The sequence below is a fragment of the Myodes glareolus genome, chromosome 27, assembly GCF_982192425.1.
Source record: "Myodes glareolus chromosome 27, mMyoGla1.1, whole genome shotgun sequence".
Taxonomy (NCBI): Eukaryota; Metazoa; Chordata; class Mammalia; order Rodentia; family Cricetidae; genus Myodes; species Myodes glareolus.
Window position 1 is genome coordinate 43,471,199 of NC_142052.1, and position 142,941 is coordinate 43,614,139.

General features: G+C 45.4%; 3 protein-coding genes and 1 long non-coding RNA gene across 14 annotated transcripts in view; 2 read left to right on the forward strand and 2 right to left on the reverse strand.

Annotated features, from left to right (window-relative positions):
• Positions 1-4,081, reverse strand: part of LOC125396739 (uncharacterized) — a 9,885-nt gene extending 5,804 nt beyond the window's left edge. The window contains exon 1 of one of the 3 annotated variants that reach the window (XR_015736877.1): positions 3,872-4,081. This is a non-coding gene — a long non-coding RNA (uncharacterized LOC125396739). The remainder of the gene's footprint in view (positions 1-3,871) is intronic. The other 2 variants (XR_015736876.1, XR_007230875.3) reach the window with 2 other exon arrangements.
• A 26,911-nt stretch (positions 4,082-30,992) lies between these two features.
• Positions 30,993-93,668, forward strand: Cflar (CASP8 and FADD like apoptosis regulator). 5 transcript variants are annotated; one of them, XR_015736859.1, is made up of 11 exons: positions 30,993-31,134; positions 48,230-48,659; positions 51,058-51,163; positions 52,649-52,784; positions 53,879-53,964; positions 57,458-57,512; positions 62,195-62,244; positions 63,038-63,119; positions 74,347-74,857; positions 75,966-76,377; positions 92,995-93,668. XR_015736859.1 is itself a non-coding variant. In XM_087902411.1 (11 exons), exons 2-10 carry the CDS (start codon positions 48,325-48,327, stop codon positions 76,099-76,101), a joined length of 1,497 nt encoding a protein of 498 aa, XP_087758537.1. In that variant the 5' UTR covers positions 30,993-31,134; positions 48,230-48,324; the 3' UTR covers positions 76,102-76,119; positions 76,247-81,325. The 5 variants fall into 5 exon arrangements, 3 of the variants coding, with proteins under 3 accessions (XP_087758537.1, XP_087758535.1, XP_087758536.1); XR_015736860.1 differs by lacking the exon at positions 92,995-93,668 and adding an exon at positions 87,670-88,985; XM_087902411.1 differs by lacking the exon at positions 92,995-93,668 and having other exon boundaries at positions 75,966-76,119; positions 76,247-81,325.
• Positions 93,669-99,524: 5,856 nt separating this feature from the next.
• On the forward strand, positions 99,525-132,037 carry Casp8 (caspase 8). Of its 4 annotated transcripts, none has more exons than XM_048428785.3 (9): positions 99,525-99,965; positions 113,797-114,129; positions 121,597-121,702; positions 122,916-123,054; positions 123,145-123,198; positions 125,354-125,418; positions 127,219-127,360; positions 129,691-130,189; positions 131,669-132,037. In XM_048428785.3, exons 2-9 carry the CDS (start codon positions 113,825-113,827, stop codon positions 131,802-131,804), a joined length of 1,446 nt encoding a protein of 481 aa, XP_048284742.3. In that variant the 5' UTR covers positions 99,525-99,965; positions 113,797-113,824; the 3' UTR covers positions 131,805-132,037. The 4 variants fall into 4 exon arrangements, with proteins under 4 accessions (XP_048284742.3, XP_048284745.3, XP_048284743.3 ...); XM_048428788.3 differs by lacking the exon at positions 99,525-99,965 and adding an exon at positions 106,545-106,673; XM_048428786.3 differs by lacking the exon at positions 99,525-99,965 and adding an exon at positions 106,552-106,688.
• A 2,762-nt stretch (positions 132,038-134,799) lies between these two features.
• Positions 134,800-142,941, reverse strand: part of Flacc1 (flagellum associated containing coiled-coil domains 1) — a 43,337-nt gene continuing 35,195 nt past the window's right edge. For both annotated transcript variants that reach the window (XM_048428768.3, XM_085684278.2), the window contains 4 exons: positions 142,421-142,483; positions 138,054-138,143; positions 137,816-137,925; positions 134,800-136,807 (listed from right to left, as the gene is read on the reverse strand). In XM_048428768.3, coding sequence (XP_048284725.1) covers positions 136,681-136,807; positions 137,816-137,925; positions 138,054-138,143; positions 142,421-142,483 — 390 coding nt within the window. In that variant the 3' untranslated portion in view covers positions 134,800-136,680. The remainder of the gene's footprint in view (positions 136,808-137,815; positions 137,926-138,053; positions 138,144-142,420; positions 142,484-142,941) is intronic.

The window sequence follows — 142,941 nt, forward strand, 5'->3', positions numbered from 1 at the left end:
CTTGTCTCTGTAATGTTTGAGTTTGACTTGACGGCCAGCAAGGCCCCAGGATCTGGTCTGTTCCTGGCCTTCCTTAACCATCTTTCCAAGAACATAGATTGGATTTACTTAAGAAAATACATTTATTGATTTAATATTCTAATTATCAATATAGTCTGCTAAGATTGATTGATTTTGATAATTGTATCCTTGAGAAAAGGCAATTACAACACAAGAAATATAAATTTGCATTCTATTGTCTGAATGTTAATGAATCATTTTACATGATGAATATGTCACAATTTGAGATTAAGTAATGAAATGCTATTTTACTTAATGAAAATGTATAATGTCTAAGCATTAGACAATACAAATATATCAAAACGTATTGCACCCATAAATTTGTATAATGTTGATGTTTTTATCACTTAAATTTATAATTTAATTTAAAAGTTACATTATAAGGAAAAATACAGTGTAGAGAAACAAACACTGGGGTCCCTAGAACTAAGACGATTAACTCGTTAGTAATTACATTGAGAGTATGTGGTCCAAAATTAGTTAAGACACTATGTAGTCCAGGCTAGCCTCAGACACCCAAAGATTTACCTGCTTCTGTCTCTCCTGTGCTGGAATTGGTTCAAAGTTTAAAACATGCCAATTATGCTCAATAGATAAATTTTGAGCCAGGTGGTGGTCTTAATCCCAGCATTTGGGAGGCAGAGGCAGGTGGACCTCTGTGAGTTTGAGGCCAGCCTGCTCTACAAAGTGAGTTCCAGGACAGTCAGGACTGTTTCATAGAGAAACCCTGTCTCAGAAAACAAACAAACAAACAAACAAATAAATAAATAAATAAAAAGATAAATTTTGGCCTGGGCGATGACTCAGTCGGTGAAGGACTTGCTGTGCAATCATGAGGGCCTGAGTTTGGATCTAGCACCCAAGAGAAAACAGGCACGGTGGTGCGTGTTTGTTACCCCGGTGCTGGGGGATGGGATGGATCCTGGGGCCTTGCTGACCAGCCAATCAAGTAAGCTCCAGGTTCCATAAGAGACCCTGTCTCAAAAACTACATAAATAAGGTAGAACAATAGTGGAAGGCACCCAACACTGACCTCCGCGTGTGCATGTATGGGTACATGCGTGACCACACACACGTGCATACACAAGACAAGTAGACCTGAGCACAGGGCCGTGTGCCTGTAGGTCTAGCTACATGAGAGGCAGAAGCAGGAAGATAGCAGGTTGGAAGCCAGCCTGGGTAACGCAACGAGACCCTGCCTTAAAACATACTAGTCCCTCTCTGACCTAAAATATCTACACAGAGCCTCGAAAAAGCTGAAGCAAACAGAGCTCAAGGGGAGAGAGCCGTAGCTGCAGCTCGCAACGCTCTGTTTCCAGTAATTGATAGGACGAGTAGGAAACGAGGCTGCAGAAGTCTTGAGCAACGCTACTGCCCAGCTTGATGCAATATTTATAGAACGCTGGAACAAAGCAGAACACATTCCCAGAGTATGAGGGACATTTACCATAACTGGTTAGATTTCAGGCTCCGTAAAGTTAAGATGACTGGAATCGTACACGCAGCTCCGCAAAAACCAACGAAAAGCCACAACTGAAATCACACAACATATACTTTCACACGACATAGGCATTAGACGAATCATTAACCTCTGAAAATCGCTCATTATTTGGCAGCACAGTTATAATAATAAATGGCTCACCAAAAGGAGCAGTTTTAGGTAGCGCCTTTGGTGCTGTGTCAGAACACTGCCCAAAGCAACGTGGGCAGGAAAGGGTTTGTTTTATCTTATAGTTCCAGATAATCAGGAGGAAATCAGGTCAGGAACTCAAGGGAGGAACCGGGAGGCAGAAAGTGAAGCAGAGGCCACGGAGAGACGTGGGTTGCTGGCTTGCCCCCTACAGGTTGCTCAACTGGCTTTCTTATACAGCCAAGGACCACCAGCCCAGGGTGGCATCGCCCACAGGGAATGGACCCTCCCCCGTCAATCAACCAAGAAAATGCAACAAGGTTCACCTAAAGGCCAATCTGGTGGAGGTGATTCTTTAACTGAGGTTCCCTCTTCTCAAACGATTCTAGTTTGGGTCAGGTTGACCAATCTAACCAGCACGGACTCTAGGGAAGGTAAAAAATAGCAGAAGAGAGGGCAGGAGAGATGGCTCAGCGGTTAAGAGCACTGATTGCTCTTCCAGAGGACCAAGGTTCAATTCACAGCACCCACATGGCAGCTCACAACTGTCTGAAAATTCAGTTCAAGGGGATCTGACACCTTCACACAAGTACACATAAAATAAAGTTAAATAAATTATTAAAAAAAATAGCAGAACCATAGGTGAGATTAATGTTTAGGGGTGAGCAGGAGGGGAAGACAGGGAGAGAGAAAGAGAAAGAAAGAGAGAGAGAGAGAGAGAATGTCATCGAAATCCCAGAGAATTAAAACAACATTTTATAAACACATCTCTAAAACAAATTTGGTAGCTCTGGTGAAACTGACTCTGCTTTCTTTGTTCGTTTGTTTTCTTATGCTTAAGGGTCTTGTACTTTCGGCTGTCTTCCTGCCCCTGCCTCCTGAGTACTGGGATCACAGGAGGACGCCCCCACACCCCGAAATACTATCATTTTGTAAGACAGATCGCCAGGCTGGGGGTGGGGGCGTAGCCGGGTCCATGCGCAGTCCCCTAAATCTAATCCTCAGTGTCACTAAAAACCAAAGATGCAGATGTTCACGCAAGCAGACAACCCGAATGACTTTGCATCTATTAAAAATATTTGCATTTTGGGGGAATTGCACATTTGCTGGTTGGGTTAGGTTTAGGTAGAGGAAAATGAAGCGAGTGTTTTGGCGTATTGAAAGGAAGAATGATGGCATTTTTGTCTTTTTTGTTTTGCTTTTCGAGACAGGGCATTTTTTTTTTGGTCATTTTTATAACTTCTTTTCGATCTGCCGTAATTTTTGCTGAGAGTAAAGAATGAAACTTTCCTCCTGTTTCCCGAATTTGGAAATCATTACTTGAATCCCCTAGCGCCTACAAAACATTGCATTGTTGTCTCGTGCGTGGCCATTATTTAAACTAGTGTGCATTACATGTGGGTTTTGTTTCTCAAACAGGACCAAAAAGCGTTCAAATGATGCTAATTACACGAGCATGAATAAGCACCTCATGAATAAGCACCACACATGATATAACATGTAGTGGTGTTATTAGACGTACTTTGTATGTGGGACAAGTCCACAGAATGAAAGTAACAAAACCCAGAATGATTTGACTAAAAAGTTTGAAGTTTAGATTTTGAATACAGGTCTAATTTGAGAGCCCATAGAAACAATGTGTTACCTTGTCTAACACAGTATACAGGTCAAGCAAAACCATGCACTGTGGAAGGAGAAAACTTTTAAGCTTCTAATTATACTTATCTTCATGTTTATTGCTGATGAATTAAATCTGGCTGATTTTCTTTACAGCACTGGGGACTGAGCCCATTGCCTCATATTCTCTCTCTCTCTCTCTCTCTCTCTCTCTCTCTCTCTCTCTCTCTCTCTTATTTAAGGTAGTGCCTCAGCGGTTGCCCAGACTGGCCCTGAACTCCTGTCACCTGGGCTGGCGGTGTGTTCCTCTGCCACAGTCTCCCAAGTACCTGGGATTACAACCCTGTGCCACCAGACTGAGATTAATAAATAAACTCAAAATGGGGTAGTCACTCACAAACTGGATATGGAGAGCGTCCATAGAATTTAGGAAGAGGCCTCTTAAGGGAGAGGTGTCCTGACCGCCAATGAGAGTACAAAGGTCATTCAGAAAACTGCCACAGGCTGCACTTGGTGCGTGCTAGGTTTGTGGAATTTGTAATCCACAGATTTGAAATAACTCACCTCCATTAGGGACTTGAGCAGCTTCAAGAGAGTTTCACAAAGAACCCAGTGACCGAAGCCAATACCCATGACTCAAGGACAAGCAAACAAGGATAGCACAGCCATAGACTCTGCCCGCAGCGTTGCCTGTGTGACCTCACCACGGGAAAGCCATCTCCTCCCCTCTGAAGTACCAAGAAGACAGAAATATGGACTTGGACCAGGTGTCAGTGCAGGGAACCTTGCCCCAGGAGTGGACTGGTTTGGTAACTTAGCTCACAGAATCAGCATGATTAGAACGACCTTAAACAAGACGCTCTACTTGTGTCTTGCCTTCTGTTTCTACATGTGTGTGTTTTCCTGTATGTTTATTAACATACTAAATATGAACTCATTTAAAGATTGCTTTAGACTCCATTTGTTGGGAGCCACCTGGAGGCACAGGTGGTCCTGCAGTTTGGAGGTAGCCACGTGGGGCTGAGCAACCCTGCCTGCACCCTTGCCTGCACATGCTCAGACCAGCAGAATGGCATTAACCAATCAGGACAGCGTTCAAGCTGCTCCACCGTTTAAAAGCAGATGCCTCGGGACCCTACTTCCTCTCTCTAAGCTTTCTCTCGTCCCTGCTCTATCTTCCCTTCCCCCAATTTTCCTCAAGGAAACGCTCCAAATAAAGACGTGACCAGGGAAGGAATTCTCGTTTTTGGTGGCGTTCATTCCTGCGGGACAGGATGGCCCCCCGCAACTGGTGCTCGAAACTCCGGGACGCTGAGGGACCCTGACAACTACGCCGGGGGACCCTGAGAAAGCCCGGGAGAAAAAGCTGAAATCAGACACCAGCACAGAGAGCCTTGAATTTCAGAACTCTGAGAACATGGAGCGGTGAGTGACGTCGGTTGAAATCCCCAGAAAGGGGAGGAAAAGAAATGTAAAAAGGAATTTCAAAGGATAGGCCTAAATAGAAAAGAAAATACAAAAAAAAAAATCAAAGTTAAGGTATCTGAAAGAAGGTACAGAAAGCAACGGGGAAGAAAAATCCCTTAAGTTCAGTGCAGGAGGAATGTAAACAGCAGCAAAAAGGGCGAGGTTTACGGTTGGGAGATCCACGGCTTCCTCCGTGCGTACTCGCTGATAAGAGACTCGGGGCAACAGTCTCGTAGGGAGGCGAGTTTGATCGTGTTCTAAGACTGCCTTCCCTGTTCTTAAAGAGCCACAGAGTTTCTGAGGTGATTTTCGCCTAATTTTGTTAAGAGAGCTCAGTCTCTGGCTCTCACGTACAAAAAACTTTAATTTTTGACTGAGAAAGACAAGCTGCTTGATCGTGCTGAGAGTGCTGGCGGCAGCCGGCCCGCCTTTGAGCGGTAATGCCTGATTAGAAACACGGAAGTGGGCCAGGCACGGTGGTGCACACCTGTAATCCCAGCTACTCAGGAGGGAGACGCAAAATTGCACTCTCCAGTGCTAGCTCGTTCGGGAGGCATGGCCATGCTAACCAGTTGCTGGCGGGAAATTTGCTGGAGTCCTCAGAGGCCTGCGAATAGCCAGGTCGCGGGCAGGCTAAAGTCCGTGTGACATCAGAGGCTATATGTCCCGGCCTTCTGGCGGGGCTATGGTTTTTGGAGGACTTTTTCAGCACCTGAGCGGACTCGCCTGACTGAGGCGGAAGCTGCGTGGTGAGCAGCGGCGCCATAGAAGGCAGAGAGGAGCTGAATCGGCTCTGCGGAAAAACTGTGTTTCCATAGCAACATGGGAGAGCGGGGAGATGAGTTCCCAGAGAACGGGGCTCTGCGCGCAGGCGGACCGGGCAGGAGAAGCCCCCCCACGGGTGGGCGGATGCCCCCCCTCGCCGGAGCTTGGCGGTGCGAATTCAATGCCTGAGGTGAGGCTGAGGTACAGTTCGCAGTTACGGGATAACCGGCGAGCCCGCGCACGGCCCGGGGCGGAGCCATGCCTTTGGGCCATGCGGAGCGCGCCATAATGGGCTTCAGAGGCGGAGCTGTGGCAGCCGCCGCCTCCGCTGCTGCCGCCCTCAGTCAAGGTCGCCAAGAATTCAGTCAGATAAAAACATTTGTCGCCAAAAATTCAGTCAGATAAAAACATTTATCCCCCAAACATCGCCCCTTTGTCAGCATGAAGTAGCCAGATGATCGACGTCCATTCTCCCTCAAAGAACTGGTCCTAATTATCATAATAAAGGCGCGTCAACCTGGTTATCATTACCTATTGCCCCTGGCAACGGGTGAAATAAAAAATGCTACCTAGAGGTTTTTCCATCTGAATAGGGGAGCTGGAGAGATGGCTCAGAGGTTAAGAGCACTGACTGCTCTTCCAAAGGTCCTGAGTTCAATTCCCAGTGACAACTGCTTTGGTTTTTAGACATAAGAGGGGGAATACACTACCAGTGACAGCTTCCCCCAGAGAAAGGATTTCTCTTGCATTCTTTACACTTAATTTTTAATTCAAAATTTTGCTGGTACAGGCAAACAAGATTTGCTTTTTGAAGCAGAGACCTACAGGTCTCTAAGTTCAAAACCAGCCTACTTCCAGTACTGATTGTGCTGAATTTTTACACTGAGAGTTTTTAGTACTCTTAAATGTTAATTTGGGAGGAGAGTTTTGTTTATGTTTTTCTAGGAATGCTGACATACATCTGGATGCCAGCGAGACCGACCAGAGAGATAAAGAAGACGACCCAGTGGATGCTGAGTGTCCTGCTGTGAAAGATTCGTGCGGAGACAGCAGAGATGACCTTCTGGGCGGTGTCAAGAGCAGCTGTTTCACACCATCGACTTGAGCAACACCCTGTGCAACCTCTTATCTCTTACTCTACTTTGCCTTTTCCTTCCTTGGGAATGGGTGGGAGCAGAGATATCCTTGGCATGCTGCGTCTAGGTGGGGACCAGATTGGAAAATAGTTTTGCCTTATTGCTCTTAAAGACAATAATTAGGGGGAGATGTTGGGAGCCACCTGGAGGCACAGGTGGTCCTGCAGTTTGGAGGTAGCCACGTGGGGCTGAGCAACCCTGCCTGCACCCTTGCCTGCACATGCTCAGACCAGCAGAATGGCATTAACCAATCAGGACAGCGTTCAAGCTGCTCCACCGTTTAAAAGCAGATGCCTCGGGACCCTACTTCCTCTCTCTAAGCTTTCTCTCGTCCCTGCTCTATCTTCCCTTCCCCCAATTTTCCTCAAGGAAACGCTCCAAATAAAGACGTGACCAGGGAAGGAATTCTCGTTTTTGGTGGCGTTCATTCCTGCGGGACAGGATGGCCCCCCGCATCCATTAGAATGAATTAGCTTTGCTGCATATCAGCAATGGTAAACAGGGCCTTAATATTACTAATAAAAGAAATCCCCACATTTCAAGATCTGTGTGCCTTTCTGTTTAATCTCTCTCACATGCAACGAAATGAAGTAATTCTTTTGAAATATCCCACAAGTTACAAAACAAACTGGAAAGAATTTTAGCTGTTACTAAAGACTTACGTTTCTGGGAATGTGCATTGCGAAATAAGAACATGATGTGTACTTACCATGGGAACTGGGTCATTTGAAATATCCTATTTTATCATGTTTTACTTTAAAACTGAAGGAAGAACAGGTGGTGGTGGTGCACACCTTTAATCCCAGCACTCGAGAGGCAGAGGCAGGAGGATCTCTGTGAGTCTGAGACCAGCCTGGTCTACAAAGTGAGTTCCAGCACATCCAGGGTACACAGAGAAATTATGTCTAGAAAGGAATACTGTGCTCTTATAAGTGATACTGTTTGTAAATTATTAATTTGCAACACTGTGTAAAGAAAGGGGTTTGATACTCTTTGTAAGTGTGTCACCTACTTTATCTTTAATTACACAGTTGCAACTGAATTTGGAAAAAGAAAAGTATCTGATGCTTTCTGATGACTATATGATTAAAATCCTATTATGAAACATATAATACATATTTTAATTTCACATATTATCTTGTTTCAAAATTTCCATGTCAAAGACTAACCCATTCAGGGACATAATCCTGAAGGCCAACTCCAGTAACTATAGCAACAACGGGCCTAAAAATAAAGTGCTTCTTTCAGTAGAGATGAAGCCACCCTGCTAAGCAAGGGTCAAGGTTACAGGCTGTGGAATCATCTGGACCTGAGACCCCCATGCGATAGTCTCCAACACTACAGCACGAGATCTGATAAGGACGGACAGGCTTAAGACTGGACACTATAATCAGACAAGACATGATTAGAGACTAAAATGTAACCTGTAAACACTTCATAATTTTCTTTTCTTTTCCTTTTTTTGGTTTTTTGAGACAGGGTTTCTCTGTAGCTTTGGAGCCTGTCCTGGAACTAGCTCTTGTAGACCAGGCTGGCCTCGAACTCACAGAGATCCACCTGCCTCTGCCTCCCGAGTGCTGGGATTAAAGGTGTGCGCCACCACATGGCTAGGAAGCATTTTTTTCAGTCCAATGGGAAGAACATTACAACTGAGCCAGGTCTACACATTGACATGTGACATAACTCCCCCTGATCATTAATGCTGAAAATACCCGTCATTGTGGGTCTAGAACACTTTATGCTAACTTCAGCCAATGACTCCATTCGCAGCAATTGCTTGTCATAAAAATTTCTTTTTTAACATTCTGGTCTTTGTTGTAGGTGGTAGTAATAGTAATAATAGTAGTGTGTGTGTGTGTGTGTGTGCATGCATACGTGTGTGCGTGCGCATGTGCGTTTTATACCCATTTACCTCTCTGTGTCTCTGTCTGTCTTCTCTGTCTCTGTGTGTGTGCATGTGCCTGTGAGTGTGTGCGTGTGTGTGCATGCGTGCGTGTATGAGACAGAATTGTGTGGAGCTTATTTTTGAGGGTTGTTTCTCTCAGAAGTCCTGGAAAGGGGGCTCAGGTTGCCAGGATTTGTAGGAAACACCTCTAACTACTGAGTTATCTTGTCAGCCCTGTTGATTTTTGAGTTGACAAAGTTATCCGAGACAGAAGCAAATAACGATGTGCCCAACTTCTTCCCACACCAGAATCAAGGAGATGCCCTGGAATTACAGCGGAAACAGAAGCTAACATCTCAGCACTACTTCCTTGAACTTTGTTCATTCATCCCACAAGGGCTTATTGAGCCCCTCACTCGTGCCAGCATTATTCATTGCACTTGGAATACATCAATGAGCAAAGCTGTTTTCTCGTCTCTGGATATTTGCATTTCTCTCTCTCTCTCTCTCTCTCTCTCTCTCTCTCTCTCTCTCTCTCTCCATAGACTATTAGTGGGATTTGCACTACCTAGTAAACCTCAGAGAAATTATTTGCACAACAAGGATGTTTTGCCAACCTCTGTCCTTTCCAGGAACATAAATCTGAAATTGTGGTTTGAATCGGGGAAATCTGATTATTCTTCCGCTCCCTCCTCTTCCCTTCCACCCTTCCCTCTTCCCACTTTTCACCATGCTTCTCTTCTTCCCCCCGTTCTTCTTTTTCTTTCTTCTTCCTTCTTCCTTCTCTTTCACCCTTCCTGTGAAACAGGGTCCAGATTTGTCTCAAACTCTATTGTCTCGACTGCCAGAGTTCTAGGGTGATAGGCATGAGGCACGGATTGGACTTTGACGTTCAGTTGTTTGTCAGGAGCGGTGGAAGATTGAGACGAGGGCTCACCTAGTCCAGCTGGCCTCAGACTTACTATGTAGCCAAGGATGACCCTAAATGTGATCCTCCTGCTTCTACCTCCCAAGAGCTGGGTTTATAGGTGAGCAATGCCAAACCCAGGTTTTGAGATTTGATTCTTGACTATCATCCAGGCCTACAAACTGCACATAACTTTGTCCTTTGGTAAGAAAACACATCACACCTTGTCTTATAGCTTGGCTGTTTCCGTACTTGTCCTACCAGATTATAAATCTTGAAAACCTCACCTTATTTAGCCTTTAATCTTCTACATACTAAATTGCACACATTAAATTACCAACCAATGTCCAATGTAAGCTTAATTAAATTCCTTAATGAACTTTAATCCCAATTTTTTTGAGACAGTCTCACCTTGCAGTTTAGGCTGACCTGGAACTTGTGACAATTCTCAATTCTTGAGTGCCAGGATTATAGGTATGAACCACCTTGCCTGGCTCCTAATTTTTATGATTATAAATTCTCATTGAAAGGACTGATAGGCAATCACACTAATATTTTTTACAATGCTTAGTGAAAAGGAGATCCTTCATAAATATTTAGTAAACTCAACTGAAAATGTTCAAAATGATTTTGCTCTCTTCATGTTCAAATCAGCCTTTACAGGAGTGTAAATTCCTCTTTTATACTTGATGGCCAAAATCAGTCCAAGAAAGCTAGGCAGACAGCAGCAGCATCTGAGTTTCAAAATACAATGCTTTCTTTCCATTCCTTTCCCATCCATCTTTATTTTTTTCAGGCAGGATGAATTTGAACTCACCACCTACCACCTTCCTTCCTTGGCCTCCCAGGTGGTGAGAATGCAGGCCTGGGCTACCACACCTGGTTCAGAAAACTCCATCTGGTCAAACTGGATCCTATTACCCAATAATATCATATCATAAAATGATATCATACCGATATCATTTTTTTCTCCCCTTCTATTATCTTTTCGGGTCAACCTATTCTTAGTAGTAAGAATAAAAAAGAACATAATGGAATGTATAATTCTAAACCATACGAAACCCAATTAGCCATCTATGCAAACTGTTGAGAAACGCATGGCTGGCTGGCAATGCGGTAGAGATGCCCTGGTCATGCAGATTTCCTGGCAGGGCTGTCTGTCATTGCTCAAGGGCCTATGACCTCCATAGGTTACAGGAGTTAGTGAGGCACGTGCTAGCTTGCTAAACCAGAAATCACATAGATGTAACTACCCGCACCACGGAGAGCCCGCGCTTGACATCTGGAGACCGGTTGAAATCCCAGGCTATCTCCCCATCCTCTTCACTTTAGTGGTACCAGATTCCTACCAGGAATATTTAAGTCCCGCCTCTTCTAGCCCTTGTTGCGATGCTTGGACTTGATTTATGATTGCTCCCATTTTGCTGTGCTTGACGATTCTCTCCCCGCTAGACTGCGAACTCCCTGAGGTTAAGGCCAGGGAGTTTCCTGTCCGTTTCTCAGCCCTTCCTTCTCCCTCACCCTGGGTAGTGAAGCTCACCAGTCAGAGGCTTTCTTCGACTGTGACTTCCTTTGCGGCTACTCAGGCAGCGACTCCATGGTTCATGTCTGGGTTATGCACACAGGCTCAATGCAGGGCTTTCTACAGATGTGTAAGCGTGGCTGCATATATCTGAGTGCGTTTAATAAAGAGTAATATGATCAAAAAACAAAGTGTGTGGAAGGATTATTTTTATTGACAATACTAGAAGAAAACATTCAGAAATCACTGAAGGAGCCCCCAAAAGACTTTATTCGCCTTGCACAGAAAGCCCCATTACTCTTCATTCCTGCTTCCTGTTGACCAGGAACAAGGCTACATTCATACTCAGTCCTCAGAAGTCATATTTGATGTGAGAGGATCTGTACTTCACTTCAGGCTTCTAATCTGTAAGTCAAGCGCAACTGAAATTCTCAGCTTTTTGCTTGATGAGCCTAGCATAGCAGTCAAGAGGAGCTAGGTATTATTTAGAATACACGGTCTGAATTTTGAAGGCATTTTTGGAAATCTTTCCCAGAAAAACTAGCAGAAAAGGTGAATGGTAGATTCTGTTGGCCGGGAGTGCGGAGATCTGGGACAAGGGGTTCTTATCGAATCGTTGTCAAGAGGAAGGACTGAGAGCCAAGGCCAGCAAATCCTGTGCACACGGATTGTGAAAAGTAGGTTGTGCAAGGGTGTAAGCACGGGTTACAACTCAAGAGATCAGTCGCAGTGGCGGGCAGGCAAAGCCAACAACCCCAGAGCAGTCAATGGCAGGCCATCCCGTGGGAAGCTGGGGACAGCGGCTGCAGCCTCTGGCTGAACGGCAGGTGTTGGAACTCAAAAGGCTGTCTTCCAGAGTCTGTGATGGGGTAGACACGAAACTTCATGTGTTGGCAAAGTTCCAGAGCTACCGTGTCTTAGTTCAGCCAGGCTTCAGCCAAAAGGAAAATCCCAAGACCGACTGATAGGCCAGGCTTGTCCAGGGATGTACTGTGGCAATACATAGTGATAAAAATACCTCTTACATTCTAAGAGGCGGGAACATTTTCTGGAACTCACAGCTAGAGTTAAAAATACACCTTGAGGTCAGCTAAGGCCTAAGACTGCTATACCTACCGTGTACTTGGCCTGCTTGTTTAGCCTGCTTTTAAGAGAACATTGTAATGAACAATCTTGCTTGTCTTGGATTTCCCATGGAACCGAAGCTGTCATCTTACCTTCCCTTCTGTGCCACTGATCCAAGAGTAATGGATATACATGTGTTTGCATCTGGGTTAGCCTATCATTTGCAGGAAACAGCAAACAGGCTGAAAGCGGCCTCATAAATGAACAGCCATCATAACTGATAAAAGCAGTCTATGTATATGGCTTGCTAATCGATGATCTCTGTCGTACTGTTTGTTATCTGGGTCGGTTGGAGCCAGTGACTTAATCCCTTATGAAATTCTGTCAAAGATTTCTATAAAATATCCCTCCCTCCTTCCCCATGTACTGATGTCTGTGCTGTTCAGTAAAGAGAGCCCTTTGTTAGGGACGGACATACACATGGATACCTTCACACAGACAGGCGCAAGGACAGACTGACAAGATAGCTCTCAGGCAGGCGCAGATAGGGACTCACACAGCACACGGACAGGAAGGGACAGAGGACACACGGAAAGCAGAGCAGAGAATTCAAATCTGCGCTCACTCTTTGTTCAACGGCACCAAGGTGAAGGGTTTTGATTTCTTTCCTGAATGTGACAGGGACACATCCTGGGTGACTCAGAGTTTATTACTCATGTGCTTCCTTTGCTCAACAGTCAACGTCATCAAACCGTTATCGCCATGGTTTTTGGTGTTGCTTGCATTTATGGCTTTTGTATGGGGCGTTCACTGAGCTTCTTTGATCAATGAGTTTACAGTTTCCAACAGATATATACATTTTCAAACATTCTTTACTCAAGCATTTATTTCGTCCCCCCATGCCCTCCTCCGGGAACTTTAACTGTACAGTGGGCAGCCTATTAAAGCTGCGTGGCCACTTTTCTGGTATTCTGCCTATTTTGTTCTTTTTGCCTCTTTCTCTCTGGGTTTCATTTTGAACGGTCTCTACTCAGGTTCACTAATATTTTCTTCCTCAAGTTCTAATCTGCTGTTAAGTGCATGCAATGCGGTTTCATATCAAGCATGCTAATTGCACCTAGAATTTTAGTTCATTTTATTGTGTGTAGGATGCATGCATGTGTATACGCGCACATGGGTGTATAAAAGTGGAGACAGAGGTTGATGTCTCCACTCGTGACTTCATGCATGAGTCTTCCTCTACTGTTCTCCACCTTATTTACTTTTTAGTGCAATTTCCCTTTTTTAATTACATCTATCATCTATCTATCTATCTATCTATCTATCTATCTATCTATCTATCTACCTATCTACCTATCTATCACCTATCTATCTATTTATCATCTATCTATCTATCTATCTATCTATCATCTACCTATCTATCTATCTATCTATCTATCTATCTATCTATCTATCGTATGTGTGTGTGTGTGTGTGCAAGCATGTGTCATGTACATGGGGGTAGTAGTATGTGTCATGGCATGTATGGCCCTCAGCTTTACCCAATGGCCTCCCATGCTTTTCTCTGTCTGGTTTGACACGCTCATTGGGGTCGTCTTTGTTCAGCTCCTGTTTGGGTCTCACGTTGGTGAGATTGTATATGTGTGGCTTCAGGTGTTACTAGAAGGCACAGCAAGCTCCCTGATTCTCTGAATCTTTCAATCTTTCTGCCTCCTTTTGCACGATGTTCCCTGAGCCTTAGATTGCGTGAATGTTTTGTAGACATAGCTACCACTGGGACTGGACTCCACCGCTCTGCATTTTGATTGGCTGTGGTTTGGTTTTCTATAGTGCTCTCCATCTGTTGCAAAGAGATGTTTCCTTAATGAGGGTGTAGACTACACTTTCTCGTGGGCATTTGTAGGAGGAGGGTCCGCTTGTTCATCCCAGCAGCCCGGATAGCTTTGCCCTGAAATAATCACACTGAAACTGTATTAATTAAATCACTGCTTGGCCCATTAGCTCTAGTTTCTTATTGGCTAACTCTTACATCTTAATTTAACCCATTTCTATTAATCTGTGTATCACCATGAGGTCATGGCCTACCAGCAAAGTTCTGGCATGACTCTGGCAGTGGGTCCACAGCATCTCTCTCTCTCTCTCTCTGGCTCTGGCTCCACCCTTCTTTCCTCCCAGCATTCAGTCCAGTTTTCCCTGCCTACCTAAGTTCTGCCCTATCAACAGGCCAACACAATTTCTTTATTCATTAATGGTAATCATAACACACAGAGGGGGCTCCCACATTAGGCATTACAAGGAATGTTTATAGATTGCTGTAAGGGATCGTGCTGGGTGAGTAAATTCTTCTCCAGTAACCACGACTTCCCTGGCTCTGGTTAAGTTAGCTACGTTTCCACTACCAGGCATGGCAGCCCTCCTGTTGAGTCCGTCTCAAGTTCAATTAGAGAACTGTTGTTTCCCACAAAGGTATGTGCTCCATTACCGCACCCACAGGGTCATTGTGCCATGCTGATTATCCATGTGCTTCCAAGGCATCACATCTGGGCAGGACTGTTGCTTTTCCTCCATTTAGAAGCTTGTATGGTGTCTCTGATGGCGTGAAAGTCAGTCCTCGGGGAGGGGGCATTCAGGTCCCTTTCAACTCAAGGTTCTCTGAGCCCTGTTTGGAAAGGACATGGTGTCTGTGGCAATAGGGACTTACCTTCTACTTCTGGGGGGTAACCCATGGCAACAGCAGTAGGATGTATACTTCGGGACTCTCTTAGACTGTCCTGGCCAACAACTCAAAATAAGGCTTCTCATGTCTGATATTGGGATTTTTTTTTGTTAGGAGGTCTTTGGCTCTTGGAGGGAACAACTACCAACCCAGATGAGAAAAGTTCATTAAGACTATTTATATATCGCTATATACTGAATTACATGCATTATAATTTGTTAGTCAATAGTATAAATCCTTGTGGCTTTTTCAGACATCCTTATTACTGTATCACCCATCTACCTCCTTCTATATTTACCTCACTCCCCTTCCCTAAGGACCTGGCTTACCAGGTCCCCATTCCACGTGTCTCTTCCCACCTTCTTCTGTCTTACCATCCTCCATGCCCCTAAGGAACCTCCCCCCTTTTCCCACCTGTTTGAATATTTCTATATACTAATTTTATTGTCTGTGGAATTTCTAAGCCTAATTCTATTGATTGGTTGCTTTCTTCCTTATGAATCATATTTTCCTTACTCTTTATACTTTTATAATTTTAAATTAAATGCTCGACATTGTAAATTTATCTTATGTGCCATACTTTCTGTATTTCTATAGTTTTATTTTAGCCTTGTTCTGAAAAGCGGCGAAATCTCTTATAAACAGTTTCATCTCTTCCATATGCTCTGGACCGGAACCCGCTTTTACCTGGGGCTAACGTTTCTCCACTTCTGAGAGGTCGGTGAGAACGAGGGTTCTTCCTTCTGCTCAGCACAGGACTTAGACTATTCCCGTCTCCGGGTGAGCTTTGAAGACTGTGCCTCTCTTCCAGCGGGTGGTTCTCTTAGTCACAGGCACTGATTAACACTCAGCTGACATGTGGGGGTGACTTGCAGATTCCGGGCCCTATCTCGTTCACAGTGCTGTCCCCTCCGGTACTTTGCCCCGCAAACTCCAGCCACCTTGGCCTCCCTGGACTTTGTCTTTTCCAGCGAGGAAGACACTCAGACTTAGTCCTACTTCTTCCTCCTCTTTGTGACCTAGAAACTCTTTCCAGACACTAGGCTGGGGTGACTGTGGGTCTCCGTCGAGATCACTGCCCCTTATTGCCTGATATCCAATGTCTGAGTCTTGCTTATGAGACTCTGCTGCAGTCTGGATTTTAGTGACGTCTGGTAGGAGGGCGTGGTGGTCCCTTTCCTACTGCTGTGATAAAAAACACCACTGACCGAAGCAACTTAAGGGAGGAAGTGGTCCACGTGGATCGCAGTTCCAGAGGGACATTGTGATGGATTAAAAGGAGAGAAGAGAAAGCGAGAGAGAGAGAGAGAGAGAGAGAGAGAGAGAGAGAGAGAGAGGAGAGGTCAAAGCTGCCTCTTCGAGAGGGAGGCAGAAAAGGAAGAGACTCAGGCTGCAAGCAGAAAAAGATCTGCCTGCCTCAGCGGCCATGGGAGGGAGTGGGCGTGGCTTGTCTCTTAAAGGGACAGAACAGCTCATTACAGACACAGCTGGCCATGATGGTAAGCAAGACACCGCAGCAGGGAGAGAAAGAATAGAAGCAAGAGAGAGAGGCTTGCTGATCGCATCGCATCCACACTGATGATACAAAGGGGGAACAGGAAATAGAGCCGGGCTGTAAAGCTTCAAAGTTTGCTTCCAGTGAGACATTTTCTACAGCAAGATGCCTCCTCCTCGGGTGCTGCAACCTTCCCAACAGGGTGCCAGCTGAATAGCAAATATATGAGCCTATGACAACATTTCACATCCAAACTGCAACACCCCACCCTTTATCTCCATAGGCTCGCAGCCATTTCTCATTGCAAAACGCATCTTGTCCAGTTTCCAAAGTCCCAACACCGTTTAAAACTCAAACTTTTAGAGTCTGTTCTGAGATGCATGACAACCTTTTAACTGTGACGCCCTGTAAACCCCCAAACCAAACTGTGTACTTCCAACACACACAGAGCACACATTCACATTCCCCACAAAGAAAGAATGGGGGTGGGGGGAGCAAGGAAAGACCAGCTCAAAGAAAGACCAAACCCTGGCAGGGAAGACACCAAATCCTGTGGTTCTGCATTTGGCAGCTGAGACTTGCAATGGGTTCATCTCTGTCCCAAAGGGTTCAGGTAACCCTGACACTTCAGTGTTAACCACCTATAACCCACAGTCTCTCTCTTGGACGGGCTCCAATGTGCGTAGTTTTCCTGAGTGGACAGGTCATGATTCTTACCTATCTAGTGTCCTAGGCTCTCCACTGCAACTTAGGCTTGCTTTCGTGGTACCCTGCAGTGACCTCTCAAGACCTCTGGGCAAGGATTCTGACTCTGCTAAGTGTGGCTTGGCTTCAGGTGGACAGGCCGGCAGAGGATGCACTGCTCCCTGGTACTCCCGCTTGCTGTATGCTAAGATACACATCAACAGAGCCGCCAGTGATTGTGTGGGCTGGATACAAGCTCCACTCCCTGAGATGTACATGCTGTTACCTGTATAAAGAACTGGGAAGCCGCAGAGACATTCTTCATGCATATACATACAGTAAGCGTGTTGGCACTGTGAGAGAGACAGCCAACTGCCCGCTAATACCTGCTCACTTTTCATTCAAAGAGTGACTTCGGGAAGTAGCTCTTAAGCCAGAGACCACACTCTTCCAGCCTGTGACTGAAGGGCTAGTTCTCACCAGTGAGATGCAGGTGGAGGTGTATTGTGTCCTTTTGAAGGCACAGCCTTCAAGAAGCAGGTGTACTTCCTTCACACGTTTCTCATTTGGTGGCTGACCCCTGAGAGGGACAAATGCCTTGGGAATGGTGAAGCCAGACTAGGAAGAGTCTCAGTTCCTCCAACTGTTGCATGAGGGGAAGATGCATGCTAGAAACACACAGAATATCCAGGCAAAGAAAAAAGTAAACTTCTACTTTAAGACATGATAATTTGGGGATTGTGTTGGTATATCAGGAACTATGACCCAACTGACAGAGAAACTCCTATAGGTCAGATACTGTCCTAGGTGCCGAATTCACAAGAAGAACCAAAAGAGTCAGTCTCTGCTCTTGTGAATCTTGCTCGGGATTAAACCCAGGCCTGTATTGCATGCTAGGCAAGTCTCTACCTCTGGGCTATAACCCAACCTTGGCCTTCCAATACTAAAGATTCATCAAGAAAGATACAAAACAAACCAGAAAAGGAGCAGAAACATAGTTACACCTTCCCAAACACCTCTCTGGTTCATGTCTTCTCAGTATACTGGTTGGCTAGACTGGCTGACCAGGGTTCTGTCTGCCTCTGCTCTTCCCAGTGCTAAGGTTAAAGATGTATGTGGGTCCTTGGGATCCAAATTCAGGGCCCCACGCTGACATGGCAGGCGCTTTGCCAACCAAACCATCTTTCCGGCCCCTCTCCTGCATATACCCAGGAATAATAACTGACTTATGGAGACCATGCTTTTGTTCAAGCCGTTCCCCAAGCCACCCCCTCCCATGGTAACTAGGCTTTCTCTTTTGCTCTTGCCTTTAACTTATAAATAGAATTTTTTATTACCTATTATTTTTTTTTACTGTAGAATTTAGTGTTATTATGTGTTAGCTATAATCAAAAGTAATATTTTCCTAGTTGTTTGACGTCCTCATTTAAGTGAATTCCCCAAATAACCCAACTCCGTAGAGCTGAAACTTGCTTTTGCATTTGAATCATTTTGCACAGAAAGCCTTTGGAAATGCATTCGATATGTTTCCTCCCCTCTTGAAATAGCACGCACAGAACATCCTTTAACCTTTGTCTGACTCAGACACTGACTGAAAGCATCTGTTCTTGTCCTGGTCCACGGCACAGCAATGCCCGGATACTAGATGGCTCCAGATGCTTTTTCTGCCACGTTTATCATCTATTCCTCTGCCTCGGCCACGGGCAGCTGCCACTGCTTGCTCCTGATCCAGCGCTCCCCCAACCCCCTTAATTCGCAGCTCCTAATAATCTAGGAAGCCAGCCAAAGAACTTGTTAGCATTTGTGATAAAAATAACTAGACCCCAAGGATCTTAAAAATAAACTGAACTAATTTAATGGTACCTTTTTTGCACACTTCAGTGCCTCTTTTATCCCCCGGTTCTGTTTGCTAAAAATTATTTCTTGACAAGGCATTGCCTTCTATGTATACCCCATATTCACTGTCAGTAAAATAATATGCATTATGCATAAATATATACAAATATATTCATAGTGCATCAGCCAGTAAGGTTTTTTTGTTTGTTTGCTTGTTTTTTCTTTCTTTCTTTTTTTTTTTTTCTTTTTTTGTGGTTTTTCGAGACAGGTTTTTTTTGTAGCTTTGGAGCCTGTCCTGGAACTAGCTCTTGTAGACCAGGCTGGTCTCGAACACACGGAGATCTGCCTGCCTCTGCCTCCTGAGTACTGGAATTAAAGACGTGCACCACCACCGCCCGGCTGTTTTGGTTTTTTCAAGATAGAGTTTCTTTTTGTGTAGCCTTGGCTGTCCTGAAACTGGCTTTGTAGACCAGGCTTGTCTCAAATTCACAGAGCTCTGTCTGCCCCTTTTTTTCCTGAGTATCTGGATTAAAGGCATGTGCCACCAGTCAACCAGTAAGTTTTTTGTCTGTGTTCTCCTTAGGAATTCATTGAAGACAGAACTTATTAATTAATTAATTTTACAAAGTACCTGAAACATCGCAGGAGCTCAACAATGTTTTTCAATGAATTAACAAGTTTTATAGTATAGCTTCTTGGTCTGGTAGAAGATTTTAAACATTTATTTGCTTGCTTCTGTCTCTGTCTGTCTGTCTGTCTGTCTGTCTCTCTCCTGGACTGATGCCACCCACATTCTGGATGGGCCTTCCCCTACTCATTTAAAACCTCTGGAAATGCTTTCCCAGACGCTCCAGAGATAATGTCTTTTGTGGTTCTAAACCCTGTCAGGTTGAGCCAAGGTGACCATCACAGACGGCTTTTACCTTTTCTGAAGCGTGGAAGGAGGCAGGGACACTTCCTACCCGGGGCGGAAGGGGGGCGGGGTAGTCAATGGAAGGCTTGCAACAAGTATGGAAGTCTGGGACCACCAAACAGAATGAAGACTTGGCCAATCAGAAGAAGAGAAATTCCTGGCCGAGATTAAAGTCTAACGAGGTAGGAGTCTGCCAGGTCGTTCTAGAATGACTTTATCCCACTCGCGTGGTGAGCCGCCAAGACGGCAGATGGCTTAATTCCTTCGAGTTTGCAGTGTTCCCAGCAGGATAGGAACCGGTAGTGAGAGGATAATTCAAGAGCTGGTTCTAAGGGTCAAAGGGAAGGGACCGATGAGAAAGCAAGAGAACGCGGTGGCGTGGGAAGCTGCTCCAGAGCCGATTCAAAAAAAAAAAAAAAACTCCTGATGCAGCTAAGCTGGGTTTATCTCTGAAAATGACTGCACTGCTAATTTCTGCATCATTTCTGCTTGGCACCAAGTGGTTCAAGTCTGAAGTTGCCCTCTTGTATAGACACCAGGCATATTGCATTAGGGATTAGTCCGTCCTTGTGTCTGAAGTTCCAGAATGTCAGTCATAGCATGTACAATCAGGGAGCGAGCACAAGACATGGAAGTCTTCACTTGGGTCACTGCTTCCCCACTTCTCAAACCTCTGTGACATGTGAACAGTTGCTGGCAGCCCTGGGGTCTTGTTCTAGTTCTAACACTAGCTATATGTGATCATTTCGGGTGTGAGTGTGTTTGTTACAGGCTCATGTGCACAAATATGCACAATGAATGTTGAGGCCAGAGGTCAACTCCAGGTGTTTTGCCTCAGGAACCGTTCACCTTCTTTTTTGACATAAGTTCTTTTCTTGGGCTGGAGCTATCTTTGGTGTCTAGGTCGGGTGTCTAAATTAACTGGCTACTTAGCTCTTCAGGACTGGGATTACAAGAGCACACTACCGTCCATGCTTGGCTTTTTTCTTTTATTCTTTATTAGCTGTGGAGAAAGACAGCCTTGAGACCGAGGAAACTCCCAGGCCCTGATTTCAATGGGCCTGCTCCAGCTTTTCCCAGGTGCTATCTTCCTTCCAAGGTGGCAAGAGATGAGGCGAGTCTGTGGGACCCTGGGGACGTTCCACCCAAAAGCTAGAACTATGTACCCAAGAGCTGCAGTCACATGATCAAAGACCCTCGGACTGGCATTCAGTCTCTTCCCCAAGTCTGTGAATCAAGAGCAAACTGCATCTCACGCGTAAGTTTAAGGGATGCATGTTTCTGGGGGAGCATGAATGGAGAGCGGTTTACAGGCTGGAATGTTCCCAGATGGGTACCCAGTCGGTGTCTGAGGACTCCTGGGGACACTGATAAGAATGGTACACGGGTCAGGGAATTAAATACCTGGCTTTATTTCCCTGTCAAAGGGGAAGGCAATTCTGTCCGTTATTTCGAATATGACATTAAGGTCAGTCAGATGGCTTGATTATTTATCCTGTCTGGCCTTCAGGCTCTTATTAGCACACTGGAAATAACGGTACTGTGTGAAGATTACATGAGATAATTGTATATAAAGCACACAGTAATGTGTCCAAGACATAATAGCTACAGTTTATCACATAGTTGCCTTCAAACGGTCCACCTCTAAAAAAAGTAACTTTGTAGCTCCCAGGAGGGGCTGTGTCCATGAGCCGCTCCCCTGGGGCTCCTGCTTTCACCATGGAGGAAACAGCACTATTTTTAACCTCAGTACTAGGCACTGATTCTGTGCTTTTGTGTTTAGCTTCTTTCACTTGCCTTTATATTTTCTTCCTCAGCATTTTGTTACATAGTTTTTCATTTTTAAATAAAAGAAAAAGAGACCAGGGTGCCTAAGCATTCACTTTGTGTTCAGAAAGGATTCTCCTGTGGTGGAGAGGAACAGCAGGATGGAATTAGGTCATTACAAGCCCAGAGAAGCAGTACGAAATCAAGATGCTGTCTCTATACCCAGGCTTCGCCTCCATCTGCGTCAGCATCGCCCTCTGAGCCTGTGACGTGGTGGGACCAGCTGGTGGCCACCGGGCTCTGCTGATTTTGTCTTCTCTGACCTTGACTTCCTCTCTCAAATTCTGTAGTCGTGATCCCTTAATGCTTCCTAAAGGAAGGCAGGAGACAGCCCCTTAACAGGAAGTGGCAGAGCTTTTGAGGGGGTACAGAAATTGGGGGAACCATGCCAAAGACGCATGGCTGCGGAAACATGGAAAGTACCTGAGCCTTGGAAGAGGTAAAATTGTTCAAAAGCAGAGCCTGTCCTTTTGGTTTCTAATCTATTTCCTCCCCCGACGTGTCTGCGATTTTCCTGTGCCAGACTTTTAAATTAATCATTTTTTTTTTTCCGTGATCAGATATTCTGTTAGAGAAATGGTTTCCAACGGTGGCTGATTTGAGAATTGTTGGGGAAGTTTAAAAAAAATTCCCTGGAGTGGAGTTCAGGCTTTGATAGTTTTTAAAACTCCCCAGTGTTGAGAAAGACATTTAGAGAGTTGAAAAATATACATACTAAAGATGTCACAGATGTCACAGGCTTTTGATAGTTTGATAATATTCTTTTGTTTGTTTTTTTTTATTTGCATGAAGATGGGATTTAATGCCACAGTCACTCTATTGTGCTCTGTTGGGTCCCGAAGCTGCCTTATAGAGGTTTAGAACTGTAGCTGAGTCTTTTAGAGTTTTGAGGAGGGTGGCCATGGGAACTTGAGGGATTGGGTTGGGGAGTGGGCGAAGCAGGACAGTGCTGAGAGAGAGGACCAGAAAGTGAGGCTTTCCTGAGCCGGGTAGAAGCCTTATGCAAGGGAAGCTTCCATGAGTCTATAAAGATGGTGCCACCTAGGTGGGTGGTGGTGGCACACGCCTTTAATCTCAGCACTTGGAAGGCAGAGGCAGGGTGGATCTTTGTGAGTTCGAGGCCAGTCTGGTGTACAAGAGCTAGTTCCAGGAGAGGCTCCAGAATTGGTCCTCTGTTGTGATTGAATTGGTGACTACCCCGGTTGTCTGCCGAGAGCCTTCATCTAGTGACTGGAGCCAGTCAGGTTCAAAGATTCAGGGCCAAATATTAGGCCTAGCTTGCGGAGCCCTGCTGAGGAGAGAAAGGAGGAATTGTAGGGGTCAGGGACATTGACGAAAACCCACAGAAACTGCTAACCTGGCTCATGGGAACTCACAGAGTCTGAACCAACAGCCAGGAAGCCTGCATGGGACAGACCTAGGCCTTCTGCATGTATGTAACAGATATGTAGCTCACTCTGCTTGTGGGACTCCTGGCAATGGGAACAGGGGCTGTCCCTGGTGCTTTGACCAACTCTTGGGAACAAACCTATTCCTCATGCTTGATCGCCTTGCCCAGCCTGAATACAGGGCGAGGTACTTGGTCTTCTTGAAGCTTGATGTACCATGCTTCGTTGAAGCCCACAGAAGACCTACCCTTTCTGAGAAAATACAGAGGAGGGGAGTTTGGGGGGGAAATGGAGTAGGAAGAGAGGAAGGAGAGACGGCTGTGGTTATGATGTAAAATAAATAAATAAATTAATTTTAAAAAGTTTTGAGGAAATCTGATTGACATTATGTATTTGATTGACCCTGAATGGTTGTGTAAGTAGCACAAAGTACTCATCTAAACAAAGCAACATTCTGAATCAAGCATTTAAAAAAAAGAATAAAATTCTGGTTGACAAATGTGGACTGTCAAGGACAGAACCAGCTTCACAGGAGCTGCATTGTGGTAGAGGAGGCCTTTAATCCCAGCACTCAGGAGGCAGAAGCAGGCGGGATCTCTCTGAGTTCAAGGCCAGTCTGCTGGACAAAGTGAGTTCCAGGGCAGCCAGGATTGTTATACAGAGAAACTCTGTCTCAAACCACAAAAACAAACAAAAGACAAACTAAGGAACTGAAGTCTAAAAAGAAATTAAACAAAAATCAAACAATTCAAGAGGTGGGTGGGGTTATCGAGGGACGGGGGGGGGAGAGAGAGAGAGAGAACGGTCAGAGTAGCAATAAGGGCTTCAATAAGAGAGGGTGGAGCTAAGGTAAATAAATTGTGTCTGTACGGTGAGGAAGACTCTGGAAGCCTCCTCAGTCTCTTTCCACCCAACACTGGGAGCCCCGCCCCCCAGGCACACCTTTCTTCCACAGAAAACTCTAGGAGCCGCCTCTGCTAGGATTAGGGGTGTGCCTCCATTGGTAGAGTGCTAACCTAACATGCACCAAGCCGTGGGGTTGAACCCCAGCACAGCGTAAATCAAAGGTAGGGACACACATCAGAAATCCTAGTACTTGGGAGGCAGAGGCAGGAGGATCAGAAGTTCCAGGTCTTCCTTGATGGCAGGGCTATTTCCAGGTTAGTCTGGGCTGCTGGAGACCCTATTGTAATAGGAGGTGATGTCTGTTAAACCTGGCAGTTTAGAAGGAAGACTCATTACCTTGACCCTGGAAGTTTTGCAAGGGTACAGCTTTGCCTGCCCTTCTCAGTTTCCTCCTGCTTGTCTAATGATCACCACCTCTCTGGCCACGAAGCAACCACCGATGTACTACAGAGTTGTTCTGTCCGCTCCAGGATTTTGTATAAATAATCTACATACCACGAAGTTTCTTGTGTTTGCACTCTTTCGCTTGGCACAATGATTTCTTCCCCAAACATTTTAGGACAAGATACTCCATCACAGTCAGGAGTGGCAGTGCGCATCTCACATCTAAACATTCGGTAAACTGAAACAAGAGAATCAGAAGTTCAAAGCCAGTCTTGACTAAGTAGTGAGTTCGAGGCCAGCCTGGATTACAGGATGCTCCACTTGGGTCCACTTGGAGTCAACACAGTTCACACATGGAGTCAATGAGGATGACCAACAGGATGTCGGTTACTTGGGGAGGTGTGGGGAACTTAAACTTTATTTGCCTCTTATTTAAATGAAAGTTCTATCCAAACTGACTTCAGTTTGGTTCCTTCTTACAGTGAGACCCTGTCTCTGCCCCCAAATCCAATAATGCGGCATAATGGAGAGTGTTTTACAGCAAGCACCTATATAATACTCAATACCAGATTTCTAAAAAAAATAAAATCATTTTATTGTTCAGAGTTCACAAATAAAAGCATTATATAGATGAGTGTTGTGGCACACAATTCAATCCCAGCACTTGAACTCTGTGAGTTCGAGGCCAACTTGGTCTATAGAGAGAGTTTCAGGACAGTCAAGGCTGTTACAACCCTGTGTTGGAAAAACAAGCCAAAAACAAAAAACAAAATAAGACAAAAAAAAAAAAACAACAAGCACATACAGATTCTGAACCTTGACTTCTAAATACCAAATGCTTGACGAGAAGGAATAAAACCTGAAGAAACGATGTCTCCAGTACTGGACCATGGAAGCAGCAAGTTGTGCATGGAACATTCGGATATGAAAGCTATCAAGGAAGGGTTCAAAACCCAAAGGATCATGAAGTCAACGTGAAAGGTCTTCTCTGAGCCAAACAGGAGATGAGCTGGCTATCAAAAGAAGTATCGATTGACACAGATTTTCACCCACTGATGAAAGAATGAATTTATAAATCGATAGTAACGTATATGGGTGAAGGCAGATGCCAAATTGCCCCATCTTCCAGTCCTCGCCCTGATGAAAGCTTCCTGAGGCTTCTGGGACACAGAGTAATCCCGAGAAAATAGCCTTTGATAGATTCATTGGCTTGGGAAAGGCTTCCGCTCTATAACGCTGCTGCCCAAAGACTTATGTATGAAGAATGGAGGATTGCTGTGTGGTTGGCAGCTGAGAGAAATATTAAATCAAAACCATCAAACAGTCTGAGAGAAAATGTGGCAGGCTCTGGTCTAAGGAGCTTCATGGAGTTTGGGATGGCTTTTGGAGCCTCAGACACTCCTCTCTCTCCACCTTGTTTGAGAGATGGGGGCTGTGGATCGGGATAAACTTCTATGGTTCGATGCTTACCTCTATCATTAAGTTAAGATGAGAAGATGCTTCTGATGGAGAACATAGTACTCTAAGCTTAGATACTCTCAGAATCGACAGATTGTTTCTTGGCGTTTACGGCTTGCGCTTTCTAGTTTTGTGTCAACCTGAGACAAGGTATAGTCATCTGAGAGAAGGGGACCTCAGCTGGGACATTAACTCCATAAGACTGGGCTGTAGGCAGGCTTGTAGGACATTTTCTTAATTAGCAATGTAGACAGGCCTACTCCATTGTGGGTGGTGCCGTTCCTGGGTTGGCAGTCCTGGGATCTATAAAAAAGCATGTTGAGTTGATGTATACCTTTAATCCCACCACTCTGGAGGCAGGGGAAAGTAGATCTCTGTGAGTCTGAGGCCAGCCTGGTCTACAAAGAGTTCCAGATGGGCTCCAGAGCTACACATAGAAATCCTGCCTTGAAAAAATTAAAAAAATAAAAACAGACAGAGCAAGCCATGGAGAACAAGTCAGTAAGCAGCACCCCTCCACGATCTGTATACCAGCTCCTGCCTCCAGGTTACCCCCCGTTTGGGTTCCTGTGTTGGTCTCCCTTAGTGATCTGTGATTCAGGATATGTAAGCCAAACAAACCCTTTCTTTCTGAAGTTGCTTTAGGTCGTGTTGCTTCATCCCAGCAATGGTAATCCTAACCTAGGCATGGCTCCATGGTCTGTTTCTTCAACACCATGGAGCTTCCTAATAAGTATTCATAGTACATAGTCAGCTTTTTTTTTTTTTCAATTTTCAGCACCAAAATCACTTCAAGTATTTTTGGATGTTACGGAATAAATGGATGAGGTCTGGATACTTCAGCTAGAAAAACTCACAGTGCAACTTAAAGTGCAGTGCGGAGAACAATTGCATTAGGAGACGAAGCTCCTATGGGAACACAGGAAGTCCCAGGCGTGCTCCTAGGCTTCCGGAACACCACGGGTTTTTTTTTTTTTTTTTGGCACGGGGTACTCACTGACCCCATGGGAAAAACCCTTGGAGTAAAGATAATGCATGTTTGTGGGATGTGGAGGAAAGTTGGCTACCAAAGCTGAAAGATGTTTTAGGAACTGATTTTTAAGCTTATGCCATTCTGGAAAGATCGGGCTTCCAGCTGGCTCGTGGAATTCGTCACGCTTTTCTAGTTAAAGGTACTGTTCTTGAGCAGGCTTGTGGGAGCTCCTGGTGCGGACAACCTCCCCATCAAACGCGCTTCCGCTAGTGAGGAGGCGGGATTTAGCCTTTCGTGGGCGGAGTTTCAACATCACGTTGGGCGACGTCCTTCTTTTTTTGTCAACTGCCTTGAAGATTTCTTGGAGGAGACCCTAAAGTGGGAATGTAACATTTCTGCGATGAGCTGAAAATTTTAAAAGTTGTCCAAAAGATTTTTTAAAATCTCTTAGAAAATATAAGGGCAGGGCTGGAAAGGCAATTCCAGAGTCGAGATTGCTCGCCGCTTTCCCGGAGGACCTGAGTTTGGCTCTCATCACCCCCACACACCAAATGTTTCCCAAAGAGCTGTAACTCTAGTTCCGTCCGGAACTCTGGATCTGATGTGACCTCCTCAGGTGCCCACGTACATGTGTGCACACACACAGACACATATCTACAGTGAACTAGAAAGTATGTATGTGTGTGTGTGTGTGTGTGTATTCCTTAATTCAGAGAGAGAGAGAGAGAGCCAGGTGTGACGCACACATTTAACCTCAGCACTTGGAGAGGCAGAGGCAGGTGGATCACTGTGAGTTCTAGGTCAGCCAGGGCTATGTATATAGTGAGACTCTGTCTCAAAAATAAAAAAGAAGGCCAGAGAGACGGCTCAGGGGGTAGAGCGCCCGACCGCTCCGCCCGAGGCCCCGAGTTCGATTCCCGGCCCAGCGTAAGTAGTTCCGTATACTGTCTGTCAGCGGCCCCCGCTGGCCTGCAGGACGACCCACACACAGGCTTCCACCGTCCGCCGTAGATCCGTGTAGAGTAGTAGGCAATACATACATACATACATACATACATACATACATACATACATAAACAAACAAATAAATAAAATAAAAAAGAAGGAAGACATACAGCAACAGGAAAATACAACTAAATCTCAACAGTACACAGCTGCTGTTGCCTTTTCATTAAGGATAAGGGGGCATCACTAAGTTTCTACAGAACTTTCTGTGACCCTGTGGTTGAAGTAAACGTGTATTGATAAGAAGGTGGGTGCTTGACTCTTAGACTAAACGTGATGTGGTAAAATCTGGATGGGGCTCATAAGATGAATTTGGGGATGTATGCCACTAGATTTTTTTTGGGGGGGGGGTTCTTGATACAACATTTTTGTCTTCTCAGAATGCTCTCCTGTAGGACATAGATACTCTGTTAATTTTTGTTATCCAAATATTGTTTTTAAGAACTCTGTAAGGATAGGAAATAGTAGACTGGAGAGATGGCTCAGAGGTTAAGAGCACTGATAATCCTTCCTGAGGTCCTGAGTTCAATTCCTAGCAACCACACAGTGGCTCACAATGATCTGCAATGAAATCTGGTGCTCTCTTCTGGTGAATAGACATACATGCAGGCAGAACATAATAAGTAAAAAATTATATAAATAAGTAACACATTATATAAAAATTATACTAAAATTATATAAATAAAAATATACGGGCTTCTCATGGGACAGCTGAGTCTATTGTCTTTCAGTGGACATAAAAGGTACATATTTTGCATTTTTACTTATTATTTTATATGTTCCTTGTATGCACTGGTATGCATGTGGCATGGCATACATGTAAAGGTCAGAGGTCACCTTTACGGAGTGGGTTCTTTCTTCTCACCTCCCAAGGGTTCTGGGAATCCATGTTAGGTCTTTGGGGGCAGGGAGAAAGATTCTCTGACTGTGCCACCTGGCCCAGCCCTTAAGTTACACGTTTTCAAGTAATTTACAACAGGGTTTAAAGGTTAAAGGTGAACTTTTTAACTTTTTTATTACCTTTATGCATGTGGGCACCCACGCCTGACACGCGTGTGGTGATCAGGGGACATTCTGTAGAGACAAACCTCTCCTTCCCTCTCTGCCCCCTTCCATGGTTCCACGGGAACCGTGGTTCCACGGCAGGTTCCACGTGGGTTCCACGGCAGGAACTGAGGAGGTTAGGGCTCAGGCCTCTCCTTGTCCCAGAATTGCTTGCTTTTTCCTTCCTTTGTAAAAACAAGCCGATCAAGCCAGGCAGCGGTGGCGCACGCCTTTAATCCCAGCACTGGGGAGGCAGAGGCAGGCAGATCTCTGTGAGTTCAAGGCCAGCCTGGTCTACAAGAGCTAGTTCCAGGACAGGCTCCATGGCTACAGAGAAATCCTGCCTCAAAAAACTAAAAAAAGAAAAAGAAAGGGGGCTGGAGAGATGGCTCAGAGGTTAAGAGCATTGCCTGCTCTTCCAAAGGTCCTGAGTTTAATTCCCAGCAACCACATGGTGGCTCACAACCATCTGTAATGGGGTCTGGTGCCCTCTTCTGGTCTGCAGACATACAGAAAGACAGAATATTGTATACATAATAAATAAGTAAACATTTTTAAAAAAAGAAAAGAAAAAGAAAGCTGGTGTTTTTAAAATCTTTTTAGTGAGGAGCAATTAAGATTTAAGATTTAGGATTGGGACCAAACCTGCTAAAACTCGAGGTCCTAAATAATATTGGCCTTTATTCTCTATGACCTACAACACCGACCTGGCCGCTAGGTAAACCAGTGCAGTAGCGGCATAAATGTTATAGGGGTAACCGACCTCTCCTTGACTGGGTTTCAGGCTTGCTCCATGCGGTAGATCCCACACAGGATGCTGCTAAAGTAGCCAAGGACCTGAGACCAGATCGGTCATGACCCCTAGGGGGAAATCTCCTACTACCGTGCTACTAAATGGCTCCTGATGACGCATTGCTATCTGTGCCCATACCTCAGTGCCTCATCCAACCCTCCTTAGCCTCTTTTTGCAATAGATGGGAGTTAACACGGAGACCCACGACTGGACAGCGTGTGGACAGTGAGGAACTTTGCTGTGTCTTCATCATACCCCTCCCCTCAAGGCTCAGGGATCGATGCAGAAGAGGAGGCAGAAAGCTGGGAACAGACAGAGGTACTGGATCATTCCAAGGAAATTCTTCAAGGCCCAGCAGGGCTCATACACATACGAATTCATGAAGGTTTTGACAGCAGACACATGACAGACCTACATAGACTCGACATAGACAAAATCCCAGCACTGAGAAGGGGAGTGGACACAGAGTCCCACCCCCAGCCACGAAGCTATGTCTAATTGGTACCTACTGTGTTTATTCACACTTCAGATCAGCCCCCGCACGCGTGGGAGTGATTGACCAACACAGAATCCTCGTGTGTGTGCGTGTATGCACATGTGTGACTGTGTGTATGTGAGCATGTGTGCATGTATGCATATGTGTGAGTGTGTGTGCGTGTGTTTTACTTTTGGTAATTTTTTGTCTTATTGGCTTTTGTTTGTTTTTATTTTTGGCTTTGGGGTCATTTGGGGGAGAGAGAAAGAATATGAAGTTGGGTGGGTAGCGATGTGCCAAGGATCAGGGAGGAGTTTGGTGAGCGGAGAGAATATAATCAAGATACGTTATATGTAAAAAATTTTAAATTCATAGATAGAATTAAAAAGAAAAGAAAGAAAAAGGGTGTTATATGAATCTGGTGTATATGGTATTCTGGTGTTATATGAAGATTATTAGACATTCTGGGTTCTTTAAATCTAAAGAAAGATGATTTATTAGCCACTGTCCTTGTTTTTTTAGACAGGATCTCATATAGTCCAGGCTGGCCCTGAACTTGCTAGATAGCCCTGACTGGCTTTGAATGCCTGATCCTCCTGCCTCTGCCTCCCAAATCATGAGATTACAGTCACTATTCAATTTATTAGTCAATAGTTAATATCCCAGCTGTTAAAAAGTATGGCTTCTTCTTAGAAAAAGTCCTGGGAGTCAAGGGGAAGCTGCAGGAATAGGAAGTAGAAAACAGAACCCAGCAAGGGGGCAGAAGGTTTGTAGGTTTCCAGCTCCCTCCCCCTGGGGCGATTCCACCGGATGAGAGGCACACACGTTCAGTTCTGAGTGACAGAAATAAAGATGTTTGCTATTTTGTGTTTTCTTTCCCTGTATTTGAAACATTTCTACAAATTAAAAGTGACATACAAATCTATCCAAAGCCCTTTTTATTGTCTTTATAAAGTCAAGCAAGGGGCAGAGGACCTAAATTGGGTCCCCAGTACTCAAAGCGCGATGACGGATCAAGGCCCAATCCGCGCTGGAGGTCAGGGGAACCGCACCCGCCACGTCCGCTCGCTCGCTTTCGGTTTCCGTGTGTCTCCATCTTGTCTGCGCAGATCCGCAGATCCGACGCCCGCAGAGTGAAGTCCCTGGGACCAGAGCCACCCCAGCCGCCACTTAAGGCAGACGGGTACGTGACCTGCGCGGTGTAACACGCGCACCACACTAGCTCCTTGCGGCGCAGTGCGCGGCCGGGACACCGCGGCCCCTCCCCCCCATCCCAGCTGTGAGCCTCCTGGCTCTACCCTGGAGGCCGCTGCTGCGAGTCGCACTCCGGCGAGCACCGGGGACGACGGGAGGAACCGGGAGGACTGGAGTTCCCCCGCCGGCTCGGCCCGCCAGGCACCGGTCTGGACGGTGCGCCCAGCGCAGCTCCCCACCTCCGCGGCCCTGCGCCCCTTCCCACTGTGCGGGTCCCAGCAGGGCGGCCGCAAGAGGCGACAGTCCCCAGCCCGAGGTGGCCTGATGTGTTCAGGCGATGGGACCCGCGGGGAAGTAGCCCCTGAAGGACTCTTGAGCATCCGGAGGGAACACCCTTGAACCCCAGGGGGATCACACCTGCATCTCCAGGCGGAAAGTTGAAGATTAACTTTGCGGGTCGAGCCACCACAGCCTTGCGTAAACGTCTTGAGAATTACTCATTTCCTGGAGTTGAACTGTCCTAACTACCCATTTTTGAAAGGGATCATTTCCTTGTGTGCGTGCTCAGGAGTTTACCCAGTGCTCTCAGTTTTACTTTCAAGAGCACAGCGAAGTATCTCTGCCTTTTCCCAAAGCACAGTAGCGTTATTGACAAGAAACGCTTTCCCTGGGAATTGAGAATTCAGTGCTTCTGTCTATCTGTCTGTCAGTCCGTCTATCCGTCCGTCCATCCATCCATCCATCCATCCATCCATCCATCCATCCATCTATCTATCTATCTATCTATCTATCTATTTATCATCCATCCATCCATCCATCCATCCATCTACCCCTTAAAGTAAGCCTGACCCTACTAACTCCTTTCTCACTCAGGCAGAACTCTGATTATTTCAAGATGTTTTCTCTTAACCAGGTCTCGATTTGCTTGGGAGGGCAAACTCGCTTGAACATTAACAAAGGAACGCCATAGAACAAAGGCCACTGTGTTCAGTGGAAGTAAATCCAAACTCTAATAAATCCCTCCAGGTTTTATTAGTTAACCTTTGTTTCTACAGTAAGAAGGGTAGGGCCAGTAGGAGGTTGCATAAGTCAAGCCTTGACCAATGGGGATGGTTTTAAATGAGAAAGAACATGACTCCCCGTCACACCGCCACCTATGGTTTAAAAAGGTTCTGAACAAAAGGTTCAGCTTTCCCATATCACAAACAATTGTATCACAAATTTGTAAGCAAATTATTGTTTTTTTTCTTTTCTTTCTTTCTTTCTTTTTTTGTGTTTTGGCTTTCTGAGGCAAGGCTATATAGTCCTGTCTGTCTGTGAACTCACAGGTATCTATCTATCCACCTGCATCTGCCTCCTGATTGCGTTGCTAGGATTAAGGCTTCCACGGCTGTTGGTCACTGTTGCTGGGAGCCCAGGCAGCCATAGTCTATAGCCTGCTGAAAAGTCTTCATTCCAGCCAGCTGGCACTACATTTTAGATATTCAGGACCTCAGGATAGTTCCCAATGTCCGGAGCATGGGGTTTTTGAAGGCAGAAACCGTGTCTTAGCTTCTCACTTGGCAGCTGGTGGTGGGGTGGGGGTGGGGGGGGGGTTGGCGCTTTGTGTAAGCAAGTAATTTGACAGACGCTAAGATAAGTGAGTTAGCTGGAAGGGGAGGTTTGCACCAGCAGGCTGTTTAACAGAGGCGTAGCCAGGGCACCTTGACCTAGAACAGAGTTGGGCAATTTTCCGTGGGATTCTCCATCAAAGAGATCAGATTCTAGTTAAACTTGAAAGGGCCGCAGCAAAAATTGAGCATGGAAGAACCTTTACCCTTGTCCTGTCTAACTGTTAAGTGAATTCTGAATGTTTTCCTTACGGGAACTTTCTTTTTTGATCAACAATTCTTTTACCTGTAGCTTTTGTGTTGAATGACCTGGTAAAATGGATTTTATTTATTTATTTTGGACTGGGACTTACTATGTAGCTCAAGATGGTTCGCAATTCGTGATCTTCCCTCTTAAGCAACACCTCGCCAAAAAAAGAAAAAAGAAAGAAAAGAAAGAAAGGAAAAGGGAAAGAAAAAGAAAAGAAAAAGGGGGGTGGGCGTGAGCCACACTCAGCTTCTTTTTCTGCAGGTTTTACGGTGTACTCTGTTTTTGGTGACATTTGAGCTTGTTTGAGCACGTCAGCACTTGCAAACTTAAACCAGTAGGCGTCCCCACGGGGGAGGAGGTTAGTGGGTGGGTTTTGGAAACTTGACTCGTCGGTTCCGCCCACAGAGGCGGAAGTGGGTTTGGTTTTGTAGTTTTTTTTTTTTGTTTGTTTTGTTTTTTTGCACTTTCCAGGGTCTTACTGTGAGGGTCTTGGGCTCCAGCATGGCTTGGCACAGTCTTTGTGGTCTGGGGGCCGCCGTTCATATCTCCCCGGAGCCCTTGTCTTTGGTCGTTGGAAGGGGGCGATGTTTTTCGCTGGGCGGGCACCAGCGGTCGTGGACCTGTTGGACTTGCTGGCGCACGTCACCTGGCTAGCAGCTGGGGCCAACTGTGCAGGTCGACTTTCCAGCTGGAGAGGCTGCGTCCTGATGTCTGTGTTCTTTCCAGTATCTCGTTCCGTCCAGTTTTCTGGAGGTCTCCGGCGAGGACAGGCGGCGTTCTGAGCCACTGTTGAGTGGGGTGAGCCGGCGATCGCCCGGCGTGAGTAAACCGAGACCCTGCCCATTCCCTACTATTCTGATCTTTCCCCAGGGACTCGGGGCTTTGGGGGAACTGTCCCTCGGTTTATCAGGAAAGGGTTCGTTTCCTGTCTTCCATGCTTGGTCTCTTCTGAGTTCTTATGGGGACCCACCCACAGCACCTCCAGACTTGTGGCACCTTTTAAATGCAAGTTTGGTTCTGTCTTGGAGAGGGGCCAAAGACTGATTAGATTAAACTCGTTACTGGACTCAAATACCTGCTTGTTAATCCACTGAACTGCCCTGGATGGAGCAAAGTCCTGGACACGGTTCTTGGTTTTTTGTTTTCTGTAACTTCAGTGCAGAGGCTGCCTGGACAAAGCCAAGGACAGCCTGCCCTGGGAAGAAGCCTGCTGGACACTGTACGGCAATGGGGGCTTGGCCCAGGGGCCTTCCTATCGTCAAAGCATTTCTGTTTTTCTTAAATCTGTTGTAATGCCCTAGTTGACCCCAGAGTTGACACCCTACCTATAGGAGTGCCCCCCCCACCTTTAACAAGCTGAGGTCACTGTCTTGCCGATTTCACTTCCTACTTTGCATCTGAATATACCAAACCTTTCCGGCAAGTTCCTGTGTTTAGGGTTTGCAAAATAACTAGAGACGCTACTCCCCTGGCACCGCCCCCGCCCCGTCCCCGCCCCGCCCCATGAGTGCATTCCCTAGACAGCCAAAGGCTGCTGGTTTCAGTCTTTTACACATTGCTGTGCCCAACGACAGTCTGACTGATTAAAAAAAAAATGTGTATTTTGCCCCCCTCCCAACTTCCCCGCTTATTTTTGTATGATGGTCTTTCTCCACGGCGACTTTCAGAATTGATGTTTGTGTGGGCTCGTCCTTTCTGCTTCTCCCACCATGGCGCCCCTCCCTGTTCCCATCTTTGCACAGTGGTCGCTTGAGAATGTGAATCTCTGCAAGTTGTTTCGTTTGCCCTGATTCTCTCCCTCCCCCTTTAATTCTTAGCTTTGGGGAATCATTTCTTCTTTGGTGTCACGCTGCTCGGGTCATTGCTTGGAGCCTTTCTTTCCAGGTAAATCATGCCCTGGTGCTCCCGGTACCTTATTCTGTATTTACGCTGATTTGATGATCTGCACTCGTGGCCACTTTTTCTTTGGCCGTTTACTGCCAGAAAACAAAGAAGAAAACCTCAGTTTTGTTATTTTCCTCTTTCTGGGTTTGCTCTGGTTGTGTCCCTTGGAAGAATGAAGTTCTACCAGCTTGGTGGCAGACTCACCGTGTACTCAAGATTGTGTCTTCTGCAGGGAGTGCTCAGGTGAAGAATGTAGTTAAAGACAGGAACCTTCTGTAGCCTAGAATGGCCTGCGAGTCACCAGGCAGCACAGGCTGGCCTGGAATTCTCCAAATCCTCCTGCCTCAGCTTCCCTTCTGCTAAGACTACTGGTGTGAATCACTTCCCCAGGTGCATCAGTGTTTTTAATCTGTATCCAATACCTCCGTTCTCCGTTGTAATTGAAAATTCCTGCCATTTAAATTACTTCTTCCAAGGCTTGGTGTGTTTTGGGGTAAATGACTTCCTTTAAGGACCTGGTTTCCTAAGTGGGAACCAGAGCTTCATCTACCTGTGAAATAATTGCTCCTGCTTTTTTTTTTTCTTTTAAACTTCTTTTGCCTTTATACATCTGTGGTCTTAGAAAAATACTTTTTCTTGTAGCTTCCAAGAGTAGTTTTTGTTTGTAATCAAATCTCCTGGAGCCTGGACCACCCTTGAGCTCCATACCCTCCTGCCTCCACCTCTCTAATTACAGGAGTGTACCACCATACTTGACTGACAAGCGGCTTTTAAAATCAGTCAGATCTTTGTTTTAAAGGACAGACTTCTTGCTCAAACACCTCTAGGTGTTAGGAAGCCCACCAAAGCCTCCTGAACAGTCACAACTTCCTTGCAGGATTCAGAATGAAAGTACACTTACGTCTCCCTCTGCTGTCTGAACTCCCCTTCTGATAAGGAAAACCCGAAGTAGTCAAAAGTTAGGTGCAGAACCCTGACTAGGTTGACTGCTGAAATCTCAACCCAAGTTTTCTGCCTAACTTGTATTCTGCTTTAACTCCAAGGCAATGCTATTTTAATCCGACAGAAAGCCAAAGCCATGTCTAAGTCCTGGGGAACCTATTAAAATGCTGTGGTGGGAACAAGGGAGTTATATATATGTAGCACAAAGCTATACCCTGGTGAAGTGATGGTATTCCCCTCTGCCTAGGCTCTCTACAAACAAGCTGACCATCATTCAGCCTAGAATAGGTCTCCCTCAACCTGGGTTGTTCTCAGAACATCAGAGAATCTTAAAGAACCAGACAGATGAGAAATCAGGGCCAATAAGAGTATCAAGGATGACTAGATGAAGCAGATGGGCGATTTTTATTTTATTTTATTTTGTTCATATCAGTCTCTCTCTCTCTCTCTCTCTCTCTCTCTCTCTGTCTCTCTCTCTCTCTCTCTGACTTTTAAGATAGGGTTTTTCTGTGTTACACCTCTGGCTGTCCCGAAACTCACTTTGTAGATCAGGCTGGTCTCAGACTCACAGAGATCCCACCCTTTTCTGCTTCCTGCGTGCTGGGATTAAAGGCATGCGCCACCACCGCGTGGCACAAAGAAAATTTTTTATAATTAGAAAAAAAATTATAGTGGAAGGAATTTTAGAAGCTTTATATCCTTGTTATATGTATGACTTTAGTTTTCAAACTGATCTGTCTGCTAAAGGGTCAATCTAGAGAATCTGTGTAATAGATCAAATGTGTTTGCCTGGCTGAAATTTTAATTCAAGCCAAGCTTCAAATCTACTAACTATTATTGCACTCTTCTCTCAGCCATTTAGGGTTGTTTCTTAGCTCACCTTTGTATGTTTGTTTTATTTTTTAAAGACAGCGTCAGTGTGTGGCCCAGGCCAGGTTGGCCTGGAACTTGCTGTTCTGCCTCAGCCTCACAAGCACTGGATTTGCAAGTGCCTATTGCCAGGCCTTGAGAAAGAATGTGGTTCTTCCTGACTGATTGCGGTGTGATTCCTCTGCACGCACACCAGATGGCTTAGATTACTAAAACAACAACTGCAGCCAAAGACAAGGCCCGGCCGCCTCTTTTTCCTTCGTGTTCCTTAAAAATGAGATTTGGTTTCTGAACTCGGGTATTACCAAATCATTAAAATTTGAAATTTTGCCTAAACCGAGCAGTTTGACCCGTTGTTGTTTTTTTTCTCTGCCAAGGAAACTGAAACTTTGTAATTTATAAATGGAGCAAATCCTTGCCCTCTGACTTTCCCCAACAAAGCAAGGGGATACTGTAACTGTTTGTGGGTGATTGTGCTTTTAATTGGCACCACCACCTGCAAGATGGCAGCAGTTCTGAGGATATCAAACTGCTGTCCTATTTGGAAAAAAAAATGCTTTAAATTTTATACACCTTTGCTGAGCATGGTGGCACATGCCTTTAATCCCAGCACATGGGAGATAGAAGCAGGCAGATCTCTTTGAGTTTGAGGGTACCCTCGTCTACAGAGTGAGTTCCAGGATAGCCAGGGCTATGTAGAGAGACCTTCCTCAAACAAATAACCAACAAAACACACACATTTTTTAAAGGCACCTTTGACTCTATCCCGAAACTATCCCACATGTAGAAAACTGGGTTTGACATTGGACAAATGAAGATTCTGGTACATAAATTTTAAGAGTTTTCGAAAGGACAGTTTATCCAGAGTCAGTACAGAGGGTACATTTTTACTGAAATGTCCCAAGGATGGGTTGGCCCTTTTACTGAAAGGTCTGCAGATTATGTTGTAATGCATAGCTGTAGCACCGCCAACTGGGAACCCCAGGATGAGTATTGCACACCCTCATTGACTAACTTGAGAAGGGGTGGAAGGTAACATTTGAGGAATACCTTCTATTTAAAATGCCCACAGCCGGGGCAGGAAGGGTAAGTTTACTATATCAGCTATTCTGCTTGCCACCACCTATGGGTCCCGGGCACAAATGGAGGGAAAAGATGGGTCTGTGACGTTCAGGGTGAGCGTGCAGAGCGCTATGAGAGGCCCGCGTTGCATTCATCGTCCAGAGTCTTGCAGACTCCTCCGACCTCCTGTGCTTCGTATTCTCCTTCCTCTTTTTATTTTAAGGACTCTAACCTTTTTCTTTTCTCTCCCAAGGCTGCATATATTTTTAAACATGCCGTAAACCATTTAGAGGTTTTGTCTTTGCATCTATCTTTACTGTATATCTCTCTTTTTCTGACCACACGAGTCTTTAATTTGCTCAGCAATATGGCTAGGATTAAAGCCGTGGCTTTGACGGCTGGATCCAGTCCATTCCTTAGCTTTCTGAGAGTCTAGCCTAATGGTGGAGGTACCGGCCGGAGCCATGTTTATTACCACAACTCTATGGCGTTTCAAGTTCCCTGCCACCACCAGAAAGCATGCAGTCATCTTTTCATCGATACCATTTAAGTGTTTCGTGGCAGGACCTCTTAAAAGAGCTGCAAGGTTTTGCAGCTAAAGCTGAGTCAGGAAGCCTCTCTTAAATGAGAGCGCTTGCCTCTAGCAAACAGAGCCCACCGAGAAAATGCTGCTATCAATAAGCCGTGCTTAACTCTATTCTTTTTTGCCTAGAATTACTTCCCAAGCCCTCTCAAGCTTTATGTGGATGCAGTTGCCCACGTGGGCGCCATTTGTTGACTGAGGTTTTTTGTCCCACCAAGTCCCACATCTGTTTAGTCCCAAAGAAACACAGAGAGGTCCACATTAATTATCAACTGGTTGGCCTATTAGTTCAGGCTTCTTATTAACTCTTATAACATATATTAGCCATAATTCTTGTCTGTGTTAGCCACATGGCTTGGTATCTTTTTTGGCGAGGCAATCACATCTTGCTTGCTCTGTGTCTGGCTTCCTCTCTGGGTGAGGACTGCAGACTTGGCTCCAGCTTCTTGGGTGCAGAGTTTGCTGCTGCTCTCTGCCCCTGGCAAGATAGGCATCACTTGTGACTGCCTAAGTCACCGCGATCCTGTTTTCACGCTGTGCCTCCATGGAGGTGGCTTTGCTGTTGTTGCTATGGCCCCGCCTTTCTTCGAGTGGAAAGCAGGGCGAATAACAGATTCAATATGTCCCAGGAAGCTAACCGGTCCCACTGGTTGCTGTATGGCTGATGGGAACAATTTGTATTATAGACACGAGATGTTTGGTAGGCTCTGTGAATCAGTTGGAGACACGTGACCAAAGTTACCACATCTTATTGTTACCTTTTCCGGCTAATGCTAGATGCCAGCGGGGGTGTGTTAAGCGATTGGCTGGGAGCTTGTTCCATCCTCCACCTCTGTGATGGGGGATGATACAAAGGAGTTACCGACTACACCTGAGTGGGTTCTTCCAGGAAAGATTTGCATAGTAGGTGGAATTCATCTGGGTCTTGCAAGTTAAGACGGGTTTTGCTGTGCAGACAGATGGAAAAAGTGTAATTAAGGTAGAGGCTCATGGAAGATACTTGCCGAGGCTTAATTAAGGCCCTGTGTGATGGACCCAGCTAAAGATGAGGGCAGACACCAGGAGTAGCCTTGTGCAGAGAACATGGGGACTTGAGGTGGGAGAAGAGCTGTCACCGAAAGGTTTAAATTAAGAGACTCTCAAGCACGAACCAGAGCTTCTGCAAGTTCATTCTGACCAAATATGGATGTCCGCAGCTTAAAGTCAGGGGTCAGGGGTTGACTGAGTCCTTTAGGGAGAATTTAGGGAGCAGGTACAGAAGATTCTGGGAAGAGTAGGATGCCCAGAGAAGGCTTGGATAGAAATAGTGGAGAGGGGTGTCCAGGGAAAGAGACTTTAAGGAGAAATTGACAGTATCTGGCGGAGCAGAGCAGACGCACGAGGACTTCTTTTTAGTTATGGGTTCTGGTGGATATTTAAAACACATATATTTGAGACAGTTACACAGTAAAATACTTGTGTAGTGGAACAGCCGGACAGGCCCATTGCCTCACCTGGCTGCCCCTCTGTGGCAAGAGTCATTCTAAATCTCCTCAGTTGCAGAAATCCTAGACATAATACACTTCCAGCAAACGTTTTCAGCACAAGACACCTTGAGCAAAAGATCCTGAGAACAAGGAACTAGTTAGAGTTCTCAGACTGTAGTTCAGTCTTTCGCTTGCTCATCCTGCCTGTTTGTGACTGTGTCCTTTGACCTAATATCTCCCCGCTTCCTGTCTCACCCTTGGACCTGGTAACCACTGTTTATTTATTCTTCACCTCCATATGTGTGATTTTTTTTTTAAAAAAATTAGATGCTGCATATAAGTGAGGCCATGTTTATTCTCCACCTCCATATGAGTGATTTTTTTTTAAAAAATTAGATGCTGCGAGGCCATGCAGACTTTTTCCAATGTTTTTCTTATTTTACGTCACATTCTATCCTCTGAGTCCCTTGTGGCAAGTGGCAGAATTGGCACTTTTTTTTTTGAGGCTGAATAATTTTCAGTGGCATACAAGCACACACACATATGTTATATCCAATGGTAAACACACACACATATTATATATTCATCGGTGTATATATACACACGCATATGTAAGTTGTATTCATCGGTATATACACACACCTTTGTATGTTATGAGATATAACAGTTTATCTTCTCATCCTTTGACACCCAAGCTGATTTTATGTCTTGTTCACAATATGGTTGCAGTACAATGGGGTGCCGATGTCTTCTAATATTTGTGTAAAAATGTATGTGTATGAGGTTTTGCCTGCAGGTGTCTCTGTGTACCACAGGCTTGCCTTGTGCCCCAAGAGGCCAGAAGAGGGTTGAACTGGAGTTATAGATGGTTGTGATCCTCCATGTAGGTGCTAGGAACTGAGCCCAGGTCCTCTGGAAGAGCAGCGAGTGCTCCCAACCCCTGAGCCATCTCCCCATCCCTAGTACTCATCCTTATGAGGTGCTAAGTTCCTTTCCTTTGGGTCCACATTCAGGAGAAGGTAACTGAGTATGCAGAGAACCTCTAAAAGCCCTAGAATGGGACAGCTATGAGGTCTCAGAGGCCTGGGAGTACGGTCAAGACTGGGTAGGGGAAGGCAAATGTAGGTATTCACTTCCCAACACCATTTGTAAGAGAGAAGGGGGCTTCAAAATTCAGTAACCAAGATGAATAATATTCAGTGCAACATTAAAAAAGTCAACAGAAACACCCAAGTCTATGGTAAGAAAATTATTAGAATTTTGCATAATAAAAACTGCTTTAGCATCATTGGCTTTTCTTTCTTCTGTTCTAGATGCCAGTGTGAGGAGCACTAACCGACATTGTGGGGATGAGGGTCCAGTGTGAGGAGCACTAAGCGACATTGTGGGGATGAGGGTCCAGTGTGAGGAGCACTAAGCGACATTGTGGGGATGAGGGTCCAGTGTGAGGAGCACTAACCGACATTGTGGGGATGGGGGTCCAGTGTGAGGAGCACTAAGCAGCATTTTGGGGATGAGGTCCAGGTGGAGTCAAAGTTGAAGAAACTGAGCCCGAGTTCAGCCTAGTCCCTCCAGGGTCCTAGCTCTGTGTGAAAGGAGATAAGGGGAAGGGATCGCTGGTGGAGGGAACTCAGGCCCAGCAGCTTTGTGATGGTTACTGTTTAGGGTGGAAGAGGCTTGGATGAGCTAAGGAGCACTGCCCCAGGAAAGTGGAGGGAGAGCTGGGGAGGACTGTGAAGACTGGCGTCTTCTCTGGGGGTGTGGAAAGAGGCTGACCAGAATCCCGTAAACAACAGGAAATTGTGCTGTGTGGTTCTCCTTCCTCAGCTTCCTGCTGTAATGTCTATTTGGTGTGTGTGTGTGTGTGTGCATGTGCGTGTGTGTGTGCACGTGTGTGTGCACATGTGAGTGTGTGCATGTGCGTGTGTGTTATATTTCATAACAAGTACATTGACTTCTGACCTCTAAGAAGAATTATTCACCTATGCCGAGTATCTGATCAAACGCTATAAAAATCGTTTATATATTTTAATTATTTAATATTTATATATATTTTAATTAGCTTACAAAATGTTAGGTTTAATCCTTAGTTTTGGTTAAGCCTCTCCCCTCTCTTTCAGCTTTCTGCTGCTCTAGATCTGAGAGGGAGAGACTCGGGATCTGAAAACGGGGTACAGGGTGACCAGCCCCCGCCAGGTAGCCCAGGGCAGACTATTACCTGTGATATGGAAATGTTGGTTCAAAAATGAGAAAGCGCTGGGCATGCCTGGCTCTCTTGCCTACCCAAGATTGGGATGACGCCAGGAGGCAGAAGGTGAGGGAATTTAAGACTCTGGCCGGGAAATTGGGTTTCAGGTCCAGTTCAGAGAAAAGGAATTCGGTTTCTGATCCAGTTCAGAGAAAGGGAAGTGAGATCATTTCCCGGTACTGTCAGATGTAATCTAGTCATTCATTCCTTGAATACCGCGTGCTGGCTGTGACCCAGAGACGGGCGCGACTAGGCAGAGTGACCACCAGACTGCCTCTGCCCTAGTCTAGACGGGGTGGCCCGTGGAGGCCCGGGACCTTTGCCAGAAGCTTGGGCTAGATCCTCTTTCAGCCGCTGGAAATCCTAAGCGTGTTCCCAGTGCAGCGGCTGGAGTGATGCTCTCTCGGACCTCCTCTGCTTTTCTGAGCTCGCGTCACTGTTTAAAGCAGCGACTGCGACTGCGATGAGCTCATGACTTCCTCCAGAAATGAAACTGAGACTGGTTCCAGTTGCCAAGGTTAGGGACAGCGCGTACCAAATGGGAAAATACGTGGGTGTGGAAAAGAAGGGGAGACAGGCTGGGGGCGTTTCACCGGAAGAAAAGGGGAATTCCTTTAGGATTTTGGAAAGACCCAATCGCCTTTCCTGCCTTGCCATAGAAGCTGTATGGTTTGAAACAGGGTCACGGTTAAGCGACAGGATGCTGATCAGTCACGGTTGGGAATTTGTAGAGCAGGGAGGAATCAAAGCTTGGGCAGCCAGCCCTGTGTGCTCTCAGGAGCGAGGGGAGAGTGACCGTCCTGTCTGAGAGGGGAGTGGGGCACTAGATGGAGTCCCCAGAAGTGGGCTTGGCTGCTGATGCCCATGACTTGAGCCTTTGTATTGAACTAGAATGTGGCTCCATTGTAGAGTATGACCAGCATGCCTGAAGCTCTGACCTCAGTCCCCAGCCCTGCTTAAAACCAGGCTTGGTGCTGGGCGTGGTGGTTCACGCCTTTAATGCCAGCACTTGGGAGGCAGAGGCAGGCAAGGCCAGCCTGGTCTATAGAGAGAGTGAGATCTAGGAAGGAACCGTCTCAAAAAACAAAGCAAAATCTCTGGTGTAGTGCCGTGACCTCGTAATCCCAGCACTGGGGAGGTTCAAGGACATCCTTTGCAAAATACTATTTTCAAGACCATTCTGGGCTACAGGAGATTTTTGTTTCAAAAGAAATAAAACAAATAAACAAACAAAAAGTCCTACAGTTACCCCCAAAGCCCATTCTGCTATTTGAACCAGCAAAGTCTGCCCTGTCCTTTCGGGAAGGCTTTAGGCATCCTTGTTTTTAAGGAGCTGGATTGTGAGCCACTGTGTGGGTGCCAGGAATAGAACCCAGGTCCTCTGGAAGGGCAGACAGCGCTCTTAGCCTCTGAGCCATCTCGCCAGGCCCAGGAGCTAATATTTTTGTTATACTGAATCTTCCCACTCATGAATAAAGTATGGCTCTCCACTTATCTGGGTCTTCGGTAATGTGTTTTTAATAATGCATGTTTTGTTCCATTAAGGTCTTGCATAGCTTTTGTGTGGGTCATTCCCATATGTTATCTGTGTGATGTGATAATACCCGGTGATTAGTACTATAGTTTTTAAACTGCTTTCGTGTGGACCCGCTATAATTTCTCCTAATTTCTTGCACCGGTTGTGCATTTGAGGAGGTTATTTCTGTGCTTCATTCTGCACCTCTATGGACACTGTAGCAAGAGTTTTGTTTTGTTTTCAGATTAACCAGCACCTTGTTTTATTTGAGATATGGATGATCCCCTGCTGCCCTGGAATTCTCACCAGTGAGCCCAGCCATCCCCCCCGCCTCTGTGTCCTTGGCACTGGGATCACATGTGTGCAACAGCACAGATACAGAGCCTCAGAAAGGAGGGCAATCTACCTCATGCGACAGTCTCTGGCATGGAGCATTTATATTAGAAGACATTAGTACATCACAGAAAGACTCAGTCCATTTGAAAACTGAAAATTTGGGAGGTTTCTTGGACTCGGTGCTGTGGTATGGGAGAGATGCATCATTCTTGATCTTAGGGAGATTGTTGGATGTTCAACAGCATCCTAGCCTTCTGTCCACCAGATCCCAGAGCTGCTACTGGGGTCTGATGACCCAAAGCAGATATCATCAAATGACTTTTGGGGGGCACATTCACTGTGCACGAGGCTATGGGGCTGGCCTGTAGAACTGCAGAAAACCCCTTATCTCCTGCAACCCCCCTGAGCACACTCATGTAGACTTTCAGATTCAGGCCCCGAGGATTTGCATTCTGCCTTGTCTATTGTGGTGGTGGTTTTCATTGTTAAAGGGTTTATTTATTTTTATTTTATGTGTTTGTTTTGTACTGGTGTTGTGTATGTGCACTGCATGCGTGCAGTGTCCAAGGAAGCCAGAAGAGGGCACTAGATTCCTTGGGAACTGGAGTTAAGAAAGGCTGTAAATTGCATTTGTGAGTTCTGGGAGCCAAACCCCCAGGCTTCTGCAAGAGGAACAAGAGCCCTTTATTTATACTTGCACTTATTGCATATAGTTTTTTCTTATATTAGTTATAGCTTTCTTTTTATTTTTTAGACAAAAGTGGAAAATATAGTGATATATTATTTGTGTTTTAATAAATAATGTTGGAGGAGAGAGGCCACTTGTTGATTCCTGGCTGCCCAGCTAGCTTAGACCCGAAATAATCACACAGAAGTATTAATTAAATCACTGCTTGGCCCATTAGCTCTAATTTCTTGTGGGCTAACTCTTAGATCTTAATTTAACCCATTTCTGTTAATCTGTGTATCGCCACGTGACTGTGGTTCTCCAGCTAAAGTTCCGACTGGCATCTGCCTTCTGGCTGCTCCATGGCTTTGACTCTACCCTTCTTTCTCCTAGCATTCAGCTTAGTTTTCCCCTGCCTAGTTCTGTTCTTCCTTGCCATAGGCTCAATTCTTCATTCATTAACCAATAAAGCAACACATAGACAGAAGAACCTCTCACACCAAAATAAAGCTTGCCTGAAGATCAGAGGGCAAAGATAAGGGCCAGGGAGTGGTGGCATACACCTTTAATCCCAGGACTCTGGAGGCAAGCCAGCTTCAAGGCCAGCCAGCCTGGGCTGTACGAGATTGAATCTGTCTAAAAGAGAAAGAGTTCACACAAAGGTGATTCCACGCCTTTAATCCCAGCACTAGGGAGGTGGAGACAGGCTGGGTGGAGAGAGAACTATAAATGAGAAGAGATAGGAACTCAGTGAAGCTGGAGTCTGAGGATTCCTGGAGACAGGAACTCACCCTTTGGTCTGGAGATTTGGTAGCCATAAAAGATCCTATTCTCTTTGGATGGATACCTTGCTCAGCCTAGATATAGTAGGGAGGGCCTTGGACCTTCACAAAGCAATGTGCCTTACCCTCTCTGAGGACTGGGTGGGGGTGGAGTGGGAGGATGTATGGAAGGATTGAAAGGAGGGGAGGGAGTAGGAACTTGGATTGGTATTTTTAAAAAATCTAGTAAATTAAATAAAAAGTCTCTCTAGTGGTTGGCTGCTTTGCTTTTCTGATCTTCAGGTTGAACCCCAATATCAGTCTCTGGTTTTTTACTATTTGTGCTACATTTGATTGTAATTTTGCTCATGCTAACTGATACATGAATTTCCTTTCAGCAGGAGAGAATTACTTCTCCAGCTGGAGATAATGGTGTAGCCCTATAACCTCAGGACTTTGGAGGCTGAGACAGGAGAATTGCCATGAGTTTAAGGCTAGCCTGAGCTTTTATAGTGAGTTTTAGGCTAGCCTGTGCCACATGGCTGTTGGAGGATAAGGCCAATGCATGACAAGGTCCTGTTTGCAGAAAAAGAAAGAAAGAAATCCTCTCATTTAGGAAGGGGACCTTCTGCGGGGGGGGGGGGGGGGGGGGTGTTGCATTTCTGCTCAAGGCCTTCTTGACTTCCCTAGTCTTGGGGGAATTTTCTTATGCTAATTTCTTGGCCTGGGCTTAACAGAAAAACCCAATAAAATAGTGATTATTTAGACTATAGTTCAACCTCTTCTTTCTGTGCGTTTCTCTGTCAACTAACTGCCCAATCCCAACAGCCACAAGACCTGCCTACGCTGCCCCCAGCTTCCAGGCTTGGAGGGTTGCTGAGTCTCAGTGGCTTGAGTCTGCCTGGGAATCTGTGTTCTCCTTCTGATGGTTCCTAGCAGCCGTTGCCCCTGAGTAACTGGGATTTGGCTACCAAGTTGTCTTGTCCCGTCCTCGCCCCCTCCCCTCCTCCCCTCCTCCCCTCCCAACCCCTCATCCCCTCCCCTTGTCCGGTCCGTGCTCCCCCCCCCCCCCCGTGTCGTGTCGTGTCCCCCCCTCCCCCGCCTCCATCAGCACAGAGACTCATGAGCGTCCGTGACCGGCAGAAGGCACCGTGAGCCTGATAGTTAGAGATGACCCAGGCAGATACTGCTCTGTGTGTTAACTCTGGCGGCGGCGTTTCATTTGCGGCGAGCCACGCCAAGCTAGGCAACTGCCTTGGCAAACAGGACCGAACAGTTACGTTCTATTAGGTTCGCTCAGACCTTTTTCAAGCACGTCTGGACAGCTTGGACTTTCCTTGCTCTAAGGTGTAACGGTCTCGTATTTTATTTTTCCCTTACTTATTTCTTGTTGGACACATAAACGTTTTAGAGGTTAAGCCTAGGATAGCATCCAATAAGAATATTACACTTCTCGTGAACGGAGGAGAAAGAGAGCTTTCTCGGCCTTCTTGTTACAGAAAGTAGCAGTTAGGTTACAGCGTTGTCCTCCCGGGGTTGGCTTGCAAGCTTCTGACATCTGAGAATCACACAATTAGTCACTGAGACTTTTTGAGAAAAGTCTTCCGAGCACAGCTTTTTCTATGTAGAGTGATGGTTTTAGTCAATTCTATTCCTTTATTTATAAATAATCCTATTTAAGTTGTTCGGATAAGTGGGTATTGAGATTGGCGTAGCCTCACCAATCTTAGATAAATTCTTAAATATCATCATACAAAATAGGTAAAACCATTATCATCTAAGAGTTCGATTATGTTTCTGTTTTTTTTTTCCATTGAGATCAGAGGACTTTTTTGTTTTGTTTTGTTACTCAGAGACAAGGTCTCATGTATAAGGGCCGGCAAGATGGCTCAGTGGGTAAAGGCGCTTGCTGCCAAGGGCGATGACCTGAATTCGATCCCTGGACCCACATGATAGGCGAGAACTCTGACTCTAAAGTTATCCTGTGGCCCCCACCTGCGGAATGCCCACAAATCCCTTCCCTGTATAAACAAACAAACAGACAAACAAACAATTGTATTTTAAAAGTCAACACCAAAAGACTTATAGCCTAAATCTGAAACCTGCTCAGTTCTGAGGGAAGAAACTGACAGTTATGAAATCGTGCCTTGAGCCGGGTACTCAGACCTGTGATCCCCCCAGATCTTCCGTCCACTCCCATGATGCCATTGAGAATTTTGGTGGTCTTTGTTGCCATGGAGCAGTATACTGAGGGTCGGGAGACCTGGCACATTCCTGGCACACAAGGTTCGAGGACCTGGTGTAAACTCACGAAGCGCGTTGCCCAGCCCCTCTGGAGGGTCCCATGGGCGAGGCTGCGGGGCGAGCCTCGGCCGTGAGAGCAGGTGGAACTGTGGCAGGACGTGGGGATAGGACAGAAACCTCATTTGGTGAGGACCCTGCAGGGAGGCACCCCTTTGCCAAAATCTGCTTTCGTTCAGAACACGTGGGTGGGGCTAAGGAGTGGGCGTGGGTGGCAACTCCTCTCTCAAATCAGCTGCTTAGTCACTGGGCTTTTTCGCTTCCCCTGACCTCTCTCATGGTAACTTAGTCATTAGCTCCCTAGCTAGTGATTTCCCCTACCCTGCTTTACATTCTGATTAAACCATGTGGGATTTTTTGGAGATAATTTTGCCTTTGATGTCATTTTCTTGAATGTCTGGGTTTTCTTCTGTGCCTTTTGGCTTTGGGCTCAGTTTTTTACTCTGTCTGCTGAGGCTCTCTTTCTCCTGACTTAAAGGGGAGAACTGGATCCCCTTGCTTACAGAGACCCAGTAAGGAAGGGAGAGCCTGAACTTCAGATCGTAGGCGAAGGGATCCGGCAGGATTAAAAGTGTTCTCTCACCGCAGCGTGCCTCTCCTGCAAGAGCTGGGGAAGAGATGAAGAAAGGCCTCCAAAATGAAGTTGCCGACTCGCGGTGCGCGGAGCCCTGCTAAGTGGATAGATGCTGGATGAGACCCTGGCTACTGATTTCTGGAACATGGCCCTGTGCCCGGTGTCTGCTGAGGTCATCCACCAGGTGGAGGAGTCCCTGGACGAGGAGGAGAAGGAAACGATGCTTTTCTTATGTAGAGACGTGGCTGAGAACCTGGCTCCACCTAACAACATCAGGGAGCTCCTGGGCACCTTAAGTGAGAGAGGCCAGCTCTCCTTGGCTACCTTGGCTGAACTGCTCTACAGAGTGAGGCGCTTCGACCTGCTTAAGAAGATATTGAAGACGGACAAAGCGGCCGTGGAGGCCCACCTCTGCAGAAACCCTCACCTTGTTTCTGATTATAGGTAACTCCTGAGCTCTGAGCCAGACTGCACACGGGGGAGGGGTAGGGGGAGCCGGGCTGTCTAGATGGTGTGGGCAATGAGAAGAAGCTGCATCACTTCCTCTTCCTTCTGATCCAACTATCTGCAATACCACTTTATGGTGCGGAATGCTCTGGATTTCTGTGTGTTGGTTGGCTTTGTGTTTTTCGGAAGCCCGTTATAGCTCAGGTTAGCTTGGAACTTCCTGTGTTGCCCAGGCTGGGCCTCCAACCCATAGCAATCCTCCTGACTCGGGTGGGCTCACAGCTTGCTTGAATTCAATAAAACACAGGCTGCTTACGTGGTACGCAACTGGGGAAAAGATCATAATGGAAATGGAAGGGACAGATAGTCCGTGCGAGCCAGAAGGACAGACTGACGAGAGGAAGAAAGAAGAAACAGCTTAAAGCTGCTCTTTCTTGCCAGCTCCTGATGGCGTGGGAGCAGCGGTGCTTTGGAAAATTCTGGTACTGAGAAAGAAAGTAGCAAGAGTGAGTGACCTCCCTACCGCCATAGAGCTGTGGCCCTTTCTAACTCTTCCTCTGCCCGGGCAGCCAGCCAAGGATGTGCCGCAGGGTGGGTTCGCTTCCCGTAGTCCTGCCTCTCTGCTCTGAGGGGTCCAAGGGGGGCCTTTGTTCAAGGAACAGACATTCACCCTCTTCTGGTTAAAGAGGGACGGCCATCTATCTATGTCCCTAAGTCTGAGAGCCTCAGAGGACTTCCTTCCCCATATGAGGGAGTCTCTGGAAGAACTGTGTTTTCTGAGACAAGAAGGAGACCTCTTTAAAGGAGGTCTTTAAATTGCTCCCTGTTCCTCCAGGCTGCTAGTTCTGTGGGTTGTGGAATATGTATTTGAAGATGACATTGATTATTATTATTATGAAAAGTACTGAAAAGAGCTGAAGGCAGCACGGGCTTTGTAAAGTGATGCGAGCTGGTGTTGGAAGGGCTGTGTTAAACCTCGAACGTACCAGTTACAGCCCACCCAGGCTGAGCCAGTTACTAACTTTACAAAGTAAAGAAATAACATAGTAAAGTTATGTTTACTATGTTACATAGTAACAAATGTTACTATATTCTTTAACAAAATAAAGAATAACATAGCCCAGCTAGCTGTGTCTGGTGACCTGAAATCCCAGCTACTTAGGAGACGGAAGCAGGAAGGTTGTGAGTTCAAGGCCAGCCTGAGTGGCTTAATAAAACCCTGTCTGAAAAGGTAGCGGGGACGTGTGTGTGGCGCTAGAGCTCAGTGGTAGGCCCTTGCTTAGGGGTGTGTTTGGTTCTGGGTTTAGCCCCAGCACCACAGACAGTGACTGAGCTCCACAAGTTTTCCTTTGGATAGTGTACCAAGTGGCTTTGTGTGTGAGATGCTTGGGGTTATTGCTACTCTTGGTCAAGTTTCCCTTGTCCGACCATCAGCCGATGCCACTGATCTCACGCATTTGGGGGACACTCACTTGGCTTCAGGGAGTGCATTCAGGTGCAGTAGGTAGCGATGGGCGTGTCAGGCCCTCTAGAGGAGGCTGGCCGTTGAGGTCACAGGATGGCCCTATTCACCTGGCTGCTCGGCAGGCTTCACCAGTGCCTAGCTAAGCTCAGGGCCCAAAAAGAATCCCAAAGAGTATGGGGGAGTCTCCCTGGGAAAGACATCTTCTGCACAGGAGTTCTGATGAAGTGTGGTGGCTACCCCAGCCAGAGCAAAGGTGAATGCATTGGGAGGGGTTTTCCAGACCAGACATTCATGGTCCGAAGCTCCATGGTGGACGTCTTTTAACTTTCAAGTGTGGGCCAACATGTCAGAGATGTTTCTTTGCTTTCGAGAATCCTGAGACTCAAAAAAGTGTGGTCCTTAGACCAGTGGTCCACAGAGAGGGCAAAGCCACTCTGAATTCGGTCTTTCCTGTTACTCACCTCTTTGATCTCACTATGACTTCTGGGAACCTAGGGGTTTTTTTTTCAGGGAAGTCCACTTGCACAGTTGTTCTCGGAGCTCTTAGTTAGAGAGGGAAATCCTGTGTCCTACGGCAAACAAAGGAAAGGCCAGGTGGGGTGCACGCCTGTAATTCCAGAACCTGGGAGGCAGAGACAGGAGGAAGGGTGCAGTCTGAGGCCAGTCCCTGCCCAGGAGAGCTGGGATAGTCAGGACTGCACAGCAAGAGCCATCTCTAAAAACCAAACCACACAAAAAACAGAAGAATGAGTTTTTCTTTTTAATTTTCTTATAGTTTCTTGGGGGGGGGATATTCCATCAAGGCTTCCTGTTTTATAGAGTGGGGGCATCCTCTGTGGGACATGAATTTAGTCTAGTTGTTGGCCTTGGTGCAGGATGGGCTCTTGGATTCTTGTCTGGATTTGCTAAAGAAACTTTTGGGATTTACAGGGTGCTGATGATGGAGATTGGCGAGAATCTGGATAAATCCGACGTGGCCTCATTAATTTTCCTCATGAGAGATTACACAGGCCGAGGCAAGGTAGCCAAGGACAAGGTGAGTTGTGTTTCCTTGGTGCCCATTCTAAGAGCTGTCAGAAGTAGGACCCTGGGGTCTGGAGAGATGGCTCAGAGGTTAAGAGCACTGGCTGTTCTTCCAGAGGTCCTGAGTTCAATTCCCAGTAACCACATGGGGGCTCACAACCTTCTATAGTGAGATCTGGTGTCCTCTTTTGTCATGCAGACAGAACACTGCACACATATATAATAAATAAATCTTAAAGAAAGAAAGAATGAAAGAATTCAGAAAGAAAGAAGCAGGGCCTGTTCCTTGTAGTATGGAGAGAGGGAAGTGGGCAGCCTGCTGCCGCGATCCCAGGAGCTTTCTCAGATAGTGTGGTAGCAAGAGAATGGGCTTTTAACTGAGAGGAAATAGTTTGGTAGTCTTTCCTCCTGTGGCCCTGGGTGTTTCTTTTATGCTTAGATTTGGTCCTGATTTCTGTAAAAGTCACCGACCTGGCTGGCTTCAACCTCAGTTCTCTGATTTGACAGCTCTCTTCCAGGCGAGGACATCCTGTCTGCTTGTGTGGGTGGAGTAGAGGCCTCAGGGGCTTGGCTTGCTGGTCCACTCTCATTTGCTGGCCCTCGGCTGTTTTACTCCCCTCAGTGGCTGTGGGTGTAGGTGGTGTATGATGTGTGTGGGAAGTGACAAAGATAGAGATGTCTGACCGTTTTAGAGTTGTTGGGGTTACGGGAAGGGTGTTTGAACTCCTGACACAGTTAACCTGAGAATGGGCCAAGAAGAATCTCCAACTCTGGGGGTGACATTAAGTCTTCCAGCGGGCTGCCCCGCCTTTTAGAATTCCCTCAGGCTCCTTGATTATAGACAAACAGGAAGACATCGGGTTCCAACATCAAATGTAAATGAAGAAGAAAGTGAAAACAGGAGTTTTTGGGGTTTTTCCCTAATCAACGCCTTCCATTTATATGTAATTAATTAGGCCTCTTGTCTTTGTAAAACAATGATTAACAGTTAAGTAGCCAAATGTTAACTTGCGGGCAAAATAAAATCCAAAGCCATGCCCGCTTTTGAAATCGTGTTCTTTTCCGCCCAGCTGTTTCAGGGTGAATGAGCAGAGGGCCCCACTCTTTCTGGGAACCAACCCTTGAGTCAGAATGACCTAGAATGTCCAGGATGGATGAAGACAGTTTAAAATGGCATTGTGAGGATTTCCCATATCAACCTTTTCCTCAGCTACCCACCCCCACACTCTCTGGGAAGCACTTACGGTGCGTGGTGCTGGGGATCGCCATACATGTGAGGCAAGCACACTCTGCCACCCGAGCTACAGCCCTAGCCCCCATTTCTTTGAGTCGAATTTAGGAGGGCGATTGGTTCTGAGCAGAACTGTCACCAAGGTTACCGGAAGGTCTCGTCTTGCCACCTTTTCCTGCTGTAATGATCACAAGGTGGCCTAGAGTTTGCATTACGGATGTGTTAGCTCCACTCACGATGTGTGTTTCTTGTTGGTGATTCTCTTAGAGTTTCTTGGATCTGGTGATCGAACTGGAGAAACTGAATCTTGTTGCTGCAGATCAATTGAACTTATTAGAAAAATGCCTGAAGAGCATCCACAGGATAGATTTGAAGACCAAAATCCAGAAGTACGCGCAGTCGGGTAAGGAATTTCGGTGTCTCGGTGATCTTCAGTGCACAGTAGGGACGGTTGGTGGAGAGTTGTCACCTGTTGGGTGCCTGGCTGAAATGGAACCCAAGCATCCCAGGTCCCTCTAATCTACACTAAGAGATCATAGTCCTTGTAGCCTTCATATCCCAATATCCCAACCCTACTGGCAAATCTCCTGCCTCTGAAAATTGCTACCAAGCAGATCTTACCATTCTGGTCTTTAAAGAAGTCTGTTATCTCTGTTTTTAAAGGGCAGGGAGACTGTGAACTTTCAGAACTTTGATTATAGAAAGAACCCTGTTGCCCAGCTCCATGTTGGCCCCGGTGACCACCATCCAACTCTGGGTGGTGTCACCGAGTCCGATTGCTGTCCGGTATGTGTGCTGTGTTTCACTTAACCTCATGGAAAAGGTCACTTTGGTTTTTTTCTTTAATTAAGGGGGTTAATCCCTTCTACCTTACACTGAACACAGGGTCACAGTGTTAGGTCATGACTGACACTTGCTTATATATAAGACAATCTGCCCTCATTCTGAATGACAGAATCAGGAATGGCCTTAGTTTCCTTTTGAATTTAAAAGTATGTTTATTTATTTATTTATTTATTTATTCATTCATTTAGTGTGTGTCTTTGTGTGTGTGTGTGTGCGCGCACACACACACATATACACACCCACATGTCATGTGGATGTCATTTCTTTCCTCCCACCATGTGGGGCCTGGGGATTGAAATTAGTTTGTCATCCTTTCAATCGCTTTTTTTTTTTTTTTTTTTTTTTTGGTTTTTCGAGACAGAGTTTCTCTGTAGCTATGGAGCCTGTTCTGGAACTAGCTCTTGTAGACCAGACTGGCCTCAAACTCACAGAGATCCTCCTGCCTCTGCCTCCCGAGTGCTGGGATTAAAGGCGTGTGCCACCACCGCCCGGCAAGTCATTCTTACTGGTGAACAGAAGTTATCCGAGTGGATGCTTTGAATTCAGACGGTTCAGGGTTAAGGTATTTGAAAAGACTGGCTGGGGTCTGAGGCATTGTTGAAGAGTCGTTTGACAGTTCGTGAATCTTAGCCCCTCTCTCTGTCTTTCCAGGCCAAGGAGCAGGATCAAATTACATGAATTCCCTCCAGGCTTCTCTCCCAAACTTGAGCATCAAGGAGCCTGTGTATAACTCAAGGGTGAGTCTGGAGCCGGTGTACGGAGTGCCAGCATGAACCTGCTTCAGAGGAGTCATAAAAGTGTGCATCTCGTTTCATGTGTTGTAAGAACTGAACAAATAATGATACACGTGTATTTGATTAAGAACGTGTGCAACTTCTTATGATTATAAACCTTAAAGTGCTCAGCTGGTGGGCGGTGGCGGCGCATGCCTTTAATCCCAGTGCTTGGGAGGAAGAGGCAGGCGGATCTCTGAGTTTGAGACTAGCGTGGTCTACAGTGCATTCCAGTATAACCAAGGCTGCACGGAGCTGTCTCAAAAAACGAACAAACAAACAAAAGAGCTGGAGAGATGGCTCAGCAGTTAAGAGCACTGACTGCTCTTCCAGAGGTCCTGAGTTCAAGTCCCAGCAACCACATGGTGGCTCACAACCATCTGTAATGGGATCTGATTCCCTCTTCTGGTTTGTATGAAGATGGGTCACTCATATACATTAAATAAATATTTTAAAAAAACAAAAAAAGGGAAAAAAAGAGAAGAAAAATGTGTTTAATAATATATTTGGGGAGTTTAAGGAATATGTAATAAGAAAGTATCTTATGTGTCACATGTCTGTTACATAGGTATGACTATTATTAATATTTTGGGTGCTTTCTTTTAGTCTTATTTTTATGTGCATTAGCAAATGTATCTATTTATACAGTTGGATATTTTTTCATTGTTTGTTTCTTTGAAGGCTCTCTTTTAAAATAAAAACAGATAGGATGTGCCTGTAGAAAGACAAGCTTCAGCGTCCCCTAAGATATCTTAAAATTGTGATTTCTCCCTCCCCAGTAACACTCACATTCCAGTTACTCTCTGTTAAGGCAACTCTTCTTGACCAGTCTCTTGACTGTGCAGAGACTGTCTATATACATACAGTGTACAAGGGGTAGCACACCTTGTCATCATTCTGAACACAGGTTTCTTAGACATGGTACCACACGGTTCACGTGAGATCACACATGTAACCCTGTCTGACCTGGAATCCAATGTTAGCCCAGGCTGGCCTTGAACGGCAAGGACCTTCTCCTTGCTTCAGCCTCCTAAGTGCCAACATTGTAGGTCCGTCCTGCCAGGAGGGCTGTAGCTTCCGTTTTCTACACACACCACCATGTGTTTAGTTCTTTCTTGCTGATGTGCAGATTGCCTCTGTTCTTGTGTTAAGACAAACATGGCTGCAAAATAAATATCCTGATTCTCACCTCTTTGTGCATTTTCTTTTTTAAAAAAATTAATTTAAAACATATTTTCCTTTTCATTTTTTTGTTTATGTGTATGCATGTGTGCCTGTATGGGTTTTTGTATACCACGTGTGTTCAGGAGCCCAGTAGAGTCAGAAGAGGGCATCAAACCCCCTAGAACCGGAGTTGCAGGCACTTGTGAGTCACCATGTGGTTGCTGGGAATTGAACTCAGGACCTCTGGAAGAGCAGTCAGTGCTTTTAACCTCTGAGCCATCTCCAGCCTTTTGCCTTTTTACTGTGTGTGTCTTAATAATTTAAAAATCGGCAAACTTTTCTTTAATGAGTGACAGAACAAAATATTTATTTTTCTAGTTAATGATCGCAAGTGTCTCGTGGTTGCGTGTGGTTGTGTTCTGAGGAGCGCAGTTCATTTTGTGTTTATTCCCTGGCTAATCTTTGATCATGAGAAGAAACCTTGGTATGATGTGAACCTAACCCCCCCCCCCCCTTGAAGTTATGCGGACTTCGGGGTGGATCCTTAGACTCTAGTTAAGTTTGGCGGTTGAATTATAAACACTTCTATGAGTGTCTGTCATGAAAACATCCCTCCCATTTTATAAACAGTTTCTGGGAGGATGCTGGCTATAGGAGGTACCACTGGGCAAGAGACTGGCTGTTAAGGACTGCACTGCCCCACTCACTAACTGAACGATGAGGGCATGTATGTCTAAACCACAGGGATTGTGTATATGTACCTGCTACAGGCCCGGCCTGGCTCAGCCTTTGCTCATCCCACTATCTCCTGATCTATCTGTAAACCACACTCATCTCATTGCTTAGGTTTTTAACTTGTCGCTCTAGTCTCCGATAGAAGACTAAGTCAAAGCCGGATTTAGGATATTCTGAGCTCTCTCTCCCACTGCCTATTATTATAACTTACACTAACATCCTTAGTTAAAAATCCCTCCATGTTTTCATGGCTCTGTTTCTGTTCTGCCAATGCAGGTGGGCATCCTCCCTGTCCGTGTAGCCTGCTTGGGATCCAACATGCTTTGCGCCTCGTTTCTCTTTACGCTTGCTGTGTCTGGCACGCGACTTGATCTCTCACTTAGTATCAGGCATCGAGGCACATGAACCTGGTAGATTTCTCACAAGATTTAGGCTCTGATTAAGTCAGGATTATTCCTGGGGGGGGGGGGGGCGGAGGACCGTAGCTTGCACGTCTTCAGTTTGCACACAGATGTGCCCTCAGAAGCAGCTTGCTGGATAATGTACTTCCTTCTTTGGGTAGGAGAGCTAAAGAGGTCAGCCGTTGTTGAAATACCAGTGGTCAGATGGTGGTAGGAAGTGATGTCATCTTGGAAAGTTCCTGCCATCTGAGAGGAGAGAAACAGGTCGGTTTACTCTCCCAGGAGTGGTTCTTGCAGAGTACGCGACTGTCGAGAATCACGCCCACAGATCACTTACCTCGGAGCCATAATTGGACTTTATTTATTTATTTATTTATTTATTTAGGGGTCCTGCAGACTGTACTCAGGGCTTTGGATATAGACATTTATTAAGTGCTTCTGTGCACGCTAGAGTGTGCTGAGGGTTTCTGAGTAATGAAATACCACAAATACCCTTCATGGCTAAGGCCTGTGAGTAAGTTTAGCATTCAAGAGCATGGGCTCCATCCTCAGCACCTGCCTGGTGGCTCACAACTGTCTGTAGTTCCAGTCCCGGAAGATCCAATGCCTTAATTCTGATCTCCACAGACACCAGGCATATACATGCATGCAAAACTCATATATGTTAAAAAAAAAAGACCTCCTTAGCATCTATGTTTGGCAGGTACTATTCTATTCTTATCCTCACCTTTACACGTGAAGAAGCAGAGAGGTAAAATGGCTTGCTCACACTTCTAACCAGGCTGCACTTTGCCCTGGTGTTCACGGGAGGCCCTGAATGTCAGTCTCTGTCCCAGAGTGCTCTGAGTTGGGACTGTTCCAGCACCCGATGCGGTACGGTAACAGCTTAGAGCCGCTATGAAGTAGTCTAGCGTGCAAGTTTAGTTCCAGCTTCAAAATGCTTTCAGTTCTGACTGGGAGAGTTGATCTAATCTTCGACAGTATAGTGTGGAACTTACAGGGTTAACTGTCCCTGCAGTTCATATTTAGGTAGCTGCAGAGGTGATATTTTTATCACCCCCCCCACCGTGTAAAAATATTGAGCTATTTAAAGAGGTGTAACATAGTGAGCTTCCGAAAAAAAACTAACAGTGTGATCTTCTTTTTTGTTTTTGAAGCTCCAGAACGGGCAAAGCAAGGAACAAAGATTTGCGGAACACCTTCACGTTCAAAGTAAGGCCCCCAATCTCTTACGGCTATTCTTTATAAATGCTTCGTAGCTTTAGTACAAGGGGCTGAGGTATAACTCAGCGGTAGAACACTTGACTGGTGCGAATGAGTCCCTGGGTTCCATCTCCAGTATCGGAAAAGGAAAAAAAAAAATCACACTGTTGTGTCTGGTGGTCCCTGCTTATTGACGTAGCTGCTTGAGAGGCTGAAGCAGGAGGATCTCTTGTGCCCAGGTGTTTGAGAGAGACCTTAGCAATGTGGTGAGACCCTGTCATCTAAGAAAGAGAAGAAGAAAAGAAAGAAAAGAAGGGGGAGAAGTTTCATTGTAGGGTTGGTGCTTTCGTTATCCGCATATTTTAATTAAGCTCCCAAAAGGCAGTAAAACACATTCTTCGGGTGAACTCACCGACTCATGTAGTTCCCCTCTGACTTAGCTCATCTAAACCTGGATAACACCCCCTCTATCAGGCACAGAGCCTAGGCTGTGTTTGTCAGACGAGCGACGTTAGTGCATCTGAAATGGAGCTATAGCCAGACCATGGTGAACGTTAATCCAGCCATGATAGAGAACCACAGGAAACCAAGTATCCAGCAGCAGGAAGAAAGGTTAATCTGGACCACCTCTTCCATGAAAAGAAAAGAAAAGAAAAGAAAAGCGATTAAAATATTGTTCATTTCAATCTATATGTTCTCTTCATTCTTAAAACATCAGCTCGAGTTCTCGGCATTATTTAAATTTTTGTTTGTTTTGGGATGGCTAGAGATAGAATCTTGCTGGGCTGGTATTTATGATGTAGCCCAGGCTGGCCTCAAGCCCACAGCAATCATCCCATTTCAGTCTTTGCGAGGGCTGGGATTGCAGGGATGTGCTGCCATAGCTGGCTTATAGCATCATTTTTTTTTAAAAAAGGTTTTTCTTTGCTGCACGGGGACCTTTCTATAGTGAGAGTCAAGACTCAGCCCTGTACTGGTGAGTTAGCCTGTGTTTCGAGCCAGTGTGAGCAGGGCTCTATGCCGGGATGGAGGGTGGCAGGGCTACCCTAGGGCTTTTGAATCTGCTGTGTGCTCAGTAGAGGAACTCAACATGATTGGGGCAGCCGGAGCGTTTTGAGGGGCCTTGTCCCCTGATGGAGCCTTGCCCGTGCAGTTTGTGTAGGGTGCAGGCTCTGTGTGCTCCTGGAAGCTGAGAACCATTTTACCCCAACCAGCCAGATGGCGCCGCTCACGCCTGCCGCTCCCTCCCTAACATTCTTCTCTCGGGTGAAAACTGTTGAGAACGGAATTAATTCCTGAACTGACAGCCTGTTTCTTAAAACACTGCTGAGGTGGAGGAGTTAGCACTCCGAATGCCACTGAAAGTGGAAAATGGGCCGGGCGGTGGTGGCGCACACCTCTAATCCCAGCACGCGAGAGGCAGAGGCAGGTGAATCTCTGTGAGTTCGAGGCCAGCCTGCTCTACAAGAGCTAGTTCCAGGACAGGCTCCAAAGCTACATGGAAATTCTGTCTCAAAAAACAAAACAAACAAGCAAATAAAAAAGTGGAAAACGGGAGACCTGGCATGCTAGCCTGGGAACATAAAGCAAGCACTGTTATGAGAGCCACCTTTCCGCTTTGGACTGGTCTTGACTCACTAATAAAAGGAAAAGCATCCAGTTGAGTTGGCCTTAAACTAAGAAGTTTAAGATAAACAAGCCGTGGGTTCAGGTCAGTTTGGACTTCCAAATGGTTCCTACTGAAAGATCTTGATGGTGACGGTGACTGGCACTTATTGTCTGGCTGGTTCAAAATCTTTAACCAAGATAGGCATGTCTCTGAGATAGGCATTTCACTGAGAAATGCCACACACGTATTCTAAGGAAGAATAGATTGAGTACATGCCAAGGGTGCAGCAGGCTGGGCAGTAACCAGAGTACCGTCTGGAATCTAACTAATGGGGTTTCTTTTCTGTTAAAATAAACAATGATTGTTAGGAGGAAACCAAGCAAAATTCCCTCCTAATCCGATACGACAGTGATCGTTGCAATTCATGTTTGGTTTATTTTATTCTCTCGTCAATTTATTCTGTTGTCTTATTAGAGAGGGCTTCATTGCCCAGCTCAGGCAGGTCTCACACGAACAGCCATCATCCTCTGAGGTGCTGGATTGCAAGTGTGGACTATCCCACCCTGTTGATGTTTGATTTATATGCGTCTTTAAAATGATTATACTGTTGGGGATTGAACCTAGAACCTCACAAGCCTGGCCAAGTGTTCTCCCACTGAGTTCCAACCTCCGGTGGTTGATGTAAACCTCTCTTGCTCTTTAAGGAACACTTGTCTCTCAGTATCTGTGGGGGATTTGTTCCAGGATGCCCTGTGGGTACGGCAATCTGCAGATGCCCCAGATTCTTATACAGCAGGGGATAGCATGTCCGTATAACTTGTTTATCCAATCCTACACTTAAACCCTTTCTTTATTACTTACAATGTTTAGTCCAGTGGAAATTCTATAGTTCTTATACTTCCCTCTCTAGGGAACAATGACAAGAAAAATTATTTTATCATCCATTTTAATATGAATATGTTGCATAGACAGATCAAATATATAACAATTTCTTTTAGCGTTCTACACATTGCAAAGTTTGCAACCATGTGTATCATAGTTGACTGAATTGGGTTTATGTTTGTGACTTTTAGGGTTTTTCCTAGCCAGGGCTACGGTAAGCAGTCAGTCAGCAGATGTCTCTGATATACATTTTTTTATTCATGGTTTATTATTTTCTTAAAACTTCTAAATGGATTATTTGGCTTAAAGCATATTTATTGCTAGTTGTCCTTTAGAAAGCCTGGCTTAGGGGCCAAGGAGACAGCTCAGTCGGTGAAATGTTTTCTATGCAAGCATGAGGGACTGAGTTCAATCTCAGGCACCCACATCAACGAACCTGGATGTACTGGTGCACACCTATGGTCCCAGCACTGGGGAGATAGAGGCAGGAAGATCCCCAGGCTTGTGGGCCAGTCAGCCTATATGAACTGACAAGCTTTGGGTTCAGCGAGAGATTCTATAATGAAAAACAAGCTGAAAAGTGATTAAGAAAAACACATGTCAGCCACTGGCCTCCACATGTGAAAGCAGGGGTACTTGCACCTGCATGAACATACACACACACACACCATACACACATATACACATACACATGCACACATACATACGCATACACACACACACATATGCATACATACATGCACACACAATACATACACATGCATACACACATACACATGCACATATACATATGCATACACACATGCACACATACATGCACACACATACACAATACACACACATGCATACACGTGCACATATGCACACATATACGCATGCATACACACAATGCATATACGTATGCATACTCACACACATGCATGCACACATACAACACACGCATACACACATGCACATACCTGCATCATACATGCAAACACACATGTATACACACATGCATACACACACACACACACACACTCAGGTTCAAAGCTGAGGGTGGTAGCACAGGACGGCATGGCAATCCTAGCCCTCATGAGCTAAAGCAGGAGGAACACAAATTTGAGGCAGGCTCAGCCTGGGCTACATATCAAGAGCCCACCTCTGAAACCAAACAAACCCCATTCGCTTCCCCCAAACCTCACAGATTCTGGCAAGGTTGTTTTTTCTCCTCCTTCGTCCTATCTTTAGACATCGTTTCTCACTTTGCCGCAGCCTTGGCCTAGAGATTGAACGAGCAGCCAGGACGACAGCGCCTCGGCACGGAGGTGTGAGCCAGCCCATTCGTGGCTCCGGCACCCAGAGCTCCCCTCCTTGCGCAGGCTGATTGAGTCATTGTTGTGGAGCAGAGTTTGCCATGGGCTCACCACTTTCCTTGTGTGCTGTGCGCTGTCTGGCTGCTGACATTTTATTTAATCATCCCCCAGCCTCACAGAACTATGAAAACATTGGCCATCTGTTCTGTACATAGCACATATACAGAAGCTTCCCTTCCCGCGTGCTCCAAGCTGTTTCCTTTAGATGCAGTCCAGGGTTTGGGCCCATGTAGGAAAGCTATCGGTATAGCGGAGGCAGAGTTTTGAATTCTCCTTATCAGGTTCACCCCCCGCTCCCCCACCCCCGGGCACCTGGAGGAGGTCAAGGGAGAGCCCTCTTACACTTGCATGGTGTGGTTTTTCTACGGACTCCTGGAATAACGGGGGCTCTTGAGTTTTCTTTTGAACCAGGCTCTTTCATGTGAGTTGGAACTTTGGGCTGAGTCTAGCCGGAAAAAGAATAGGTGGTTAAGAAATGAGCAGACAAGCCAGGTGGTAGTGGCGCACGCCTTTAATCCCAGCAGAGGCAGGTGGATCTCTGGGAGTTTGAGGTCAGTCTGGTCTTCAAGAGCTAGTTCCAGGACAGGCTCCCAAAGACACAGAGAAACCCTGTCTCAAAAAACCAAAACCAAAAAAAAAAAAAAAAAAAAAAAAAAAGAAAACGAAAAGAAAAAGAAAAAAGAAAGAAAGAAATGAGCAGACAAAACAAAACAAATCAAAAAACTCAGTTATGATGGAAAGAACTCAGCCAGAATGGGTGTAATTAAGTTCTGTCTTGTAAACAATTCTCTCTCTCTCTCTCTCTCTCTCTCTCACTCTCTCTCTCTCTCTCTCTCATCCCCCAGGACAACCGGTGAAGACATCCATTCAGGAATCAGGAGCTTTTTTGCCTCCGGTAAAGAATAAATTCTCTGATTCGGTATTGTATACACAAGTATCTGCTAGAACACTGACATCCTAAAAAAAAAAAAAAAAAAAAAAATAGAAAAAAGAAAAAAGAAAAAAAAAAACCATCCAAAACAGATCTGAAAAATTTTTCGTGACAACTGGGTGCCTGTGTGTAATTCTGAGAACTCATTGGCCAGGGGCCTTGAATATAGTAGAGATTAAAAAAAAAAAAAAGATGTTCAAGTTGATGGCATGAATGAACTTTGGAATGCAGGGAGGTTCCAAGTGGCAGCTCGTGTCTCAGCCGGGTCACTGCTGGGCACCCATGGGCAGTGACACTGTGTTGAACTGTATTGCGTCCTAGCTTTTATCTGGGCCGACAACCTCTTCTTAAGAGGAGGCGGTGGAAGGCTGTCGTTTGTACTGGCTTAGAAAGATGTATCTTGTTACTGCTTTAGGCTTCCGTGAAGGCGCATGGCCCATCTTTCGTCTCTCTTCCAAATTCTCTTTATTCCGCAAAACTAAGACCCATGTAAAGAAATGACGAGGCTTATTAATTAAAATTAAGCAAGAGCCGAAGCAGCTGTTTGCCTGAAACACATTCTCGGAATGGAGGGGGAAAAAAAACCCTGACATTAATGGGAAATGCCAGCTGAGATGACTTTAGGCCGTGTCTGTTGAGTGACTCACTTGCCAAAGGGATGCTTAAAACAGTCCAGAGGAGGAGAGGACACAGGAGGGAGACCTAAGGGAGCAGAGAGGTAGCCAGCATCTCTAATTACACCTGCCTTTCTTTGTAGCACATACATGAAGAGAGTTACAGGATGCAGAGCAAGCCCCTGGGTATCTGCTTGATCATCGATTGCATCGGCAATGACGTAGGTAGGTGCAGAAGCCACAGGTTAACGGCTTCCCTGCAGCGTGTTCACGACCAAGCAACTTGGGTTTGTTAGCACGGTAAATACTAGCTGCAATAACAAAGTACACTCTGTTATGACGTTCGCTTTTCTACTCCGTGTGGTCGGTCAGTTGGTGATTCCATCATCTTGGGGCCTTGGAGTCTTCTGCAGGGTCCTCTATGTGATTGACAGGTGAGAGGATAGAGACTGTGTTCCAGACCTGAGAGTGATGTCCCTCATCTCTACCCACATTCTATTGGTCAGAACTTAAACAAGTGGCTCAAGTTAACTACAACGGGCATAGATAAACCGGTCCAGCTATGTGTTAGGAGAAACAGGAGATGAACGGGGGGAGCAGAAGTTATGCCGTGGTAGTTGGCGTGTCTTTAGTCTACCTGTGCATCCTGGGTTTTATTCGTCAGGGTCATCCAGGGGCATTTATAACGAGAGGCATTCTGGTTTCTAGTATTATCTGGTGTTTCAGCTTTTCGTCATGAAAGCCTTCCTTGGGGCCATTAAAAGCATTCTGTCTGTGTTTGCTTAGAGGGCTGTGAGGAGTGTTTGAGCCACACGTGGCTTTAATCTACCTGCGAGGCATCGTCATCTGGATCTGAATTGTTTTGCTCAGTTGTTGTATGTATGACTGGACCGCTGGCCATAGATCAAGAGGGAAGGAGGGGGAGCCTAGACGCAGGAATAACTTCCCGTTTAATCATGAACTGGTGGCAGTTCACGGCTTTCGTGCCTCTCAACGTTCCTTAGCATGAGTCAGAGATGACTCGCTCAGAACATTACCATGTGAGAAGAGAGGCTAAGAGAGGCTCAAGTTAGCAAATATGAAACTATGTTTTCCAGGATTTCAGCTACGATCCCACTTCCTCGTGTTCTGTTTTTGGTAGGTATGAGGAACGTGTCCTTTCCTTTTATATTGGTTTGAATGAAAATGGCCCCAATAGGCTCGTATTTGAAAGTATGGCCTTGTTGGTGGAGGTGTGTCACCGGGGTGGGTTTGGGGTTTCAAAAGTCCACACCAGGTTCGGTGTCTCGCTGCTTACTGCCTGTGAGTCAGGACGGTTACTCTCAGCTGCCGCCCTAGTAACATGCCTGTCTGCTTGCTGCCATGATGATGGTGGGCTAACCTTCTGAAATACTGAGCAAGCCTCCAATCAAATGCTTGCTCTACAGCACAGCAGTAGAGGCCCTACCTCTAAGATACCATTTTTTTATGGTACTATGTTAGCATTCATATCAGGAATGGGGAAATAGTTTCTTAATGAGTCATTTACTGTTCTAAAGGACACGGTGGAATTGTCCTTTGATTTTTGATTGTAATCAGCCCCGTTTCATTCACCAGGAAATATCTGAGACACACAGCTTCCTATGCTGTCCCTCTGTTTATATCGAAGGACTCACAAAGATTAACCCATTGTAACCAAACCACGCCTGTTATTCATGACTCCCACCCAATGCCTGACTGAGTTCTGTTGCTGAGTCGTAGGCTGGGGCTAAATGCAGACCTGTATTTCTCCAATTATAGGGGTGCGTCAGAGTTGGGCACTGGTATGTGATTGCCCAGACTTGAATCACGGCTCTGTCATATCTTAGCTTGTACGTTGGGCTCAGCATCTCTGCTGTAACATCCCTCATGTGATTGTTAGGAGGATGAGCGAGGTTATACTCATAAAGGGTGTAGGACGGTGCCTGGAACAAGCCCACTGACATTTTTCTTATTCTTAATAAAAGTTGGTTTAACTTTAGTGTGTTAAGCTGTAAACACCATGGCTTGGCATTTAGTATGTTGAGTCTGCTCTTAGATGAGTAAGGTGAACAGAGGGTTTGAGGGCTATGCTGGGCTCCCGTGTAAGTGGGGCCCATCCCCACGTGTGGGCACAGAGGAACGGAGGCAGTTACTTCAGAGGGAACAAATTTCAAGCAGAAATCTCAGAAAGTATGGAGGCACCCGACATTGACCTCTGGCCTTAACACATGCACACATCTGTACTTGTACATATATATGATTGCACAGGCACACACACACTCAATCTCGCACATGCATGTGCACACAGAATGGAGTTCCAGGCTGCAGGTCCCCAGTGTCATCCCTTGCAAGGTCAATGTCTTGAAGGTGGAGTGGGGCTGGCCCTACAGAAAGGGCAGTTAGGGATTCATCGCTACCTCCCCGCCAGGAGAGAATCAGGGTTCTTTTGACTCACGTGCTCTTTGTTCCTGAGGGTAAAGCAAATAACTGGACTGGAGGTCACTTATGGAACCTCCCAGCCCAACTGGCCACTCGGCAGGTAAGAAACAAAGTGGTATAGCTTTGCTCAAATTGTGCTGTGCTCTTGTGAGCTGAGAGAACCCAGATCCCTTGGGAGGCTCAGCTGGGCGGGCATGCATCACCTGAAGTAGAAGGACAGTGAGGACAGGCTCCTCACCCACACCAGCTCTGCACTTCCAGCTCTGTGTTCACATGCTCCTCCTGGGACTTTCCACTGAGGCCTCTAGGGCTGGGCTCCTGCTTTGGTGCAAAGACTCTCCGTTGCTTCTTCCCCATCTCATTAGCCCTAGAGCCCTCCATCTTCGAGTTGTTTTGTGGGACTTCCTCTGTCAGGGGAATTTTGCCAACTGGCTAATGGTTAACATCTGGCAGATGTGCAGGGGTTAGATAGCAATCAAGCGGACAAGATCATTACCAGTTGAAACCAAGGTTCTGAATGAAATCAGAAGAAGATAGACAATCAGAGATCCTCAAATCCTTAGTGTCATCCTTTGCATACAACAGATACTTTGCTAATGTTGGATAATGTGGATACTTTGTTAACGACAGATACTTTGTCAATGGCAGATTCTTTGTTAATGGCAGATTCTTTGTTAATGTTGGATACTTTGCTAATGTTGGATACTTTGCTAATGTTGGATACTTTGCTAATGTTGGATACTTTGTTAATGGCGGATACTTTGTTAACGGTGGATACTTTGCTAATGGTAGATACTTTGTTAATGGCAGATACTTTGCTAATGACTTTGCATGGGTGGTCGTATACCGAAGAACTGAGGTTCTGAAACTTGTCTGTGAAACCCATGCTGCTAGCCACTTTGCATGGATGGGAGAGGGAAGAGCTCATCTGTTTGTCTTGCTCTGTGTCACCGGCAGCTGAACAAGTGCCACGCACACAGGTGCTCAGTAAATATTTGCTGAAGGGGTGTGGGTGATGGAGTGGTTCCCGAAGGGTGCTTGTGATGGAGTAAGCTCTCCTATAATGTGTGTTTCAGAACCGGCCCTTGAATAAGCATTAATTAGAGTTTAATAGAGTCTCTTGGACTTCTCTCCTCCTTTTAGCCTATCCCTGCCTCACCCCCCAATCAGACTTTTAACTAAAGACCATACAAATTCCCTAAATATTTATCGGCATATTATTGTCTCTGTCTGGTAAATGCCTACTAAGGATGTCTTACAAACAAAGCATATGCTTGACCCCACACGGAACACATTTGAGGTGGATTCTGTCTCAGAGCCAGTGAGAAAAGATGAGGTTACTTTTCGGTGGATCATTTTTGAAAAGAATCCTCCTAGTCAATGACCTCTTCGTGGGGTGGATCGCAGTGCTGAAGGATTTTGGCTTCAGTCAGTTTGGTGGAGTTCAAGCAAACGTCTCTGATGTCCAGGCAACTATGCCAGTCACCTAACAAAGGTTGGGTCTTGGTTGGTGAGCTGTGTGTTAGCCTGGTTCTTTCTAGGCGTGCAGAAGCAAGTGTCTCCAATCACTGGCAGGTAGACACGAGGCCTGGTTTACAGTCTCTGGCTGTCTTGGGGCTTCCTGTATATATGACAGCGTTTGCAGATTTTTAAGAGGAAACATCTTTTCCTTTGCTATATTTGATATTTTTGTCACGCTTTCACTGACTAAGACGTGTTTTCTAGCAGACACTGCAGTTTCTACTGGGTTGTTGTGTGAAGAGACTTCCCCTTCTGGCAGTGACAGGCTAGGGACCTGCTCCATGCCTCCTTTTGAGGGTTTTCTTTCTAATGGAACTTGCTGAACCTTGAGTGAGCATCGTTTTTTTGTAGTAACGTTTATATAATAGGAACATTTCTGCAAAAGGAAGTGGAATACTCACTGTGACCTCTGCTCTTGGGACAAATGACATGCAAAATGGTAGAGAGATGCTTTGTTCAGAGGGACAATAGACAAGCCCTTCCAGCCCCTCCTGGGCTCATGGGGTCAGGGTCCTGTGGATAGCTTCCTCCTGGGAACAGGAGTGTGTGATGAGGTATTTTGTGTTTTCTGGGTATGTCTATCCTCTGGGCCCAAGGAAATATTTGCTTAAAAACTTAACATTAAGTCAGGCAGAGGTGGTGCAGCACTCGGGAGGCAGAGGCAGAGGCAGGCAGATCTCTGTGAGTTCAAGGTCAGCCTGGTCTACAAGAGCTAGTTCCAGGACAGGTTCCAAAGCTACAGAGGAAACCCTGTCTCGGAAACATTGTTAGTGGGATTTCTCTTTAATTCCCTCATCTCAGCAGCCCCCATTCTAGGAAGCACAGAAGGAATACCAGCCCATGCTGGAGGCCCTTCTACTTTAGAATTTCAAAAGGTAGTGTGCTCCATGTCCTAGGGTTGAGGTTAGCCCCTTTGGTTGAGGGTAGACCCTTTGGTAGGTACGTTAGCATGTCACTTGCAGACAGCGCAGGGATCCACACATGGTAAGATAAGCCTCTTTGGCTCCTGACAGGTTTCACCAGAAAGTGAGCTGGCAGACAGGCATGGAAGGTTTTTGAGTGTTTGCAATGCTGGAATTATGGATAAGGTGTTACAGGTATATACAACCAAGTACTGTCAGCTCTCTTGGGGCTGGTTTGTGTAGCCTTGATATTATTGTCTCCTGATATAAGGGAGTCTGGGAAGAATTTACCAGCGGTTGGTTCTGCTTACTAACGAGTCTTAAAAGGTAGTCTATAACCTTAAGTGTGTGCTTGGGCAGTGATGCCTTAGCTGGGCTAGCAGAGCAAATGCTAAGTTGGATGTATGCTACAGGGCAGGGCAGTCCCCCTCCCCCGTCTATGCTCTATGCGCTACAATACAGTTCGCGAGCTTCAGGCAAGGGGCTGGAGGTTGAGGAAACACACACAGAGACAGGCAGACACATGGACCTCCAATCACTGGTACAACTGCCCTTCTTTAATAGCACCATGGAGGCTTAAATACCCTGCAGTCAATGGCCAACAGGTGAAAATCTCATCCTCTGATCCTCTAAGAAAGGCACAGCTTTTAGTAACTCCAATTAGAAGGTTCTAGACAGGGTAGAGCAGCTGAAGGCCAGGACTCCAATTGGTCCCAACACTACAGGGCCCTGCTCCCACCCACCTGTCGCTCCCAACTGTGCCTTTGTTCACCAACATCTGCACCTTGTCAGGGGCACAGGTAGAGGGACTTTCCTGTCCCTGGGTGTTCAGGCTCTGGTTTAAATCACACCTTTTCCCACAATGCCTGTTCCAGTGCCTGAGACCATACCGCCCTTTGTTTTGATTTGACCCTACTGAACCATAAGACATTTCTGTCATCCACAGGTACTAGAAGACTGTGATCGAGTTGTGTGCTCGATCTGGGTCCCTTATAGCTTCTTGTAAGGTAATAAGGGGAGCTTAGTAAAAACAGAAGCTTGGGGAAATGGTAATTGTTCCCTGTTCTAAGCCACATTTTGGGGTGAGCTTTGTCACGGTCCGGCCACGGCGGGTTTGTACGTTCCAGGATAGGGGCGTGTGGGTTAGAAATGTTAGGTAGGAGAAAGAGATAAGAAGGAAACACAGAGACATAGAATAGTACCGGGAGGGTAACTCAGTGGACACTGAATACTGAATTCACCTATGTTTAATTTTCATATGCGTTTATACCCCAGTAGAAAAAAGCAGGGAGGGGAAGAAGGCAAAGACTGCTTTAACAACACAAAGTACAACCAGAACAGTTATTGCTTCAATACTTGAGACATCAAGCCACTATTTCCTGAGTAAAACATTATGAAGTTTTGGGCAGGATATGCAGCAAATACACCCTAGACCAAGTATCCTGTAGGCAGCCTCTTCCGATGTCAAACCTCCTGTTTTAAAATGAAGGAGCAGGAATAGGCTTGAATTCTCTGACCTTTGGTCAGGGTGGAGCGGATCCACTTCTGGGGGCCTTCTTAATGTCCAAAGGGCTAAGTAACCGCACCCTAGGTCAGGGTGTGTGGCCACACCTATTGTCAACAACTTTGGCTGGACTTAGCTTCCAAGGTCCAAATGAGGAGCAGAAGGAGGAAGAACATGAGCAAGGAAGCCAGGATCACGAGGGGTGCGTCCATCCACTGAGACGGTGGGACTGATCTAATGGGAGCTCACCAAGGCCAGCTGGACTGGGAGTGATGGAGCATGTGATCAAAATGGACCCTCTGAATGTGGCTGGCAATGAAGGCTGACTGAGAAATCAAGGACAATGGCACTGGGTTTTTATTCTACTGCATGGACTGACTTTGTGGGAGCCTGGTTTGTTTGGATGCTCACCTTTAAAGACCTGGATGGAGGTGGGAAGACCTTGGACTTCCCACAGGGCAGGGAACCCTGACTGCTCTTAAGACTAGAGAGGGAGAGGGAGGTGGGGAGGAGGTGGAAATTTTTAATAAATAAATAAATTTTTAAAAAAGAAAAAAAAAACAACTTTGAAAGAGCAGAAAATCAGCTCAGATTCTCTGACCTCCAGCCAAGGCAGAACAGACTCACGTCTGTGGGTCTGCAAAGCTCTCCCAGCTGCAGAGTGTGTGCATGTAGCTTCCCAAAAAGACACCTATTTTATGTCATGCGACTGCTTGTCTGCCACGTGTCTGACCTTCATGTTGGCTCAAATGGCCATTTCTCCTTTTCTTCCCAGTTCGCCTCTTCCCGGTAGCTGCTGAGTTTTCTCACTTCCTAGCCCTAGGGACTTTTCTAACTCTCAGAAAAATTGATTGTCTTCAAGCCAAAAGGAAAAAAAAAGGAAAGGAAGGAAAGAAGAAAGAGGAAACCTCTTTTAGGATTAGATTGCTCTTGGGTAAAGGCTGAAGACCTGAGTTCAAATCCTTAGGTCCCAAATAAATGCCAACATTTAGTGCAGGTAGCTGTAATCCCAGCCCTCCTATGGGGAGATGAGAGATTTTCTGGAAGCTCCTGGTCTGGCTAGCGTGATACACAGCCAGAACAGCCAAGAGAGCTTCTCACACATGAGGAAAGGATGATACCCAAGGCTGTCCTGTTACCTCCATAAGTGCACAGACTCAGAAATCCACTTTTGCCTTGTCCTCCTGCCTCTCCTATACAGTTTAATGGAGAACTCGCTTTTCCTCCCAGGGTATCCTGCCCACCATGTGTTGGCTTATAGTGTGCATTCTATAACTAATTGTAAATAGACTGGTGAAGGGTCTCTTCTAAATTATTCCATATATTTATTTAGACATCATCAAGATAAGTCTGCTTATTTAACTCAAATGTTTTTTTAAAAAAGATTTGTTTATTTTATTTTATGTGTAAGGGTGTTTTACCTGCATGCATACACATGTGCACCACGTGTGTGCCTGGTGCCATGGATCTCCTGAAACTGAACTTACAGACAGTCGTGAGCTGAATGGAACCCGGCTCCTCTAGGGGAGCAACCAGTGATTTTAAGTACTAACCTCTCAAATTAATTTTTTTTAAATATTTATTTATTTATTATGTATACAATATTCTGTCTGTGTGTATGTCTGCAGGCCAGAAGAGGGCACCAGACCTAATTACAGATGGTTGTGAGCCACCATGTGGTTGCTGGGAATTGAACTCAGGACCTTTGGAAGAGCAGACAGTGCTCTTAACCACTGAGCCATCTCTCCAGCCCTCAAATTAATTTTAAATGAATAAATTGCTGGCATTTTACTGGGTTAACTCTAGAGTTCCTAGCCCTGAGGGTAGCAACTGGCAGTCTTGCATTAACTGCAAGACCAGGGAACCTTCCAAGGCTTCTAGAAATGTTTTCTCTTATTTTGGCTTGGGAGCCTAGCCTTTAACGGCTAAGCCGTCTCTCCAGCCCTAGAAGTGTTTTCTAAGAAGCAGTTGTAACTTACCAAGCTGTGACTGGGAGGGGAGTGGGGTTTCCAGGGTGGGGAGAAGGAGAAGTGGGGCTTCTGCATTTTGTTGTAAGTTTTTTTTTCCCCAAATCTGGTGCCCAACTGTTTCTTCCTCTATTTGTAAGCCATACGGCAACTGTCATAGGGTGTCCATTGCTGCGACAAAACACCATGGCCAAGAGCAAGTTGGGGAGGAACGGGCAGGCCTTCAATGCAGGAACTCAAGCAGGGCTGAAATCTGGAGGCAGGAACTGATACAGGTGCCACGGAGTTGGGGAGGGTGCCGTTTACTGGCTTACTTCCCGTGGCTTGCTCAACCTACTTTCAGGTAGAACTCGGGATGTAGGGTTAGGACAACCCACCATGGGCTGGGCCCCGCCCATTGATCACTAACTGAGAAAATACAGCTGGATCTCATGGAGACGTCTCCTCAACTGAGGCTCCTTCCTCTGCTGACTCTAGCGTCTGTCAAATTGACACCGAACACCAATCTTTCTGCCCCAATATTGTTTCAGTTTAGAGTAGGGAGACCTCTCTCCAAGTCATAAGAAATGTCATTTACAAAGTGATGCGTGGCAGGGTCCCTGATTGGGGAGACATCGCCTTTAAAAGTAATCATTATGCCTAAATACATGCAGCTTATATGCATCTTGACATTAACCCTGCTGGGTTCCGCGTTTAGGCGTTTGTACTGAGCCCGTTTCACAGAGGAATAAATGGAAGCTCTAATTCACTCAAAGTTGCACAGTTCCCACCCCTTGGAGCCTATAAATCAGACTGGGCTATGGGTTTGTCCTTGCTGGAGAAGGAAAGGAATGTGCGAGCCACTCCAACTGGTAGCCTTACCCACCTGGTCTTGCCATCTAATAGAGGAAATACGGTACTGGTGGAAAATCTCAGCTGGGTGACTTTCCCTTGCCAGGAGCGTGTTGGAGAGCGGTTCCGTTTTGTTCCAAGCCCCTTACAGATCTGGGGTTCTTCCTGGTGGTGTCTGTGGCGTTTGGGACCTTCGCTCTTCCCTCTTGTTTTGGGGGAGAATTTCCTGCTTTAGATCTTAGATGCTTGTCCTGCCGTTAGGCCCTGCGAGGAAGCTGAGACTCTGAAGAGCAGGTGGGGAGCCGGGACTTAAACTCAGATCTCGTGCGGTTTGTTCTTCGTTGCCTGCGCACTGCAGCGTGAGGGACGCTACGGCGGAACCTAAGGAGAATGAAGGCGCCGGAAGGCACAGAGCAGCCTCTGTCCTACCCGTGCACGTCAGTTTGGAAGGAAGCCCCCCTGAGCTCTTTGCCAAGGCTTTCATAAGGAAAGACTTCAGCAGTGAAGAGACTTGAAAATCAGCCGGTATACCACAAGTGAGCAGATTTTTGGAACCTGAGTTTCCCTGTTTACTTCTGCCCTCTAGAGGAGCGAATGTGTCATAGCAAGAGAAGGAGCCTTTTGGAATGAGATTGCCAGGGGACTTGCTAGCCCTGGGAGCGCTAACAAGCGACTTTGGGCCACCTTTCCTCAGTAGAACAATTAAAAACACAACTAATAGTGAAAAGCAGAAAAGGGGTGTTTATTCAAATTGGCTACATTTGAGCAAAGAGGTTCGGTGACCTCTAATCCTTTTTCAGGGTCCTGGCATGAAGTTTAGGTTTAAATAGAAGGTAGGTCAAGGTCTGGTCCCGTCCACCACTGTTGCCTCCGTTCCGGTCTCTCCTGCAAATCTATCTTAGATGCTTGCCCTGCCCTTAGCCCCTGTGAGGAGGCTGAGCCTCTAAGGAGAAAGTGGGGAGCTCGGACTTAAACTCAGATCTCGTGGGGTTGGTTCTGCTTTCCCCCTTCCCATGCTGCTGCCCGCTGACTTCAGCGTGATGGGACGCTACTGCTGAACCTAAGGAGAGTGAGCGTCGGCCTTTTCCATCTCCCAGACTGAGGTTCTGGAGTAATTCTAATTTCTTGGGGTCGGATATTTCAACAGTCTGACTTAGGGAGGGGCTATATATGTCTCTAGGATATTTTCATTTCTGCAAGGTGGCCACAGTTCTATTGTAGCTTCTCTTGTTTTGCTGTCCTGGACCCAGCCTGGGTATGATTCTGGGCTGTGAAACCTTGCTCACACCCCAGGGAGTGGGCTAGGGTGGGTCAGTGTGGCTCAATCGTCCTAGCGCCCAGATCTTACAAGGGGAAGACGGGTATCCAACAGGCTATCAGCAGCCTGTGGATCACAGCACCATTTCCTTAATAAAATGTTTGCTGATCGTGATTTAACAGTGTATGTACTTTATATCCCTTCAGTGTTAGAGAACAGAATTCATTTTTAAGAGAGGCTAAAAGAATACCGAATATAACTGCAGCCTTAAATAAAGATGATTATCACTTCTTACTAATAGGAGAGGGCAGAAGACTTACTTGGTCCATTATTTATTTAATGATGTGTATAAATCACTCTACAATGAAGTGGCTTGAGCAAACTATTCATTTGCTTATCTCTCCCAGGTTCCGTGGGTTAGGACTTTAGGAACTGCTTAGGGAGGCTGTTCTGTCTTAGGGTCTTTGATGAGGTACCCAGAGTCAGCTGGGGCCAATTGAAGGCGTGATGGAGCTCGGAGGAGCCGTTTGTAGGCCACTCGTTGGCTGGCTGGAGGAAAGCCGAGGCTGGAGGCTGGGGAGAGGCTTCAGTCGTTCTGTAGGTTTTCCAGGACCCCGCCTTTGTGTTACGGTACGGGTTTTCCCAGAATCAGTCACGTGAAGGCAAGACAGGGGCAGGAGGAAGCTGTGTCTTTTAAAAAGTCCATTGCTGGGGCTCAAATGCAAGGCTTCGCACATGCTAAGCAGGCTTTCTCAACCAGCTGCGCCCCTGGTTCCCAGGTTCGATTGCATTAGATGGGTTCCGTCCGGGTCCCGTCGAATCTGCCGGTAGCTGTGGGCGGAGAAGGCGGTGTAGCGGGGAGTGCTTCTTTGTGAAAAGTCTGGGATACGAACGTCACATGTTTCCCTTACTTCGGAATTGGGAGGCCTCAGGGCGTCGTTACACACAAACAGAGACGCGGCGGAGACCAGATAATGCTAGGAGCCTCTTTGGCTCATCTCATTTAGGTGTCGTTTTCTGTTTTCCCCAGAATATCTTCGCAGGACCTTCACGTCCCTGGGCTATCGCGTCCATCCTTTCTTGTTTCCCAGCGCGGATGAGATCATTAAGATTCTTCACCGGTTTGCCCGTCTGCCCCAACACAGAGACTACGACAGCTTCGCGTGTGTTCTAGTGAGCCGGGGAGGCTCCCAAAGCATGATGGGTGTGGATCAGGCTCCTTCGGGGTTCTCCTTGGATTACGTCAAGAGCATATTCATGGGGGACGCGTGCTCTACTCTCAGAGGGAAGCCAAAGCTCTTCTTTATTCAGAGCTATGAGGTGTTCAGTAGCCAGCTGGAAGACAGCAGCCTGGAGGTAGATGGGCCGGCGATAAGAAGCTTGGACTCTAAGACCCTGCATCCTCCTGGCCCCTGCATGGTTCACCGCGAAGCTGACATCTTCTGGAGCCTGTGCACGGCGGATGTGTCCCAGCTGGAGCAGCCCACCAGCTCATCCTCCGTGTACCTGCAGAACCTCTCCCGGCAGCTGGAACAAGAAAGGTAAGCGCCGCGGTCCGTGACCTCCACCTGGGTCCTCGACCATGTGTCTGTTGCCCTGCTACCAAAATGGAGATGACCATTGTGCTTTGTCTGACGGCCTCCCACGGGAAAGAGACTTTCCCTTCCCCGCTAGGGTTGCTTTGGGATATGATAGAGATTCAACAAGGGTTATCATCTCTTTGCAGTATGCTGCTCATTTGAACGTATTTCTTATACTCTGCTAACATGAATTAAGCGTTACCCTAGGTGTGTAATATAGAGAAAGCACAGTGTGTGTACTGTAGGATTCAGGGTTGGTCTCCTTGACTAGATACTTCCACTGAGGGTCTTGGCTTCCACAGATAAAGGCACAACTGTAGACAGTTTTTTTTAAATCTATTTATTTATTATATATACAGTATTGTCAGTATTCTGTCTACATGTACACCTGCAGGCCAGAAGAGGGCAGCAGATCTCATTACAGATGGTTGTGAACCACCATATTGTTGCTGGGAATTGAACTCAGGACATTTGGAAGGGCAGGCAGTGCTCTTAACCACTGAGCCATCTCTCTAGCTTGACTATAGACATTTTTGATGTTTATTAGGAGGAGTTATTTCCTTAAAGGATCCATTACTGTCCTGGCTTCTAATTAATTGAATGAAGCCACAACATCTTTCAAGAAAAAGATGAATTGACCTTTTCTATTGGCCCCTTAATTACTAAGAGCTACTACTCAAAGGCTTGTATTCTGAGGCCCTCAGGCATCTGTCTAGCTTTCTCTCCTTAGTCTCCTTCCTGGTGTGCTGGGAATGGTGCAGCCTTCCAAAGGAGATGCTTCAGGGGTTGGGGGACCAGCACTGGCCTTTGACACTCTTCCTGTCTTTGCATACGTGATCCAGGTGGCTTATCACCTAGCTGGTGTGTTCTCAGTAAAATCCAGCTGTCTCCGTGGAAGGAGACTCTGCCGACCGGGCTAGAGTGCCGCCAACTCGTTGGGATTGTTTGCTAAACACCTTACGGAATACTTAAGAAAGGGTGGGTTTCCAAGAAGGCTCACACTTGCTGGCTCATCTCGCCCCGTTGGCGTTGGCGTGGCATGAAAATTCGCTGTTCTCTTTCCCTCCAGGAAGCGCCCACTCGTGGATCTCCATGTAGAGCTCATGGACAAAGTTTATGCCTGGAACAGCAGAGTTTCTTCTAAGGAGAAATACTACCTGAGCCTGCAGCACACCTTGCGAAAGAAGCTCATCTTATCTACGTGAAAACCAGAAGCCCTCCAGGTTCTTAGAGCATAGGCCAGGGTGGCTTGGAGCAGGCAAACCTCCTGATTGCTGGGGCACAGGGGTTGAAGGTCATACCTGCTCTGGTTCTGGAGCAAGCCCTGCTTCCTGATTCTCTTGTGAACAGGCATCAGCTATAGCCCCAGCTGCCATGAACCACCCCACTCCAGCCGCCATGCGTCCCCGCTGGGATGGCAAAGTGAGCCTCCCCCCCACTTAAGTTCCTGTGCCAGGTGTTTTGGCACAGTGTGAAGAATGGTAAGATATAATCCCATTGCTTCTTGGGTTTATCTACCAAGATGTACTACGTTATTCTAAGAGTTATAGTCTGTGGTTCAAGATTTGAACTGTGACTTAAGGAGGAGATTTGCCTGGGTTCATCATCTATTTGGGAAAATTGGTTCTGTGTCTTATTAAAGGGTTATTAGATTAAATAGGGTTATTAAATTATTAGCTTACTAAGTTATTAGAAGTACCCATTGCCTCAAGAACCTCTGACATTATTGCTCTTGAATTTGCATATTTGATTTGAATTTTGGTGAGCTAGCTTCCCATATACGTAGGTTTTTTGTTTTGTTTTGTTTTTTTTTGAGACAGGGTTTCTCTGTAGCTTTGGAGCCTGTCCTGGAAGTAGCTCTTGTAGACCAGGCTGGCCTTGAACTCACAGAGATCCGCTGGCCTTTGCCTCCCAAGTGCTGGGATTAAAGGTATGAGTCACCACCGCCGGGCTTTTTTTCAAACACAAATTTTATTATGCATATTTAAAAATTTATAATATGATGTTTTGGAGCACATAGAGACTGAAAAAGGTCAACCACAGTGAAACAAATTAGCTAACCTATAGTTTCATATAGTTTTTTTGTGACAGGAGAGGACTATGTCTATTTACTTTTTAAATACTATTGAGACAAGTTTGGAATTGTAGCAAAAGTCCTGTTGTACCAGTAATAGGGTGGGTGAGGCCAGAGGATCACAAGTGCCAATCTCAGGCTTACTATGTAGTAGCCATGTGATGAGATTTGTGTGTGTGTGGGGGGGGGATAGCCACCTCCCCCACCCCCAGCATCTTCCAAAATCTCAGACAGGGTGTAGGGATATGTAGATCATTGTGTTGCCAGAGAAGCACCGGGGAAGCCAGGAGAGTTTAAACATGCAGGGTTTGCCTGTCTGTCAAATGTTGACAGAGGTTTCTGTCCCACCCGGTCCTACAGTTGTTCAGTCCCAGAGAAATACACAGAGGCCTATGTTAATTATACACTGATTGGCCCAGTATCTCAGACTCTTCTTATTAACTAGTTCTTATAACATATTAGCCCATAATTTGTGTCTGTGTTTGCCACGTGGCTCGGTACCTTTTTAGATGAGGCAGTCACATCTTGCTTGGCCGCCCTGCCTATACTTCCTGCCTGGCTACTGACCAATCAGCATTTATTAAAATATGATTGACAGGGGGTACAGACCATGGTCCCACAGCGGTCAAAGTCAGAGGATATGCATCCCATTTTCCTCCCAGAAGACTGGGAAAGTGGTGGCTAATAGCCTGGTGACCTCTGCACTGTCTGTATATCCGGGCCACACTGTCTCCCCGAGACCTAGATGTTTATCTCAGCCAATCTAGAGCTCTCTCCTCCCCAGATCCAGATGTTTATCTCAGTCAATTTAGAGCTCTCTCCTCCCCAGACCCAGATGTTTATCTCAATCTAGAGCTCTCTCCTCCCCAGACCCAGATGTTTATCTTAGTCAATCTAGAGCTCTCTCCTCCCCAGAGTCAGATGTTTATCTCAATCTAGAGCTCTCTCCTTCCCTAGATCCAGATGTTTTTCTCAGTCAATCTAGAACTCTGTCCTCCCCAGACCCTTATCAGGAGCATTGTTTACTGTGAATCTGCTTCCTCAGTTAATCGAGAGAACCTGTCTTTATGGAAGATGCTACTTGTGCCTTACAAGAATTTTGATGTAGTCATGTCTTACATTTTTGTTGTACACATGGGACTGAGTTAATTGTCACCAGGAAACTTTTCTCCAAATAGTGCTGTGCTTGGAAAGGACTAAAACAAACTACTTGGTGTTGAACTCTCGAAGTTTGAGCCAACACTGACTACCAAGCCATACTGAACTGGACTTCCGGCCTCATGTGGATTGACACCCTGTTGATCATGGTGTTTGCAGAGACTCCCCACAAAGAGGAAGTGGACACAAAGCCCCACCCCAATCAAGAAGCCATGTGCAATAGATGCCTGAGAATAAACAGAGAGTCAGTCTCTCCAATGGACCACACTCCAGGGCAGTCCCCATGCCCGGGAGTAGCTGGCCAACACAGAATAGATTCCATGTTGTGTATGTGAGCGTTTTTTAAAAATCTTTTTACTGGTTTTTTTTCCTCCCTTTCTTTTCTTTTCTTTCTTCTTCTTTTTTCTTGAGAGAGAAAGAGAGAACATGAAGTTGCATTGGGTAGGGAGGTGGGAGGACTTGGGAAGATTAGGGAAGGAGAAATAAGGCTTCATAGGATTGTTGCAGGGATGAAGTGTGAGGTTCTTTACAACCGCTTTTGAACTATGCTCTTTTAACATGGACTGTGTCCCTCGGCCGCCCTGTGAAGGGGCTGTTTCGGAAGGACCGAATCAAGATTTGAAATGTTGGTGGGGTTTGGCAGGTTGAGATAGAGAAGAGGAAATAAACCAAGAGAAGGAACAGCTGAGAAAGATGCCCAGTACGATTAGAAACCTTGGGTATAAGCTAGGAGCTAGGAGGTGGATGTGGTCCAGATGTGAAAAACTTAGCTAAGTGTCACGGAAGATACAATAACAGAAATATTTTAGACATGCTAAAAGATGACACAGAAGTCAATGAATAAGCTTAAGCCAAATGTCCTAAGTATGCACATGAGTGCTCTTATATAGCTTTTTAAGGCTCTGGTCCTAAGTGTAAAAGTGTAAGTAAATATGGTTCAGAGCCACAGTTAGCCAAGCTTGCAGGTCAGTATAGTGATGCTAGGCTACCAGTAGAAAGGATCTTTATGTATTTTTTTAAAAAATATTAAGATTATATGTATAACTAAGAATATGTATTAATTGCCAGGCATTTAAGCACCTGGTCCCAGTTTGCTGTGCTGGTTAGACAATGTAACCTTACTAGAGGGAGTGCGTCACGTCATGGCGGACATGCTTTAAGGTTTCAGAGTCTCAAGCCATTCCTAGTTTGCCCTCTCTGCTTTGATACAAGTGTTCATCTTCCCGATTTCCCTCCTATGCCTTTGCTACACTAACTTTGGACTCTAACTGTCTGGAACCTTGAGCATAAGCTTTTTCCTTTATAAGTCATCGTGGCCATGGTGTTTTTAACCACAGCAATTAAGAAGGAACAAATACAGTAGGATATTGTCCTCACTATTATTTCTTCCCACTTTGTGGACCAAGGTGGCAGAGCACAGTATGGGCAGCAGGTGGCAGAGTACAGTCCTGTCAGCAGCTGCCTAGAGTCACCCCACACCAGAGTTGCTGTAAACAGAGTCATGCTGTGACCCGTGAGACATGGGCTTTCCACAGAGTGTTGTAACCCGAGCAGTGTCAGCAAATGCTCATTGCTAATATTACATGAACGAGGCATCTAAAACATGACATAGCTTGTCTAGTATGTTCACAGTGACTGTTTTGGGGGTAAAACCAGGAACACTTCTCCTAGGTCAGAAAGAAACATATCCTAAAGTGGAATAGGGATGGCAGGGCTGTGGCCGAGGATGTCTCTCGTTTCTGTTCTTAAAATTTTCATCAATACCTGTCTGTGGTGGTTTGAAAGAAAACAGCCCCCGAAAGGAGTGGCTGGCACTCTTAGGGGGTATGGGCTTGATGGAGCAGATGTGCCCTTGGTGGAGGAAGCGAGTCATTGTGGGGTGGGATTTGAGGTCTCGTTTGTTCAAGATTCCCTCAGCGCCGCTCAGTCTACTTCCTGTTGCCTCCTAACCAAGATGCAGCCAGCACCATGTCTGCCTGCACACTGCCACGCTCCTCACTGTGATGATAAATGGACTGAACCTCTGAACTGCAAGCCACCCCAATGAAAAGTTTTCCTTTGGAAGACTTGCTGTGGTCACGATGTCTCTTCACGGCAATAGAAACCCTAAGACAGACGTTGGTACCAGGGACTGGGATGTTACTGTGATGGGCCTGATCATGCTTTTGTTTGGAGGAATGTGGACTTTGGTACTTTGGGTTACGAAAGTAGCTGGATGCTTTAAGTACTGCTTATATGATGCTTATATGATGGGCCATACCAGTAGGAGTGGGGAGGCCGATGGTGCTGATAATGACCTGAACCGTCTGGGGTTTGACACAAGATGTCTCAAAGGAGAATTTTTATTATTATTATTATTATTTTACACATACCAATCCCAGTTCCCCCTCCCTCCCCTCTTCCCGCTCTTCCCACTTCCCCCATACCCCACCCACTCTCTGCTCCTCAGCGATGGTAAGCCCCCCCCTTGGGTAGTCAATGAATTCTGTCACATTGCCACACGGAGGCAGGACCGAGGCCCTCCTCCAGAGGAGAAGAATTTTAGTACGTTGCCTAGAAATTGTTCTTGTGATTGGTGATTGGTGGAGAATGTTGTTGCTTTTTGTCCTTGTCTGAAGAGTCTGTCTGAGGCGAAAGGGAAAAACAGGAAATGTGGGTCAAGATTATTTTTTCCTATGTTATTTTCTAGAAATGGTAGTATGCGTGTATTTTGTGAGCTTGCAATAAATTTTGAATTGATTTTGTAAAAGGTGTAAAGCTAGTATTGCCAATTGTTTTCATGCTGACCGAAAAAGCATTTTCCAGTAGAATTGCTTTGGTCCCTTTCAAAGGTCAGTTCATGATAATTACAGGGTCTATTTGGGGACTCAGTTGTGTTCTATTGATTCACTGATGTGAATCATCAGTATGTGATGTGGATATTTCAGTATCGTACTGCCTTGATTGCTGTAGCTTTATATTAAATCTTGATGTACTCCTTCCTAGGGGGTGGTGAGTTTGACTGAAAAATGTTTGTTGTTTGGTTTTGTGGGGGTTCTTTTTTCTTTTACAAGGTCTTACCATATGTGGCAAGATCTGGAATTTATAATATTCTGCCTTTGCCGCCTGGGTGCTGGGATTCCAGGCAATAATAATCCTGTCTCACCCTAAGATTTCTCTATTATTACATTAAAAAACTTCTTATTTTTTTAAAAAAAGTCTGTTGTCTTTAATATTTATCAACACAGCACATGTATGTCATAATGTCTGTATATCTCCCTTTCATTTATAAGGCCATATCTTCATGTTTTTATATGATATCAAAGCCATCCACATTTTTTTTTCACTATTTCATCAAAGGGATAAACAAAACAAAACAAAACAAAACAAAACCTCTATTGGGTTGCCTTGCCCAGCCTGAATACAAGGGGAGGCACTTAGTCCTACTGGAACTTGATATGCCTTGCTTGGTTGATGCCCATGGGGAGGCCTGCCCCTTTCTGAATAGAAGCAGAGGAGTAGTGGATTGAGAGGTGGGTGGAGAGGAGGTTTGGGGCGGAGGGAGGATGGGAAGAGAGGAGGGCAGGGAAATTGTGGTTGGGCTGTCACATGGCCAGAATCTAGTCGACAGGACTGGGAGTCCTTTTGGATATTTGAACTGTTGGAAAGGACTGTCTGTGTATAAGGCCCACATTTGTCTCCACGAACCTTGTGTGTGGGCATGTTTTACAGAGCAGTTCTTGTTTGGATTTTCCTTTTCTCTTTTATTTTTTTCCCATTTTGTTCTGACTCTGCTGCCCCCACCTCCTGTGTGCCAGATGACAGCTTGCACCACCTGGCTGGGTTAAGAGAGGCAAGCATTCTACTGCACAAGCTCGTCCTTAAGTCTTGATCTTTCTTTTCTAAAATTTATTTTTATTAGCGTCTATTTGCTGTGCCAAGTGTATACACACACACTTACACACATATATACACACACATATATACACACACATACATATATGTGCATACCTATATGTGCGTACATACACATACATATATGTACATATCTATATATGTGTACATACACGCATACATATATGTGTATCTATCTACACGCGCACACACATATCTATCCATGTGTATATATACACACATATGTATATCTATATATAGATATATACACACATACATATACACACATATATACACATATACACACATACATATATGCACATATCTATATGTGTGTACATACACATACATATATGTGTATCTATCTACACGCGCACACACATATCTATCCATGTGTATATATACACACACATGTATATCTATATATAGATATATACACACATACATATATATATAAACATATACATGTATACAACACATACATATATGTCTCCATCCCCCCAGGTACCCACTCAGATATTCCTCCTGCTCTCTGGCCAGATCTTTAGTCATTCCCTTTCCTGCCCTCTCCTGAATCCCACATATGGTTTATTTTGGTTAACATGATGATTTCCAGTTCCATCCATTTCACTGCAGACGACAGAGTTTGGTTCTTTATGTCTAAAATAAACCACCCGCATGGAATGTTTTCTTTACTCATTGATTTACTGGTGGGACCTCAGCCGATTCCCTGGCTTGGGTATTGTGAATATGCCCAGCTAAGCAAGGGTATGAAGAGATTTCTATTTATTTATTTATTTAGAGACAGGGTTTCTCTGTGTAGCCCTGGCTATCCGGGAACTCGCTCTGTAGACCAGACCGACCTTGACCTCACAGAGATCTACCCGCCTCCGGAGTACTGGGATTAAAGGAGTGTGCCACCATTGCCTGGCAATGAGAGATTTCTGTAGTAAGCCCGGTTTTATTATTTTGGATATGTCTTCTGAAGTGGTACGAACAAATCATATAGTAATTTTCTTTTTTTTTTCTTTTTGCTTTTTCAAGAGAGGGTTTCTCTGTGTAACCCTGGGTGTCCTAGAACATACTTTGTAGACCAGGCTGGCCTCTAACTCAGAGATCTGCCTGCCTCTACCTCCCAAGTACTGGGATAAAAGGTGTGCGCCACCAACATGTAGCAATTTTATTTTCAATCTTCGGCATGTTTTGCCTATGGTTGTATCATCTCCATGTATGTCAGTGCACTCCATGCATGCTTGCTGCCTTTGGTGTCAGATTCCCAGGTGGTTGTGAGCCACCACGTGGGTGCTGGAGATTGAAGCTGGGTCCTCTGGAGGAGCAGCCAGTGCTCTTCACCTCTCTCCTGTTGCTAGTTTCATTTTTTTTTTTTTTGAGGCGGGGGTCACTCCATATGGATTTCCATTGCCATTAATCTTGTTTAAAGACTTTTGTTTTCCTGTGATAGCTATCATGACTAAGATGAGAGAGACTCTCCGTAGCTTTGATTGATTGACACTTTCTTGGTGGCTAAAGATGTTTTCCTGGATTCATTGATCATTTTTGTCCATCTTCAGTTGAAAAGTGCCTACGGACTGATCCGATGATTTGTTCTTATTGTTTAAGTTTTGAGTTCACTTTATATTTTGGCTATTAGTTCCCTCTTGGATGAGTAACCTCTCACAGGTTTACCCCCCGCCCAGTAAGTGGTTTGTCCAGTCGGCTATTCCATCTGTTATGCAGAAGACTTTCAATTTGATAAAATAATATTGAAGAAGTCTTGCTAGTATTTTCCAATACCAAAGTTGTACTCGAGAAGCCTTTTGCCTACGCTTGCCTCTTAAGGCTCCCCCCTGTATTTTCCTTTAATAGCTTAACATTTCAGGTCTCGCATTACTATTTTTATGTATTTATTTGTTTATTTATTTATTTATTTATTATTGAGACAGGGTTTCTCTGTGCAGCTTTGGAACCTGTTCTGCCTGTTGTTCTGCCGAGCAACACTTACGGGAACAAGGCTGTCCTTGAACTCAGAGATCCGCCTGCTCCTGCCTCACGAGTGCGTGCGGGGGATTAAAGGCAAATTTGTTCTTATATTGTTCTGTAGTAGCAAGTACAGTGAGGGTTTTTTTTTTCATACCCCAACATTCCTCTTCTCAGGATGGCTTTATTTGCCAGGCCTGGTGATGCACACCTTTAGTACACTCCTGAGTGTTTACTCAAGAGGCAGAGGCTGGCAGATCTCTGAGTTCAAGGGCAGCCTGGTCTATAGGTGAGTTCAGGACAGCCAGGACTGTACACAGTGAAACCCTGTCTCAAAACAAAACAAAACAAACAAACAAACAAAAGAGTAGCTCATATGCTCTTTGATGGGGGGTGAGAGCCAAACCTATCTGTGGGTATAAGTGTATGTATTTGGAATGTATTTAGGAATTATGATGTTCGAATAAAGTGGCTATAGTATGTTCTCTAAGTTCCATGATGTCACTAGCTCCCGGAAGCTGGTTAAGTTTGCAGTACCAGGAAGGATACTGGCAGTCCGTTGAGTGGGACATAAGTCTGTTTAGAGAGCTGTTGGTTACCACCCGGAAATGAATGTCACTATCGCACCTTTAGAAGTATCTTCCAGAGGTAGCCGGTTATTGTTGTGATTTATGCAGCAGACATAGACCATCACAGAAAAACACAGCTGGTCAGAACACAGAGAATAGCTGGGGTGCCCAGCTCCAATGGGTACAGCTACAACCTAACTCCTGCACCTAAGGCTTGGGGAACGTCACTGAAAAGAAAGCAGACAGATTATAAAAGTTGCAGGGCTTGAAAGTCTGCTATGGGAGTGTGTTCCCTAGAAATGACAAGGGATACTGTAAAAATATGGATGCCTAAACAAGGCCCCCAAACGACAGCATCATTCGATAGGGTGGAAGGGGGAAATCTCACGGGGCCCCAACCCTAGACAAGGAACTACAAACAGCCCGATGCCAAGCCCTGAAATTACGTACATACAAGTAACACTAAGAAGACTCAATGGATTGTGGTTATATATTTATGTGTTTGTATGTATGTAGCAATAATGATCAAAGAAAGAGAGACCATGAATTTGAGAGGGAGGAAGTGGGGGATCAAAGGCAAAGGAAGAAATGATGTAACTATATTTTAATTTAATATATATATATATATATAAAGGTAAAAGCTCATATCTGCAAATGGGGATACTTTATCCTTTTTTCTATCAAAATTTGTTTTACTTCTTTTTTCTTGTCTTTTTTTATAGACCAGACCCCATAAGTTGGCCATTTAAAAAAATATTTATTTATTTATTATGTATATAGTATTCTGGCATGTATGTCTACACACCAGAAAAGGGCACCAAATCCCATTATAGATGGTTGTGAGCCCCCGTGTGGGTGCTGGAAGTTGAGCTCAGGACCCCCAGGAAGAGCAGCCAGTGCTCTTAACCTCGGAGCCATCTTTCCAGCCCTACTATTTTCACGTTTTACCGATTAGTTAAGATTAAGAGGAATGTTTGGGGTATTAATGAGGATGGACAGAAAGGACACCCTTTCTTCACTCTTGTACTTAGAAGACATGTGTTCACCCCGCCCCCACCCCCACCCCCATTCAGGATGATGTTGACTATCAGTTTGTTGCACGTAGCTTTTACTCCGTTTAGGCTTTGTTGCAGCAATAGAAACTCTTAAGTGAAATAGTAAAGGCAAAAGAGCCCTCTGAAAAACGCCGGGGGCAGCCAGTGTGGTGAACCGCTGGACAGAGCTCAGAGAGGAACTCTGAGGTACTCAAGGAAGAAACCGGATGGGAAGACTTGGGCGGAGCACAACAATGCTGGACACAGAACTGGTCGAACCTGCAGCTTGATCGTGAGAGAGTAGCTGACTTAAGTGCGTGGCCACCAAAGGGCGGCTGGGGATCAGGAGCCGGCCCCCACAGAGAGCAGTAGGGTTGCCCTCACGGTTCTGACTGCCTCACCACAGGAGTAGGGAAGGGATATTGTCTTTGGCCAGTCTTTCCCCCCCCCCCCCCCCCCCCCCCCCCCCCCCGGCCTTTTGGCGCCCTCTACAGATAAAGTTTAAGTTTGTGCGGGATTACTAGGGAGGTCCTCTAGGAGACTGCCTGGGTCCTAGAATAGTTAAGAATGGGGCCCAAGAAGAATCGTAAACTTACTGAAAAAGATCACGCATATTTGAAGCATGGATTTTGTAAGTGGCAACGCTGTGTTACAATGTGAAAAGCTTAGGCGAGCCTGTTGGCTACAGTGTCACAAAACAAGATCAAAGAAAAGAGAATTTGCAGTGAAGAAGCAGTATATTGAAACTAGATGGCGAACCAGCCTTGATTTTGTAGACGAAAGTAATTCTCTCTCTCTCTCTCTCTCTCTCTCTCTCTCTCTCTCTCTCTCTCTCCATTTGTCTACACTTGTGTTACCCTGAATATTAGCCATATTAGTTAGTATTCCAATGTGTGAATTCCATTGATTTTTTTCCCCCGAGTAATCTCAAGGGCAGAAATTATCAATATGAGTGGTACTTTTCAAACAATAAAATACTAAATGACAAAGCACCGAGTCAGTCAACAAGAAATAAGTGTGACTGAGTGTCCCAGGAGGTTGGGGTAAAGGAGGGCGTTCCCCACTGGAGTTGTCAGTGGCTTGGGTGAAGATTTGCCCTGAGCTGTTGACTCCTAGTTCACCTTGTGTCTGGACTGGCGAGAAGCCTGGCTATAAGCCAAGCTTCCTGCTTCCCTTTCTCCACCCAGCATGGGGGAAGAAGCTAGCTCCCAGCTGCTAGTGAGGAGGGAATTAGTGTCCCCAGGGCACCTACTTTGAGTGAAACACTAAGTCTCATATACCATCTTACCTCCTGGGCTAAGTAGTCATTTTCACAGGCAGAGACTGGGTCTCAGTGAAGGCAAGGAAGGTGTCTGGGTTTGTAGTGAGAGGCAGAGCCAGGATTTGAATTCAGAACTGTCTGGTACTAAAGGTCAAGCTCATTCAACAGTGACAAGGGAGGTGGGAGAGAAACGCGGGGAGAATCTTTGGGGACACTAGAAGGGAGGGGAGCCCCTCACCTTGGCATCAAGTTGAAGCCTTGGGCCAGCAAAGCAGCAAGAATTCCAGCCCAATTAATAACTGCTTCAGTTATTAATTTGTTTTCCCACCCCAGCCATAAAACTATAATTTTCTAGATTTATCGCCAGAAATCAGGTTATAGGAAAAGGTACTGAACCCTTTGTGCAACCCTTGTGGGTCCCGGTTTAACTTTTAATAGATTCTAATTTTATTAAAGCATTTCCAGAGATACCTTATAGTCTCACTGATCGAGACTGAGAAAATGGCTCCACAGTTGAGGGGTCTTTCTGTGTAAGCAAGGCTTCCTGAATTCAGATTTCCTAGGACCCATGAAAATCAGGGCGTGACTACGCATGTGTGTAACCTCAGCGTTTGTGGGGGGGGGGGCGCAGAGACAATTGGACCACTGGAGCTTTATAGCAAGCTAGCCGAGCAATGTGTTCAATGAGGGACCCTGTCTCACATCTCCCTCTGTGCAAACACCTGATAACAACTACTTCATTTCTTCTTGATTTCTTGGTTTGGCCTGTGAACAATATACAAGCGTGCAAACATTTAGAAAATTTTCTTTACATTCTTCGGTTGTAGCGAATCCCTGGCCACTTCCACCCAGATCTACATCTTTGGCAGAATCATGGATGTTTTGCATCAGACCTCAGACTGCGGTGATTTCCGTCCTGAAGTGCATGCCCTGTGATGAATTCCTAATTGTTCCACCAGAGGGCAGCAAGGAAGCATGAACGGGGAAGCGAAGGCCGGAAGGAGTTTGCCGGCTGGAAAGGTCTCCAGGGAGTCAGGCATAGGTGGTGTTCGCCTTTGATCCTAACTCTTGGGAGGCCTAGGCAAGCGGGTCTCCGTGAGTTTGAGAGCAGCCTGGTCTACAAAGCGAATTCCAGGACAGCCAGGGCTGTTACACAGGGAAACTCTGTCTCAACAAAAGGGAGAGGGTTGGGTTGAAATTTAAAGACAAAGTAGATACAAAGCGCCATACAGAGATGTTTTTTTGAACTGAAAAAAGAGAAATCAGAAAACTGAGCCAGTGTTGACTTTCAAATGTAAAATTTGTCTGAAAACACAGCACAGACGCACACCCTACACGTACAGCCCACTGAACCGGCTTTCTATTTCCCAGTCAGCGAGCACAGGGCTTCAGCAAACAGTCCTTCTGCCTCAGCCTCAGACACAGGCAAACCATGCCTTTCTGCTTCTTCTCAAAACCCGTTGGTTTCACTTCCTTTTCCGAGCGCATGCTCTTCTCAAGAGATCTGGCCCGAAAAGTGCTGCCTTGCACAGCAGTGAGTGGCCCTGAGTCTTCTAGCTTTATTTTGGCTGGAAGACGCATAGCAAAGGTAGACATTGCCGTTGACAGCCGAAGTCTCTATTCCTGCCGTTGACGCTTCGTGGCCCGCGTTGGGCAATGACCTGGCGTAGCCTGGCTGTCGGGTATGACGTGGTCAGAAGCGGGTTCAGGAGAAGAGGTGTTTTGGAATCTTATCAAACAACCTTAGTATAAACTTTGGGAACACTAGGGAGGGTTTGTACGAAGATGGAACAAACAGAAACTTGAACGACGGACACTGCGGTAGTTTTAGTAAGGATGTCCTCCACAGACTCTTGTATTTGAAACTCGGTTCACAGTTGGTTGGTGCTGTTTGGGGCAGTTTAGGTGCGGCAATGTTGCAGGAGGAAGTATATTGCTGGGGGTAGGTTTTGGGGTTCAACGCCTCACACTGCTTCTGGTTCGTTCTTTCTGCTTTGAGTTTGCATTTGAAGATGTGAGCTCTCAGTTTTCTCCTCCTGCTGCCACGCCTGCCTGCGACTTGCTGCCACGCTTCTCTGCCAGGACAAACATTATTTATTCTCTTTGGAACTGTAAGCCAAATAAACTCTTCCCATTCCAAGTCGCCTTTGGTCATAGTGTTTTTAGAGCAGCAACAAAAAATAACTAATACACACACCCTATGTGTATGGACCAGTTAGGGTGGCCTCACTTGGGAGGTGGCATTTCAAGCCGGGACAACTCAAAGCAGAGGGATAAACAGAAATGGGAGAGAGAACAACATGGTATTCTTCTGAGGTGGGATGCAATTGAGGGAACCTCCAAAAGAGCCCTGAGACGGCTTGGGGTGTCTTTCAAGACAAGTAGAGAACTTGTTCCATATATGGGGGTCGCTTTGAGACTTCGAAATAACTGCACAGAAGAGTTACATTTATCTGCAGCCCAGCCGGCATGGAGACATTCATTCTCCAGACCTTTCTGAACGCCAGTTCTCACAGATATTTTACTTGTGGGTTATGACAAGCTTCTGAAAGGGTTATACAGACAGTAATTAGGCCCAGGTGTGGCGACACACACACATCTGTAATCCCAGCATTTGGGAGGCTGAGGCAGCGTTAGCAGCACAGGCATAGGTATGGTTCCAGCCTGGGCACTGGCAGCCCTAAAAAGCGAGGCTTTGTCAAAGATTCTAAAGGCCAATCCAAGAGATCAGTACCAGAGAAAAACAGAGAAAAAAGATGTATGCAAAAGTGTCCTGCTGGAAAGGATGGAAATAGTAAACACTTTACTGAGTGAGATAACCCAGCCCCCAAAAGAGGAATATGGTATGTATTCACTCACAAGTGGATTCTAGCCATAAATATAGGACATTGAGCCCATAATTCGTGATCCTAGAGAAGCTAAATAAGAAGGTGAACCCAAAGAAAATCATATAGTTATCCTCCTGGATATTGGAAGTAGATAAGATTGCCAGGCAAAAGTTGGGTGCACGGGGGTGGAGGTGGGGTGGGTGTAAGGGGAGATGAGGAGGGAGAAGGGGAGGATTGGGGAGAGCTTGGGGGAATGGAATGGTTAGGATGGAGAAAGGGTGGATATGGGAGCAGGGAAGTAGATGTCTTAATTAAGGGAGCCATTTTAGAGTTGGCAAAAGACTTGACTCTAGAGGGGTTCCCAGGTCCAAGGAGATGTCCTCAGCTTGTTCCTTGGGCAGCAGATGAGAGGGTGCCTGAACTGGCCTTGTCCCATAGCCACACTGATGAATATCTTGCATATCACCATAGAACCTTCTTCTGGCAATGGATGGTGATAGAGACAGAGACCCACATTAGAAATATATATATGTATTATACATATATGTATGTAACAACAATTAATGAAAAAAGATGCTATAGATTCAAAAGAGAACACAACGTGCATATGGGAGGGTTTTGAGGGAGGAAAGGAAAGGGAGAAATGCTTTAATTTTATGATAATAGAAAAAATAATAGAAAAAATAAAAGATATATCATTTACTGGAAAAAAAGTGTCCTGCTGGGAAGAGGAACCAATGGGGAGAGCCAGTGGCACCCAAGTCCACCTGGGGTCTTGAGAGGAGCTTTAGACTCAGATGGAGGGCTGGGGGTAGGGGGAAATGACCAAGCAGTCCTGGTCAGGCTGGGGCCCCGCCCACCGCTGATCCTTGTCTCATCCTGCAAGTGGTTGTCAGAAGCCTGTGAAACCTCTCTGGGAGACAAATCTCCCTTCTAGCTGGCATCCAGTGTTAGCCTCTCTCTCTCCCACCATGAGATTCACGGGGGAAATTCTAATTTATGGAGAACCAGTATTTCTTTATAAAACTTCATTACAAATTTATTTACTCACTATAGTGTGTGTGTGTGTGTGTGTGTGTGTGTGTGTGTGTGTGTGTGTGATGTGGTATGTGCCTGGGAGTCACATGGGACTTACAGGAATCATTTCTCTCTTCCTGTCATGTGGGCCGCAGGGATCAAACACTGGTTGTCAGGCTTGGTGCCAGGCTCCTTTACGAGCTGAACCATCTCATGAGCCAGGACCACCATTTCAACGAACTGATAACCAAACAGAGGGACACGATGACTTTTTAGAGAGAATCGCGTCTTTCCTGCCAAGAAGATTACAGAAGGAGGATGGCACCGACTTTGAGGCCAGCTTGGTCTACATAATAAGTCCCAGGCCAATGTGGGCTGCATAGTAAAACTGGCCTGGCAGAAATAAAAATTTTCTAAAGAGACACTTGTGCCTCTGAGACCATCAGATAATTAAACAGAGGATCCCAAAGACATAGGAATTTCTCTCGGAGTCTCACACTGAGAAAAGTAAAAGGTGCCATCAGGTTTCCCTTCAGGACCCAAGAAGATGGACTTGGGGAGCCTCTGCACCTCTCCGTCCCTCTTCCTGATGTGGCCACGTTGAGTAAATCTCCTTTCCACTCTCAGTTGTCCTATTAAGGACAGCTAGCCAAACCTGGGTGTGGTCCCCAAGTTCAGTATAATAACAGATCCAGCAGATTCTATCGCACAAGAAAGAAAGAAGGAAGACAAGAAAGGCTCCTTTTCCTTTTCTCTGTCTTCTTCTGGTGCCTGGGTATCTCCTACACTGGGCTCATTTGCATTTGCTTGTAGCCTCATGCCCGGTTTCCTTTTATGGTCTTTGCACTGTCCTCCTTTCAAAGGCATCTTCTCAGTGAAGCACCTCTGGTTCGCTGCACTGGGTAGCTCCTACTTTAGCAGGGCTGCCAAGCTTCTGGTGCCTTCGTGGCCTTCAGAGCCATCTGGCACAGTGTTTGCCTGTTGATAAGCAAAGAGAAACTCATGAGACCTGGTTCTTCCTTGACCTCCTTTGCCTTACCGGTGAATCTCTTTCCTCAGAGCCCCTTGGAGGGACTTGAGGTCCCTTTTAGTTTCCTGTTCGTGTGCCCCCTTTCTTTCCGAGAGAGGAGAAGCCGACCAATAAGCGGTCTTGTGGGGTTTTGTAGTTTTTGTTTGCTTGTTTGAGACAGGGCCTCACTACATAGTCCTGGCTGCCCTTGAACTTGCTTTGTGGACCAGGCTGGCATCAAACTCACAGTGATCCACCTGTGTAGCATTAATAAGAACCAGAGACAGAAACTGGGGTTCAATCTGAAGGTCCGAAAACAAAACAGCTAGCCTCTGGCTCTTACCTCTATCTCAGTTCGAAATGGTGATCCTGCCTCCAGGAATTTCAGAGTGAGTCTATGTCTGAGAGTTGTTTTCTCCTGTTTTATATTCTTCTCTGGGGCTGGGATTAAGGGTGTGCACCACTACTGCCTGTTTCTATGGCAAACTAGTGTGGCTACTGGGAATACAGGTGTGCGTCATCACTGCCTGGTCTGTAAGGCTGACCGGGGGGTGGGGGGAGCTGTTTTACTCTTTGAACTTCAGGCAAGCTTTATTTATTAAAATACAGATGAAATATCACGACACACCCGCTTCCATGTGCCACCAGGCTGACCTAGGAAGAGATCTTAAAGTAGCTCCCAGATGTTCCTGGAGCCCTCCTGACACCGAGATAGTATTTGTAGCCCATGGGAGCCAAGTATAGTGAACGAGGAGGCAGCCGTGACAGCTACATCCACACTGCCACCCAGGACCTGTCCAACCCAGGGAGCTAGCAGGTTCTGCAGGGGAGTGCAAGACCATATTCCTCTTTGACTGTGGCTGGTAGATCTGAGCAGATTAAGTCAGGCCCATGGAGTTTATCAGGTGTGGAAGAATGTTGGGAGGCTTTGTGGAAGAGCTTCAGGGTATGTAAATGTCATGACTCAGAGGTGGAGGGGCAGAGAATTACAGAGAACTAATTAAATCAGCACATCTCACCCACGCTTTGTACCCAGCTTTGATCTGGTAGAAACGGCTGGGGCATTTCTGTGCTGTTTGACAACATTGTCTGAGTTCTACTTTGGTACCTGCTCAGTTGTGAACCTCTGGGGTCGCCCGACATTTGCCCAGAACAGATGATAAAGGACTTCAAGAGCTCTTCCCCAAGGTTCTATTTATTAAGGGAGGGTGGCTCAGAATGCCGCTCTGTCTTGCATATCTTCCGCCAAGGTTCTTTTCTATATAGTGATAGAATGCTAATCCATGAATGTTTTGCAGATTTGAAAAACCGCTGGAGCCAGGTGCAATGTACTTTCTCCTAACCTTCAGCTCAAGCAGGGTTCGGTTCATTCAAGGAAACAATGACAACAGAACCCCCAAAGGCACCATGCCAGGGTGGAAAGGGACACTGCCAGAGTTAAGCTGCCAAGAAGACTCTGAGACCAACTAGCTTCCTACAAGAAGCAGACACCAGCTGGAAGAGGTTTAGACCCGTTGAGACATCTGGAAAGGACAGTGTCCTACCTGTTGATCTGCCTGTAGGCAGTGTAGCATGCTCCAGATCCCCGCTTTTGTGAGATGTCACCCATGCTGGCGTGGGCTTTGATGATTCAGCCGTCTTCAAGTCATTTCTGCTCCCGTAAATAAACCTGATGTGGGATTCCTCTTTGGATGCTGCGACTACGTTTTATTATCATTGGTCAATAAAGAAGCTGCTTCGGCCAAGGGCAGGACAGACTATAGCTAGGTGGGAAAACTAACTTGAATGCAGGGAGAAAGAAGGTGGAGTCAGGCAGATGCCAGCCAGCGGTTGAGAAAACAAGGCATGTAGACAATGAGGTAATGCCACAGCCACGCGGCAATACATAGGCAAATAGAAATTGGTTAATTTAAGATGTAAGAGCTAGTTAGAAATAAGCCTAAGCCCATTGGCCAAACAGTGTTGTGATTAATACAGTTTCTGTGTGATTATTTGGGTCTGGGTGGCTGGGTAACAAAAGTGTAGACTCTGTTTATGTAAGCCCTCACCCATATTCCTGTAAGTAACCCCAATTAAGCTCATTAGGTCATCAAGTTGGACTTTGGTGGTATCTGTGTTTGGGTCTGTCACCGTTTCCTGTCTGGGGTGAGTAGACATGTGTGTTGCGTCTCCTAGGAAGGTAGATCATACAACACCAGGGTAAGAAAGTACCAGAAGTTGACTCACTTCTTTCAACCAGCCCTCACTTTCTGCTTTCCACCATTCCCAACCATGCCCACGATGAGTCAATCAACAGGGTAGTAGGTTCCTTAGGTCCGAGTCTTCATGATTTAAACGTTCCTGGAAATCCCATCACATTCAGTGCTGGAACTCAAAAATTATGGCCCAGCAGTGACTCGACAAGAACTCACCTACCGAGTGAGACACACCGTCACCTCAAAGTTATAGACTTGAAGAGTGTATTGACAGCTGTCAGGAGCAGGAAAGAGGGCACAGGGTTACTAACGGATGGATAGTAAGTTTTCACTTAGCAAGATGAACACGCTCCGCATATACAGGGTGCACAATTGGACCAATAACTGACAATACCGTGACACACACCCAAAACGTTCAAGGGGGTAGATTTTACTAAATGTTCTTACCATAGCACCATAGGACGGAAGAAAGGGGGAACAAGAGTGGCGGCTTAGGGGTGGAGAGTATTTGCTGTACAAACATGAGAATCTGATCCCAGTACCTACATCACAACCTGGCATCCTACCTATGACTAAATCCCAGCTCCAAAGGTGCAGAGGCAGTGGCATTGCTAGGGCTGCCAGCTTAGTTCAGAAAACCCAAGCTCCAGGTTCAGGGGAAACCTTGCCTCAAGGGAATAGTCAGAGAGTGATAAAGGGAAACACTGGACACCTTCCTTAGCCTCTGTGCACAGATGTGTGCATCCCCACCTCAGACATCACACACAATAATAATACTCATATACAAGTAGGTGAGTACCAAAGTGATGAAAATCCCTATACGTGAAAAGATCAATGCTGCATTTCACTTAATAAGTAACAAAAACAAATGTATCGTCAACTTAAACACATACAATTTTCTATTTATCGAGGCAGTGAAGCTTTGGAAAAAGAAATGTCTTAGTTCATGTTCTTTCCAATCTTAGTTGGATTTATTTATGATTCTAGAATTGGGCAGCGTTCTGGGCTAAAAATGATCCGGAACATGTTGCTATACCTCATGGGCCGATTGTGTGTATGGTCACACCCCAGTTCATTTGCCAGGCGCACACATAGCTTTGAACTCACAAGCACCATGTAGGTCATTTACCAACAGTCTGAGGTAGAGACTGGGGAGATACTTACCCAGCTATGATGTGCATGAATTACAACAACAACCGCAAGACACAATAGCCCTAGAGGTGCAATAGTGGTTATATGCCTTGGCCACAACCAAACTCTCTAATTGGGTTTAAGGTCTGCTCAATAAAAGGGAAATCTCAAGCAGGGCGGTGGTGGTGCACACCTTTAATCCCAGTACTCCGAAGGCAGAGGCGGGCAGATCTCTGTGAGTTCGAGGCCAGCCTGGTTTACAAGAGCTAGTTCCAGGACAGGTTCCAAAGCCACAGAGAAACCCTGTCTCCAAAAACCAAATAATAATAACAATAAACCAAAAAAATAAAAGGGAAATTAACTACCCAGGGCTATAGAAGTCATGGATCTTAGAGAAGAACCCATAACTGCCACTTTACTGAACCAATACCAAATTTAGAGAAAATACTCCATTATCTATCTTAGTCCAAAGTTTTATACCTAAACCATTTTGTCATACCTTATATTACCATCCTAAAAATACCCCGTTAGACTTTAAAACATCATTTCAGTAAACAACTTGTTTTTATGTTTCTCAACCTTATAAACTTTACATCTCTTACATAAGTTTCTTTTCTGAATTTATTAACAAGGAAAACTGTAAAAATATAACTGCCTAGCCTTTAATCTCCATCAGAGACCCAAGAAGGATAAAATATTACTTGAGTGAACAGGAAGTACAGAGAAAGCAACTTCCAAAACTGCAGCAACAGAATCATCTGGCTTTCTAGATGATCACCCAAGGATCCTCTATGACCCTAGGGCTGGCTTCCTAGATGGTCACCCAAGGATCCTCTGTGACCCTGGGGCTGGCTTCCTAGATGGTCACCCAAGGATCCTCTATGACCCTGGGGCTGGCTTCCTAGATGGTCACCCAAGGATCCTCTATGACCCTGGGGCTGGCTTCCTAGATGGTCACCCAAGGATCCTCTGTGACCCTGGGGCATCTATCCTCCCTCTACAGGACTAGAATATCTGACAGAATTTTCTGTGAAGCAGAAAACTTTTGAAGAACTGTCCTACCTTATCTTAGCAAAGTTTGGAAGTCATTTTTTTTTGTGTGTGTGTGTCCTGCTTGTCCAGTTTGAACAGCATACTGTCAGCAGTTGAGGCATGGGTAGCCCCTTGCCCACATGACTAGCTTTTGGACACAAGGAAAGAAAACTCCATATGGAGGTTCTTTGAAGCATGACATCCTTTTTTATAAGTAAATTGGTGCTGCCAGGAGCAGATGTGGCTCACTGTCATGAAAACCCTTATGTCATTAAAACAGTTTAAATGCCATATTCCATAGGTCTTTGAAGTGTTTAGAGATTACCATCTGTCTAAAATATATATATATATCTCTGTATGATCCTGAAAACACACTTAGCATGGCAACAAGTTTGATTTTAATATGTGACTAACTACTAACCTGCATTTCTTTATTATCCTCAATAGTTTGCAATGATAACTTTCAAGGACTAGAAATTTACATTCCGTTGCTAAATGAGCTGCACAGGTATGATACCTTAAACAAGTATGGTATGTTCTAACAAAAAATAACCTTAACTTTGTATTAATACACAGAATTCCATAACAATGTGAAATATTTGAGACAGGTGGTTGTTCAAAAGTAGACCCAACAATCCACCCTTGCGTCATTTCTGTACTATAACCCCCCTTTTCCATTGGAAAGAGATCCCTGAATCTTTTATAACCAATCCCCCAATGATGACAAATATCCATAATGCACTGAATGACCAAAAACCACCCACCCCACCTCTTGGGAATGTGGGCATTGTGTTCTCTAGACTGCTTCTCATTGTTGGGGGGCAGGGTGGGCAATAACATTTGTAGGGGACCTTGAGAAAATCAAGATAATGATCAAGTCCTAGAAAAACTGGCTGTAACATTTGTTGCCCAGTCTCTGTGTAATGGGAAAGTACAAGATTTATGTGTAGTCCTGGTTGGAGTAGTCTATGAGGCTGGACCATCTCAACCAGCAGCCTTGAATCTGTTCTGGATGCAGAACTCTAAGGAAAATGCAACAGAGGCACTCTGAGAGGCTGGATCATCTAGGCCACCTGTTTTCATTGGTATGTGGCCCCCTTGCTCAGAAAACACACACACTTTCAAAGATAACATCCATATCTACATTAACACAAGTATGGGCTGTGTATGTGTGGTGTGTGTGTGTGTGTGTGTGTGTGTGTGTGTGTGTGTTTGCACAAGCCAGCTAAAGATGATTATTTTTTATGTTTTTGAGTAGATGAAATACACATCACCTGTCTTGTGGTTTTTATAGGTTTATTTCTTTATATCAGTATGTATGTAGCCAGGATTTTCAGAAGGGGGTGGTCTCCCCTAATCAAACCTGATCCAGTTTAACGTTGAGTGAATCCACAGCCTTTCGTTTTCTGCAGAAACAAAAACATAGCCTCTTCCCCAAAGCAAATCTTTTTCTGACTTAAAGTTAAGGTATTCCTAAAGTATCTAGGCAGGCTTAATTCAGCAGTTCCTTTCACAAACCCTCTCATTGCTGTTATTCTCTGTTATTAACATTTAAAAAAATTTAAAATTAGCCAAGCACCATATAAGGTCTTTATATGGCTTATTTTTTAAAGATATTATTTTACTCTTTTCTCCCTCCCTTCCTCCCACTTCACTCTTTTTTAAAGACTTTATTATTTTTAAACTATTTTTTCTATGAATGTCTATATCCATCTTCTTCTTTTCGTTCTTCCACATCTAATCACATTTTAAAAAATACTGTACCCTGTCTAGAGATTCTTTTCTGTCTGGATCCTGTCTTTGTTTCATCTGATTGTGTGAGACAAATTTCAGACAGCTAGGTTAGCCACCAGCAGGGCTCAGTTTAGTGCTTGGTGCTGGTGACTGGTGGCTTCAGCCACAAGCAGTCTCTCTACACCGAGTCTTTTCAGAGACCTTGGTCAACAGGAAGCTGCACCAGGAAGCCATGTTTGACTCTGTGTTGTGAACTTTCCTTTTTGGCTTTCTCAGGCCTTATGTGGATATATGTGGCCAGATGATGGGCACCATATATAGTCAGACTGGTCTGGCCTTATCAGCTTTCACTGCTGGTGTTGTGGTTTGATGACATGTCTCCCTTGAGTGCTTAGTCCCTAGCTGGTGGAGCTGCCTGGGAAGGCTGTGGCAATGAGCTCCTGGGAGTGGCCTGGCCCCTAGCCTAGCCCCACTTCCTGATTACACACCCAGCCTCCTGCTTCGACTGACTGTATTCCTTGAACTGTAAGGCAGAATAAAGTCTTCCTTCCTTAAATTGCTTGCTGTTAGACATCTTGTTCCAGCAATAAGAGGCAGTACACCTGGCAATAGCAGGGACAATCGTAGAAGTCTCATACCCTACCGTTTCCAAGTCCTTCCCGGACCAGGGGACCATAAGGATGGCTGCCACCATTCCAAGGCAATGAATCTGGAACCTGCTGATTCTAAGCCCTCCCCCTCCCTGGAGTGTGTGTGCATGTGATTGTGTGTGTGAGTTTGTGTGTGCGTGTGTGTGTGTGAGTGTGTGTGAGTATGCGTGTGTGTATGTGCGTGCGTGCGTGCGTTGTGGGTCAGTGGCCCTTATGGGTGTGTGTGACTATGCGTGTGTGTGTGTGTGTGTGTGTTGGGTCAGTGGCCCTTATGGGGTATGGACTGTGGCTCTTTTCCTGCCAGATTCTTGCCAGGTTACCCCCACACCCTGTTTGTGAGTAATCTTAAATCTCTTTATGGCTCTGTCTGGGGGATATGGGAATAAAAAGACAGAACAAGCCTGGCCTAGCGTCACAAGCTTGTGATCCCAGCTACTTGGGAGATGGAGGGAGGGGGATATTAAGCCAAGGTCAGCCTGGACAACTTAACCAAGACGGCATCTTGAAGTAAAACCTTAGAGGTCTGGGAAGATGGCTTAGTGGGTAATGACCTAAGTTCAGGTCTCCAGCACACAGGTGGGAATCATGGCCTGTGGCCCCGACTCTGGGATGGGGACTCTGTGCATGGCCTGTGGTCCCCAGAACTGGGGTGGGGACTCTGTGCATGGCCTGTGGTCCCCAGAACTGGGGTGGGGACTCTGTGCATGGCCTGTGGTCCCCGGAACTGGGGTGGGGACTGCATCAAACTACCCTTGCTGGTAGTTTGAAGTCCAGTGTGAAATCGCTTCCTTCTTCAGAGTGGTTGGAAATTGGGCATTGGCTCGCATGAGTGTGTGTGTTCTTTCATTTTCTGCCCTGACTGATTCTGGATCTTGCTAGTTCTAATCTTCCCACCTCCACCTCCCTGAGTGCTGAGATTACAAGCGTGCACCAGGCATCCATCTGGTTTACCCATCCGGTTTACACGGTGTAGGTTTTCTGCATGCAAAGCAAACACTCCACCCCACAGCCACGTTCCTAGCCCGTCTCAGAAGGGGTGGGGAGGAGAATAAGGAAGTGTCCTCAAGAATTGGCGGGAGCTCCTAAGGCCAGGGACAGTGGGGCAGCCTATACCAAGGACGGCTGACTGGCACCATGATGCCAACTAATGATTAACTTGCTGCGGAATGAGTCATTTCTCTCCGCTACGTGTAGTTTTCGCAGAACTCATACAATTGCGAGTTTTCGTCCTCCTTGCTTAAGGCTGGAGCCCGCTCTTTTGCGGAGGGCGCTTGATCGGCTCTCCTTCCCTGACCTCGCGTGATCAGGTTTTAAAGCCTGGCTTCTTGGAATTGCTGGGAAACGGTGGCCAAGCCGGGTGGGAACAGGAAGTGAGCGCACTCCCGGAGCCGCGGGCCCGGCGTGGAGCCTTCGAAAGCAAAAGTTAGCAGCTGCGCGGGCATCGCAGATCTTCTCCCCGAGCCGCTCGCCCGGGTCCCCGGAGCTGTGACTGACAGGCGAGCCTCGGAGCTGTGACTCTGCGTTCAGGTGAGTGCGGCTCTGCGGCCTCGTTCAGCTCCCACCAGCCGGCCACCGGCTGCTGCTCCCGTGGCGATCTCGCATGGCGCTTCCCGACGCACAGCCACCGAGGTTCCGCCCGCGCCGGCAGGACCCTCAGCGCCTCCCTCGGCCCATCTCCAGAGAACCTCAGACAACTTCTTAGGCTTACTTTCTTTTTAACTCGACTCTGGAACCTGGAGCTGAGTTAACCACGCGCTGACATTACTGTGTGGAGTCCTCCCTCCTCTGCTGCGTGTCCTCCCGCGTTTTATGCTCTTCCAACCCCTAAAAGACGCCGCCAAACTCCAGTACCTCCAAATTCTCTCTCCATTTCGCCCCTCCCTCAATCTGTTTCTCTCCCTCTCCTCTCTTTCCGTCTTCCTCCCCCACTTCCTTGAGCTTTTAAACTTCTGGTTTTCCTGCCGGTCACTGTTGTAACGACTTGAGCTTTAAGGTATTGGTAATTACCATATAATCATATTTCTATTTCTTAGTTTTCTTAACTTTATTTTTTTAAGGGAGTCCTCTACGTTCCTTCTGCTTGGTTAGCTCTCCGTTTCTTTCTTTAAAACATGATTTATTTCTACTTCTATTTTATGAGTGTTTTGCCTGCAAGTATGTATGTACACTTGGTGAGTGTGCGCATGCGTGTGGGGGTGGGGGGTGGGGTGGGCACAGATCCCCTGGAACTGGAGTTCACATAGTTTAAGCCACCGTGTGGATGCTGGGAACCAACCGAACACAGAGACTCTGCAGGAGTGGTAAGGGCTCTAAACTGCTGAGCCATCTCTCCAGTCCCAACAAATCTGTTTTTATGAATAGGGGAGTGATGCAATTAGGATGATGAACACTCTTGTTTCTTACGAATCCTCTTTAAACAGACGAAAGGGTTCGTATGTGGCTACAGAGGGGTTGCCAGTCACGGCTGCGTCTCTTCACCCAGGATGGAGAAGATGACCCCGTAACACCAGGTTGTGCAGCTGGTGTTTGATTCTGCCCAGTAATGGCACAATTAAAAAAAAATCAAACCCTGTTTGTGTTTTAATCCAGTCCAGGAAATAATATGACTTCTTCAGCAGCCTGTATAGTAAAGCCACTTTACCCTATTCGGCCTGCCATCTTTTTTTTTTTTTTTTTTTTTTTTTAAGCTTCCAACTTGAAAGTGGACATCTTCTTGCTTCATTCAGTATTTCCCAGGTTTCCTGACCCATTTAACTATGGCATCTGATGCTTTAGTGGGTTCGGTGCCCACAGGGAACTTCACGTGCATTTCTGCTTTTCAGAGTTTCTTTTCATTGGTGATATTTTCGGGCAGTTGTATGGTTCAGGTATTACCGTGAAAGCTGCAGTTGCTGTCCCTCAGGAAGCTCATGGTCTTGGACAGGAAATGCTCACAAAAGCGTGGGCCCAGAACTGGGGTAGGTAGAGGTTGTGTAGCAACCATACTAAGTCCTGGCGTGGATTAAGACCCAAACAGGATTTGGGTCTGTGGCTGTGGTCTTGCCCAGGTTCTTGGGCGGAATCACAAGCCAGGGAAGGTCCTGATATCATGGGGTTGCCCTAGCCCAGCCCTCCTGGACGCCGAGGCACTTTTGGACAGGCCATTCATCCTCTCTACTGCCAAATCTGGGCGCTTTCCTCTGATCGCTTCATCCTGTGGTGGGTAGCAGCAAGCGGTTTCAAAGTTCTTTCTCTTCTTTTAACACCAGAACCTATTTTAACCAATTCCCAGCAAGGAGCTTATGTGTTTGCTCATTGTTTGGTTCACACGCCCTTGGTGAGATTGCTGTAGGAAACCTTCGATTTTAAGAGTTCTTTAAGGAGCAGTGACTGGGAACTTTCGAACTGGGACCAAAGAGAAAGTCTGTGTTTGTAACAGAGTCCCCTGTGACAGATGTCCTTCAAAGCTCGGGACTTCAGGCCCATCCGAGGTGTTTCCAATAGTTACAGGGTGAAAACATTGTGGTCATATGGCTACAATGTAACCCAGAAACAGCTTTAAAACCCGGAAAAATAGGGGCCGGGCAGTGGTGGCACCACCTCGAATCCGAGCACGCGGGAGGCAGAGGCAGGTGGATCCCCGAGTTTGAGCCAGCCTGGTCTACAGAGAGAGTTCCAGGACAGCCAGGGCTACACAAAGAAACCCTGTCTCGAAAAACAAACAAACAAACAAACAAAATCTTGAAATATGGAAAGAAAGTATTCTTGTCCAATCCGTATTTCTCATTTCGACTAAAGAGATAAGGCTTTAGTGGTAAAATGATTATCCAGAGAGTTAACTCTTTCTGTCCCATACCCAGAGCCAAAAGCCCTGCCACCCCTCAGCCTTTGTCAGTTGATATAATTTTAGAAATTTATCCATTTTTTTTTTTAGATCCTAGAAGTGAGTAGAATCACAGCTTTTCAGGTATAGCCATGTTTTTTTTTTTTTGTAAATTTTTGTAAATTTCATCGTTATCAGTTGTAATGTCTCCCCTTTTTGCCTCTCACTTTATTAATCTGGGTTTTCTCTCTTTTGATTAGTAGGTCTTCTTTATCTTTTCTTAGTATCAACTTTGCTTCTTCAATTCTTTGTGAATCTCTTTTTGGTTTTGTTTCATTAATCTCTGCTCTGATCGTAATTATTTTTCCCATCTGTCTCAGCTACTATTCTGTTGCTGTGAAGAGACCCCATGAAAATATCTAACTGTGGGGCTGGCTTACAGCTTCAGAGGGGTTAGTTCATTATCATCACGGTGGGGAGCATGGCGGGCAGGCAGGCAGGCCATGGAGCAGCAGCTGAGAGTTCATATGATCCAGGCCAATGGAGAGTGAGAAACAGGGCTTACTGTGGGTTTTTGAAGCCTCAAAACTCACCCTGTGTTTCTCCCTTTTCTAATTCTTCTCAAACAGTTCCAGTTAACCAGGGACAAGCATTCAAACAAATAAACAAACAAAAAAATTGGCCCTGAGGGCCATTCTCATTCAAACCATCACACCTGGTCTGTTGCATTTCGGTTTAGCTTGTTCTGGTTTTTCTGAGGCCTTAAGGGGTCATTGCATTACTAGTTTGTGCATCTGATCTGTGACCTCAACGGAGCCACGAGCTGCGCTGGAATCACATGCAGGCCACAGGCAGTGGCAGCCTGTGCGGCTGTGTGGAGCTACTAACCTAAAGAGTTGCTTCCATTTTTAAGTTAATCTGTTGGGGCTGCCGTAACTCAGATGCTTTTTCTGTCTACTGATAAGAATGAGGTATGAAGTCACCCGTTTACAGTGTTGGAGTTAATTCATGACTTTACTCTCAGCAGAATTTGGTTTATTCATACATCAGTGTTTGGAACTACAATGTCCTCTTGATGGATTGTCTCTCAGTCCGTATGAGGTGACCCTCTCTACCTTCTGATTAGTTCTGGACTGATCTGATATTTGAGCAGTGGCACTGGCTTGTTTCTGAGACCCATTTGCTTGGACATCCTTTTCTGCCTGTTCCCCTTTAAGGCAGTGTTTGTTATCTTTGATGTTGTGGTTCTTTTTTTTTTTTTTTTGATGGCAACGAATAGATGGATCCTGGTTTTGGTTTGTTTGTTTGTTTGTTTGTTTGCTTTGATCCAATCTGCAGCTTGTGTCTTTCGGTTGTGATACAGGGACCACTAGTATTCAGAATTACTATCGAAATGTTCTGCTCAAGAACAACGTCCCACAGTTGCCAAATGAGACCTCGTGAAACTAAAAGACTTCTGCATAGTGAAGGATCTCTTAATTGGGCAAAGGGACAGCATACAGGGTGGGAGAAAAATCTTCACACACCGTTTATCTGGCAAAGCGTTAGTATCTAGACAATACAAAGAACTAAGAGAGTAGGCCAGGTGGTTGTGGCGCACGCCTTTAACCTCAGCTCTTGGAAGGCAGGCGCAGGCAGCTCTCTGTGAGTTCAAGGCCAGCCTGGTCTACAAAGCGAGTTCCAGGAAAACAGGGGCTATTACACAGAGAAACCTTGTCTCAAAAGATCAACAAAACAAAACAAGCAAAAAACGGAAAGAAAGCAAGGAACTAAAAATGTAAGCAATAAGAATTCAAATGACTCAATTAATAAGCGAGCCAATGAAATGAACAGGTGGGTTTTCAAAAGATGAAATGAAGGCCCAGGAGGTTGGTAGAGGGTGCAGAGGCACTCGGCAATGAGCCAGACGGTCTTAGTTCCTTCCCTAGAACACACACGATGGAAGAGGGCCGACTCCCGAAAGAAGTTGTCTTCTCACTTCTACAAGCAGCAAGAATGTCCCTCACTCTCAAATAAATAAATGAGTAAGTCGTTAAATTAAAAAAAAACTCACAAATAGCTAAAAGCAATGAAACAATTTCTCCATTTCATTAGCCATCAGAGAACTGTGAATTACAGTACATTGAGATTCCATTTTGTCTCCGTCAAGATAGCAGTCATTAAGATAAAAAATGACCACGGACGCTTGGAAGAAATTAGACAGAAGGGACCCGGAGACCCTGCTGATGGGGATGCAAGCTGGGCTAGCCTCTGGAAAGTCAATGCGGAGGTTGTTCTAAAACCTTAACAATAGATCTTCCATGTGACCCAGCTGTGTTTATGCTCAGGATTCTAAGTCAACATATCACGAAGACACTTGTACATTCATAGTTATTCACATAGCTAAATTATGGAACCAACCCGACCATTAAAAACAGAGGAATGGATGAGAAAAATGTGACATTTTATATACACATGTAGTAGGAGTCTGTTTGTTTGTTCCTGGATGCTCAGCCCCAAAATAATCACAAACCATATTATTTGCAATACCATTTGGCCAATAGCTTAAGCGTATTTCTGGCTAAGTCTTATATCTTAATTTAACCCATCTCTATAAATCTGTATATCGCCACGTGACTGGCTTACTGGGTAAAGTTCCAGTGTCTGTTTCCAGTGGGGCTACATGGCTTCTCCTGACTTCACCTTCTTTCTCCCAGCATTCAGTTTAGTTTTCCCCGCCTAGCTCTACTCTTTTGCCCTATCACAGGCCAACACAGTTTCTTTATTAACCAATAGTATTCACAGAATACAGAGGGGAATCCCACCTCCCCTATTCTGTCTAAATAAAAAGGAAGGTTTTAACTTTAACATGGTAAAATTACATATAGCAAAACAGGTATCAATCAAGAATTACAGTTATGATATTTTTTCTACTTTATCTTTTATCATAACTAAGGAAAACTATATCTATTTTTCAACTCCATCAAAGACTCCAGAAGGCTATGATATTACCTAAGTAAACAAGAAGTGCAGTGTAAATAACTTCCAAAACTCTAGAATTGACAGAGATATCTCACTGCCTGGACAGTCACCCAAGGTTCTTCTGTACCATTGGGGCATCCATCTTTGGCCTACAGGCCCATAGTATCCAGCAGACTTTTCCACAAAGCAGGAAATTTCAGATACAGTTCTGCCTATATTGGCAGTTTGTCAGTAACTTTCTTCTATGTCCTAAAGAATGTCTAGCAGACTCTTTCATGAATCAGGGACCCCAGAAGATCATCTCATCTTTAGGCAAGTTTAGTGGTCATTTCTCTGTGGGACCTGCATGTCCAGTTCATCAAGCAGTCCAGGCAAGAGCAGTTCCTTGTCCGAATGGCTAACAAACTCCATAAGGAGCCTCTTTGATGCCCATCATCCTCGTGAAATAGATTGGTGCTGCCAGGAGCAGATGTGTCTCATTGTCATGAAAAGCCCTAAGTTCTTAAAACATTTTAAATGTCATATTCTGAAGGTCCCTGAAAGATTTGAAGAATGCCTATCTAACTGAAATATATCTCTATATATCTAGAAAACCTAACATGACTACAAGCTTGACTATTTTAGATGATTATCTAAATTATACATTACATTTTTAAATGAGCTGCACAGATACAATACCTTAATCAAGAGCAGAAATAGGCATATAACAAAATTGACTTTAAATTTGTATCATTAAACCAAGATCCATACCAATGCAACGTGTTCATCTCTATATCATGCATACACACACACATACACACACACACACACACACACACACGGGAATTTTCAACCATAAAGAACAGAGTACTTAATTACTTATTTAGATATTTAAAATATTGCAATAAAAGAATAAAATTCCGCTGGGCAGTGGTGGCACACTCCTTTAATCCCAATACTTGGGAGGCAGAGGCAGGTGGATCCAGCCTGGTCTACAGATCAAGTTCCAGGACAGCCAGGGCTACACAGAGAAACCCTGTCTCCAAAAACAAAACCAAACAAACAAAAAGCTATATTAATTGCAGGAAAATGGACAAAAACGGAGATAATCATCCTTAGTCAACTGAGCCAATCTCGGAAAGACAGATGTCATCAGCGTTTACATTTGTGGTCCGTGGCTTTTATTTAGTCACATAAACTCATGAATTTGACATGAAAAGTAGAAGTGAAACTTTCTTGAGACTGTCGAGGCGGCAGAGGGACTGGCAGGAAAGTGAACAGTGAGTAAGGGAGTATGCTCAGCCTACAATGTATCCATACACACACTTCGAACAATCTTAACCCAGGCCAGCCCTCTTCCTCCCGCCTCCTGTCTACGCCCTGCCAGGAGAGCAGGAAGTACAAACCGCCCTACCCTCCAGCTCTTGGTTGCCCTCTGCCTGCCACAGACCCAGAGAAGCTGCTTGGGAGCCAGGGGCCTTCGCCGGACCTCGGTGGGTTTGTTTCTGGTAAGGTCAGCTGGGCTTTTAAGAGGAAGGATCTTGATACTAAAACTTTCTAGGCTTCTGGGTGTGGGATCTGGAGGCCCTATGGCTGTATAGGGATTCAGGGTTTCAGTACTGAAAGGGAAGCCGGGAGCTTTATCTGTGTGGGTAGCTGCCCTCCATCTTCTGTCCCCCCATCCCCTGGATGGATGTGCTTCTGGGTATTTCTTGAATGTACCTTAAATACAGCCATCTATTTGAAGCCTCCCCCTTAAACGGAAGCCAAAATTTAAATTTCAACAGACTTGGCTACTCCACCTCCTTCCTGATCTACTTACTGCCCCCGAAACTACACATCTTCTGATACACTCATGTACACCCCCAAACACGAACACAGTCTTAGCGATTTGACTGTGTCTATGATCTGCAGTACTGAGAACTGAGTCCAGAACCTTACACATGCTGGGCACGCATTTTACCGCCCTGAGCTACATAGCCAGCCTGCCCTTCCTATTAAAAATGAAACAGAGCCGTCCAGAGAATGAAACAATAAGGAAGCACAGATTAAAAACTCGGAAATCTGTACCAGTGGCGAGGTTAGGGCGAGGTTAATCAAGCGTCTTACAAGGGAAGTTATGAGTTACATTCAATTAGAAAATGATGGGGCTGGCTATACATTTTTTATTGAGGTTTGAGTGCCTTTGTGGGCTGTTTCGAACACCTGCCTGCTGGGGCTTGTTGATTGTGTGTGGTGATCATTAGGATCTTTAGGGGAGGGAGAGCCTAGTTAGAGCCCCCACTCCCTTTCTGGGAGCAGCCTTGCCTGGAGGCAGAGGCGGCACTAACAGTTAGACTTGGCTTGAGAGAGAGACTTTGGATGACATGTAAACTTTTATCCCTGGAAAGTTCTAGCAAGTTTCATTTCATGTCCCCCACCCCAACCCTGTCTTGGAGGTAGTTCTCTAAACCACCGGAGAAGGGGTTCAAGGATTGCAGTCAACAGGCATGTGAGGCTTTGGCAGAGAGCCGCGGAGAGCCCTCGCTCTAACACAGTCTGGTGTTTGCTAAACTTTTAATATTTCTGGAAATACCGATTATTTGAAAATGTGATTATTTGTCTTTGTTGCATCCAATAGTATTTAGAATAAGATAGCATGTTTTCTATGAGTATGTGTGCATGTTTGTGGATATGCTTATGTGTGTGTGTGTTTGTGGGTGTGCATGTGTGTGTTCTTCATATGTTATCTATCTTGGTCTTTGCTGGCTTGAAACTCACCAAGCAGCCGGAATAGGCTGGCTGGTGTTATGAAAATTTCAAATTTTTAAGGTGTGTGCTGTTGAAGCCCTTGAGTGACACGTGAATCTGCATCCACATCTGGTGAGGTCCACATCTGGCGAGGTCCACATCTGGTGAGGTGATCCAGTTGTGACCTAGTGCGATCGTAAAATGAAGACTGTGGCAATCCTCTTCAGAGGCTGCTAGTAAAATGTGTCAAATGTGTGCTGCTAGGGATGCTTCTGAACACATACATGTCTTAATGCATTTGCTTACATTTAAATATTGTCAGTCACGCATATGTAAACATTAAATGTTCTTATATATTATATAGTGCAAATATATGTGTTGGGATTATTTGACAGCAGTAATAGAATATACACATGATGTGACAAACTCTTCAGATTTACTTATTGCCCACATAGTTAAGCATTTCAGTATAAAATGTGAATACATTTCAGTATAAAATGCCCAATGTAGCCAGAGAATTAATTCAAAATGACAAGATTGAAAAGATTTTAATTTTATTTTTATTCTTTTCTACCCTTCCTCTGTGAGGTGTTTTCAGGAGCAGAAGAACATAGCAAAAAGCATTATTTAAAAAATAGTAACAATGTTAATTTTCCATGAGTTCAGGCTACCAGTCTAGGTTCAATAAAGCAAGACCACAGTGTGGTCCCTCTTCTTACAGAGGAGGCAGACTAACAGGTTTTTATGCTCTCTCTCTCTCTCTCTCTCTCTCTCTCTCTCTCTCTCTTTCTCTCTCTCTTTCTCTCTTTCTGGTGTTTCAGACAGGGTTTCTCTGTGTAGCCCTGGCTGTCCTGGAACTTGTTCTGTAGACCAGGCTGGCCTCAAACTCACAGAGATCCGCCTGCCTCTGCCTCCCAAGTGCTGGGGTTAAAGGCATGCGCCACCACCGCCCGGCTCATGGTCTCTTAAATTATGTGAAACTGATTGCCTTTTGGGTACCATGACTAGAGAAACATGTGACCTTAACAAAAATAGTCAAACAGGACTGAATGCCATGTACCATGGAGTGCCCTGGGAAGCTTTGATGCCTGTTAACCGTTAAGCTTGATGGGAAAACTCCGTCAGAAGTCTCGTTATGTTGTTGCAAAGGTGATGAGATCGGTGAGCTGTGACCGGCACAGGGGCCAGGTACCAGTCACATGACATCCAGCTCACTGTCATCCTGGCCTCAGATCCTAACGGGCGGGCCGTTTCATTCTGTTTTTCTGTCAGGAAATGCTGTTAAAAGGCCATGAGTGTGGGAAGGGACTTGTAAGGAAGAGGGAGGGAGATGGGGTGAGAGGAAGATAAGAGAGGGTGGGGGTGTTGAGGGTAAACATAGATACATATAGGAAATGGTCAAAGAATGAGCTTAACCGATTAAAACAATTAAAATAGAAAAAAATACTGTTAAATATGTGATACCTGAAAAGGCTGATTAATATAATTTCGTGATCTTGTAGTATTACTTATAGGGAAATATTCTAAGGAAGTAGGGGTGTATTCAGGAATTTTCACTTTCATATCTGCCTAAATTGAATAAGGCTGGGGCTTGAGAGGCAACTCAGCGGTTCACAACACTGGATGCCCAGAGGACCCAGGTTCAATTCCCAGCACCCACATATCAGCTCACAACTGTCTTTAACTCCCAGATCTGACACCCTCACACAGACAGACATGCAGGGAAAACACCAAATGCACGTAAATTAAAAATAAATTATTTAAAAATTAATAATAAAAATTAATTATGTGGATTATGCTTATATGGTAGCTACCTTATGGATATTAAAATCTGTGCTATAAAGAAAAAAGATATCAGAATGTACTTTCAATATTATTAATGGGAAAATAAGTATGAATAAAAAATTTTGGTAGAAGACAGGCAGGGGTGGCGCACACCTTTTAATAAGCACTTGGCAGGCAGAGTCAGGTGGATCTCTGTGATTTTGAGACCAGCCTGGTCTACAGAGCGAGTTTCAAGATAGCCAAGACTACACAGAGAAACCCTGTCTCAAAAGAACCAATATATATTTATTATTATAATATTTATATATTAATATTATATATTTATTATTTTCTACCAAATACATATATAGAAGTAAAAGATTACTAGATGTTTATCTTTGGTTTGTGTAATTAAGAGTAATTTTAATCATTTCTTTTTCTTCATATTTTTCTAAAACAAATAATTATTTTCATCAGAAAAATTAAAAAGAAAAAGAAGGAAGTCTTGCCTCTTGTGGAGTTTTCCCTTTTAAGTGGGGTTTTAACAGAGAGTAAACTTCTTTTTTTTTTTTTTTTTTTTTTTTTTTTTCTCGAGACAGGGTTTCTCTGTGTAACTTTGGAGCCTGTCCTGGAACTGGCTGTGTAGACCAGGCTGGCTTCGAACTCACAGAGATCCACCTGTCCCTGTCCCCGGAGTGCTGGGATTAAAGGCCTGCACCACCACTGCCTGGAAAGATTAAACTTCTTCAAAATGTTAAGGATGTTTGGTCTAATGCCAATAAATACAGCTGGCCCTAAGTTAGGGTCTTTAAACAGAGGTTTAACTTAGGTTCAGGTACATTCAGAAGCGCTAATAAGGGGTCTGGTAAACTACAAGCCGCCAAAGGGCAGAAATGTAACAGAAGGCCACGCTCACTGTCATTCCCTTCTCTGTCCTTCCATGCCCACGACCACGATTCCACTCTCCTTAGGCAACACAGACGCTGCTTTGTGTGCGGACCAGGGCCCTCTGGGAACCCACAGGTATCCACGTCCACGTGAGTGGAACCACCAATGCGCTCCAAAGCTCACACATAGCCGGGCATGGTTTTCCCGTCATTTTCAAGAGCGGAGCTCCACCTGTGTGAATGGCCGCGAACCCTGATTGACTGCGGTTTATGTTCTGTTGTTCAGCAAGACCACCGTGCGTTTCTTGTACGAGTTTTGGCTTTGAGGTCATTTACGTTTACGTATGAAAAGACCCCTCGAAGTTAATGTGGGGTCAGGCGGCATTCTACAGTGTTGATGGTGACATTACCCAACTACGTGTTTTAATTTCCACCCCCATCACGTGGCCAGTTCGATGGTTGAAAACTGGCCTCTCATTATGCTTGCGGTTTACTTTTCTGTAAGAGAAGGTTGAGCATTTTTTTTTTCTCCGAAGAGTGAAAAACTGTTGGTCTTTCTCATCCTTTCCCACTTCCCCAGATAAAGTTTTTCCGTACAATGGTCTTAGCTGTACTGAAACTTACTTCTTTGAAGAACAACATTCAAGGGCTGGTGCTGCTTCCTGCCCTGGACTACAGCCTTTAAGACATGAACACACCCAGGCAGCATTTCTCTCTGTTTTCATGTTCTCTCTACTTCTCCCTCCCTTCACCTCCCCTTCCGTGTTTTGCAAGGCTGAATCTCACACTATAGTAGCTGTAGTAGTTAAGGATAGCCTGATATTTACCGTGCTCCCCAGATGGCCTCAAACTATGGTAATTCTCCTGCCTCTGTCTCTTGACAGCTGAATTGTATGGACAAACCACCACGCTTTAAAAAATAATATCTGCATATATCACCCTGAACAGCCATAGAAAAGAAGGGCGCATTCCTGTTCTCACTCCTTCATCCCCACCCTGGTCCTTCAGGCCACACAGGGGACAATATTTATCACGAGGTGGGTACATCTGCTTGAGAACGTCCCTAACTTCCCTTTTAGTTTTTATAGAATATCTCTGAAAAATCTACTGCATTGTTTGAATATTATTGAAAAGCAGATGTATTTTTTTTTGCTTTATTGTAATTTGTTTTTCACTTTTATCAACACATCTTGGATGCTGTTTCAGGAGATGGGATGTAGTGCTAAGGGCCACGTGCTGTGTGGTCAAGTCTGGCAGGTCCGCCATTGGAGTGCCTTGAGTTGTTCAAGGCTGCATTCCACAAATGCACTTAGTTGAACATGCGTGTTTCTATAGAGAGGGAATTATTTTTGTAGATTTATTTTATTTTATGTGTGTGCGTGTGTGTGCATGTGCATGCATGTGTGCGCGTGTGTGCGTGCGTGTGTGTACGTGTGTGTATGTGTGTATGAGTGGAGGTGCCTATGGAAACTAGAAGAAGGTGTCAGATCCCTGGAGCTGGAGTTATAGGTAGTTGTGAGCCACCTGGTATGCGTGCTGGGAAGTGAACCCACTTTTGAAGGGCTTCAAGTGCTTTTAACTGCTGAGCCATCTCTCTGGTCCCATTAGGAAATTCTTAGTTAAAAAATGGAATTATTAGCTTGTTCCTTTGTGTGCCCAGCAGTTCTGGTTTGTTGTACTTTGAACACGTAACTGTTAAGTGCTGGCCGGGTTTAAAATGCCATTCTTCTTCTTCTTTTTTTTTTTTTTTGTTTGTTTGTTTGTTTTTTCGAGACAGGGTTTCTCTGTAGCTTTGGAGCCTGTCCTGGAACTAGCTCTTGTAGACCAGGCTGGTCTCAAACTCACAAAGATCTGCCTGTCTCTGCCTCCCGAGTGCTGGGATTAAAGGCGTGTGCCACCACTGCCCGGCATAAAATGCCACACACGTGTGCGCGCGCATGCACACACACACACACACAACACACACACACACACACACCACCACCACCACTACCAACAACAACAACAGCAAACAAAACACAAAATAGAACAAAGACTCCCAGTACACTCATGTCTCCATGCCTGTTTATTTTTTCAATATTTTTTTAGTTTATTTTATGGTATGAGTGGGTTTTTTTCTTTTTTCTTTTCTTTTTTTTTTTTTGCTTGCATGTATGTATGTCTTGGCACCCCATGCATGCCTGGTGCCCACAGAGGCCAGAAGACGAGGTCAGAACCTCTGAAACTAAAGTTACAGTTCTGAGCAGCCATGTGGGTCCAGTCTTCTGAAAGAGCAGCCATCTCTCCAGCCCCTTAAAATGTTTTGCCCAGGTAAAAGAATTTTCATGATAATCCATCAGTTATGCAGTGGAAAGATCCAGGGTCAAAATACACTGGGAATCAAACGCAAAGCAGATTCTTTTCAAGATGTTGACTGTGTCTTCTAAATCAAGAAAACTTGTTTAAATGATGATCGAATCTCGAGCTCACAAAAGACAAAGGAACTTTTGCTGTATAACTCCGATTGTCACAATCTATTAAGAAAAGAATGAGAGAGCCCCTGCTAGATGGCTCAGCCAGTAAAAGTGCCCGCTGTGTGAGGCGGGCAACCTGAGCTCTATCCCCAGAACCCGTGCAAAGGTGGAAGGAGAGAGCAAACCCCACAGAGCTGTTCTCTGACTTTCACACGCTGGCTTTGGCACACACTCGCCTACACTCACAGTGCACACAATAATAATGGATTCAGTTTAACTTCCAAAAGGATAACTGGGCAGTGGTGATGCATGCTTCCCAAGGAAGAGTGGCCAGTGGCAGAGCCAGGCTTTGATCAAGGTGGAGCTGTGTTCCTAGCCACGATACTTGTTGTCCTTCTGTAGAGTCAGCAATCCATTCGAGACTCTGGGTGCTTTGCTGAAGTCTGTGTCTGTCCAGTTTGCCTCCACATCTTGCATCCACCTTTCCTTCAAGAACTGCTTTTCCAACCCCCTCCCCAAAAGTCTCTTGCCTGCAGGAATCCCTATTCCCAAGACTGTTACCACACCAAGTCGAGATGGTCTGACCAGTGTCTCTCTGTAGCTCCACCTCCCTACGCGAAAGCTCCTGAGAAGTAGAAACCTCTTTGTTTCCCATTATCCTCTACGTCTTCCCTCTAAAATGCCCAGAACAGAGTAGATACAACCCGTATTTGCCAAGAAAGCAGCTGGGAGCGGGCACTCGAGTTCCTCACTTGATCGCGGTATATCATGTGTTGGCCCAGGTCCCCACCCTCCTACCTCGCGAAAGGAATGGATTTCAGCAGCTGCCTTTACAATATCTCCGAACAGCTGGGCAGTAATGAAGTGGCCGCCCTCAAGTTTCTGTGTTTGGACTACATACCACCGAAGAAGCAGGAGCCCATCAACGATGCCCTGATGCTATTCCAGGGGCTGCAGGAGAAGGAAATGTTGGAGGAAGGCAATCTGTCCTTCCTGAAGGAGCTGCTTTTCCTCATCTGTCGGTGGGACCTGCTGACCCACGTCCTAAACAGCAGTAAGGAGGAGATGAAGAAAGAGTTGTATGATCTAGACAAAGCTCAGGTTTCTGCCTACAGGTGAGTAGAAATTCTTTTTTCTCTCCTCTCTCTGTATATGGGTGTGTTGAGGGGTCTGGGAAGCACGGGCTGAAGGGACCTGACTCTGCAGATGTTACTGCTGGGGTTCATATTGTGAAGTGACTCATGAGACCCTGGGTTCAATGAAGTCATTTAGGGGCTAGATAGATAATTTGGAGAAAAATGCTGAAGCCATAAAATCATTTATTTTTCATGCAGCATGACAGAAAAAAAGGAGTGCTGGGGAGGAGAAGGGATTTGGCTGCAGAAGGATAAGACAGGCAAAGCATATGTCAGGGCATATGGTCAAAGCCCTATGTCAGGGCATATGATCAAAGCCCTATGTGAGGTCATATGGTCAAAGCCCTATGTCAGGGCATATGGTCAAAGCCCTATGTCAGGGAATATGGTCAAAGCCCTATATGAGTGAATATAGTCAAAGCCCTATCTGAGGGGATATGGTCAAAGCTCTATATGTTAGCTACTTTCCTATTGCTGTGGGGAGACTGAATCACCTGGGATAGTTGTCTTTATACGTGTCTGGTCCTTTTTTTTCTGAACACACAAACTTTTAAAGGTAGCATACATACCTATATTAACACAGGCATAGAATGTTTGGTGTGCACAAATCAGCGAAAGACGATTCTCCCATCTATATTTGAGTAGGTAAAAGACATCTGCCAACTCTATAAGTCCCTCTGGACTACATAAAAATTGTAATATAAATCTCTACGTATGCTATATGAAGGGATGGCATGTTAAGAAATCATAAGGACTTTGTAGCTAAGATGTGCCATATCGCATCCAGTCTCAGAGCAATTCCATAAAGGACCAGCACATATATCATCCGTCCTGTAGCATTTTTTGGTTTCTTCCTTTATGTCTGTAGTTAAGATTTTCAGGAAGTCTTCCTTGGTAAAATCTGACCTTTATCTGTGCAAACAAAGGCATAACCTCTCCCCCAACACAGTACATTTCCTAACTTCCATTCTAAAGTACAAATATTCTTAAAATATATAGGCTGGTTTAATTCAGCAGTTTTCATAACCCAGTGTCTCTTAGCAGCTATTGTTTTTTGCTCATTAGCATTTGAAAAAAATTCAAGTTAACAAAGCACCATATAGGATCCAAATGTTCTCTGTTATAATAGTCCCCATCCTTGTGTGAGTTATTCAGGATCCAAATGTTCTCTGTTATAATAGTACCCATCCTTATGTGAGTTATTCTTTTTATATTACTTTACTCTTTTTTAAAAAAAAAAAACTATTTTTTCTAAGACTGTCCATACCATTTTCTTTTCTTTCTTTGGCATCTAAGCACATTTTAAAGACTACTCTTACCTGTTCAGAGATTTTTCTTGGCCTGGACCTGGCAAACGTGTGTGCATTTGTGTGTGTGCATGTGTGTGTGTGCGTGTGTGTGTGTGTGTGTGTGTGTGTGTGTGTGTATCTGCTGTTTCTCTGACCACGTGAGACAAACCTTAACCTGCTAGGCTACCTGTGATGGGGCTCTGCTTAGCACATGGTGCTGGCAGCTGACTCCGTCCCATTTGGGTCGAAGGGAGCCAAGCCTCATGCCTGCGGGCCCCCACCTGGAGCCAGCTTTGGTAAGTTTCTGAGCCTGCGCTGTGGCTGTTGTTTCTATCTAGTGTCCCATCCTATCGAGTAGGGTTCAGGTTCTCAGCTGCATTGCAGGACTTCTTAAAGGAACTGTGCCTCTGTACCCCTCAGGCCTCTGCTCTGCACGAGAAACTGCCATTATGGGCAAGCTGTGACTGGCTCCATGTTCAGAACTTTTCCCAGCTTTCTCAGGCCCTATGTGTATTTGTGCGCCATGTGTGGAGCACCAAATGTAGTTGGTCTTTTTCATCAGGGCTTTTTTTTTTTTTGACCACTAGTCCCCAAATAATGATACAAAGACGTATTATTAATTATGAAAGCTTGACTTTAGCTTAGGCTTGTTCCCAGTTAGCTCTTAAATAACTTAAGTTAACGTGTTTTTATTAATCTACATATTGTCACGTGGTTTACCTCCTCTCCGCGTCTGGCTAGCATCTCCTGCAAGCCTAGATTCGTCCTGAGTTCCTCTCTCCCCAGAGGGCCCACCTCTTCTCCCCTGCCTAACTATTGATCATTCAGCTCTTTATCAAACCAATCAGTTGCCTTAGGCAGGGGAGGTCAAACATAGACAAGTCCTCCTGCCGTGTAGACAAATACCCTGCCACAGAAGAGTGCATTTTAGAATACAGTTGCGGAGGGGAAATAATGGCAGCAGTAACATGGTAACAAGCTGGCACGGTGTCGGGAGCAGGAAGCTGAGAATTCACATCCCCCATCCGCAGGAAACAGGAAGTGAAAAATGCAAGTGGGTCAAGGCTAGTCTACATTCTAAAAGTTCCACAACCTGTCCAGACTGCCTGGGGACCGAGGGTTCGAGTACAGAAGCCTATGAAGGATAGTTTCCATTCAAACCTCCACAAGTCACTGATACCCACAATTCAATCTGTTACAATGTTACATCAGATGCAAAACATGTGTATAAATGTGTGACTACTTACCGAGTTATTAACTTTGCCAACAATGTGGCAAACAATGTGGCATCCTAAGAGCGCCTTGGTCTACTTCAGGAAAGGGACCACCCCACACTGTCCCTGGGCTGGGCGGGGGTGGGGGTGGAGGGGTGGGGGTGGGAATGGAGAACTCTGGAGGTGTGCTCACTTTCAGCTGCGTTTTCTCACCCGCTGAAATAAGCCGTGAATACCTGACCCCTTCCCTGTACCTCACAATGAATTCTCCTCCTCAGCAACGTAAGAACTGAGACGACCACCCTGGTCTTACTAAGAAGGGCAGATTCACTCGTCCGTGACACTCTCATCTTAGTGGCATCACTTTCTGACACCCACCACATGTGTCCACTCTGTCCACGGTTAGGGCCTCAGTCACGGCTTCCCACACTAGCCATCCCCCACCCACCTGCTTGTGCATACATGGAGAACCCTTCCACGGCTTTGCTACTCAGATGACAGGGTTCTCCCATGACGCCTGGCCCTACAGACCCTACTGAACCTCACCTTCCACTGTCTTAGGAGGACAGGCCATGTGTATTAGTTCTGTTTCTTGGTTCCGTGACAGAAGTCATGTAAAGGAAGGAGTGTTTATTTTGGTTTATAATCGGAGGGTGTGGCCAGTCATGATGAAGCCGAGGCGTCAGGAGCTGGGATAGCTGGCTGGTCACACATCCGCAGTCAGGAGGCAGAGAGAGAGACAAAAAGCAGGTGCCCAGCTCATTTTCCTCTTTATGCTGTCAGGGACTACGGCCCACGTAGGATGCCAGGCTTTTTCCAATCCAACCCCCCTTCCAGACCAGCCCAGAGACCTATCTTCTCAGTAATTCTTGATCCCTTTGGCATTGGGAACTCCACTTCTCCCCACCCTAGGGAGAGTAGGCAACTGTGAGCTCCACAGAGTCACGGGGTTATGGGTCAGTGGCTCGGTTTTTTAAAGCAGAAGCGCTTTGTCCCCTTCTCCTTTTCCATGCGCCTTGTGCTCAGCTGTCCTTGAAGCGAGTTTTAGTTCTTCTCTTAGCACTGCTAATGAAGCCTTAGCCTTCCTTCCTCAGTAACCTTGGCATGGGAGAGCCTCACAGCCAGCGTTGGCAGCAACTCTTTCCTTGTCCTGTGGCTTCCTACTTCAGGCATGACCACGCTGACGTTGACACCGGGTGTATTGTTTTCCTAGGGCCATCATCATCAAGTATCACACGCTACTTAGCCTGGTGTGGTTGGTGGTGCATACCTTTTATCCTTGCACTTGGGACACAGAGGTAGGCAGATGGATCTTTGAGTTTGAGGCCAGTCTGGTCTACGGAGAGAGTTCTAGTACACTCTAGTAGACAAACCCTGTATTGTAAAATAAAAATAAAAATAAATCAGGCTTTTTAGGACACCAGACATTGGGTCAGACCCCACTCTCCTCCATCATAATCATAACCTAAGTTAGGTTACCTCCTTACAGTCTAGGTATACAGTGACTTTTGAGGGGACTACTGTACATGAGTCAACCAGGAATACTGTAGTGCTTGAGTTTACTAGACTTATGATCTTTATAAGGAGTTTATAATGAATATTAAGGCACCTATTCATCATAAGAAATGATGGCCCCAGAACTAGGAAAGTCAGGGTGTGTGTGTGTGTGTGTGTCCTCAGCTTGTGCTACCATCTCGGGCTCTTAAAAGTTCCCGCCTTTTGAACTAGACTGAAACAAACCACACCGCCAACAGTGTTTGTTACCCTGCTGGTACAGTGTCTTAAGTCCCCTGACCAGGACAGGAACTGCCAAATACCTAAACTCTTTGATTGCACACTGAAGGATCAGCAAAGGGTTACCGCTGAATGGTTGTTGGCCATTGTCTCAAATGAGCCAAGAGAATGAAAATATGCGTGTGTGGTACCCCCACCATAGAATGCTCTAGGTGTTCTCTTTTCATATTTTAACTTCTGCCTCCACAGCGTCTGACAAACTATTCCAGTGTGTTACTAATAACACTAATGAAGCCTGTGGGTCTCAGTAATGAGGAAGATAAGAGACTGTTGAGTGATGAAACTTTTCCTGGGGAGATACAGCACACACATCTGCTCGCCCTAAATAGAACATACCAAAATACGGGTACTGCCAAAGTCCAGCTTGGTGAACCAATGAGTTTTATTGGGGTTCCTTATAGGAATGTGGGTGGGGGGGGCTACTTACAGGCGCAGAAATGATGCAAAGACAGCTGTATCACCAAAGCCCACCCCAGCATGGGTGACAGCCCACAGAGCTGGGAACCTGGAGCTTATGGAACACCCAGCCAGCAGGCAGCTCAACAGGCTGGACCCTGTCCTTCCCAGGTGCCTCGGCTGTTCTAATCCTTCCAGGGCGGTTGAGCTGGTTTCTGTTTATTCCCTGAAGCTGCTCTGGTCTCCAAGTCTTTGCAGTTAAGCTTCCTTCAGTTTGAGAGGTCCTTGAGCTTTTATTGCCTACTCTGGCATGGTGGGTCTAAGTGAATCTGATCAGTTTCAGGGACTTCCTGGCACTATTTTGGGTTGTTTACTTTCCCAGCAGGATAGAATGTTTCAATCTAAGAGGAAACTGTTACACAACAAGGACTGGCTGTTTTTGTTTTTTTTTTTTTTTTAAAAAAACTAAAGTTAAAAGAGCCACGGTAGCTTTGGGCTGGACCAATCATGGCCAAGCTGAGAATGCTTTAGGGAAGTGTTTTTGGGACAGACATTTCTTGAGATGTTGGTAACCTGAAGTAGCTTCTGTTTCCAGACTATTTCTTTTTCCAGAATATTATTTCCCAATTCAACTTGGAAACCATCATATTGGCCTATTAAAGATATTTTTCTTTACACAATACTGTTGAAAGTTTTGCTGACTTATTTTTTTCCAAAAGTTTAAAGATTTTTTTTTATTTTTAATTACATGTAATGTTTGGGTATGTATATGTGAGTAGAGGTGCCTTCGGTGGCCAGAAATCTTGTCCCTCTTCTGTAACTGGAGTTACTGCTGGTTGTGAGCTGCCTGATTTGGATGCTTAGAATTGGACTCTGGTCCTCTGCTAGAGTTTCATGTGCTCTTCACTGCTGAGCTACGTCTTCATCCCTAATTATGCTGTCTTCTAAAACATTCTTTTGTTTATTCATTTGGCAAGCATTTTCCAAGATCTTAAATGTGCCCAGAAATAATAACGCTTCTTTGGTGGTTGGACAGAAAATGACCCCCAAAGGGAGTGGCACTATTAGGAGGTGTGGCTTTATTGGAGAAGGTGTGGACTTGCGGAAGTATGTTACTATGGGGGTGGGCTTTGAGGTCCTCTATACTCAAGTTACACCTAGTGACACAGTTCACTTCCTATTGTTCGTGGACCAAGATGTAGAACTCTCAGCTCCTTCTCCAGCACCATGTCTCACCATAAGGATAATGGACTAAACCTTTAAAAGTGTAAGCCACCCAAATTAAATGTTTTCCTTTGTAAGAGTTTTCAAGGTCATGGTGTCTCTTCACAGCAATAGAAACCCTAACTAAGACAGCTTCTGCCACTTACTGAACGTTTAGTGTGCTTTCTCATGCTGCCTAACCGTCTGGGCAATGAGGGACCTTATATGTGATGTTGGTCCTGGGTTTCTCACTAGTGATGTCATGGTCCTCTTGTTTAAGACCGCATTGTGATGTTCACAAAATGAAGAAATCACTTGATGAGGATCTCAGAATGCACGGTTATCTTTAGGTGACTGTAGTTCATGGAAACTTACGTAATTTACACCTGTCTGTGATGTAGATATACATTTATCTTTTACCTACAGATGAGCCAAAAAATGTGCAACATTTCTGAAATTATAGAGTTCAAATATGGTGGGACCCAGAGTTATAACAAGGGTAGCCTGAGGCGTCTGTACTCAGACACTACACCTTCCGAATCTCAGGTTAATGGAAATAAAAAAGGCATGAGCCAGGCTGTCAGAGGACTTGGCAGTTTGTCAACAGACTTGATAAACAATTAATAAAAACTCAGAGAGAGAAATTGGGGTTCAACCTGAAGGTCAGAAAAGCAAAGCAGCCAGTCACTGGCTCTTACCTCAACCTCAGTCTGAAAACGGAGATCCCGCCTCCAGGAATCTCAGAGTGCAACTGAGTCTGAGAGCTGTCTCCTCCCATTTTATAATCCTCTCTAGGGCTAGTATTAAAGGCATGTACTGTCCTGTTTTTATAGCAACTAGTGTGGCTATTGGGATTAAAGGTGTGTGTTACCACTGCCTGGTCTGTAAGGCTGACCAGTGGCACTGTTTTATTCTCTGATCTTCAGACAAGCTTTATTTATTAAAATACAAATGAAATGCCACTACACAGACTGTTGTAATGTGTGAGTTATCTTTCTGGGGGGGAACAAATGAAGGTTCAGAGAGAGAACAGAGCCCCAAGGATGCTCGGGCAATATGTAATTGCAGGTGGGCAGTGGGTGTGTGCAACGGGACAAGGGAATGGAGGGTGGGGAGAGCGCAGGGCAGTTGGTGGTGTTGAAAGCTTCAGGACCTTTGGTATTGGTAAGAGTGGAGGTATGCGTGTGTGTGTGTGCGTGCGTGTGTATGTTCAGAGTCTCTTATATTTTGCAACCAAATGTTCAGCCTTCTTTATGAAGGAAATGGCTGGGACACTGACCAGCTCTTAGAAGGGAATCCGTTCTGATAATGCATTGTGGGGAATATAATCCCCCCAGATCATCCCGCCATCTTGATTTTTATCACGATAAAAAGCAACATGATTCTTTTAGCTGAAGCTAGTTGGAAGACAAAGGTAGTGAGACTCTGCTCAGAGTGAGTCAGTTGGTTTGACTTGGTAGACTCTACCCGGGCTCACCAGTCAGGAAGAGTTGGAGGCTCTGGGAGTGACCTAGGATGTGTTTCTCAAGTGTCTCCATTTCCCACCGCAGGGTAATGCTCTTTAAGCTCTCAGAAGAAGTGAGCGATTCAGAGTTGAAAGAGTTTAAGTTTTTTTTGGAAAGGAAGATCCCCAAATGTAAGCTGCATGATAACTCGGTAAGACCTGGGATGTCCCCGAGATGGGTCGCCAGCGGGGGTTCTGAAACCAGAGGACACTGTTTTGCCAACCTTGCATTCAAGGTTGTTTCTGTTTGTTTGTTCATCTGTATGCTTGTTGAGGTGTGGTATCGTGTAGCCCAGGCTGAACCTAAACTTGCTCTGTAGTCGAGGATGACCTTAAATGTTTGATCTTCCTGCCTTCGCCTCTTGGGTGCTGGGATCACTGGCATGTGTGTGCTCCCAGGATGAGATTCAGCGCCTTTTGCATGACAGGCAAGCCCTCTTCCAGCTGAGCTATGCCCAGCCCCTGTGTTCTCACTTCTTACCCAGGGAAAATAAAGTAGTTAGACAGAGGTAGTAGTTATGGCTTTACAGTGCTTCTACACTGTAAAGTGCTTAGCCACGGGACAGAGCCAGGGAAGGTAAGTTGTGCAGTGCTATGGGACCTAGCAGGGCCAGGGGGAAAGGTAGCCTGGGGTTGAAGCTTCCTCGCTTCTGCTGCCCTTGAGATACCATTTTTGCTTATTTGTGTGCCCCCTCCCATGTGTGGTGTCTGTTTTTATGAGCAGGACGTAGGATGCATGTGTCTGTGTCTCCATGATGTATCTATTGCGTGTGCTTCTTATGTGTATGTGTGGCATATGTACCTGTGTGTACCTCTGGGTGGTCTCCCTGTTAGTCTGAGTCTATATATGTGTGCGGGTTTCTCTGTGTGCTTGTGTCTTTGCGCGCTGTGTGGTGTATGGTCTAATTTTGATGGAGGCTTTGTCCAGGTGTGTCTCTGTGCATTTGTGTGTCTGTGTGTGTGTGGTGCATGCATTTCTGTGTATGTGTGCATTAATTGAGGTTTAGGGGTGGATAAGACAGCGGTATAATGCAGGCTCCAGGGCTGTGCCTTCCATACTCCTTGGGCTGGTCCACAGACGAAGGCACCCACATAAAGTTTGAGAACAAGGCCTGGGGACATCTGACATGGCTTCTCTATCTTTCTGCTTTTTTTTTTAAATCCTTTTAGGCTAGAAAACACAGAATGGCCTTTCTGATTTCTGTCAACTCTGAGAGATCAGCCTGTGCTCAGATGTGGGAGGGGGGATCTACTTGGGAAATAACACTGGGCTCTTGCTTCGGAAGGAGTGGAATTAAAGGAAACGAAACCTAATCCCTGGGCCTGGGCACTCAGTCCCTCTGTCCCCCACTTTCTCCTCCCCAGAGCCTGCTGGATGTTTTTGTGGAAATGGAGAAGAGGCTCATCCTGGGGGAAGACAACTTGGACACCCTGAAGTCAATCTTTGACCGTGTCAAGAAGAGTCAGATGCGGTATATCGAAGAGTTTGAAGAATCAAACAGAGGTAGACGGCCGATGGCTGCGAGGTGACAAAGCCACCAGAGTCGCAGTTCTTTCTGATCAAGTTCTTTTTTTTTTTTTTTTTTTAATTCAGAAAGAAGAATGAGCCTGGAATGCAGGGCAGAGGCGTCAGGTTCATTTTCGGATGGTAATGCTTACAGATACATTTCTTAAAGATTTATTTGTGTATGTATGTATACAGTATTCTACCTGCATGTGTACCTGCAGGCCAGTAGAAGGCACCAGATCTCATTACAGACGGTTGTGGGCCACCATGTGGCAGCTGGGAATTGAGCTCAGGATCTCTGTAAGGACAGTCAATGCTCTTAACCTTTGAGCCACCTCTCCAGCCCTACAGATGTATTTCTTAGGTGCCAGGGCGCTTGATTTTCCCCATGCCCTCTTCCCACCGCCTTCTGCTACAGCCTAATGTTAGGATGAAAGTTCAGGGGCCACTTGGCACCTCTGCTGCTCTCTGAAAGGCCAAAAGGGCTTGCAAAATCCCCCTGGGACCATCTGAAACAAGCGCAGAGTTATTCTGTAAGAGGGTCTCAACTCTGTTCTGGCTGTGTCTGCTTTCGCGGAGAGACATGAGGAGCTGCATGCAGATGATTTTCCAGAACATTCTTTCGTTTTGATTTGTTTGAGGCAAGTCTTTCTACACAGCCCTGGCTGTCTTGGAGTGTGTGTAGATCAGGCTGTCCTTGAAATCACAGAAATCGGCCTGCCTCTACCTCAAGTGCTAGAATCAAATGCAGGTGCCATACCAACCTGACTCTCCCCACAGAATGTTCTCGACCAAGGTTCTCTGCTCTGTGAGAAGCCCCTTGGTCAAGTGTTCATAGTCTTTCCCAGTCTCTGGGTAAGTCCAGGCTTCCACTGTACCTGACTTCCTCTGCCTTGTACCTACCTTAGCCTGGGGATGCTCCAGCCATGTCCCCTGTTCCCTTCTGAGGGAATCAGTGCTATCTGTTAGATAGGACCAGCAGAAGGTTTCCTTCTATTTTCTGTTTGTTTGAGACAGGGTCTCCCTATGTAGCCCTGGCTAGCCCGGGACTCACTCTGTAGACAGCCTGGTTTCTAACTCACACAGATCTCCCTGCCTCTCCATCCCAAGTGCTGGGATCAAAGCTGTGCACCACCATGCCTGGCTCATTCAAATTTATTTCCAACTGTGTATATACATGGGAACATGTTCACACAAGTGTCGGTGCTGATGAAGGCCAGAAGAGGGCACCAGATCCCCTGAAACTGGAATTACACATGGTTGTGAGCACCGTGCGTGGGCCGTGAACTGAATTTGCATTCTCTGCAAGAGTAGCAAAAGCTCTTGCAGCCCCCTTCATAATTTTTTATTAATCAGATATTCTGTTAAAACTTACATAATTATTCAAATCACCTTGGGGGTGATTTTTAAATTCAGAGAAAATTAAAACAGCACCACCAGCCCTCTGTAAACATTAATGTCTTTCTTATGTTTTCACTATTATTTTTGCCGTGTAATACATGTTGGAGTGCTCTCCTGATTTATTGTAAATTTACGTGTGAGTGCATGTGACTGAGCAAGTTTATGCACACCACATCTGTCGCGGGTATGTCTGAAGACGGCATCAGATCTTCTGGAACTGGAGTTAGAGATGGTTGTAAGCCGCCATGTGGGCACTGGGAACCTCTGGCCCTCTGCAAAGGGTGATAAGCTCTCCGCAGCTGAGCCATCTCTCCCACTCCGAGGATCACCCTCCCTTAGAAGGTCAAGTCACAGAGCCAGTCAGACCTTCCCTCTGTCCAGGCCTGCCTGAGCCAGCTCTTCAGTGTGTTTGAATCACCGACTCATCCTCACCTCCTGCTTTGATCAATGACTTGACCGATGACCAGAGCACAGATGAAGCAGTTTGGGTTTCAGTTCATGCTAAGTGCCTTCCTGCAAGATCTACACGTCTGAAATGTGTTCAAGGCAGTCTCAATGTTTATATTGCAAAGGACGGCCCTTAGTTGGGGCAGTGAAATGCCTTAGGTAAAAGTGCTACTTTCAGGGCAGGTGATATGAGTTTGATCTCTGGAACCCATGTAAAGGGAAGGAAGGAACCAACCCTGTAAAGTCCTCTTAGGTCTCCACACACATACCACTGCCTGAGTGCTCCCTCCGTCAGGCATATGTGCAAGAATGCTTCATACGCATGCACGCGCATGCACGTGAAATGTTTTTAAGGTTCTTAGGTTGTTTTAGGCATTCCATATTTCTTTACCGAACAGCCTTTGCCCCCAAGTCTCTCACTCTGCATGTTTTTCTTGGTTGCTTGCAGGGCAGAGCTGCATGAGAATGCAGGAAATGTATGACTCCCTAAAAGAAGAAGACAGCAACTCCCAGGTACACACACCTCTTCCCTCCCTCTTTCCACTGAAGTGTCTGTTTCTGGGCGTTTGTTGGCTCCTTTTAAGCTGCCAGAGAAGCCGATAAGGGGTGGAGCCTTTTGGAAATCTTGAAAACTCTGGAGAAAAAAAACCTACAAAGGAACCAGTCCAGGATGTGGCCTCTCCAGTTTTCTTTGTGTTAAATTGGTAACACTATTATCCCTGTTTGGTTTGTTGGTTTGTATTCTGAGACAGGGTCTCCAATAGCTCAGACTGGCCTTGAACTCGTTATGTAGCTGAGAATGACCTTGAACTTTTGACCCCCCCCCCTTTACTTCCCAGGTGCTGGGATTATAGGTGTGAGCTGCCACGCCAGGCTCTCGTTTTGTTCTAAGACCAAAAGCAAAGGTCTAAGAATTGCTGGAAGGTAGAGGATGTGTGAGACCTCCCTCTTCTAGCAACTGTACCAGCTAAAATGAATGCATGCGTGGGAGGCGTGGGAGGCGTGGGAGGGCTTCAGAGAAAATAGGCGCACGGTGGGGGGGGGGGAAGCTTCGGGAGGAATAGCCCCGGCAGGCTTTCTCTTTTAATCTGCCCTTGTTAGGCGACAAACAGGATCTCAGCAAGGCTTACTTTTTGTCTCAGCGAAGCCTGTTGAAAGATTTTCTTTATAGACATCGCTTCTATTTAGTCTTCAATAGTTCCTGAATATAGTTCAGCCCATTAGCCTCCCCATGGCAGGACGCACGGGAGACCCCGGACATTTGAGAAAGAATATGTTCTAGGGTGGGCTCCTGAGAAGATTCTCGGGCCCTGTTCTCAGGTCAGGAAATCAAGTATTAGTCAACACCGTGTGTTACTTTGAGGCAGACACTCTTCAGCGTCGTCCTCACCAAACAGCTAAAGATAGTATGCTGATATCTTAGTAATTGCTTATATTACAATATCTGAATAAATCTACTTGCTGTAAGTAGGACATACTCAGGATAATAACAAATACTGAATATCGTTTGTGCTTAATAAAATACTTTATGTCATCGAAAACATTAAAAGGTGAAGGGTTTGTACAATATGAAGAGGAACTCAAGTGTGTTATAAAACGTTAAATTACTAGGAGATTTGGTAAGTTGCCCAGAGCCCTAAGGTTTTAAGTCATAGAAACTGGCTTTTGTCTCCCAAAGGTCCTTTTCTGTACTTCAGGAGACAGACAGGCTTCCAACTAAGCGCTGAGACGCTCAGCCTAAAACAGCCCTATGAGAATAACAAGAATGCAGGCCCCCTCTGATTTTTCCTGCTAGGGTTCCATGAGCCCAACTTGACCAGCTCCTTGCTCTCCGTCTGCCGCCATGGCTTAAGGCGTTCGTCCGGCTTAACCACGGGAGCACTGCACAATATTACGTGTGAAGGGCAAAGCCCTCAGCTGTTAGCCAAGAAAGACTGGTGAGCTGAGTAGATTTCCATGGCCGTGGAGGGACATCCCAAGACGCCACCCTTGAGTGAACTCTTGCAGTCAGACGGCACCGATGTTATCTGGCCTGAAGTACTTATGAATCGCAAGGGGAGCGGATGCAAGCGCAGTGGTAATTAGCTATGACGACAGTCGTGATGGATGTGATAGGCAGGGTACCGAGCAGTGAAGGCCCCCTTGCTGTTCAAGCTGAGGAGCAGAAAGTAGATTTTCAGGGAAATGGTCCCAGAACTGGCTGGAGCCAGGGAAGGAGGCGGAGCCGTCTTACCTCTTCCTGGGCCGTTGGTTCACACCCAGGTTATGTCTGAGCTGCCGGGTCAGTTCCCGGACTGGGCTTTTGTTTTCTAGGTATCAGATAGAATATATAAAATGCAGAGCAAACCTCGGGGATACTGTCTGATCGTCAACAATAACGATTTCAGCATGGCGCGGCAGAACCTACCCAGACTCCGCAGGATGAGGGACAGGAAAGGAACAGAACTTGATGAAGGTACAGTCGAATCCAAAGGAGAGGCATGTTTTCTTTCTTTTTTTTTTTTATTCCTGTGGGACTTTTTTTTTTAAGTAAAAAAACGGGGACTGGTGAGATGGCAAAGCGGTTAAGAGCATTGTCTGCTCTTCCAAAGGTCCTGAGTTCAATTCCCAGCAACCACATGGTGGCTCACAACCATCTGTAGTGAGGTCTGGTGTCCTCTTCTGGCCTGCAGGCACACATACAGACAGAATATTGTATACATAATAAATAAATAAATATTTTTAAAATAAATAAATAAATTTAAAAAAACGGAGAGATAATGATTTTACCTAAAAGGCTCTATGTTTTGAGAAAATGGAGTCCTAGTTCAAGGAAATGTATCAAGCAATTTTTATTCATTTTATTTACTATTTCCTTGTGGAGGTAAAGAACGTTCTTACATATCTGTTAGTTCTGCATCATGTTAAAATGGCAGCCCTCACTAAAAGGTTTATAATGAAGAGCATCAGTGAAATTTTTAAAAAAATTATTTCATTTTTATTTATGAAATTTATTTATCTATGTGAGTGTGCCCATATGTGCGTGGATGTCCTCATACAGAGCGGAGAGGACACACTGATAAAGTTTAGCCAGAGAGACTTTAGATTGGGGTACCAGGCAAAGGAAAAAATAAAATAAAATGAAAAGATTAAGTAAAAAGAAAAGTTGAAAAGAGAGAGTAGAGAACGTTGGATGGACCAGATGCAGGAAGTCAGATTTCTAGCCCAAGTCATCCCCAGCGTCCTGTAGATGTGGATTGCCATCTACGGATACTGAGATCTGGTGACCCCCTAATGAAATGAATGGACCCCCATCCAAGCAACCGGATTCAAAGTCCCCTGGTGAGCAACTACACTCCCAGATCCAAAGCTTTCTGTCAATGTTTTCGTTGACCAGTTAGTCAATATCAAAGAAAGGAAAGGCCAACAAGAAAAAAAAATACAGTGATATAAATGAAACTAACACAATGTAGAGAAAAACCTTTTAAAAAGCTGTATTTAACATTCTTACAGAGATTAGTAAAAAAAAAAAAAGTGTAGGTTTTTTTTTTCTCTTTGCTCTTTTTAAGGGCCTGCCACCCAGCTCCCAAATAAATACATTCAGACTTATTCATACTTATAAATGCCCGGCCTTAGCTTGACTCATTTCTAGCCAGCTTTTCTTAAATTATCCTGTCTACCTTTTGCCTCTGGGTTTTATCTTCCTATGTACCTTTCTTTACTTACTCCGTGGCTTGCTGTGTAACTGGGTAGCTGGCCCCTGGAGTCCTGTCCTCCTTTTGCTTCTTCCTCTTTTTTTCTCCCATTTTTTCTCTCTGCCTGCCAGCCCCACCTGTCTCTCTCCTGCCTAGCTATTGGCCGTTCAGCTCTTTGTTAGACCAATCAGGTGTTTTAGGCAGGCAAAGTAACACAGCTTCACAGAGTTAAACAAATCGACATAAAAGAATGCAACACATCTTTGCATCATTAAACAAATGTTCCACAGCATAAAAGAATGTAACACGTCTTTAACATTCCACAACGAAAAGATTAGTGAAATGGTATGAAAAGAAACATTAAAAATTTAGTGTATAGAAACATTGGACTGGAGAGACTCAGCAGTTAAGGGCACTGCTCATTCAGAGGACCTGGGTTCAATTCCCCGCACCCACATAGCAGCTCACAACCATGTATATAACTTCAGTTCCGGGGGAGGGGGGTCCGATGTCTTCTTCTGGCCTCTGCAGGCACCAAGCATGCATGTAGTGCACACACACATACATGCAGGCATAACACACAAAATGATAATTATAAAAAATTTAAGTATATGATCAACAAGTGTGGAAGATCAAGTCTCGGAGAGTTGGACAGAAAAGAATTGACAATGGGAAACAGAACAGGAAAATAAGAAAACAGGGACTGAGAGAGCTTGCTGCATCTTAGAAATTCTTCTTAGGAAGAAGAGCGAGGGTCGAGAGTAAGTCAACTATGTAAAGCAGCCAGGGGTCAAAACGGCATGGAATCTCGTAATAGCGAACCTGGAAACTAAGATGAAAATTCTGAGGGAAGGGGATTTTGGAAAGAACACTCTCTCTATAGCCACATTGTCAGAAAGAATGGGAGTAAAAATGATCATCATGAGGCAAGAGCTCAACAAACTAGCTTCCTGGCACAGGGCTTTCACCGTGAACATTAGGTGCCTATCGACTCCAGTTAGCAGGACAGACGACCTCGCCCAGGAATCCCAGGCTCTCATTCCTGCCTGCTAGTGTTTTGTCCATCTCAGGTTGTGTTCTGTGAACTCTTGTTTCCCCTTTTACCTTTCAGACGCGTTGACTGAGACATTTCAAAAGCTTCATTTTGAGGTCGTGTCTCACAAAGACTGCACAGCCAGTGAGATTCATGAGATCCTAAGAGTCTTCCAAAGCATGGACCATGAGAACAAAGACTGTTTCATCTGCTGCATCCTCTCCCACGGAGACAAGGGCATCATCTACGGCACCGATGGGAAGGAAGCCTCCATCCGTGAGCTGACATCGTATTTCACTGGTTCAAAGTGTCCTTCTCTGGCTGGAAAACCCAAAGTCTTTTTCATTCAGGCTTGTCAAGGGGATAACTTCCAGAGAGCTGTACCCGTTGAGACCGACTTGGAAAAGGACAACTACTTAGACATGGACTCATTACCTCAAAAGAACTATATTCCAGATGAGGCTGACTTTCTGCTGGGGATGGCTACTGTGAAACATTGTGTTTCCTACCGAGATCCCATGCACGGAACCTGGTACATCCAGTCACTTTGCCAGAGCCTGAGAGAACGATGTCCTCTGTGAGTCTTGCCTTCTGGGTCTTTCTCAGGGTTATGCTACCTCACTCACAGCCATAGTCAGAGTCTGTTAGAAGATGTTTACGGTTGAGATAATATGTAGTAAAAAGTGCCCATGGTGAGTGTTTCATCTCTGAATGTAACTCATACAGTTAACGTTTTGTTGCAAAGTGGAAGAGAGGGCACATGTTACTCTCCTTAGTTTATAGATGGGAAAAACTAATGAGAATGAGGAGTTTCTTTTATTCAGCAACCAGGGCACCACAGAGCTGGACCGAATGCTAATATCACACAGTCCAGCTCTCTGTCTTTGGGCAGCAGCATGACAGAGGCTGTCTTTGGGTAGCCAGAATGACAGAGGCAAGACTCTTTGGGGAGTCTTCCCAGATGGAAATCATCCACTTTAACATATTTCAGCTTTGTCAGAAGTCTTAGTCTAGGGCTGGCGAGATAGAGTAGAGGGTCGACGTACTTGCTGCCAAGTCTGATGATTTGAGTTCGATCTCCAAGACTTGTGTGGTAGAGAAACTAACTCAAGTTGTTATAACCACCACATGGATGCCATGTTCTCTCTCTCTTTCACACACATACAAATAAGTCAATATAATTTTAAAAAATTGGAAAAGAAACCCTATATAAGCTCTCTAGTCTTTGCTCTTCCTAGTAAACAGTGGGAAGTAACAAAGAGTGGGGGACCCTATGTTTACACTAATTTGATTTGCTTTTAAGCCACATATGTGGGACACTATCCCTATGACATCAGTTCATCTTCATTTAAATCAGGGCACCATCTTTCAGGTTCCCCACGTGCGTACCCAGGTAACAGCTGAACAACGAGGAATCCTTCTGCGGGATCCTTTTAGATCTGTGTCTTATGTTTCCGGTGTGTGAAGGGTGAGCATTTCCCATAGCACATGGAGAGCAGACCATGACGTCAGTGTGGTGGCATCGTTTTGTAACACAGACCGTGAGTCCTGCGGGACCTGTGTCAGCTACACAGAGAAATGAAAAGGTCGCCCAACAAGCTTGCTCAGTCAGTTGATGACAAAGGGTGGTGGATATGGCTGCAGGAAGCGTTTGACTTTCATTTGCCCGCACGTTGGTAGAAATCTGTGCACGGTTCTGTAGGAGCAGTGTTGATCTAGGCAGAGGCTATTGGGAGCCGTTGAGGCTCTTGTGGGGCCCAGATGACCATACACGGGACACAGCAAGGAACACACATACTAGAAGGGAAGGAGCTCCGTTCTGTTGGGAATGCTGAGGCTTCCCGTCATCAGCAGAGAGCCCACACAAACCACAGATACCTCAATGGGCTCTGAGGAAACTGAGTGGCCAGGACAGCTGGGTGTCCTGATTGGTTCAGCGACTCAACAACTTCAAAACCCAAGAGACAGAACTAGAGTGCTTTCCGTGGGTGCAGCTGCGGAGGCGGTGGGCGCCGTGGTGCCCCGGATCAACACCATCTGTTGCTTTGTGTTTCAGAGGCGACGATATTCTCAGCATCCTGACTGGCGTGAATTATGATGTGAGCAATAAGGACGACAGGAGGAACATGGGGAAGCAGATGCCCCAGCCCATCTTCACGCTACGGAAGAAGCTGTTCTTCCCTCTCAACTGATGTGTGCTCCACGTGGATGACACTTGGTTAATCTATGCACCTTTTGTTTGGGGGTGGGTGGGTGGGTGGGTTTTAATTTATTTTTTATGATTTCTTTTATTTTCAGGTATTAAATCATTCACCCTGGCCCTTTTCTCCCTTCACCCCTTCCCACATAATTTTTCAAATTCATGACTTCTTTTTTTCATGAGATGTTGCTACATAAATATATATAATCTTTTTCAAAAACACAACCGGTTCTATGTGCATCTTGTTACTTGTATGTCTGTTTTCAGGGCTGACCACTGTGTGTTTTTTTTTTTTCAACATGTAATTCTTCCAGGTTAGTTTTCTTTTGCAGACACTAATTCTGAGCATCTCTCTCTCCAGGGTAATTTCCCAATCAGTCGAGGGCTGTTGGGAAATATGTGCATGGTGATAAAAAGAAAAAGTTCCCTCGGGTTTTGGAGGGAATAACTTTAAAAATAGTTGCATAGCTAAGTTTACTTGGTGCAGTTAGGTGTTAAACTTGACTGGAATAAGGTGGCTCAGTGGTTAAAGTATTGTCAAACGAGTGTGAGGACCCATGTTCGAATCCCTAGGACCCATGTAAATGCCCGTGGGCATATTGACCCTCCTATAATTCCAGCGCTTGGACGGGAGAGGCTAAGATCTCTGGAGCAAGCTGTGTAGCCAGACTAGCAGTGTGGGGTGCTGGGTTTACGGAAGAGACCCTGCCTCAATGATGAAGATGGAGAGTGAATGAGGGAGACCGCACATGTGCATGCAAGAGCCTGTGAACCCTCACACATATGCTTATAGACGTGAACATGCATGCAGGCACCCCACCATACACATACATGAGAGAAAGTAAAACTTATCAATTTTAACATTGTTGTATCTTCGGTGAATATGTGTAACATTCTGGTTTTTCAAAAACGGTGAAAATGAGGTCTGGTGAGATGTGTCACTGGGTAATGGGGCTTGCTGCCGAGACCGATGGCGTGGTTTGATCTCCAGGACCAACATGGTAGAAGGAAGGAATTGACTCCCATGAGTTAACTTCTGATCTCCAAAGCACACTCTTCCACATACACACAACATATGGATGGGTAAATGTTACGCGATATTTTGTTTCTGTTCTGACAATGCTTGCCATAGAGATCCGGAGGTCTATATAGACAGGAGACAGGAAGTGATAAGGCTAGGTGGAGGGAGGAAGGAAGTGTGGAGGACCGCAACCACATACTCCATTACAAGATGGCGCTGGCATCCGGTTTTACCGCCAGGTGAACAAGGTAATGCACACGTGTTTGGTAACTTTCCACTGCTGCGTCCCCGCCTACTCCCGAGGCATCATCTGGGATAATGGGCAGTGGGCCAATCCAAGGGTGACACGTCCAAAGCAAGGACTGTTTCCTATATAAAGGATGGGTTCCCTCATTTAGGGGTCTCCGCCATGTAAGCTTATGTTCTCTCTCTCAAGACGCATTAAAGCTTTTCTGCAGGAGGATCCTAGTGTCTCGCGTGGTTCTTGCGGGTGAGACGGTAGCGTGGGACAAGTAAGAAGGCAGAGCATGAACAGGATCTGGGTCTTTTCCGTCTGAGGGGTCGGAGAAGTAAGAACTGACTGTGGCTGCCCCTTTGCTTCTCTGATCTTTCAGTGCTTACCTCGTTATCTGACTCCAGGTTTTTATTACTAAGACTAATTAGGATCATGCTTCACCTGGCACCCAGTGTGAGGTGCCAGATGTAAACAATGGCTTTTCTGTCCTGGCCAATCCCTCAGCCACTTTTAAAATAGCCACTCAGAGGCTTAATACTAATTACAAACTGGCCTATTGCTCAGACTTATTACCAACTAGCTCTTACATTTAAGTTAACCCATTTTTATGAGTCTATGTATTGCCATGTGGCCTGTGGTTTACTGGTCCTCTGACATCTTGTTCCTCGGGTGGCTGGCTGGCTTCATCTCTGACTCTGCCCTTCTTCTCCCTGTATCTCCGTTTGAACTTCCTGCCTAGCTATATTCTGCCTGAATGTTGGCCAAGTCAGCTATTTTATTCATCAGTAGAAATAAAACATATTCACAGCATACACAAGGGTTATCCCACAGCAGATAAATAGATGTAAACAAATTTTAAGTAGAAATGAGGCCAGTTGTGGTGAACCATAAGCAAATACTTGAGAGGTAGAGGTAGGAGGGTCAGGAATTTAGTGTCATCCTCGGCTACAAAATGAGTTTGAAGCCAGCCTTTAAATTGACGTACTTCTAGTTAACAGTCGACCAGAAAGTTTTATTTTTCTTTCTGGAAGTCTTAAGTTTTTGTTTTTGTTTTGTTTTGTTTTTGAGACCAGGTTTCACTGTGTCACAGCCGTGATCATCCTGGAACTCACTCTGTGGACCAGGCTGGCCCTGAACTCACAGAGACCCACCTGCCTCTGCCTCCCGAGTGCTGGGATTAAAGGTGTGCGCCACCCTTCCAGCTTTTGGAAGTCTTTATAAAAGAAGATTTTTAAAAATGTTTTGTAGAATAATAATATTAAAGCAAAGCTATTTTTAAGAAGTATTTTATTATGAAATTCTCACAAATATACAAAAAGTAGAGAAAGCAGTAGTAGCACGGCAAAGCCATGTGTGGTCTGTCTGTCCTAATTGTATCCTGACCTGCCTGCTTCGGGTGGATTGGCTGGAGTCCCATAAAAGGAATACTTTCATATCTGTATAAAGACGATGCCATGGCATTTCATCTGTATTTTAATAAATAAACTGCCTGAGTAACAGAAAAGTTAAATAGCCCACTGGCCAGCCTTACAGACCAGGCAGCAATGACACACACCTTTAATCCCAGCAGCCGCGCTAGATTGCCATAGAAACCAGGCAGTAGTGGTGCACGCTCTTAATCCCAGAACTAGAGAGGAATATAAAATGGGAGGACACAGCTCCCAGGCTCAGTCTCATTCTGAGGTTCCTTGCAGGCAGGATGGCCATTTTTGGACTGAGGTCGAGGTAAGAAGAGCCAGTGGTTGACTGCTTTGCTTTTCTGATCTTCAGGTTGAACCCCAGTATCTATCTCTGAGTTTTTATTAATCATGCTACAAGATGAGGTGCTTTTGCAATAGCTAAGTCTTTTAAAACATCAAAGAACAGTCAGTATTAAAAATTTCCCAATCTTCTTGCATTTTTTGCAGCTCGAATAATGATCTAGCAAGATCTTTATCTTGGATTTTGTTTGTATTTCGAATTCCATCTTAATGTATAGATTTTTTCTATATTTAAAAAACTGAGTCGTTTGTCCTACAAATTATTCTTTAGTATATATTATACTGAATTTGTGTTGGTAAAATTATATATTTTTGTAAATAAACTGTCAGCTAGAAGAAAAAGCGTTTTTTTTTAAAAATAGAACAAATTGTGAAAAGAGCGTACTGTTTCTAGGGATGGCTGTGTTTGCCTCTGCTGTTTCCGCTTTTTTGTTTGCTTGACAAATGGCATGTTCACGCGTGGGACACATTCAGCCCCTGGTAATGACTTCCACCCTTCCCCAGCTGTGAAACAACACTCATTGTTGATCCTTAAAGAATCACTTTCACATAAAAACCAAATTTGACCAGGCAGCGGTGGCTCACGCCTTTAATCCCAGCATTCAGGAGGCAGAGGCAGGCACGCATTTGTGATTTCGAGTTCCTGAGAGGCCTGGGGGTGGCAGGGGAGGCAGACCAGAGCCCAGACGGGTTCTCCTAGTAACCCTGATAGAGACCAAGCCTTAGTTTCAGTTCACTAAAATGAGCTGGTCCTCAGGAAAATCACAACGTAGGAACAACCAATCAGCAGGTGCCCTACAGCCTTCTGCCAGCTCAGCACGCTCCCAAAGCCCCTTTGCTGCCTCAGCAAGGGGCCCCCTACCCCCAGTCTCCTGATAACTAAAGATAGCTACTGGAAGGTCCCCAACCACTAGAACCTCCCACCAATCAGCTCCAATTAATCCCTCCTCCCTGGAATTGTCCTGACTCTGCTTAAAAGAAGCTTGTGACCGTCTTGGGGGTTGCCATGTGCCACCCCAACGTTAGAATTAATAAAGTGATCTTGTTATTGCATACGTGACTGGTTTTTTCCTTGCGGGGCTTCTCTTGGACCCTAACAGTTCTAAGACAGTCTCTGTCTCAATAAACAAACAAGCAAAAAACCACACCAGAATTTGTTTTTCAATCATAGTGACCCCCTGCACCCAAATGGCAGGCAAGCTAACGAGTCTAAGAAGTGTGATGAGGGACAGGTGTGGCCCTGAGTTCACCTCGGTTTGTGGTCTAGTCTCCACACAGGCTTTGGCATGCTGCTTATGTGATGGGTTCCTGTGTGTCCACCCCACTTCCATGTAGATGTTGCTGCCCTATGTGTGTCTGGATTCTCCTGATGATCAGAGACAGGGTAGATCATCTATTAGTCTTCTTGAGTCGTTGGGCTAAAGCATATGATAGATCAGAGAATAATTTTATGTTTGGAATTAAAACAATTGTCTGGCTTACTATGTGCCCTCGGGGGACAAGACTCACACCTCATAATGCATCATTTCATAAGAATTCCCTTCAAACCAGTCTCCGATCAAAATCTGTAAGAAGCTGGAAAGAAAATAGTGCACAGCGCACAGAGGGTTCAGCCTCAGGATAGACGACAGCAGTTTCCACAGAAGAGTCACGATATAATTGAGAGAAGATTTCAAACATTTCTAACCATTCTGGAGAACGCAAACTGTAAAAAAAAAAAAAAAAAAAAAAAAAGAAAGAAAAAAGACAAAAATAAAGTCGTAACAACCCATCTGCCTTTCTCCATGCCGGAGTCCGTGGTTCCATAGGAGCTGCATTGCTGCGTGTGCAGCTGGGGAGCGCGGTTCGTTACCTACGATGCTTGCTTTTTGTTGCTGCTGGGTTCGGGAAAGTCAGACTCACGCATACAGGGAGTAGCAGATGCCTCTGCCTCGGATCTTTTTTCAGACATTTCCTCATTCTTGGTCACTATCTTTTGCCTGTAAGAAGAACCGTGCATCACTGGTATAGCCTCAAAGGGCAGAGAAGCGTGGTTTTTTTTTGTTTGTTTGTTTGTTTTGTTTTGTTTTTTTCTCCTGCCCGAGGAAGTAGTCTCCCTCATCATAGTTTAAATCTGATGAAATGTGGTATCTGGGTGATCATATTCCCAATGGAAATCGGCATGATGGGTAACTTATCTTCTATGTCAGTGGTTTAAGGAGCTGATGGGTAATTTATCTTCTATGTCAGTGGTTTAAGGAGCTGATGGGTAACTTATCTTCTATGTCAGTGGTTTAAGGAGCTGATGGGTAACTTATCTTCTATGTCAGTGGTTTAAGGAGCTGATGGGTAACTTATCTTCTATGTTAGTGGTTTAAGAAGCACCTTCAGGGGCTGGAGAGATGGCTCAGTGTTGAACACACTGGATGTTTTTTCCAGAGGACCCAGGTTCAATTCCCAGCACCCACAGGGCAGCTCACAGCTGTCTATAACTCCAGTTCCAGGGGATCTGACATCCTCACTCTGATGCATATAAAATAAAATAATATATAAAATAATATATATGCATATGTATATAGAAACCTCCAGGCATACAACACACCCTAATTAACCTATATAATTAAAGAAAAAAAAAAAAGGAAGTCCCTTCAGGGAATAGTGGTTCTGATTGGCAACTGGTCTCAACAGGAACCGGAAGTGCCAAATCTGAGCGTCAAAACCCATTGAACTCTGAAAAACAACCCTTAGTCACAGGACAAAGTCGTTCAGCGATCCATAGGTAAACTTTCTGTGTTTTACACAAAAAACAGACTGAAGGGAGAGAAGTCTAGACACCCCACAGACAAACCGCCCACCTCAGACAATCTACCTCCCAGGGAAGCGTGTGTCCAGGCCCAGTACCACATCTTCTCGCAAATGGCTAGGACTGTGGCGTTGGGCAGGAGTCCCTGGCTTGTCTTGACCTAACCCTCGCTTGGATGCCCTCCCCTGAGCAGCGGCACCGGTACCTGAGGCAGATGTTCTCCTCCGTCAGGATCTGGATGGTGTACTTGTACTTTTCTTCGGCTTCAGCAAGCTTCGTCTGGAACAGTTTCTCCAGGTTTCCCACTATCGTTTTCTAGAAGATAAATTTGAATAGCCGTCTTCCCCAGAGTCTGCGGGGAAGTCCACGCTCTTGGGCGGCACAGGGCAGCCAGCAGTCTGGGCTTCCTCTGCGACCCCGCCCTCTCTGCAGCCAGGCCTCACCTCTCTCTGGAGCTCCAGCTGGCAGTGGTAGAGGCTCGTGTTCAGTGTCTCCAGGACGACCGCTTGTGCCTGCAACTCGGCCTCCAAGATCTGCGCAAGAAGAAGCCGTCTCAGGACGTCGTGCTGATGCGACATCTCCAAGACAGGAGGGAACTCAAGGACTGTTTCCCTCTCTGGGACGCATGGAATAGAATGCAGTGTGCCAACTTCAGCGCCTTTCCCTGTATCGTTTTCAGCCGACCAGTCGCCATGCTGCCATGTCTGCCCTTTCTTCTCTTTCTCTTTCCCACCTGTATCCTGCTCGTCACTGTGCCAAAGCAGCCCTCATCAGAGTGCCAGGGCCGGTAGTCACAGGTCACCAGCGTGCATTCACTGCTTGGTCCTTTTATTTTCTTCTATCTCTCTCCCTATCTCCCTATCTATCTCCCTATCTATCTATCTATCTATCTATCTATCTATCTATCTATCTATCTATCTATCTATCATCTATTTATCACCTATATACATGTCTGCCGATTTCTCTGTCTGTCTGTCTATCATCTATCTATCTATCACCAATATACATGTCTATTTATCTATCTATCTGTCTATCATCTATCTATCTATTATCTATCTATCTATCTATCTATCACCTATATACATGTCTATCTGTCTGTCTGTCTGTCTATCATCTATCTATCACCAATATACATGTCTATCTATCTATCTATCTATCTATCTATCTATCTATCTATCTATCTATCTATCTATCAATCATCTATCTATCTATTATCTATCTATCACCTATATACATGTCTATCTATCTATCAATCATCTATCTATCTATCTATCATCAATCATCTATCTATCATCTATCTATCATCTATCTATCCATCAATCATCTATCATCTATCTATCATCTATCTATCAATCATCTATCTATTTATCTATCATCTATCTATTATCTATCACCAATATACATGTCTATCTATCTATCTATCATCAATCATCTATCTATCTATCATCTATCTATCTATCAATCATCTATCTATCTATCTATCTATCTATCATCTATCTATCTATCCATCTATCTATCACCTATACACATGTCTGTCTGTCTGTCTATCTATCTATCACTTATCTATTTTGGTTTTTCAAGACAACGTTTCTCTGTGTAACCCTGACTGTTGTGGAACTGTAGACCAGGCTGACCTTGAACTCAGAGATCCACCTGCCTCTGTCTCTGCCTCTCTAGTCCTGGGATGAAAGGCATGAGCCACAACCACATGGCTAAAGATTTATTTTTAAAATATAGTAGTTTTACTACGTTTTGAGAATTTCATACATGTGTACAATGTATTTAATCATATTAACTTCCCACTTCTCCCCAAGCCAGGCCCACCTGTTCCCAGCTTTGTGTCTTTGTCCTCTTTTAAAATTTAATATCAATGTATGATTTTATTGTTAGTGTGTGTGTGTGTGTGTCTGCACATGCACACACATGCACAGAAGACAATATTCCTAACGTCCTCAGGGCTCTCTGCCTGTCTTTCTGCTCTCTTTACATACCAACTTCTTTCATTATGCCAGGTGTTGGAACTCCATCTCTCCTTGTCCATGTTCTAAGATTCAGAGATGCCCATCTGTATTCAAACACCACACCACAACCCATACTGGCCTGTCGCCTAAATGTACCCACCCTTCATGGGGCTAATGAATGGTTCTTCCCTCCAAAGGAATGAGATCAGGCTCGTGATTTTATCACAAACATATCCCTTTCTGCCTGGTGCAAGGCTTTAATCCTAGCACTTGGGAGGAGTCAGGCAGGAGTACAAAGAAAGACCCCCATCTAAAACAGCAAGAACTAGAGCAGATGGTCCAGGAATCTGCACCACACAGCATTCTTCCAACTTGTCGCCTGTCAGCACCTAGCAGCTACGATGTTCAGCTTATCAGGCACCGACAAGGCCAAAGATGTGACACCCAATTGGTCTCTTTCCCCAGGTTTCAGTCTGTCTTGTCCCTCCATGTCCTCAGACCCCTAGAGAAATTCCCACGCACCATACCTCTCCCCATGGTATATGAATTGGACATGTCCTGTCACGGACTACAGCTGTGTTGTGTGGTGAACTGGACATGTCCTATCACGGACTGCAGCTGTGTTGTGGTGTGAACTGGATGTTGTCCTGTCATGGACTGCAGCTGTGTTGTGGTGTGAACTGGACATGTACCGTCATGGACTGCAGCTGTGTTGTGGTGTGAACTGGACATGTCCCGTCACGGACTGCAGCTATGTTGTGTGGTGAACTGGACGTGTCCTGTCATGGACTGCAGCTGTGTTGTGGTGTGAACTGGACATGTACTGTCACGGACTGCAGCTTTGTTGTGGTGTGAACTGGATGTGTCCTGTCATGGACTGCAGCTGTGGTGTGGTGTGAACTGGACATGTATCATCATGGACTGCAGCTGTGTTGTGGTATGAACTGGACAAGTACTGTTATGGACTGCAGCTGTGTTGTGCTGTGAACTGGCTGTGTCCTGTCATGGACTGCAGCTGTGTTGTGGTGTGAACTGGACATGTACTGTCACGGACTGCAGCTGCACTGAGCTCAGCACTCCTGTATTCGTTCATTCATTTATCTACTCAAGGATCAACTAATGCTTACTTAAAGCCTATGGTGTGATAAGTACTATTTTAGGAATTAAGAACTAATGGTAAAGAAAACATATGACAAGGCTTCCTTCACTGAATTTATCGGCTTAGATGATCATAAATTTATGTAGAAAAGCAAAACAGGGAAAAAGAGTGTTGGGGCAGAGAGCTGAGCCTTTAAGCAGTGACTCCCAAGAAGCTGCCATTTGAGTTAAGACCAGAAGGGGGGATAGTATGTGACAGAAATCTCTGGGAAAGAGATGTTTAGGAAGACACACTATCAAAGGCAAAGACCCCCAAGGTATGAGCACTCTATCTGTCCCTTTAAAGAACCAAGAAGTCCGATGACTTTGGAGTGATGGAAGGCAGAAATAGAGGAGATGAATGAGAGAGAGAAGGGAGCAGGTCGAACGAGCCCTCAGATGACACAGGGCTGAGAGTGAGTCTAGTCCCACCAGTCAGGCCGGAGCCAACCTGATGCAGGGGAGCCTGGAGGGTTTCCAGAGGGGTTGCTCTACAGTCGAAAGGATCAGACTGTTTCCAAACCACGCAACTGCATCCCAGGGGCAAGGCTTGCGAGCATTTAAACTTTAAATTTTAAAGAAATATAAACATATTCAGTGCCCAGAAAGGTAAGTGTGGTGGTTTGAAAGAAAAGGCTTCCCAAAGGGAGTGGCACTGTTAGAAGGTGTGGTCTTGATGGAGGAAGTGTGTCACTGTGGGGGCGGGCTTTGAGGTCTCACATATGCTCAAGTCATGCCTGGTGAGACAGATCACTTCCTGTTGCCTGCAAGATGTAGAACTCTCAGCTACTTCTCCAGCACCATGTCTGGCTCCATGCAGCCAAGTCCCCCCCATGATGATAATAGACTGAACCTCTGAACTGTAAGCCAGCCCTAATTAAATGTTTTCCTTTTTAAGAGTTCCTGTGGTCATGGTGTCTCCTCACAGCAATGGAAACCCTAAGACAGTAAGCAACACAATGACCAGCACCTACTAAAAGCTCAGCAGACTTGCAGACAAATAAATCAGAATGGGAACAGACTCAGGAATTATACCTCAGATAGAATTAGTAGAGACGCTCACAAGAGCTGTTCTGAGGTTCCATTAGGACTCCCTGGCTCTGAGGCCACTCTCTATACTTGTAGAATGCTGTAGTCTGTTTGGCCTTTACATCACTGGCCCTGCCTGGGCTTGAAGATAAGATTTCTTCATGATGCCTGTTCAGTGGCATGTCTATTCTGGATACAAATTACATTTTCGGAGAAAAGGAAAATACAAATTACTTTTATTTAACAGATTTTTTTTTCATCTGCCTTCACAAATGGCCTTGTGTGTCCCAGCAGAAGAGAGCCCTGCAGAAACCACTGTGTGTGTAAGGTACACCCAAAGGAGGGGCTTAGCAACAAAGTTCTGCAGGAGACATTTGGAAGGTTCAGGGCTCAGAGGGAAGAATATGGTGTTCTGTAACTCAAAGTTCTGTGTTTTAAGTTTTGCTAGACGCAGAAGTTATTCAACATTGATGATCCCGTAGTCTATTGCTGATGTATGTGCTCACAGCTGGCTCTGAGAAGGGCTGCATTTGATTTACATACAGTTCAAGATTCATTATGACTTAGTGAGCCCAACACTTGGATTTCGGTACTCCATTAATTTTACTGGTTTGGGTAAAATGGCATTTAATTTTCCTGAGAGTATGTCATCTTCAAGACACCAGTTTCATGGAGATGCTTACCTCCTTGGATTTTCTCAGCTCCCGCATTTGCAACATATCTTCATCATGCTGTTTAATGAGCTCCTAAAAACAAAGTTTTTGAAGAAGTCAATACTGTGTTTCTGGGTATTCTTTTAGAGAATTAAGAAGCTGCTCAAGGATTCAAGAATACAACACTCACTGAACTTACGGCATTATCAATAGAGATGTGGCATTTTGAAGTAATATTTTGACTATCTTATTTAGCTTCATCATATATATATATATATATATATATATATATATATATATATATATGATGTTCATGTATATATATCCATGCCTCAAAGTGCACAATGTCTGGACTAGACAAGCAGGATTCAAAGAAAAAAGACTGACAAGCCTTGCCAAGACAGAGTAAGATGGTTCTGAAAATGTTTCGGCCTTTGAAAATGGTCTGTCAGTTACTCTAGGCTTTAGCCAAAGTTGGTTGTTCCAACATTTCAAATGAGACTTTGGGTCATTGCTCAGGCAGCCGGTTGTGCCAAGAAGAAGACAAACTC

Bases quoted from the DNA above. Each gene is read 5' to 3' on its own strand.
- Casp8 (XM_048428785.3), top strand. From the start codon at position 113,825: ATGGATTTCAGCAGCTGCCTTTACAATATCTCCGAACAGCTGGGCAGT. The intron at 121,703-122,915 runs GTAAGACCTGGG...TCTCCTCCCCAG, and splicing joins GTAAGCTGCATGATAACTCG to AGCCTGCTGGATGTTTTTGT. The intron at 123,055-123,144 runs GTAGACGGCCGA...TTTTTAATTCAG, and splicing joins GTTTGAAGAATCAAACAGAG to AAAGAAGAATGAGCCTGGAA.
- Cflar (XM_087902409.1), top strand. From the start codon at position 48,325: ATGCTGGATGAGACCCTGGCTACTGATTTCTGGAACATGGCCCTGTGC. The intron at 63,120-74,346 runs GTAGGTGCAGAA...TGTTTTCCCCAG, and splicing joins TTGCATCGGCAATGACGTAG to AATATCTTCGCAGGACCTTC. The intron at 74,858-75,965 runs GTAAGCGCCGCG...CTTTCCCTCCAG, and splicing joins CGGCAGCTGGAACAAGAAAG to GAAGCGCCCACTCGTGGATC.